Below are 104,770 nucleotides of genomic sequence, written 5' to 3'. Positions count from 1 at the left end.
TAGGTATGAACAGCAAGCCCCATCATCTTTCGGCATGCCGCAATGGCCTGGATCATCCCATTCGTGGAGGGATTTACCGCATGAGCCGCGAGGATATAACGATTACGATGGAGGATATGGTGGACAGAATTATGACATGTATGGAGGCCCACCGCAACAGCAGCAGCAGTGGAATGGTGATAGGAGAATCATGAATCCAAATATGATGCAACAGATGCCGCCGGGGAATTGGCAACAGCAGGATGTGAGAACGAGACAATTTACGTGACATGAAGATAGTGTCTGACGCGAATCTTTCCTTCTCTAGCCACGCCAAATGCAACAACAAAACCCATATCAGTCTTCCGTTAAACCGGCTCCGTCGCAATCGGCTGGTGGACGCTCTTATGGAGACGAATTGCGTAAACACATACCGTCGTTTTCTCACTTGAACGCATAATTCTTACCCCTTTAACTGCGTAGGAGTACAAATGATGGAGCAGCAAGACCGCAAAACTCGAGAAAGGCAGGAACGATATGGTGAAAAATCGGGACAAGGTGGACGTCCATCGAGTGGATCTAGATACCAGCAACAGGATCAGAGACAGCAACAGCCGCCGCCGCAACAGCAGCAACAACAGAATGTTGCGTATGGAGATCATTATCAGATGGGTGGGCCGGCTTTTGGAGGGTATGTAGTTCTACAGAGATGTCGATATCGATCATCAACAGCCTGTTGACCAGGTGTTTTTTTAGCCAATCGTCAAATCGAAACGACGTCCCGCAAGGTGAAACCAGCCAGGTATGTATCCCATTGCAAATACTTTGTCGCCGTTTACTCTTTGGTTTGTTGCGTTTTTGACACTTTGCGTTTAGAAATCCCAATACCTTCGTGAACTAGGTATGATTAGATTGTCTCATTTTAGTCCCATTTTGTGCATGAGATCACCAACACTTTCCTCATTCAAAAGACGAGCAAGTACGATCCAAGAAACAGCGAGAATACGCGGCCAAAGAACAGAAAAAGATTGACGAGGTCAAGGTACTGAGTCGCTCCAACGACAACTCTCGTCGTGAAATCATCTCTAACATGAACTTGCAAAAACAGAAGGATCGCGAAATGGCCGAATACAATCCTTGGGGCAAAGGTGGTGCAGGAGCACCGTATCGAGCTGCTGATGGATCAATTATAACCACCAAGTCTCGTAGATTGGTACAAATGTTTTGACTTTCCTTTTTTTTGTCGTGCACTCACATTTTTTGTCTAGATCACTGATCCCCATAACAATCAATTCAGTCCGCAACCGCCTTCTGATGTTGCTAGCTCTCCTCCAAATCCGGTTCAAATGAATGCAGGGACTGGATTTCTGAGTGCGTTGAGGAATCTGCAGGAGCCACAGCGTTATGATGCCCCGTAAGTGTCGTCCTGTACGAGATTATTGTTTTCCACGTTGTGAAAAGCTCACAAATTCTTATATAATTAGATCTCCCAAACCTGGTAATGGCGGCGGTGGTGGCGGTGATCCTGGAACTGGTGGTACGTTCGGCTAGTAATTCATCTCAACGACAAAAAGACCAACGGTACCCAATCTATAGATCACTCTTTTGTTCGTGGTCTGGTCAACCTCGACAATCTACCATCATGGCAACGAGAAGAATACATGCGCAAACAACGTGAAAAGCAGAGTGTCCAAGATGCTCTGAAAAAGCAGATGGATGAACGTGCAGCACTAAAAGCTCAAGAAGAAGAAAAGAGAAGAAAGGAGGACGAAAAGGAGCAGGATCGTATTGAAAAGGAGAGAGAGTTGCTCAAGTTTCAGTATGCGAGGGAGATGGAGTCCGCGAGGAAGAAACAGGTATGGTGTGTCGGTTTAGTGCCTGTTGGCGATACGGTGTCAAGTTTTTTTTTTCTCGTGATGATTAGGAACAAGACGAGCTGGATAAGCAAAAGGCAATTGCCGACAAGATTGCCCAGAGGAGACAACAGGCTTCCGAGCAGTCTGGTCAGAGGCAGCCTCAGCCTCCTTCTGATCCAGATGATGTGCCATTGACCAAAGTTGCGTTGGCTAAAAAGAGAGCTGCAGGTAAATCCAGCAAATGTGATAAACTCGTTTCCATAATGCTCATACAATTGGCTTTTGTTTTGCAGAGGCTCGAGCAGCTCAAGAGGCCGAAGGCCAAAAGCACCAATCTGGCGCGTCTCAGCAACAACGACAACCATCACCTCCTATACCGACTTTACGATCTCAGTCACCACCTCTACCGGCCATGAGAAATGCTCAAGCCAAATCTCCACACATGCAGGAGTATCCTTCGCCTTTACAGCAGCAGCAGCAGCAGTCACTTCAACCGTCACCGTATACTCAGCCTATGACGATGCCATCTCAACAACCGCAGCAGCAACAGCAGTATCAACCACAGCAGCAATATCAGCAGCAGCAGCAGCCTCGTCCGAGCTCGAGGGGTCAGAATGGAGACTCCGGATCGAGATATAAGGCTCATACTGGTGTGGTATGTCTCAAGTGCTGATAATGCAATAGGCCATTCTTGATGTTTTCTTTGCCAATAGAATCCAGAAACTCAGGCAGTGTTACAACAACTGTCCTCAATACAAAAGGTGGGTTGAAAAATCATCTTGTGCTCTCCGTGACATTCATTTAATCCGTCTTGTCGTTGTTTTTGCTTGTAGGATCTTGAAGTGGAAAGAATCAAAATGCAACACCAATTACAAGAACATCAAGAATACATTGCTAAATCACCTCCTGCAGCTCCCCGCCGAACCACCGCCGTCCTCCGAGAACGAGACACACCTTCCATACCAGTCACAAGACAAACCGAAACCTCCAAACTCCTGGAATCCCTAAGCAGACGACCCATATACGAACGAGACAGTTCTGCCTCCACTACAACCACACTACCGTCAATTCAGCAGCAGCAGCAACGGGGTCGTGAGACCTCCATATCGACGTTAGCTGCAACGTCCTCGTTACGTGAACGCAGTATATTGGAAGCACCGCCATTGTATGAGCGGCAGAGACAGTTACTGAAGGAGCAGGAACGGCAGTTAGATGTGCTGAGAGAGCAAGGCGGCAATAGAGGTGGAAGAGATAGTGGGAGAGATGGGAGCGGCGGTGGTGGGAGGTTGGGTTTGAGTGGAGTGTATAATGAGAAAGGGACGAATGCCAGGAGTGGAGGGATGTCTGCTCGTGATCCTGTACGTATGTAGCTGTTGTAAAATGTTTATTTTCGCAGATGGCTCACTATAATATTTGAATCCCAAATGTTTCTAGGACCGATTACCGTCTGAAAGCATGCTAGTGCCATTGAACGCCACCGACAATTTCCGTCCTGTTGATTTGGAAGTGCTGCAGTCACGGTATGATGGTGATAGGAAGGAGAGCAGGTACATGATTTCAGTCCTAAAGTCATCCTTTCTCCTTACTGAGCTGACTTTGGTTTTGTCATCCACGATTAGCCGACAAACCGACAGATTAGACTTACGAACACTCGAAGAAGCCAACGCCCAAAGACTGAGATCGTTACGTGAACTAGAACGTGACCGACCCACCTCATCTCGTGACTTGTTGACTAATTTCTTGAATGAGCAAAACACGAGAGATGCGAGACGGAATCTTAAATCGTCGGCGTCATCGAGTAAAGGATCGCTGCCAATGATGAGTGGGGAGGGGAAGATGATTCCGTTTTGAAAGTAGATCTGTTTAACTTATATTATTTTGGTATTGTTCTTTCGTAATTTGTATCTTGTATATACATTGCCAAATAGTAGCAGATCTTGATGACAATTACATGGTTCGTCGGTAATGGGGTTGTTTGTGTGGTGAGAAAATAGGGCGCCTTGGGAGGGTGCATTTACAGACGAAGGGAAAATCAAATTCTCGATGCTGAAGCAGCAGCAATGTCGAAGTTCGTGGTGGTGGTGATGCAGTTGGCTTGCTTTTCCTACTTATTCTGATCTACAAAAAAAAGCGATGTAAAATGTGGTTTATTACGTCAATTCATACTGATGGCTGCACCAACTTCTGTTTTTCATCATCCCAGTACTCCAGAAAATACCAGTATCTGGTTAATTCTGGTTGTTGGTTTGCTGCTGTCACCAGCGCCTTTAAGGAGCTATAAGCTGGCTACAGGACTTACATCTAGACTGATAACACTCTATATAGTCTACACTATTCTGTAACGTGCTATGGAGGCAGGCTTCTCTACTTTTGGATGGTTTTGACTTTTGACGAGATGATTGTTTCAAGGAAAGAATAACACTTTCGTGCCTGGGAGCGGTCCACACGTCCAAGCACCATGCTAATAGGCCTCTTTGAAACGAGATATGGATCTTGGAAGGCCAGTTTGAAAGTAAATGTACGAGTTGCTGAATTTCTTAAATGTATTCGGAAAGGCGTTTTTTGGTCGTCGAATGAACCAACGAATACGAGATCAAGCCATCAATTCAAAACCATTGAACATCTTTATTTTCGCTGGATACAATATTTGGGCTCTCTGGTCCGCATCTCAAAGCACTAGAAGTTTGGAATCACCAACTCTCTGCCTTCATATGTTTTAGCAAACGTCGGTTTCGTAAAATGAAGAATGATTAACTACACAAATGGTTTGCTGAATCGAAAGCTATATTCTTAAGGATAGAAAGGTAGCATAACTCCTTACGTATTCGTCAAACCGTTCAACGACATGAGACACCACACCCCCATACCAAACCACCAACTACCAACAAACGATTCTATCTATCTATAATAACAGCACCTCTTTTCATTCAAAACGCCCTTCCTTGAGCATTAAAAAACGGATTCAAAGCCGGATTAGGCTGTTGTACACCATTATTCGTAAACGGGTTATTAAGCGGCTGTTGCTGCTGTTGTTGATTCATTCCTATACTGCCAGTCATACTGGGGTTGGCACTTGGGTTACTGCTTCCTGGTGGTGCCATTATAGCTAGTCTACCGCCAGCAGTATTTTGTGGTGCGAATGGATTCAAGTCCGACATGACATTGCTTGCGTTTGATGGTGGTTGTTGTGACATGGCTTGTTGGAATGAGAATGGGCCTGTTGATTGTTGCTGTTGTTGGGGGTTGCTGAATGGTGTTGCTGGTGTTGGTTGCATGGGTTGTGAGAAGGGTGTATTGTTGAATGGTGTTGCTTTAGCTTGATTGCCGAACACATTTTCAACCTATTTGTGAGAAGTGAGGGTGAGCGGACAATGGCATATGTAGCAGCGTCCAGCTACTGTTCATTCATGGGGCTGGGGCTGGGATCACAGTTTTTCTTGGTGGCGTCTCGTGTCTTCACGAAAAAAAGCAAACCAAGTCCGCTGGAATTCCCACATACCGTGAAGTTATTCGGCTGCTGCTGTTGAGGCCCACCAAAGCCTTGCTGTTGTTGCTGTAGTGGTGGCCTTCCAAAAGCACCAAACCCAATTTGGGCTGGTTGCTGTTGCTGTTGGAATGGATTTGTACCACCAAAAGCACCAAATCCAGCACCTCCTTGAGCATTAAACTGTTGCTGCGGTTGCTGATTATAAGACGGCTGTGGTTGACCACCATACGGCTGTCCATATTGTTGCTGTCCAAATCCAGGCTGCTGTTGTTGCTGTTGTTGATTGAATACAGCTGAATTATTATTACTATATCCTTGACCAAACGATTGTTGTTGAGCAGCGAATGGGTTATTGGTTTGTAAATATTCGATTGCGAGGGGTTGCTGTTGTTGTACTTGGAACGGGTTTACACCTCCCATTCCCATCATTCCGGTATTACCCATCATGTTACTTGGTCCAGCCGTCAACATTGGGTATTGTCCTTGTTGCTGTTGTGGCATTCCATTCAACATGAGTTGGTTTTGGTTGTTGGTTTGGTTGCCACCCATCATGAATACAGGATCTTCTTGAGCAGACGTCAATTGAGTATCGATACTTGAAAAGAAATCAATAAGGGTTTTGGGATTTTGGATGATCTCTTCCGTGGATGGCATTCCTGGTTGACCACCTTTTATGACTATCGTTTGTTCGTCGATTTGTTGAATACCAGCTAAATCATTATAGAAGGTACTTTCTGTGAGAAAAAAAGAACAAACGTTGACAGACGGCCATCACTCACGTCCTTTCAAAGTAGGTATATTACCCATACCCATACTGCCACCACCTCCGTTTAATCCCTTCTTTGCCCGATAAGCTGCTCGATTGGCTTCAAAATCAGGAGACCGTAGGTAATCTTCCAATGCACTGGCTAATTGAATAGGTGCCTAGTTAAACACGAGACGTTGTGAGGCGACCATCTACAGCTTTTGTGATCAACCTCATTCAAATTCATTGGTACTCGCTTCCGGTTTTGCAAACCCACGAAAAAGTAAATTGGTGAGCCCAGTTGATACATTACGTACATGTTTGAATTCAGGAACATCAATACCCAGCGACTGTTTCAATTTCCTTCCAATTTCAAAAAAGCTCATGGCTTTCGAAGTCTCTTGAGCGAATTGCTTGTATATGACAAGAGCCCTTTCAGCGTCTGAATGTGTCATTTCAAAGAATAAACCTACCAGGTACAACAATTGTTAGACCTTTTTTTGTTCGGAATTGGTCATCTCTTGACTGGCACAAAAAAAGTACAGTACAAGAAAGTCAAATAGCGACACCAACAAATACACTCACTCAATATCCTCAAAACTCCTTCATTCAGCAACCTAAAGAGTATCATCATATCCAGCAACAACAATCTGAACGCTTGTAATGTGACTAGATTGTCGATATCATCCATATAGAACTGCAGGGAAAACATGTATTTCAGACAGGGTCAAAAAATACATCGGAACGTCCCAAAACTGGAGATTTCTCCAAATACATACCGTACAACCCAGCAATGCATTAACTTGTTGCCCAATAAGCGTTGTTTCTTCTATGAGAGCACCAGCTTGATCTGACGACAAAGTCTTGAACCTTTCAGTCTGTTCGTCTTTCCCATGAACGAAATCTCGTTTGACGACTCGATATGCCTGCGTTTTTTCTTCGAGGTATGCTGCATAGGCATGTATATTTCGAGCTTGTGCTGCACCTATATTAACATGGGGCGAGGGTTTAAGTACAATTGCGCTACGGAATTCTGAGTTTAAAGGATCAAACCCCTTCAATGAAACTTTTTTGGGTTGTCCGTTTGAAGACAAGAAAAGAAGACCTTCACTGGTATCATACCATAAGGATTGGTAGACTTGTCTCTGAAATTGGATAGATTCAGCATGCTTGCAGATACGAGATAACCTGTGACTCTATCTGCACTTCCTTCTCTCATCAGGATGTGTACCAAGATCAATGATTTAAATACAATCTACCAAAAAAAAATTAAAAGTTACTGACTTATCATGGACATATCCGTAGCATTGTTTCTTTTCTTGCAAGCAGTCATTAACGATATTTACCACCCAATGATTCTCCCTCAGCCTAGTATTGATCAACTTGAACATGTCACTCATTGGAAAGTCTCGTTGGAAGGTGACGGCGACCAGGACTAGGATGAGATTGGAGTACGAGTAGTGTTTATAAGTTGAGCGCAAGGGAACGGTTTGAAATAAGGGTCTCATAAACCACAATGGGGAAAAAAGACGCCCTACAAGTGGTGCTTACCATTGATATGTTTTGGTTTGAGTGGCTTGTCATCTTTCGTGGTTGATTTGATGACTGCTCGTTCGACATCTAAATGTATAGAATAAACAAGTGTGTTTGAGGGATGGTGATCAAGTTCTGATAGGTTTGTTGACAAAGTAGCAACTCGTGACACTAATTGCAATCAATGCAAACGAAAAGAGATTGTAGATATAAATTCATACCTGAAAAGTAGTATCTGACAAGAGCGATATTCTCTCTTGTTCTTGCACCTGACATGTTCTATGTGATTATTGTTTGATCCACCAAACGATGTCAAATGTTTCAATTTAAAGTCAAGTGGAAACCAAGATCCGAAACGCAAGGAGATTCCGACAGAGAAATAGTTTACAAGGAATTCGACAGTTTCTTTAATTAAAAGGGGCCTTGTTCCGCGTGCAAAATGTAACGTAAATGTTTTGAGCGTTTTGGCGTTCTGGTTCATGTCAAGAAAGAGTTAGCGTCGAAGTAGAGGGAAACTCAACGGAATACTATACATACAGCTACGTACAATGCACTACGTTCTCTCTTTACTCTAACAACCGCACAATGAACAAAAGCCACGACCGTTTGTGTGAAGATGTAAACAGGATGCAAACTTATATATGATTTACAAGAATATACCTAAATACGCGTCATACTGTTATATCCCTATTCTACATCTACTTCCATACAGCAGGATACACGCCCGTTGAGTTAGTCGATATGTTGCCAGGTTGGGGCGTGTTTAGATGTGTGATGAGTGACGTGATTATAGATTTGCTGGTAGCATTATTAAGTAGCCGGGCTTCCTTGACTAGGGCATCTACTGTCCATTTGCGTGGATTTGATCTGTAGAGAGCGAGGACGTGTTCAATGTCCTGCACAGTTAGGTACATACGACGTGTCGTTGAAGGTGATGGGGATGCATTGGCTATACGTTGGGATTCATGGTCCTGAGCCTGGGACTGTGCGGATATAGTCCGATTCTTTAGGATGTCAAGAAAGTCATTGTCCTGTATAGATGGATGTTGGATTGATGTTAAGCTTCCACTTGCAACCAATATATACTAGCAAGCTGCACACATACCTTTCTCGGCTTTACGCCAGCCGTGGAAGATTTGACATCAAAATGCAATTGACCAAAGTTGTGGATTACTTGCTGGTCTTGCTTAAATCCCTCTTGAATATAGTCCGGAATTGTACTAGTAGATGCTGGTGGTGGCGGCGGTACATTAGCAGCCTGCTTTGTTGTATTAGCAGCAGCAGATGCTACTGTCTTTTTCACTGCTTGACGTGATGCTCCTGCTCCCATATTGTCGAAAATGTTTGTTCGTGTTGAATGTTGGCCGTACTTCATTGATTGTAGGCGGTCAAGACTGAATTAAATAATAAATTAGTGCTATTCCACTATGTATACACGTAAATCACGCTTTACTGGCCTCCCGAAGATTGTTTTGCCTACTCTTGATGTTCTCACAAAACTTGAACAAAAACCAACATTAGGACAGAACAAGATGAGTGGGAAACGAGCTGCCACTCAGCTAGACGATGATGTCGATGTACAGAGCATCATATCAAAGATATTATTCATCTTAATGAGGTACTTACTCGTATTATATCGCACTATATCGTTATTCCAAACATTCACACATCCTCAACCAATTAGCGACGACGATGCTATTCATGTCCTCAAGAGATCCATCAAACGAGACCAAATAATACCTGGGGAGGACCCGCACTCAATCACTGCCGATCTAGCCACCATATTCGACAAGAATCTATCTGCTCTCTTCTCTACATTGATCCAGTTCGAGGTACTTGCAAAGGAACAGACGCAGCAAAGAATAACACCCTATTCTACAACAAATACACCACATTATACTTAATATATACACTCATTCAACTAGGACGAAATAGATGCCTACTTTTCTTCTTTGGCCAGAGTATACAAACCGAACACGGATATTCACAAGGCTGCTATCAAACTACGCGACTTGACTGTCAGATTAATTCATGATCAGATACGATTGCATGAGAATCTACGTATAGTCGATGCTAAGAAGGTCAAGACTGAGGTGGGTTCATAATCATAACGAGATCGGCATAAAAAAGGGAGATTAGCAAACGTTTAAAGGGCGTTTACTGACCCAATTCAACCCACATTATCATATAATAGGCTTCTGCAGATGAAGGTATATACAAAACGTATTGAGGACGTGAATCCTGAATCAGAAAGCCCATATTCACTCCTTCCTGCAATCACATAGAATTCACAGACAACCGACGCCAAAAGTTTGCCCTTATGAGAATACTCCCAGGTCAAGATACAAGTTATGCGTACTCTGGTAGCATCAAAAGACCATTGGGTCAACATGCTCTAGAACTGCGTAAGTGTGCTTTGCTCGATTAAGTGGCCAATTTTTGCCATTTCACCTATGGCACTTGTCTTCTACGCTCTTCAAGGCTCTAACATACTCATGTTACATATAGCACCGGATGTCATCAAGATCGTCATCACACCTTCTCAACCCATCCCAGCTTCAGAAACCAACGCTCTCAAAATGGCGAGTCATCCCGACGCCATACCTCAACCTGAACGAAGACATCAACAAGAACCCTCACACCAACACCTAAATCCAAGTGAGTTGCTTTGTTTGATTGATCAATGGCAAGTCAAGTACGGTATATCGTGGTGTGGCGTACCACCTTCCCGTAAAAATCCATACTTTTATTGGCTGATTTACTCACCCATCCCAACTCTTCCGTCCTATAAGTGGAATTCCTATCAGATCCAGGCCCGTTCATGTCATTTGCTCCTACAATAGACTCGACTTGGAGCCATTTGTCAACTCAAGATTCTTACCGTCTATTCAAGTTACAAAATGATAAACGTGTTGGTACTGCTCAACAAGTCTTGTCTCTTGCCAGTAAGTGCTGTTTGGTATGGTCTATTGGGGATTTTTTGTTTCGTTTTGGGTTTTGTCATGTGTCAGTGGAATTAGAAAGGAACCAGTCCTTTCGAATGGGAGCCGTGCTGTTTGGACACTGTCATTTTCTGCCGAATCTTTGTTTTTAATGAGGCCGTTCTGGCATTTTAAACGCATCTGCCACAATGGCAGATGGCGCTGTTAAATGGATATAACCAGTTGAAGCGGCAGAATGCAGCGTTTTTGGTTGTGTTGCAAGTTGTCTCACCATGTCTCCTTTGTTTTAGAAACCGCATTAAAAGATGAAGGCGTCGATGTCGATTTCATCTTTAATGCATTGCAAGTCTTGCCAACAGCTCCCAAAGTAGAACAAAACAAACCATCGAAGTCAGCACGAACTGCCATCCTCCGCCGTAATTTGGCTGGTATCACACAATTGCATGCCTTCCAAATGGATCGGTTTAGTTCTGCAAGTAATGGTGGTGGCCTTGTTATTAGTAAAGAGGAGTCTGATATTGGTGAGTGTGGTATGGGCGAGGGATGGACATCACTTCATTCTATGTATTTAGATTCAATTCCGGGGGTGGGGGTGGTTTGTTGGCGGTGCATGACAGGAGAAAGAAGAAAATATGTAGACAGGAGGAAGGACGAGGCATTATTGACACGAACCATTCGAACACTCACTCAATGTGCTTTTTTTCTCTTAGCCCAAACTGTACATGATAATTTAACCAAATTGTTGGCCAAGACATCTCCTCGTGATGTATTTGTGCCTAAAGGTGATGTGCCATTAGAAAACATTGTCCGTGCTTATGATCCAAACTATAAAGGTAGGCAGGGGTGGTGCGACAGATTTTTTGCCTGCTTATACTGAGAAGACTGTGAACCAAAAAAACATACGCTTCGGGATTGGAGTATGTCACATCGATTCCAAACAATAACTAATGCACACATCTTTGATCTCCTTAGGGGTCATACCACCGCCTGAAGCTAGAAGACGAGGACCTCCTCCACAGCAGCAAGCCCAACAACAACGGCAAATGCAACAACCTCAACAACCCATGCAACAACAACAACCCATGGGCATGCAACGACCGCCACAACAGCAACAGCAGATGGGAATGGGTATGATGCCTCAACAACCTGGAATGATTATGGGCGGAATGGCTCCACCACCTCCACAGATGGGTCCTTATATGCCTGTTCCAGCTGCGGCTATGCAACAACAATCTGGTAACTTTGTTTGCAGAGCAGCCAAAAGCGCTTGTATTATTTGCAGAAACGCTTCCCGAAAGTTTGCCTAAGATCATCCTTGTTCAATTAATAGGATTCAGGCCACAAATGTCAATGATGGGAGTTAATAATATGCAGCCTTGGGGTTGAGCTGAAATAGTTGATTCATTTTGTCTTTTTGGGGCCGAGCTATATTTTATATTTCTTGTTGCTTTCCGCATGCACAATTTACTTGTTACTGCATGCAGGCGGTTGTGTTTTTAAAATATAGAGGTATGACGAATCCATATACCGACCGGAGTTCGTCAGACTTGCAATGGTCCTAATGTCTTCATCTCTTCGTTTTTTTCGCTGAACGCAAAACGTCCCCAAAATATATCAAATTAATTTACCCAACTAGATGCATATATATAAACAAGCGAAAACATTAATATAATAAAACATGCAGTATTTTTACATAGCTATCATACAACGACCCTCCTATCTATTACCCTACTCGGCACTACACAACAATGAAACCCCCGCAAGCGTCCACTTCTGCGGCCCCTTCTCCTTTGTTTTCAAATTAAACGTCCATATATAAGTCGGACCTCTCTGTCTCGTCCTGTACACAGGGCACTCATAAAATCCTTTCGTCTCCTTCTTATCCACCGGTATGGCCTTCACATACAGCACCGGCATAGCAGGCGTCAAATCCTTCAAATGCGAATCCTGTATCAGACCCGTAGCAGAATCCCATCTCGCACCCTCCATAAACAGTCCATGGATATATGCACCCTCTCGTGGCGCAGCAGTTAATTCTTCACGAGTCTTTTTGGTGACATCGACAGTCAAAATCATTCGATCTAGCGGCCACTCGTTTTTACGTGCAGTGGTTTGCATAATGGCGGTTAGGAATGACTGTGGGTTGAAGAGTCCGGATAGCCAAACGACGGGCGGGAGTTGGAATTCAGTTACCCAGGCCTCTAATTCCTTGATTCGTAGCAATAGATCGTTATACCATGCTGCGAGCCCTTGTGAAGACGGATATGCTAGTTTTTCCCATGATGCCGGCACAGCATTCAAAAACAATGCATTCATTAATGCTTCCATATTTTCCGTTATCGTTAAGTCTCCCTTGAGTCCAAGCTCCAGTTCCCGTAAAGAGCGTCGGATTTCAGACGTGAGGGTAGCCATCCGATCACATTCTTGCAACGCGACCGATATATACGGTGTGCGTTCTTCAACTCGTGATGCCAGTTCAGCCACGTTAAAGTTCTCGGGTAGTCGTTCCAAGATATCTTCTACAACCTGTCTTACTTTTTCTTCTTTTGAGGTTCCGACACCGGCTGTCGTGTCTCGAGGCTGCATTTCGAGCATAGTCTTGAAGAGATTGTCAGCCATCTTGGTTAGCACACCGATTTCAGCGTTCGGGTGGAGACCGTATAGGTATGGTGATTCTGGTGGCAAGTTCTCGTCAATGTATCTATGGTAGTCTTTATAGTCGGATACGGGGGGCAGAGTGAAGCCTGGTGCGAGCTCGAAGCTGCCGTCAAGCATTTCTTCTCGGAGATATACGTCCAAGTATGATGAGCAAAGACGACTGTTACGAAGTTTTACAATCGTCAGTTTTTTGATCCGTGCACTCAACCAACAAACACAACTGAATTTTTCAATTGGACTTACCGATCCCAATCATCAGAAATATGTCCACCATACATAATCTCTCCAAAGATGTATCTCAAATCCGTCCAGGGTACTTTCGCAAACGTCTCCAGATAATTATACAAGACATCACAACTAATCATCAAATCACCAGTAGAGAATGGATATGGTCGATTCCATCCCTGTGTGCCAAACTTCCTCCTCTCCAACACGACAGCATGGAAGTAGCACAGCGAAAACAATATACTACGGAATTCAGCATCCTTGGCACAGCGTTCAATAGACTCTTGCGAGAAGTTATCCAGTGCTCGATGGATGTTGGCTTGCATGCCCGTTGGAGGCTCGTTCGTGATTTTGATGGAGGCCTGTAATATCGATGTTGGCATGATATGGTATGCAGGGTCACCAGCTGGTTCGGCAGATAAGAAGACTCGGAATTCAGGCGACGATCCGATTGCTAGTTGTTCGAGTTTCTTTTCAAGTACTGGCAACCATTTAGCTACCAAGTGAATATTTTCCAACATCACCCATCCACCATGTTGATATGCTACGTCCAGACGCTGTTCAGCAATCACTTCTTGGCCCTGTCCAAGGGACACGTTATGGAAGTTCTTGTTATCTTCCGTGACACCAAGCGATCTACCCAAATGCTCGACTTCTTTGACTGGATCAACACCAGGCGACAGGATAAAGAATATAGGTGTAGCTGGTCCCGACTCTTCAAACGATTTGGCGAGTGGCACACGAGACGAATCTACATATTTGGCTCCCATCTTGGTCGACACGAAATTTCGTACTGCATACGTCATACGATCTGGACGCAAGCAACGCAATATACAAAGTTTCTGCATGGGTGACTTGTTCTTCCATTCCTGTGGAAGTTTCTCGTTTTCGGGACACTCGTTCTCACAATACTTCTTCCATTGTTTGGAAGCACCTTCGATATCGGATGCCAGTGTTCGGAAGACTTCAATACCGGAGAGGGCCTTGACCATACCCCATTGACTGGATGTGAGCCATTCGACTGGAGATTGGACGTTGAGGACTCGTGGACCACGTAATAAGAAGTCCATTTCAATCATATCAATGTCACCCTGATATCAAATAATCTTAATCAGCTTTTTCTCTCTCTAAGAAAAAACTTCACAAACACTTACAGCTGCCATGAGGACTTGGAAGGTCATCTGAGCCAAGAAGATCAATTTGTCTCTTTCAAACAGACCTCGAGTGGTATATACAAAGGTCATGTACGTAATAGAGTCAATTAATGACAAGACACGCTCCTTGATATCTTCAGCGGCTTCCGCTCGGTTGATGGCGTTCTTGAACACGACTTTGTATGCACTCAAAGAGTACTACGGCGAAAAAAAATTGTAAGCGAAGAAGCACCATTCAAGCAACAAGAATGTGAGCTTTAATTCACTCACTTGGTACATTGGATGAATCTGCCACAAACTATTCAACAGGAAGTACAACAGCGACGATCGTCCAGCAACAGGTCGATACAGTTCACGAGTCTCGTTGATCTTCTTTTCAGTCCTCTTGGCTTCCTCCACCTTTTGCTCAATATCAATGGCAGTCAACTTGGTAGTCTCCAGGTTCTCAACCAGAGCAGTATCACCCAAGAAATTACCCTGAGCGGCTGATAATCGAGACAAGAGCGCGTCTTCTAATTCAGTCAATTTGATCTTGAATTCGTTCTGCTGTTTAGTCAAATCAGCCTTCGTCCTCTCCAGATCTGGACGTTCAATATTTACGACATCAGCCAGCAACTGATCTTCAAGACCAGCCAATGTTACAGTGAAATTGATGAGTGTGGTTTGTGCTTGGATTTCAGGTGGGTAGTGTGGATTGGGCAATCTAGTTTGCAAGACAAGTTTAAATCGAGCATCATACTCGACTTCCTTGTCTCCCAACCGAATGTATCGTCCCTTTTTAATGGTTTCTCGACCTAGAATTGGATTGAGCACTGGATCTATACTCTCACCCATATCTTCTATAAGGACGGTATCACCAGACGACACAGCCTTTTCAATCTTGTCAAGGTATCCACGTTCACCTAGACGTACAGTCTTGAGTGATGCACCTTCTCGGTTTTTAATCCAGGTCACACCCTGCAGTTGAGGATCTATAACCAATGGCCATCGTTTACAAGTGGTGACCATAGTAGCGTTTTCTAAAGATACTCGGTCATTGGGCAGACCTTCGTTATTCCATTTAGCGATTTCAGCACTGGTGGTTAGGATCGAGAGTGGATCTACATCGGCAGACAATGGAATATTACAGTCACTTGCTCGTAACGTAGGAAGCCATTGCTCCTGCAGCAATTCTTCACGGTATCGTTTACTGAAACAACCGACGTAAGAGACAAATGCAGCAGATAGCAATACATCTCCAGCCAATGTCTTTTCCTGTTCCTTGAATCGTCCGACAGCATCAGACCAACGGACCTTCTCAGAAGCAAGACCATTTACCAGTCTGTTGGCCAACACAATAGTCTCCTGTGTAGATTTGGCTTCTTCCTCACAGCGAAGTTTATCGGCTGTAGCCTTCTCAAACTTGGCCTTCAAATCACCCAAGTTGCGATCAAGTTCGGCAATCTTGGATTGAATGTCTCGTAATTTGGCTTGAGACGAATTCAATTCGGCATTGGCAGCTTCGAGTGCTGCTCGCTTGGGCTCTACATCACAGAACACTCGGTAGAATCCTACAATGTTGACTACCCACGCACAGAGACCTGCGGCGGCTAAAGATTTGGACTTCATAAACTCTTCAGTAAAGTTGGGGTTTGCCAAGTATGGTTCTAAGGCATCCAAGTTGGATTTATCAATGTTTTCCTTGTTAAAGTTGATGAGTGATTCCAAGAAAGCATCGACCTACGCGACAGATTAGAAGTCGATCATTACAAATACAGATAGGCTATATAAGTATTTTTTGCCCAAAGATTTCAGACATAACATACCTTGGCCATCATATTCTTTCCAGCCTTCCAACTACGATCCTTAGCGATTTTGCCAGGTGGGCTCAACAACACCATGACAGCAGCCACTACATTAACGACTTCATCAGATGGCGAACCAAAAGACTTCAATTCCGTCAAATTGGCCTTGTTGAGAGAGTTCAAAGCAGCGGCGGCAGCAGCTAGAGCAGGTTCAGCAGCTCCAAGATCTTTTTGACAAGACTCGGCCTTGGCTGATACATCTTTGGTAATACCGTCGACTTTACGTTCTTCTTCAGCAGCAATAGCCTTTTCCTTATTGACTTTCTCGGTGTCAATACCAACACGCTCAATAAGACGATTGGCTTCTTCGTTCTTGGCGTTCAATTCTACTTCCTGCGAAGCGAGCTTGGCTTTTAGATCGTCGACCTGTGAAGCTGTTGACTGAAGCTTGGTCAAACCATTCTCTAGACGCTCCATTGCTCGAATCAGTTCCAAACTCTTCTTTTCTAGCATTTCCTTGTACAGGGAAATGAGACCCAAGAAGGATTTAGGAGTAGTATAGTTGTGTCGTTTCTCATTCAGCAAATATTTACGAGATACGGCGTTAACTGACTGATGGGCAAACGACATGAATTTGGTAACAGGTCCTTTAAGATCGTTTGGCACCAAATCACATGTCGATATAAATCGAGTTGCTACAGATTGTAAAGCTTCCTCGGGCCATTCGTCAAACCAATCAATCATGGTACAGTTGACAATGGCAGGGAATTTACGGCATCGAGATCGAAGAGTGTTTCCGACAGGCGAGAAACATAGCACAACCTTTAGATTCTTACGGACTGTGCGGATGAAGAGATCCCAGCAGACTTCTCTGGTATCTATCAAGCCCTGAGCCTTGGCTTCTCCTCGCATCGAGCTGATGATGCCTTCTACTTCGTCGTCCGGATACAATCCTGGAATGGTTCCTGATGCCAACATGTCGTTGATGAGCACCAAGAACTTTTCGTCAGCCACTTGAGAGTCAGTCAATAAGAACATGATCTGAATCTTCTTTTGACCAGTCTATTGAGAATTCAACAGTTAGTTTCTGAAATGTATCGTGCCATTATGAAAGCAGGGAACAGACCTTAGTATATAGCCCCGCCAAATCAGTTCTCAAATCATTGATGGAATAACCTTTACGCAATGTGATTTGGAAGACTTCCATGTTGGACATGAATGCAGCCAAACGAGCCAACGACTGTTTGCCACTTCCACCAACACCGACAAGTAGAGCATTACCACGAGGCGATTCCAATATACGTGAGATACGACATATATGCGACATGGCATCTTCGAAGAGCACCAAGTTCATGGCTGCATTGACTTCTTCGTACGCCGTTTGTGCTTCGTCCAACAACTTGCGGAGAGCACTCCAGTCCTTGACTGGACCATACTTGGGATCTCCCATACCACTGGCATAGTGCGAGTAAATGAGTGGTTCTGCCTTGAGTGCAGCCTGGTCGAGTTCTTCAAAGGATTTTTTACCAATTTCCTCTTGGAACTTCCAGAGCTGTTGACGATCTTCCGCAGCAATCATCTTGTCACCATATACACGAGTGGCTTCGTGCATCCACAGTCTTACGATATCTATGGGCTCTTTTAGTGCGTCTTTATGAGCAAATAGTATACCCTATGATGGAAATGAAAACGGTCGTGAGCCACTTCATTTGCAAAAAAAGGATCAAACAGGGTTTTGTACATACCTGGAATATGTTGGACAAGTCTCGGAGATTGAAAATATAGTGGAATTTCACGGCAGTAGGCAAGAAGAAGGCAGAGACCCTCTTGTGAAGACCTAAAGCAGCTGTGACTAGTCTGTCTGCAAGCTTCTGGAGCTTGTCAGGGAATGCCTTTAGATGCTGTGACAAGATCTGGCTGTAAATCATTTGCAATGATTCCAAGCCAGGGAAGTTGACAGCGAAGGCAGCAAAGTGACGTTGTAGACGTGGGGAGATCTTGAAAGAACCTGCTGTCGGATTCATACAAGCGACATATTGACAGTTATGGATTTCCTTGAGTGTCAATTTGCTTCGGTCATACCAATGACGGTAGTCCAAGTACTGTCGCAGCAATGTGTGTGGACTGGCAGTACCATACTTGTCGACTTCTGGCATATTGAGATCGTCCAAGAAGTAAATCAGCTTCTTGTTTCCTGGTGGACCAAAGTTACGACCAGCCTTCTTTTCTAACGGCTTTTCTAGAATGGGTTGTAGCGACCATGCAGTAGTGTAAAAGTTGAATGGTACGTTGACAATCAAACGGTCCTCGCCTGCAATTTAAAAATAGATTAAGTTGTGTGGCCTGAAAAAGAAAAACTGACGATCCACAGCATCATACCGTAAGAGTTCAACTTGTCTTGCATCAACACAGTTTTACCACAACCAGCATTACCAATGAGCAGCACCGGTTTACCATTATCAGCCAATACGTCCAAAAAGTATCGAATACGAATGGTTTCCTGAGTGTGTACCAATATGCTTTGAAGTGGCATATCGGGATCGTACTCAAATACAGGAATACGGTCAGTCCACGGCAAGAATCTCTTGCTCTCGTTGTCTACAAAGTAATCATATACAGTTCCGGTTGGAGGGAACTTTACTACTTTGAATTCACCATTCCACCATTTGGAGAATTCATTACGGAAATCAACCATTTGATCCTGGAAGATTCCACCACCAAAAGCCCAGACTGCAGCGAATACAAAGTAGATTTCAAACCAATCCTTATCACAACCCTTTGGTGTGTTTACTGGAGTGAGGAGACCTTCTAATATGTTACAAAGCATCACTACCATAGAGAAGTCTTCGATATCGGCCCGTTTGAATCTGCCAGAGCGCAACACATCGAGACAAGGGTTTACATATTTATCAAAGAGCACACTAAGAGTACTCTTTTCAGATTGATCCTCCCGTTTGTCGAGCCACGACTGCACGAATGGATTCCATCCTAAATCACTTGGGTTTACATATAGTATACCGGCACGAGATACGGTGGCGGGAGTAGCGTATTTGAGATCACCGATTTCAAAGATCATACGCATATGTGGTTTGAGTGGAATACGTTCGTTAGAGGCCAAGGTCAGCACCTTGTTGTCATCCATGACAGTGTTTAGAGATTCAATCCAGTTGGGATCAATGTCACCGTCCAAAACAATCCATTTGGGATCAGTGCCAGGAATAGCGGAGGTGTCACGCATAATACATGAGAAAAGACCATCCTTCCATTCACGAGTAGCTGGGTTTATACAACCATACAAGTCGTCGGTGTTGACAGCCTTTGGATTCAAGTCGGCCCATTGACACTTCTTGCCCAAGCTGACATAGGTGCGAGCAAGAGTCTTCCAGATCTGAGATTTACCGGTACCTGCATTACCAATAATGAAGACACAGTGACGTACAGCCAAAAGTTCTTCCAGTTGTACAATCTTGAGGACAAAGACTTCCTCAGCTTGCAGACCACTCTCGACAGTTGCTTTGCGGATTTCGTCTTCCAGCTTCTCGTTACGTTTACGGTGTACTTCAACCTTGGGGAACAAGTCTCCAATTAGACCATGGAAGACTTGCAGATCGTCAGTGACAATCTTGGGCAAGTTGAAGTCACGCAGAGCTCTCATCAATACGTGCTCTTCTGGTACTGTAGGATCAGCACGTTTCAGAGAACCAGCAACGACCAATACGGACTTAATGGCTCGAAGACCCCAGTCGTAGTGATCTTGTTTCGACAACAACTCTCTGTTGAGCTTGTAGAGGGTGTTGAATTTACGAGCTAGAGTACTGGCTTCTATAAATCCTTCAGCCATCAACATAATTTCACAAATCAGCTCCAAGTTGGGTACGACCATAGAGCAAGGACGGAAGAGAGCCTTGATGTTTTCAGGCAATTCAGTACGTCCGGCATAGCCAGGATTCATGGTGATGAAGATACCGACAGTTCTTTCCAATCGAATTTCTTCTCCCTGTTTCAGATAGTTGCTTGTTAGCCAAAAACAGCACGACGGATCATCATTGAATCTTGCTGACCTGGAAGATAAAACGCTTCTTCTTAGCACGTAAAGCATCCTGGATAGACTTGACCTGAGTAGCTACGACCGACAAGACCTCAACAGAGATACGATTGAACTCGTCGAAACAACCCCAAGCACCAGATTGAGCAAGACCCTTGTAGATATTACCAATGGACTTGTAATCCATCTGTTCAGAACAGTTGAATACATAGACCATGATGGCAAGAGCTTTCCCCAAATCCTTCACGGTTTCGGTTTTACCAGTGCCCGCGGGACCTGCTGGTGCACCACCCATAATCAAGTGGAGCGACTGAGTCAAGGTAATATAACAACGATCCGTTAAGGCCGTGATAACTAGACGTGGTGTGTTTCCTAGATATTCGTAATTGTAACGGAAGGAGGCGTCACAAATGTTGGCAATACAATCACCAGCAGTTCCATCTGTGTGGGCGATTACGGCATCGTCCCATCGTAAACGTAGTTGACATTGCCAACTGAAGCATTGGGCATTGTCCGCCTTTTCTGTAATGAGCTTGGCTACTATATCACGAGCGTGCACATCCAAAGTACAGACTGTCATAATCATTTGACGATCACCAGAATTCAACTCTCCTTGAATGAGAGTAATGAGACTCGTGAGCTAAAAAGAAAAGAAAATACGAGTCAGACGATTGTTCGCTCAAACCGAAACAATACCGCTTCAAGTACCTGATTGCATTGTTTCTTGTAGTAGTCCTTCAGCGAGTTCTCATAACCTTCTTCCAATCGACCAAACGCAACATTGACTTCCGTAGTCCACCATATTTGTGTACCAGCCAAAGTGATTTGAGCAGGATGGTCAAATATCCATTGCTCACGAGGCTTCTCTTCATAACCAGTAACGGCTTCACCCAACATGTGTTTAAGAGTTTTACGCATCACATCTACCAATCGGTTGAGCCATACTTCTACTGGACCACTACATTCACAAGGTGTGACGAATGGCACGTATTCGTCTTCCTTGGAATACATCCCGATGGCGATCTTGGATGGGTCACCACCTTCCATCTTCTCAAACTGTAGCCTGGCAATGTTATCGAATAATTTGGGGAGGTGGACAGCGACTTCGTGTGGAATGTTGCCTTTGGCAAGAATATCTAACAAGTCGGAAGCAGATACGAAGTAGAAACGAGGGAAGGCGAGACGTTTGGTTTCGAGGTATTCGGCCAAAGACTTTTCACAAAGCGCCAGTTGGCTCTGTAAAAGCTCCAGACGCTCGTATAATCCCTCCTCTGTGCAAAAAAAAATCGTCAGCGAATTGAACTTATAGTTTGCTCAACTCAACAAACCACATTCTTACTTGTACAGGCTTCAACCGTATTGGGAGTCTTGACAGCATCACTCATTAATGCCTTGTAGTCTTTATCAATACCATCGAATCGCTTTGTATCTTCTGGTAATTGTGCTCGAATATCTTCAGAGCCCATGAAGATGTTTTCAAGGTGCGACCATGTCTGTTGCACCTCAAGCCATAAACTTATGACTGAATCGACTATACCAAGAGTGTTCAACCATTTGTTGATTTGAGCTTCGAAGTGGGCGACATACTGTGCAAAAAACATTAAGTCAGTAAGGGGTAAGTCAGCGAAGGGAAATCGAATTTGATCCTCTTATTAAAACAAACCTTCGACGTCATCATATTTTGCAACATGACTTGATTATCTTCTAGAGTTTCAATCAATTCTTCAGAAGACTTGAGAAGTGGTGTCTTGGTCGATTCGTGGATTTCATATGTGAACTCCATAGTAGTCCATGTCTTGGTGAGATCATTGAGAATCTTCTCCATAGACAATTCTTTTGTGGCCCGGTCAACAATGACTTTGACGTCATCTTCATATTTATGTAGCTAAAGTGTAAACAGAATTGTAAGCGTCCATGCAAGAAAAACGAAACCACAAAATATTCATAATCTTGCCTGTAATGACAACAAGTCCTGGAACTTCATGTCCTGAGTCAACACAAAAGTGACGCCAGTAGTTTTCATTAACTGCTTCCAGTGACGATCCCTAATAGCATTACTACGGAGTTCACCAACAGCACGTAAACTGGTAATCATATCCTTGACCATCTGATCCAGGCCAGAATACACATCCCAACCCTTGATTTCTTTATCCATCTTACGAAGCTCCTTGTTGAGATCTCGACATTTGGCTTCCATGGCATCAGTATCAATTTCAGTCCATAGAGTTCCTCGCCATTGATCAAACATGAATGTGACTAGTGCTACAAAGTCCCATACTTGTTTTAGCATACCAACGTCTCTTCTACAATCAGCCAATTGACGGTAGGCTGGAATGTTGAGTTCGAAGAGTTCACATGATACCCTAATGGCTGCTGCTTCATTCTCCATATGACACACTTCGACATGACTGGAGTCGATGAGTTCATAGGCGCCGTCGGGGCCAACTTCAAACTTGAATGGTGCCCGTTTCCTGTATTCTTCTCGGAAGGCATGGTTTCGTTGATCAAAGCTATTACACTTCCTTTGAAGGACATCTACTTCACGAGCTTGCAGTGGAGCAACATGATCTCTTATAGAGACAGACAGTTTCTTGACGTCCGACCATGCTTCTGGTAGATCGTTGAGCATCTTATGGATGGTATCTTCCATTTCGACACCAAATTGACGAAGAAGATTGACTGTTTTACGAAGAGGTTCAAAGGTTTTATCAATGTTGGCTGTTCTGTGCTTGATGGCATGTAGCAAGCCCATAGCCGATATCAGGCCATCATAGTCACCCTCCTAGAATATGAAGAATGGTCAGCAGGGAATTTGGGAGGCAGAAAAAGAAAGTTATGAAGCAGTGAAAGAATGTCTCACCTCGATTTTAACTTGTAAACCCTTCTTGGTATTCTTGACAAACTTGTCCAACTCATTCAGTGTTGCAACTGCACTATCACTGAGATGCTTGGTCAACGTATATGTCCATTTCTTAACGACCAAGTTCAGAGCTTGTTTTAACGGACGAGCATCAACTCTAAACCAGCCTTGGAACAGCACTTCAGGCTCAATAGCCATGACGGTTTTATGTATTCCCTCGAATTTACGGATTTCAACTTCAAACTTCTCGAGTTTGAGAGATTGATCTCCTTCACCAGAATCTGAGGCGGGACTCTCGGCAGCCTTGTCGGCATTAGGTGGGTTGGACAGGAAACGTTCCATATATTCTTGACGGTTTTCCTATTAATAGCAAAAAAGGACGAGTTAAAGATATGCATTTCAAGCATGAGGAAGCATAAACTTACGGTCCAGAGGTACGTGTACTGATCATAACTATCACTATATCCTATACACTCTTCCGTAATTCTCTGGACACGACCAAGAATCTCCACTTTTATCTTTGACAATCGTTCGTCGTGTAACATCTCGCCCAGATATGTTTCGTTCTCCATAGCATCTTCACCATGTAGTCCGGTGCCTGATGCATCTCCCCCTTCTTCAGAGGCAGGTACGGGTTCTGGCTGCGGTATGGCTGCTGGTCTAGCGATACGTCCAACCAGTGACGCAGTTTCGTAGATGTCATCAAGAAGGGTCTTAATGGTAGAAAGTAAGCTGCCTTCCGTGTTTTCTAGGTTGAGGAAATTGGAAGTCACTACCTTTCCCTTGTTTGTCACTAGAAATTAACCAACCAAACAAAGGACACATACCATCAGCCATGCTTGGAGTGAATACAAGCGTGTCATTCTCCAATTCAAGCTTAGCTTCCAAAACGGGACCGACATCAGCTCTTGATGCACGGTCACGATCCATGTTTTCAGCCAAGTGTTCCAATGATTTACGAATAACATCAAAGAAGCCTTCACGTATCAATCCATCTACATATTCTCGGTATTTGCCCCATTCAGCTTGAGACTCTTGAGCACCAAGTAAACTACGAGTCTGTTCCAGTAATTCGTGAATGGTTCGGCCGTCCTTTTTGATTTGATCATAGGCAGCCGTTAGCCGAGCGTCCTTGCCTTCTAAATCTAGCAATTTCTTGCCATCTTTACGTTCTACGAGAGGTGCTGATGACCAGGCCTTCATCATTTTAACGATTTGCACCACATTGTTCTTGGTAACTTGCAATACGGAGCTCAAGTCACCAACAATCTTTCCGAGAGATTGTATATACTCTTCAACACCCTCTGATGTCCAGTTGAGTGTCTTTAGAGACTGCTCAACCATAGCATCGACGGCCAACACCTTGGACTCGATTAAAGGTCGTTCGACTTCAAGGACGGAAGTCTTGATGCTGTTATATTGAGTCGAGATATGGGCCAGCGAGAAGATGAATTGCCTATACACTTCTGCTTTTGAGTAGATACGGGCAGCGGTTTCGGGAGCCTTGACTGCCAGAGACTCGAGATATCGCACCTCACGGAGTAGGGCAACTACTTTGGGTGCGAAATTGACTGCTAGCAACCCATCGGAATTACGAACAAGCAGAGGCTTGTGGAGATTGGCCTCGGATTCGTCTATTAGTGTGTCTGCCCATTTTTTATAGACGGCACTTTCGTACGCATCAAGCATGTTCTTGATGTCATTGTACTTGGAGAGCACGATATTGGCCTCTTCAGTGTTCATGACACTGTGATTGAGCTATTTCAAAATGACCAGTCAGTTCGCAAGTGCAACATGAAACGAGATGCGATTTTTCACCGATTAAAAAAAGGGAAAACGCAAAAAGGCCATAGCAAACAGAAACATGCCGGCGACGGTACTTACACTCTTGAGCTTCTCCATGGCCTTGCCTATTCTCTCCTTGAGCTCATGACACCATGCGACAGCACCAGTTACGGGAGCCATGTTGTAATGTATTGGTGGATCGTCTCGACCTCGTAAGAAGATGGTTCGGACATCTTCTAGGTCACGCATGTAGGCCTGCAATAAAGCAAAGTATTTGCCCTCGAAGTCGTGTTGAATCCGTGGGCGTGACAAAAGACCAGCAAAGGATTCAATTAAACGGAAGCATGCGTGGAGACCAGTACAGTCTTCGAAGCCTTGGCAGAGGATGGTTCTAGAACATGAAGCATGTTTGTGTTAAAAGGCAAAAAAGTCCAAGTCGTTGACTGAATGCTTACCCGATTCGACGATCCAAATCTTCAATCTTGGCCTGGAACTTGGACATGTCACTCTCAAAGTCACTGTTTTGCAAGTCAAGCACATCGTATTTGATTTGCTTGAAACCGGACAAGGCCGTCGTGAATTCTGCAAATATTTGAGCGACTTGGGAGCTCAGAATTTTACCCTAATCAAAAAAACTGAGCCTAACCGATCTATGAAATGGAGTGTAATTTTCCTTCCTTTCCTCGAATTATCTTACCTTGGTACCACCAACCTCAACCTTTTCAAGGCGGTTGAACTCGACAATGGTATCAAACAAATCCAGGATTTGGTTTACTCTGAACAAGAATCGATCCAAACGACCAAAGACCAGTTTCGAATCAAAGTTCCACGGCCTTGGACCCTCTACGGTTCTTCGTTTACAGTCCTGATAAGTGTTCCTTAGAGACTCACATACTTTAAGGGCGAGACGGATTCGGTCGGCAGCCTCTTCTGGTTCAGCAGCGAATAGTTCGGCTGGCTGAATAAATACACGGGCCTGTTCTATGACGTCGTTACAGATTTCTTGAAGCACCACTGTGATTCGTTGTGGAGTGGTGTAGTGTTTGGAATGAGTCCATATAAGCACCAGGGTGTGCATTAATGGAGGGAAGACTTGAGCCAGTTCAGCAAAGTCTGACGATCCAGATAACTTGTCTACCAGTGGCCGCAGTGGCTGAAGGTAAAGTCGGATGTCACTTGCCTCATCGAGAGCTGTGTTGAAATTTATACGTTAAAAAAACTTGGCGGGGGGAGAACTCAGGCATCAACTGTTGTTTCGGCTTCAATGCAACATACGTACCAAAGGAGACTTCCTCAAAGATGGTTTTGAATGCGGGGTGGTAGGTAGATTTACTGGCCTCCAGTATGCGACCAATCTTTTGTATCTTTTCATCCGTGAGTTGAGAATGAATGTTGGCCAGATTAGCGGCTTTAGCAGCCCAAAAGTCGATTTCAACCACTGGTCCAGGTGTCAGCCCTGCATCGAGTGGTCCAGCTGAAGATGATTTAATGACTTCCTTGATTTGGTGAGTCCAGTCTATCACTGCAGACTCTAGAGTGTGTAGTAATGACTTGTCGATCTCGACGTTGAGACGGGCACCATGTGGTAATGGCAGCAGCGTTTTGCCCTACGGTAGAAGAAACACGTGTTATTCAGTAGTCCTGATCAGGAGGGAAACCTGGTTGATAGTGGCTGAAAGTGAGAGGAAGTTCACACCTTTGATTTGCCTGATATGACGTAAACGGCACCATTCAGCTGGTGAAAGTGTCGCAACACATCATTGGCCACGACTTCAGGCCATGCTTCCAGATTGCGTGGGTTTGTCAGCAGTGGCAAATACACTTCTTCGAGAAGTGTAGATAGGAATGTTAATGGATCGGCAGCCAAATCACCCATGGTGAGTTCCTTTTCCAGACTAGTGGTGACTTGTGAGCCGAGAGTGTTTTTGAGAAAGTAAACGGACTTTCTCTTGAGTTGTGGTGGAAAGTTGATTGCTGGTAGCAGCTCGTCACGGGCGTTAAGATAAAATAGAATTGTGTTGACATCACTGCTGTCCAAGAACTTGACAATGGCCTCCCTAAATGGTACAAGGGAGCAAATGTTGGTTGAGGCAAGAAATGGTGGGTTTATGTAAAGAACTGTTTGAAAAACGTTGTTTCATGCGAAACACATTCCCACATCACATCCTTGTTTCAAAGTGGATGGTTCTATGGCCCCCAACTGTCCCGTGACATTGTGCGTACGAGATCCGTGAACGAAACAATATGAAATATAATGTTTTGATGGTATAACATGTACAGCACTTACCAGTTCTCCTGGGTGGACACCATTTTTTTAAATTTGTCATTTTTCAATCTCAGTGCGTTACATACACGGTCTGAAAACCATTCACAGCGCGGGTCCATGACAGCGGGAGGGGCATCGCTGTCACCCTTATTGGTGGATTCACTCTTCACCTCAGACATGGTCTGTCGTTCCGTGAGAAAGTGTGTGTGTGAAGTTGAGCGAATACGATCTTGTTATAAATTGATCCAGAAACAGAAATGTTCTTGATCGGTTAGATCTGACAGTTTAACACATATAGCAGTCTGTATAAAGCTCGTTCTGGTGTAGAAAGGCTCCAGTTCGCGTGAAGGACGGTGGGCGTTATGTTATGGGCAATTCCCGACAAGTCTCTGAGCGCGAGGGAGAGAACAACACCCACGTACCTCACGATTACAGAAGAGACATTTGATACTAGGAACATCAAGACTAAAAAAGGTTTGGTTCACGATAACAACAAGTGCAACAACGTGCCATTGTCGTAACGTCCTATAATGTTTGTTTGGACGTACTGGAACTTGACTGGATCGCAGCTAATAATTTAATCAAAAGTTTTGTTTAAAGATTTACTACGTTCTTGCTCAGGTCTCATATCAGCTGTTGTGATTGCTTCTGAGGGAGCCTTCAAGTCATGGCTGCGATTTTGCTCTTACAAAGCTTTTCTCGGGGGCGCAATTTGACTTGTTGACTTGTGAGGCAGAAGAGATCTAGCAGCGGTATCAGACTTAGTTCGCACCTTCATACAACATTTCTGACGGTTCTAATCGTCCTAAGTTGCACCGATTGATAGATCAAAACATGTTGGGACTGGACAGCAGAAACTATGGCCCACCGAACAACACTCTGCCCATCCGAGGTGCCTCATATCCAGTGCCTCTACATGAAAGAATACCTTTGGCACGCTCCAATTCAGAAGTAAACAGGGCAAGGACTGATCCACAATCGAACGATGGTCGAAACATTGCTCCTGCTCCTCAAATGAACAACCGTTTGCCACGCTATACCAACCGGCCCATAAACGCACCTTATTCCCAACCATACCATCAGCCGCCGACGTCTGCAAGTCCGCCATCACCGCCTCGAAGGTACGGACACTTGCAAGTTCACAGATCGCTACCAAGGAAAGTAAAGCTAACTTTTCAACTCCTTTTTTTCCAAATTCTAGTCCATTACGGGGCCCTCCTTTCAGTTCTCGCTCGAGTACTAGCTCGAATGGAAGTAATGCGGCCAGAGCTGGGACCCTGCAAAGGCTCGAACCACTGTTTGTTGAATCTGGATCTGTACGAGATTCGCTGCCACATTCAGTACAAGACAATCCTCCAGCTGCTGAAAAGGTAGAGCCAATAGCGCAGAATAAAGAGCGAGAGATACGGGATTTAGAAGACAAACTGTCGGATCTAATGGTTGCCAACGCCCATCTTGCGGCACGAGTAAATGACGCTACAGCATCCTTTACGAACGAGAATAAACGATTATCGGACGCAGATACACGGATACGGCATCTAGAGAGTATTCGGGACACACTTCAGCGTGAGCTTGGAGTGGCGAGAGGTTTGTGTAGGGTTGGAAAGCACTCAGCTAGTATACTCACCCGATACGTTTCTATTTTAGAGCAACTGTCTCTCTTTACGAAAGAGCGAGTGAATCTGCATATGCAACTGGAAGAGATGCACGCTAGCGTAGAAGGCTCAGAACGACAGATTAGAGAACTTAAAGAAGCACTCCGAATCAGAGAAGACAGAATATTTTATATGCAGCAACAACAGCAAGACCGGCCCGAGTCATTACAGTCTCAATACAGGAACTATGAACCTCCCGCACAACGACCTCCCCAACCACCATCTGAAACATTCCGTCAACTTCCACCACAACTCCCGCCGCAGCGAGTTGCTCCTAGGGCAAGTAGGCCATTGCCGCCACCACCGATAGACGCCCAGGAAATGAACTCTCGTAATGCCAATGGTGGTTCTATTCCTCAGGAACCAATCACTCGCAATGTAAATGGCAGTGTATTAGGTAAATCAGATCCATATGAATGGGCACGGCATGCAGAGAATACTATACGGCACGAGGACTTGCCTCCTGGCTGGATTCAAGCTGGGGCTCACGCTGCTAAAACTCAATCGTCACAATCTGATGTGACTCGTACATCACAAACTCAACGTCCAATAGTACGGAAAACATCGGCCGACTCTATGGCTCGACCTCAAGTAAATATCTTCCAGAGGATGCTGAGAGGAAGCCGGTCAAATCTGAATCAACGGTAAATAAAATATCATCACGTAAACCTCAAAAACAGTCTGCATCACTTCTTTGTAGTAAGCCTCATCTCGTAAACTTTGTTTCAATCAACTCTTCAATAATCTAAAATTCATAAATGCAACAAACTCCTTGTTCTGGTTTTCCTGTTTGTGTATAATCCTCGGAAGCATCAATCGCATTCGTGGTCGTTTTGAGTATACAATGTCTTTATTTGATTTTTTCTTTAGTTGTTTTGCTATCAATTTTACAAACAAAGGGGTATTTCAGTGTGGGTATCATTTGTCCTGTGTTTACTTTCTAGTAACAAAGTAGGTTTGAATAGGTCCTTTGCCCTTGACTGTTACAACATCACCAGGGGTACAGACAAGAGTCTACATCATTTCAAAACGATCATGTAAGTATAACGAAAAAGCACACATCCCAAATATCTGCGAGAATCTTACAGCATTGTTCTTGACCAACTCATAAGTAACATCAGAAATGTGGATTTGCATAGGCTTGGAACTAGACTCCATCTTGGAAGCAATGTTGACAGTATCACCGACCAAACACCAATGAGGGTTCAAGTCACCCATGACACCGGCAGTAACAGGACCAGAGTTGAGACCGATACGGATGTTGATGGATTCGTTGGTAGCAGACTTGAAGGTGGTAATCATAGTAATAATGTCAATGGCAAAGTTACATCCACGGTCGGCATGGTCTGGTATGGATCATGAAAGGTGATTAGTTGATCAAAAATTGATGCTAAAAGTACACTCAACATCAGTTTTTTTTCGAGCCATAAATTACCTGGAACACGTTCTGGACAACCAGCAACACCGAGATAAGCATCACCAATAGTTTCGACCTTGTACATTCCCCATTTCTTGGCAATGGCATCGTATTCGAGCCAGAGTTTGTTGAGGGTGGCCAACATGTCTTTGGTCTATTACACAAACGAAAGGAAAGGTAAGACACATCTCATGTGTTGCCATTTGATCACCAAGTACTTACAGAGGTACGAGAAGACAAAACGGTAAAGTTGGCAATATCCTGTGAATGGATACATGGTTAGATTCAATTTGGACTATGGCTGCCGATTTGATACGTACAGAGAAGAAGACGGTGACATTGTCGAATTCTTCAGCTTCAGCGGCTTTACCAGTCTTGATTTGTTCCAAGATGCTAGAAAAACCAAGTTGTTAATTCCTCACAATCGATCAAGCACGAAATCTTTCAAGTACTTACGCAGCTGGCATCATCTTCTCCAATAGGGCATCGGTAGCGTTAGTTTGTTCTTCCAATTCAGCAGCAATGTTGGTCAACATGGCAAGACGTTCACTGGTAGCTTGTTCGACGGTACTATATGTGCATATAGTGTAAGGCAGTTTCAACGTAAAATAACGTCTCCGCAAAACTTACGCGTTAATCAGAATCAAGGTCAAGAACACCTTGGCAACCATGTCACAACCACAGTAGAGCAATTCACCAAATTGGTATGAGACAACTTGATCCTTTTGGAGGAAGTAAATAATAGTGACTATGAAATGGGAGTATGGTGTTAGATGTTGAAATACACTCAATTTTCATCACATACTGAAAAGAAAACGGAAGATTTACTTACATCCCCACCAGGCACAGAAAGTAGCCCATTTAGCAAACACCAAGGAAGCCTTGTCCAATTTACAATCGGTTTCACCATTGAGAGCAGCATTGTACATCTTCATCAAACTTCCAACGACATACAAGAAATATAAACAAGAGCAGGTATCCATCCAAGTTGCATAAGGTTCCTTCATGATGGCACCAAACAAACCAAAAGCAATCATAGTGTAATCAAAACCCATAGTTTCCCAAGCATCATGAGTAGAACGGGTAAGTTCAGCAATGAGGTAGATCAAAGTTGGACAGCAAGCCATCCATTCGAATGATCGTGCAGGGTCCCAAGGCATACCAGTAGGCATCATGAAACTTGGAGTCAAACGGAAGAGTTGCAGGGCGTATGAAATAAGAGCAATTCCTTGGACACCAAACATGATAATAGCCAAAGAACGACGTTCGGGAGTACGACCACCAGAGTAGGTCAAGAAGGCGAAGAACATACCAATAGCAAAACCCATGATACCAAACTTGTAGTATGTGTCAGAGGGACCACGGTTGAATGTCATGGCACGAGACTTGTGTGCTCCAGAAAGAACGTATAGAGTACAGGCCAATGTTACGATAGACCATACGACAAAAGATTTGAGAATCCAGTCCAAGGCACCACCGTTTCCAAGACGTCCAGATGATTCAATGTCAGACACTTTGTCTTTGAAGGATTTCTTTTCCTTCTTTTCCTCATTCGCGTCCACCGCTTTCTTTGGGCCTCGAGACTTGGAGCGACTCCCTGTTGAACAAAATGCGTGAGACAGGTTGATGGGCTAGTAGTGATGACAGAAATATAAAAGCGTAAACGCGTCAACTTACTAGCTCTTTCAGTCTCTTCCTTGTTCAATTGCTTGTGACGAGACACATTACAACCACAGTCGTCACCTACATCATTCATCACGTTGAATGAGCAGATGTCGCGACATAGTGACTCAAACAGTGACACGCCAAACTAAGAATTCACGAAAAATCAACGTGAAAGTGCAACATACATTGGTTGGACTTGGTCTTGAAAGCGTATTCCTCACAACCAGCACCTAGTTTTTTCAACATTCAAGATTAGCTTCGACGGCACAACGAAAAACGTTCTCTACACAAAAGCATTTTTTAACATACATGCCAAACATTGGCCGCGCTCTACCCCTTCAACGTCCTTCATATTTCCAGAGCTACTGTGCTAACTTAAATGGTCAGCTTGAAACAATACTTCAAAGATGATTTTCTCTAGACTGCAAGAACAAAGAATGCAACCTCGCATCAACGTACTTTTTCTGATTTTTGTCCCTTGAATCTCGTGTCGAACCTAAGGATTTACCTGAAAAAGATGATTCAAGGATGGAAGGCGTTTTTTGGGATTACCAATCTTAGCATGCGAGCATTCGAATCTGGCCTTTTGGAGACGCCGACCAAGTTTTACATGGCTCCTATCAGGGTAGTTTCAGGTGTCATATAAGCTCACGAAGAACAGGAACAAAGTTCAGATTCTGAGGGATTGTAGTGAGGGCCTCCCAAGTGGATCCTTGTGGACACGTACGGATTGAGTTATTCGTAACATGCTCACTTGTCGTGTCTCGGAGAGAGCTCAACAGTCATCAAGGCCAGCCAACTACATCAGCATCGTAAAGCTACACCATTGCAACGTCGCAACCACAATAAAGCACGACACCGCAAACTTTTAAATTGAATTGAATGTATCAGTGCTTCCTAATTTTGTGTGTATATTAAAGGTTAAAAGCTTTCTGTGGAGTTCGAGTTTTCCTCACTTGCAACGAATAAATACAAAATGGACGCATTCATCTCAAACCTGAAAAATCATCAGCATTCATGAGATCTAGCACTCAAAATGTACGAAAATGGGACCAAGCAAAACTTTCAACCTCTTTTCTCTCAACCCTCGCACGAAAAATTGCTGCGCTCTCTTCTCAATCTGATTGTCTCTTGACTTTTAGACACACAACCAAAACAACTATAAAAGCATGGGTGGCCTATTAAGTATTCTTCGTGGAGCCAATGAGGATGAAGTAGTCGATATTCCAGTAGATTTCACTGGTCAGTTGCGTGTCGTCAATTAAGAAAATTCCAGATTTCCAACCCCACGCGTTTCTTACATTATCATGTTATTTTAAACAGGCGCCAAACCATGTGCAGAAGAGGCCGCCATGTTTGCAATGCTGGATGAAATTCTCAAGCCTGCTGAAGATCACATATCTACTCTGAGAGGATATTCAGGGTGTGGTGAACACATAAGAAAGGTAACTTTTTTTCTGCTATCACATCCGACCACAGCTCCAGCATCTTTGGCAATTTTATGATATTTCAAGCTACAGAATTCTGACCAAAGGCTCGTTCATTTTGTAACAGGCTATATCGACTCCAAACAAGGACACCGAAGAAGCTGCATGGAATGCAGTTTTACCATGTGTCCTGAAACTAAAAGATTACTATGAATTCAGTTTACGGATCGGTATTTTGTAGCTCGTCTAGCATTAGACAAGATCCAGCAGTCTCATTCTGATTTTCTATGCAGAGGAGGTCTACCCAAAAGTGCTGGAATTCTTTTGTCAAGGTGACCTATACAAACAATTGGAAACATGTCAGGCTACCGCCAAACGATTCGCCGATTTGCTTTACTTTTGCTCGCAGTTCGATGAGCTAAAGGTAACAAGAAATGTCTTATACGAGCATTTGTCGATATTCCAGAATGGTTTGTTGCTAACATCTTACATGATGTAGATGTCCAACCCAAACATTCAAAACGACTTTTCATACTACCGCCGAACACTCAATCGTCTCCGTAACCAGAACGGCGGACAGGTACCAGCAAACACTGTAGTAGGAGATGATTTGGCCAACCGAATGAGTTTGTTTTACGCTTTTGCAAACCCAATGACCAAGGCCATTACAGATAAGACAACTGCTGCCATTGCTGCTGTGAGTTATGCGAGCTTTATCCATCTTCCTTTTTTGCCTAGCCACAATCCAACGAATCTAACGCTGATGCATTTTTTGTTCAGAGCAAAGGAGCCATCACAGAACAAATCAGCGAACTCTTTTCTCTTATTGCAGCCATTTGTTATAACTATGTCGCTAAAGAGAGGTGACAAAAAAAACTTACTGCCCATGGCTCTATTATCCTTTGACGACACTAACCTCTCGCGATTCTTCTCACCACAGGACGGGATCAATCGACATGGTCTCATACTGCCTCCGCGTGATGGTCTCATGTATCGTCATATACGACCACGTCTCACCAACCGGTGTGTTTGCAAAGGGCTCCAAAGTAAATATCAAGGCATCCGTCAAAGTGATTCGAGATGCCGGTGCTGGATCTGGAGAGCTCTTGTTGAATGCTCTGAGATATACCACTGTACATTTGAATGACGAGAGTACACCAAAGGGAATCAAGGCATTGTTGAACAATCCTCCTACACCGCAGTAGAGATACGGCAAAAACGTTAGATCACAGACAAGGAACCTCGACTTCTTCACCACCTCCATTGCCCACCTTTCTTTGTAGTTTTTTGCTACTTTTTTGTAAACTTATTTGAAGTTTAATCCAGTACTTGCAAAATACCAAAATGATGCACTTAACATACAACTCATGTTTATTTACACACACACCCCACATTTCTTTTAAATTATTCGAAATCGCTACTGTACTCATCCTCATCAACATCGTAATATTTAGCGCTGGATTCTAGATTGTCAATCCGCGAGACCTTGTCGATTGTTGCGCTCAATTCATCATGTGACGGTTCCAGCAGAGAGTCAGATTCACGAGCTGATGCAATATGGTCTGAGAGTACATCCAGTCCTTCAGATACACTAGAGTAGCTCGATTTGTGAGGTTAGTTGACCAAAGTCGATGATGTCGATATATATGGAGATTTTTTCACCTCTTGGCAATGCTCTCTTCCAAGCTTGAGCGTTTATCTGAGGATATGGTAAGCTGGCTATGCTGCTTTGACAATACAGCAGCCTCCTCACGAATGCTTTGATGACTTGAGGTCTTCCCACCGTTATCAACAGCTTCCTCAAGATCACTATAGTGAGAGGAGTTCTTTCCACCGTTAACAATGGCCTCCTCAAGAGTACTATACCGACTTGAGTTCTTGCCACCATCCTCAACCGCCTCTTCAAGAAGACTGTAATGACTCGGATCCTTCTCACCACCATCTTCAGCGGCCTCATCTAAAATACTTTGATGACTCGAGCTCTTCCCACCACTATCCTCCTGCTGTTTGTCAGACCCAGAGAGACTCGACCAAGACGGCATCTCAAGCTTAGATGCCTTTTCAGCAATCTTGGCTATATCACTGGCTTGTAGCAGTGAGCGATCCATGCTCATTTCAGGTGACGATTTACTATTTCCTTCATCTTCACCAGACCAGTCCTTGCCAGAAGAACCACGACGGGATGATTCGTCAGAGTGGCGTGATGATTCTGTGAGTGAGCTTTGGCGGGACGGCGTTTTATGTAATGATGTTGATGCTGTGCTATTACGTGATAATAATGGTTTCTGAGATATTTGAGAGGGAGTCACGGATTTTGCTGGTGTTGATTTATGGAATGGTGAACCATGAGGTTCTTCACGAGCAGGTTCAGGTCTTGACATACGTGGTGAATTGCTTCGTGAGGTGGTGGAGCTAATTGGAACTCTGGTCGGTACAGATTCTGGTCGGAAGGGAATTACTGTTTCTGACCATTGCGAGTTCTTTGATGACGGAGGTGTAGAAGTTCTTGGTTTTACGACTCGCTGTCCACCAGCTTTACTAGATGATGCCATTACTGGAGGTGGAGCTGACGCTAGAAAGAAATGAGCGTAAGGAGGACATAGCCAAAACCGCCGAAAGCGTTCTCCAAATTACTCACTTCGGCTTTCACTCTTCTTCACAACACGTTTCACCTCAGGCTTCACAATCCCCTTCTCCGACGACAAATCAAACTCTCCATCCTCATACCGTGCATCCTGCGTCAGCAATTCACCATCAGAAGCCGACAGTGCACCTGTACTCTTCGCCATATGTACACCAGCATAACTAGCAACTTCACTAGCTTGAGTCAAGATATCCGCAGATGTAGCATCATTATCTCTACCTCTAGCAGCAGCAAACATGCCATCGTATGCACCCACAGGGAATCGATCAACGATTTCTCCTTCGCTGTACAGGTTGGTGAGTACTTCACCCTCTGACATGACTGTGGACAGGGTGCTGAGACCGGGACCGGATGATTCGGATGCGTCTGGTGCTGCTTCTAGCTGTATTGGAGGTGTTTGTGGTGGGACTTGCGTTTCGACCTCCACTTTGCGCTAAGACAGAAAAAAAATTGTTGAGAAACCAAAATACATCGCGAAACGACCAGGAAAATCGGTCTACCTCTCGTGCTTCATCTTCTGCAGCTTCACGTAAATGTCGTAGTAATTCTTCAGTCTCAAGTAATTCACGTCGGTATCTTTCTGCTGCTTCAAGTCTAGCTCGTTCATCTTCACGGTCTCGAGCCTCTTGAAGACATTGTCGAGCTACACTCACAACTGCTTCATCGACCACTTCATTAATAATTGAGTCAAGGACCAATGTAAAGGCTGACTCTGGGATTTGTGGTGGTGGTTCAATTTCTAAAAAACGGGTGTGAGAAGCGGATGAACGAAAAAATTCCTGCCATATGTCATATTTACCAATACTCTTTGCCTTCTGCAGGATTCTGAGTAAGACTTCTGACTGAACTCGTTCAGGCAGCCTTGGAGACCTAGTGGGTATTTCCAAGTGCCAGTCAGAACCAGATCCAAAAAACTTCAAGCGCTTTTCGACGATTGTACTGACGGCTTCTCAGACATCGTCTGCACAGCTTCCGACACTGGCGGAGAATCATATTGGACACCAACATTATGAAGTGGTGGGTCAGATTGGACACCGGTATTCTGTGTTGAGAGAAAGGCAAAGAATTGTTCAGTTAAAGGGAATGTTGGGAATTATGATAGCGGCCTTTTTCTCCATGACTGACCTGATATGCTTTCAACAACGGAGGAGGTACTTCTAATACAAGAAGAATGGTTCGTTTTAGTCATCATTCTTCGTCATAAGAAATCATGGCCAAACAGAAAATCTACCAACGTGACTTGAAGTATCATCCGTGACTTGTGTCGAATGAGTGACCATAGTGGTTGGAGCGGAAGTCTGAACGGCCTCGTCGAATACTACAAATATCAAGAATGATTGCTGAGTGGCAAAAAAAAAAAAACGCTCAAGGCATATTGAAAAGTATACCTTTCACAGTTGGTTTCTCTGCAACCATGTTAGTGGAAGTAGTTTTCGACGCCTTCTTGATGGGAAGTGGAGGGGGTGAGACTGGCCGCGGAGCTGGTGCAGCTCGTTTTGTGGGTGATGGTGTCCTACTGGCAAGCAAACACATCAGATATTGGCAAAAAGTGCAGGCCCATATAACAGCCGTATCAGCATTTACCGTTTTGTAGGACTACGAGGTGGTGGCAAATTATCCAGAAAGCCCAAAGTAGGAGGCCGAACAGACGTCCTTCGTAGAAAGATGGGCATGTTCGACAATCGAACATTGTAAAAGTTGGGTGGTCGCAACGGAGAGGGTGCTCGTTCGAATGGAGCAGCAAATCCAATCCCAGGTGATTCTGGTCGATGTGGAGGGTAGGCGTTACGAGTCGGAGAGCCGTTACGAGAAGGTGATGTCTGAGTTTGCATTTGCACTCTCTGGATCTCTATCTCCATGGCTCGTCGTTTTGGAGGTGAGGATTGCTTTTGCTTTTTGCGGGAGGGTTGTTGCTGTTTAGGTGGAGGTTCCCTAAAACATGTGTTGGTAGGGTCAGAAGCACAAAACGCCAAAAACCGGCAAGCACCGCTGATCATTGCAGAACATACACTGATTTCGTTACTTGTACAGTTTGGACAGGCTTTGGCCGTAGTCCCGGCTGAGGACTTTGCATACGAGGTGCCTGATGGTAGATTTCGGATTCATGAAGTCGAGGCTGCACAGTGGGAATCCATGTCTCCTAAACAATGTTTTCAGTGTTGTCTTGATTTCGAATCATCGCTTAGATAGAGACCAACCTTGGCGTTCTCCATTTCACCGATTGTACGTCTCACTTCCGCTCTCACTCGATCAGCATTCAAGACATCATCCAAAGTATCCATTGTCGGTTGCTTGATCACCTCTGCAGAAAAATGGAAGGCAATTGTGAAAATCCTTTCAGCAAGAACTCTTTCTGGAAATTCTGTGCATTCATAGCTTTACCTTCGACCGGTATTGCGATATCAAGACGATTGTACATGGGTAGCATCATGTCCCTCCTCAGCTTTCTCAACTCCACCAACACTTTCTGAGCTGCATCGTAATCAAAATCACCTCCCAACATCTTTACACGATCAACTCGAAGCACACGAAGGTTTGTTGGTGATGTTGCGGTGTCTGCATGCTTCTTGTTCTCCTTGCCAGGTTTGCTGTTGCTGGTGTTTGATGGAAGTAGGATGTCGACAGGTGACCAATTCATGCGTTGCGACAGGTCACCCAGTTCTTTTAGAGCGTCTTGCATAGACGAAAGAACTGTAGATGTAGCCTCCTATTCAAACCAAAGTTGCGTGAGAATATTCAAAAAATGTATGCTCGATTTTCTTCCGGCCAACATACTCGAGCATTAGCTTGCATCGCCAGAGCTTCAGTCTTGGCATCCTTTGAAGCTAGACCTTCTTTCAAAGCAGTGAGAATGGTCATCGCATGATGAAACTCGTGCTCTACACGCTGAAGTTTCTTCGATAGCTCCACTGTGACAGCGTCTGATGGTGCGTCATCACGTGTCGTCGGCAAATGAGATGTAACAGGTGCAGTCTGGACCTGGGTCTAATGGGTATAAATTGAGTCCAGAATCTTGAAACTAAACGGATTCTACTGTTCTTACAGGAACCTCCATGTTTGTAACTTCTCGGAGCTGGGCAGTAACAGATTGTGGGGCTGTATACATGGTTTGCATCTTCTTAATCTGGTTGACCTGTGTAAAGTAATGGAAGATCAACGATTCATGCCAGTCTAGAAAAACCATTCTCAACTCTTGCCTGCCAGTCAGTCTGCTGATCATGCAAGGCCTGCAAGTGTTTCATCTGTTTCAAGGTCTGTTCTTGTGCAGCATCGCCCTGTTCTTCCATCAGCCCTCGTTGCTGCCTTACAAAACTACGGTTGAGGGAGTGCATGCGATTGTGAAGGGCTTCCAAGGAGACGATTTGTTCTTCAATCTCTTTGGCCGAAACATTCGTCCATTGCACCAGATCGTTAACTCGCTCATTGCGTCTGCTTGCAATAGAGGTTAGCATTTAACCATAAGAAAAGATATATAAAATATACCAGAAATCACATCATTTTACCGTGGAAGTTCTCTTGCGGCTGTAGCCCTTTTGTCGACGGGACGAACAGTTTGAAGTACTTGATGTTGGGGAGTTTTCAAGTCGTTCTTATCTAGATCTGAGACTGGAAGTGGCAGTTCGACACTCTGATTAGGTGCAGGTGATAGATCTCTAGAATATAATGTATATCGTTCTGGACTAGCTTCTCTTGTCCGTGTTATTTCTTCACGTTGAATTGCCTTCTTGAGCAATTCTTCGGCAGCAGCGAGAGAGCGTTGAGCTAAACGGGAAGGATCCACGCCGTTCTGTTGCATTGTAACAATAGTTGCAAACGAGCCGGATGCCATCTCCGACAGTCGGTTTTGCTTGCTGTACTTGATCTGCAATAATACGAGAACACGACGAAGGTCGCAGTCTAGCACTAGACCACGCGAGAATTGTTAGTAAATATTAAAATGACGCGTCTGCAGACTGCCACAAGCTGTATGACGGCTGATTGAATAAGTTGACTCGGAAGCCGACAATACAAATCGTCAATTTCTCAGCAAAACCTTCCAAGTGCTAAAATCTGGCAGCCTTACGGAGGTCTTTCAATCTGAGACTTGTATTCAATTCAAAGGCTCCATTTCAATTCATTCTCCCCATCGCTTCTTCACGTTATTCGTTAAATTTGAAGCTCAGATTTGCAGCAAGGTCTTACAGCACAATGAAGGCTATACAATATACCGCTCCTGGTGGCGTAGAGGTCATCAAATCGGTTGACTTGCCTGATCCACTGGCAAAGGAGGGTTTCGCTGTTGTCAAGAATGCATTTGCAGGCAAGCAACATTTCGACATTTTGTGAGATTTTTGAAGCTAGAACTCATTCGAGCTCTAATACTTCATTGCGAATTAGGAGTGAATTTCATCGACACTTATCAACGAACTGGACTATGTAAGTTTCCTTGCTCCATCACGACATTGAAAACTCCAATATCGATGAAGCTCGTCGCAGCTTTGCAACACACGGTCGCACACTCCTGCAGAAGAGCTCCCACTGTCTTTCAAGCTTTGAATTTCTCGTCGCTCATCACATATGGCCTGTTTTTCCTTTAGATACCGTTCCTTTGCCATATATTCCTGGGCGAGAGGCTTCCGGAACCATTGAAGCTGTCGGTCAAGGCGTTGAAGGTTTCAAGGTCGGAGATCGTGTCGTGTATATGAGTGGATCTGCTTATGCAGAAAAGACTCTTGTTCCTGGTCGTAAGTGGTTGCTTTGAGGTTCATAGGTTGTAACCTGTACGCTGACCCTATTTCATCCTAGACGCATTGGTCAAACTACCAGACAATGTCTCGTTTGAAGATGGAGTACGTTTTTCTCTTTACGTACTCTCTTTGCAATACAAAAGCTCAGAATCCTCAAATCTCCAGGTTGCTGCCATGTTGCAGGGTCTGACTGCTTTGACTCTCGTCCAACTTTGCCATGAAGTGAAGCCCGGACAGTTTGTTCTCGTTCACGCGGCAGCTGGTGGTACTGGTCGTATTGTGGTATCGATGGCAAAGCACTATGGTGCTCACGTCATTGGAACGACATCTACAAAAGCCAAGGCAGAGACTGCCAAAGCTGCGGGCTGTCATGATGTCATTCTCTACACTGAACAAGACATTGTCAGTGAGGTCATGAGGATTACTGGGGGAAAAGGAGTCCATGCTGTATTTGGTAAACTTTGAAACGCAGGCCGTTTGGAAAAGAGCGCGGAAAACGTTAAATGCATCACTGCTTACGTTGACTGACATGAATTCCATCATTTTAGATGGCGTCGGAAAGAGCACATTCGATGCGAGTTTGGCTTGTTGTGCGACGCTTGCCACGCTCATCAACTTTGGTAATGCATCTGGTGTTGTGCCTCCCGTCACGTTGTCTACGTTGACTGCCAAGGTAAAGTAATATCTCATATCACTGCTATTCAGAAAACCACTGATGTGTCCTCCCGAATTAGTCTGTTAGGTTGATGAGGCCTTCAGTTATGTCATTCACCTCCGATCCTGTCATGTATCAATCGCGTAAGAACATATTGACTCGCGTTTCGATCCACAAATTCTTGATACTCAATTGCACACTCAAATTTCTTGTAGTCTCCAAACAATTGTTTGAGTTGCTCGCTCAAGGTGTTTTTACAATTCTCATTCACAAAGCTTATCCCTTGGCTGATGCAGCAGACGCTCAGTCGGATCTTGAAGGTATAGTGGATGTGGATGGTATGCAGTCGCAGCTTCGTCGCTTATCCCTTTGCTCTCTGAACAACAAGGTCGAAAAACGGAAGGAAAGCTCTTGCTCAAATGTTAGATATGGCCCATTTCTATATTTTCGCAACATTTTAAAATCATTAAAAGATTCTTGCACTTTCTTGAGGAGATTGCAGTGTTGTTTTCTTGTGCAACAAAGGCGGTTAGCTCCAATTCTCAGCGCGAAGTCAGAGCCTCAGCGAGCAATCTGATTAATTTTACTGGTATGACCGTTGATTCATTGGTGGTTGGCCATCTTCATTATTTCCTAAGAGTTCAAGTTTCTTGCTGAAAGGTGTCTGCCACGTATGCTACCGTGCTGATTCTTGCACTGATCTATTCCTTTGAGGTTTCTTGAATATCATGACGTTGACAGTTTCATGGATCTGCTGAATCAAGAACCATTTGACACGACGACAAGGAGCCTTCTTTAATAGGGATTGGCTCTAGTTGACTGTCTTGGCGGATCATATCAACAAAGGATCCCGTTCAACACCGTTGGTATAACGATCTCTCGCTCGTTCTTCCTGTTGCGTACCTCTCGAAATGTCGAAAAGTGTTTGATGTGTGAAAATGTAAGATTGAATTTAACAGCGATGCACCCGGTGAACTTGAAATTGTAAGTTGGATTTGCTTTGAGTCGTATGTTAACAACATTTTGGAAAGATGGAAATTCACGTTTACTGGCGTTGCAGGTAGTTCTTCAACATCAAAAATTTGTGTTTGCCGAATCAAAACAAGAGACGAAACACGACAACTAGAGGCTGGGAATGGCGTCATTTGAAGATCCTAGTAACTTCATTTTGATCGTGAGTTAAAATGAAAGCTCTTGGTAGGAATGAGTGTGATCTTCAATGGTTGCAATCTGTGAAAGCTGAATTGGATGATGGTGGTTGCATCGGTCACGTTTGTAGTGATGTTGAATGTACTTTGGAATATCGGAAGTGTAAATACACGTGCTCCAATCGTTCAACAGTCGGTCGTCATAAAGAGTTTATCGAGATGTTCTGCCTGAACAAATGAACCACGAAGCTTGTAAGATCTTCTACGACGAGCTTTGGAAATGATTTAGTCAAATTCGAATTAGCAAAATCAACGTGAAAATCGCGTCCAAGCAGTCCAGCGGCTGTTCTTCAACATCTCGTTGGCAAGGAACAATCCACACCTCACAAAAACACTGGCCGTCAATAAGAGACAGATTGCGGCTTGAACATCAGAGGTCAAAGAGCTCTAGTATAGCAGGCCCAGTCTCTTTGTTAACTTCACGATTGGCTCTCCCATCCTCTTGACTTGAATCTACTTGGCAAACGGCAATAATTTCATTCGATATAAAACCATCATTACGACCAAGGATATTATAATCCATTAATCTCTAAATCCGCAACTCGAGTCAACATGTACAATCAAGGCTATAACCAGCAGCAAGGATACATGGATCCAAATATGATGAATGGAGGACAGATGAGTGGAGCCTTGGTTCCGGCCTCCATGATGGCACAACAGCCTGGAATGAATATGGGAATGGGTGGTGTTCCTGGCACTCAATTCGCTCAACAACAGCAGGTATCGTGTGCTTGTCGCAAAGAATTCTTCATTTGGGTGTTGACGATGACAAACATTCACAACAGTCTCATTAACCAATATTCCCAATATCCAGCAATATCAAATGACTGCTCCTGGACAATTGGGATTCGGTGATACCACTATGGGTGTCTCGCGATCTATGGGTATGGGAAATGTAGGCCAACCTCAAGTCGTCAATCAGCAGATCCAGTCTACGAGACATACGCGCATTATTATCCAAGGAGAAGACAAGAGTCAACAATACCAAGCTGAAATCGACAGTGTATGTGTTTGTTGTCATGTGTAGATCTAACGTTTTGGAAACTCATACTGCTGTATTAGCTCAATGCCAAATTACAATCCGCCCAACAACAATTGACTGGATCGAATGCCCAATTACGCCAAACACAACGTGAGAATCGTATACATAACGTTACAGCTGTCGAACAATCGATCTCACCTATAGGTTTGTCAAATAGAGGAAGCAAACGTGTGGAAGCAAAAGTTCATGCAACTCAACACCCAGTTGCAAAACCTCCAATCTCAATTCTCTCAAATGCAAGCTGTAGCTCAAGCCAACCAACAAGCTGCTTTGCAACTACAACAAGTCGCCAAACAACGTGATATGTTCCAAATGGAGTTGCAACGTACTCAACAGGTAGTGACTTGCATGGAATGACTCGGGATTGCTTAATACTCACGGTTCTCTATTTTCAAGGCATATCAACAAGAATCAACAATGCTCAAGCAGCAGATTCAAAACATGCAACAACAATTGCAGAGTGCTGTGAATGGCAAAGGTCAGGAAATGCAGCAATTGATGCAGCAATTCCAGAACGAGAGGATGCAAATGCAGCAAGCTCTTGAGGTTTGTAGGAATGACGATTTGGAACCATATCTGTGGGTGTGTGGTTTTGATGATTTTCGCCGCTTCTTAGGCTCGTATGCGGGAGGCACAACAATTGCAACAGGCATTTGACGAAAGCAAAGGTCAAAAGTCCCAGAATGACATGTTGCTTGAGGTAAGCATTTGTCGCTAGTCAACATTTTGTTTTTGTCTATGGTCTAAGTTCCTTCATAAAATGTAGTCTCAAGAAAAGGAAATCCAAGGACTTCAATCCACTTTGGAAGAAGTCACTCAACAGCTTATTGATGCCCAAAACGTAAGTTTGCGACCTCAACAGAATATCCGTTTATGGTGTATTGGCTTTTTTGGCTCGCGATAACTTTGATTTTACTGTATATTTCTTGAGAGGTAAACAACTCATGTGCATCCATACTAACATACGATTGATCCTTCATCAGCAACTGGCTGAGCGTGAAGCTACCAAAGCTCAAGTCTTGGATGAAACATTGGAAGGAGAGATGGAAAAAGCAGCCCGCAAGGTCGCTGAAGCTTTAGCTCGTCTAGAAGCAGTCCGTGGTGACGGTCGTAAATTCAAACCAGTCCATGCCGCCATCCTCGATATCGCAATTGCCATCGCAACTGCTATTGGTACATTGATCCGAGCTGCCACTGCTGCCCAAGACGAAGTAGTCAAGGCTGGTAAAGGAACAGGAGATCCAAAGGCCTTTTATAAACAAAATCATCAATGGACTGAAGGTCTTATATCTGCTGCCAGAGCCATTGCTACCGCTACAGATCATTTGGTGATTACTGCTGATGGTGTTGTGGGTGGTACTCGTAGAATGAATGAGCTGATTGTGGCTGGTCATGAAGTGTCTGCTTCTACCGCTCAATTGGTTGCTGCCAGTCGAGTACAAGCTACTCAATACTCCAAGACGCAAGTTCGTCTCGAGGTGTGTATCGGATTTTGATTTGAGTTTGCTCTCTTCTGAACAAAAAAACTATTGCTTACAATACCTGCATTTCTTCTTTTAGGAAGCAGCAAAGGCCGTCACTGATCACACCAAGCGTCTAGTACAAGCAGCTGAAGACGCCGCTGGTGCTGAATTAGATAATGTAGCAGACGACTTTTCGAAATTATCCATGCAACAATTCAAAGTCCAAGAAATGAATCAGCAGGTTGCCATTTTGGATTTCGAAAACAAGTTGACCAAGGCTCGTAAAACTTTGGCTGAAATGAGGAAGGCTCAATATAATCGAGAACCAGATACTCGCCCGGACGACGAATGGTGATCTGTTGGGGTGGTGTTGTATGAGGGGCGAAGGTCTGATCCTTGATTGTTGTCTTGTACTTTTTTTGATGCCAAATATAACATTTTCTGATAATAATATCAACGGAGCGTGTGTTAGCGCCGCTTACAAAAGCCGCAACAAGGTGAACCAACAGTGCGAAGACGTGAGACTGAAGTACGTGCAGAATGTGGGATTTTATGTAATATGCGAATAACTACAAATTCTCGCTCTGAAACTACTTTTAAAAACTCCTTTTTTATACGTTTTACTCGGCTCTGAGTTCTATACTGACTGAAGAGATCCTGCGCCGACCAAAGTCGCCATCCATGAATCCCAAATCAACATCAGCAGCAGCTTTGACCCACTCACACTGACATATATCACTAATACTCCATCTCTTTTCAGTTGATATCGTCAGCATCCCACGAATCAAACTCTGAGCTTCAGGACTGACATTGAATTCCTCCAATTTCTTTTCATCGTATCTACCATTTATAATACTCATTTGTAATCTAGGCAGGAACGTATCTCCAAACGGCAACTGTCCTATGAGCATGGCATACAGCACACATCCTAGCGACCAGATATCTGCCGATGGGGATCGGGGATTGGAGCCTGGTGTTGCTCGTAATTCTTCTGGTGCACAGTAATGGAGGGAGCCAGCACAGAATATCGTATCTGGCGGTCCGTTACCGGTAGCACTGGGTGCGTTAGTACTCATGGTGGGCGACGTCACTATACTATTGGTATTACTATTGTAGACATCGCTTGTTGGTGAAGTGGATGCAGTCGGCGGTATATATTCCGACAAGCCGAAATCCGTCAGGAGAGCATTCGGTGGATCGAGTGTGGCCAGCAAGATATTCTCACACTTGATGTCCCGATGTACTATATTTGCTACCTCATGCAGGTATTTCACGGCAGACAAGATTTGGGCAAACAAGGTTTGGGCTAATGGTTCAGGTAGTCGTCCTTGTTTCCGTATCAAGTCTAGTAATGAGCCGCCCTGTGCTAGTTCGGATACTATAAAGAGGGCATCGTCCGCCTCTAGAATGTCCAGCATGGCTACTATATGACGATGACGTAGTGGTCTCCAAATCCATACTTCGTGCTCAATGAGCCGAAATAAGTCTCGAGCTGGTATATCGTGTTGCTCTTTACACACTATTTTTATAGCAACCGATTTCGATGGATCGGCAATGGCGACTGCTTCGAATACTTTCGAGAAGGCTCCTGCGCCAATCACTTTGACTAGTCGATATTCGCCGACTTCGTCACCATCTTCATATACTCCAGCGACTAGAAATTTGTTGAAAAGGTCAGACCTTGCGAAGTTGGGAGACTTGAAAGTCGACAAGACGCTCAAGCAAAAAACAGGTAGAGTCATCATTTGAAAATGCTCACCCGGGGCAACTGAATTCATCCTTTCTGCAAGACCACTCAAGAAACTAACAGCTGGACTTGGTGTTATACTAGAATATGCCAGAGCACCGACAGACGACGTTCCAACAAGTGGCGTGGATCCTCCATACTGGACTGAATCTCGTTTCTTTACTTTGATTTTCAGACTAGTACCTCTCCTGAGGTCCTGTTGTGACAGTGCAGTAGATGGCGGTGATGACGTCGATCCTTCAGATGCAAGTGGTGATTGAGGCTCTGTGAGTGATGTTCGCCGTCTGCCAATAGAGTTTGATTCATCCGAGTTTGACGAATCTGATCTATCTCGTGGCGGTCTAGGAGTAGTTGCGAAAGATGATGCTATAGGTATACCAGCTCCGTTTGTAGAAAATGAGGGTTTTCTTGTCGACTTTCTAGTCATTTCATCAGACTCTGATTCTGTATGTTCGAACGCTGATGGAGCCAGTAAGCCTAATCCCAGTCTGTCTACATTATATAATTGGGCGGACTGCCATACGTCGGATGATGTTTTCTGATCATCCAAGAGTGACGGTACAGGTGGGCCTATAGCTGGCGGTTGTGATGGTGAAGCAGCTGTCGGTGGAATCGGTATTCCGCGTGCAGGTGGTCCACTTGCTTTCTGTGATAGCCCAACAGATAGTAGCGATGACACCTGTTGCTGGCTACCACGATTTAGCATGCTATTCACTCTTTTGGGAGGCGGCGTGTATGGACTCGTCGACAGTGGAATGCATGATGGGGAGGCTGGTGCAGTTGAATGATAAGGGACAGTCGCTGGAGGAGCTGATGGTGATCCAGGCACCGAGTCGCCCTGCAAGACAGGTTTCTAGTATCAAGACAGGAGAGTTAGACCTGAGGTGAGCTGACTGTGGTCAGTCTGACAACATATAGCAGCTTGGTTGTAGATAGAGAAGTGAGTTTTTGCACAGTCGTTGACTCGTCAAGTGCAAAAGTGTCGATGTGTCCATTGGCGAATGGACGTACAGGTGTATGCATGTTATCGGATTCCATGTTGATGCGAATTTAACAATTCCATTCACCTCTACACATCGTTTGATCGCAGTTCTTATACATACCTCGAATGGTTCAGCAGTAGCAGCAATATCACCCGAAGGAGTCCTTTGATGATTTAAACCCGTATTCAGGAGGTATTTATTCCGTATTCTGACAGAAGCAGGCTCTCGTCGTATATAGTCTGAAGATCGAGAAAAAGACAGGGAATTCAAGTTCAAGTACTCCAGTTCGTTGAAGGCAGTTGTGGTTTGCGAGGCATTCGAGAAATCGTCATCAGTGACATCGAGGGACTTTATTACTACGGAAGTCCTTCTTGGAGCTTCCTTTTTTGACTTTGGGCTGTCTGGATTTGATTTGTCGTACTGCTGCCAACTCATTATTGGTGATCCAAGACTAGGAATATCAGTTGTAAGTAAAGTACTAGCTAAGAGCAACAAAATGTCTGCTTACTAGCTCAGTCTCTGCGGGAACTGTTCTTTCCTCGCTTTGGCTTGGGTTGAACAAAAATTGGGAACTGAGTGGTCACGTTCACTCAAAACACGGCATTGTAAACGTAGACAGCAAACACCAGTTATAATCGATTGAATCGCGCGTAAAGACGTGTTATTCACGTAAACTCATCTGAATCTCAGAACACCATTGATTATACCGCTTTAACACGACTTATTTTATTACAACCTGCTGGTAACTTTACTACAAGCAATGAGCAGTTTTCCCTCAGTAGCACGGCCCGTAATATCGATCTGAGCTTGGGCTGCATTCGCCAGCGGATAGATCTGATGGATCAACACTGTGAATTTCTTGTGAGAGAGCAATGTAAACAGTTCATCTACCCAAGACCTTATTAGAGGCTCGTCCTCAGAGAAGGTGTTCAAAGTAGGTCGCATGAGCCTTAAAGCTTTTGGTGACAGCTTGAAGAGTTCCACAGGCGGAACGGCACCAGACGCGTTACCAAAAGAAATCACTACAGGCAAGTATAGGAATTAGCATGAAAGCGATAAAAAGGCACCTCAACTTCTAGCTTACTCGATCCAAGTCGACTGAGGCATGCTATTGATGCATCAAACGTTGACTTTCCGACTCCATCGAATACTGCAGAGACTCCCCGTTTGTTTGTGATCTTCATGACTTCACTCACAAGATCCGTTTCAGTATACAACACGACATGATGACAGCCAGCAGCTTTGGCTGTCTCTGCCTTGGCTTTAGTTGATGTCGTTCCAATAACAATTGCTCCCATATCTCGAGCCAGACTCGCAATGATTCTACCTAGAATGGAAGCATGTTAAAACCTGTTATAAAGGAAGCATAAGAGAATGTTGGGTACCTGTTCCACCAGCTGCAGCGTGAATCAATATGTACTGGCTAGGCTCGACGTGGTGGCACAGCTTCACGAGCATTATTGCCGTTAAACCTTGCAAGAAGGCAGCAACCTGAAGGTAAAGGTTTCTGAGTTCTGTAATGCTTAAAATTGAATCCCAAATGGACCAACGTACTCCATCTTCAAATGAGACATTCGGAGGAAGGTGATATACCAGCTCTAATTTATGCATTATGTAGTCACCACAGAGATGTTAATGAGCTGGAAGCGTCTCACTCACTAGCAGGCACTACGACCTTCTCAGCATAAGAAGATCCACTCATATACACGACACGGTCGCCGACTTTGAAATCGGTGACACCTTCACCAACTTTCTCAATCACGCCCGAGCCTTCACGTCCTGGAATGAATGGCATAGGAACCTGATCTGAAACGATAAAAATTGATAAAAACTCAGCAAGAGGTTCGTAGGTGAAGATATCAAAGTCGTGACGAGCTTGGCGAGGCTGAAATGATCCACGAAGAACAAGACGGGAAGAGAGGAAGGAGATCTTACATAGTCCAGATCGATGATACGTGTCAATGAAATTTACTCCTATTTTGAATGATTAAAATGGAGTCAAATGTCGCATGACAAAACATCGAGCTCCACGGAAAGTGCAATGTCAAACCTGCAAAGAAGTTGTTGACCAGCACTTGGCCGTTGCCCAGCAATGGAATCGGTACATCTACAAAGGCCAGCACTTCTGGGCCTCCAGTTCTTAGATATTGTATGGCTTTCATGACTTGCTATAAAAGTTTTGCAAAAAGCACGGTACGAGCTACGAGCTGCTAAAGCAATGTAGCAGTTGTAACGTATGCACTTTTACCCTTAATTTCAACCAAGAAACTGCAGATGGTGCTAGTCTGGTTCTTTGTCTTGATTCAAAACGATTCTAAGTGCAACTAACAGCAGGATTTACGCGTCTTGTATTTTGTTACACGTATATCGTAATCTCTTGATGTTCTGACCGTTATTGCACTGACGGGCGAACGAGTCGTCCAACGTAATCGAGTAGATCCTGAGGCCACACCAAGATCTCCCCAAGTTCGCGACCACAGAACAATATCAAACCGCAATCATTTCGAAGTCGGCATCGATATCGGCGGTCCCATTTATCCTCGTTTGGCACATAAGCCCCAAACACCAAACCTGCTGGCGAGAGTACTTTCAGCACGCCTCGATAACAATGGTGCGAAATAAAGTTGGAGGTAAGCGTACAGAGTACAGAGTTAAAAGGTTGGCGGCATATGATCTTGCATCTTTGAGCCTCCAAAAAACTAATGTTGACAGAAACACTTGACGCAGTGCCCTGAGGCCAGACCAACCTACATAAAGCGCTTTATTGAGCATGACAGTCCATGTTATTGGCATCCACACTTTGTGTGAAGAGAAAACCAAGTTTGCGTCGGTTTCACAAATCATAAGCCTTTTTGAAGGTGAAGACGCAAGTAGACGATGCTAAGCTAGCAGACACAGCTGCAACATGCGTGTCTTAAACGTCATCAGGAATCGATAGCGGCCTCGAAGGCGATGAGCTTTACCAACTGAAGTCAAAACCTAACGAGTGAAGTTTCACGGATGCAACAAGGTCTGTATTGTCCTAAGTTTTTTTTGCAGAACACGCATTATTTGGATGCAAGAGTTTACCAGACGCTCGACTGACTAAGGATTTGGTGTGGGCCGAGCTGAAGAGACTCGTTCTCCAAAATGGATTGTGCGGATGGTCGTGTGTCGTGATTGTTGGACAATAACTCGATCATCACGTTCCTGAGCTTGGCACGTACACGAGGACAGACTGGTGGGAATTTCGGTCTATGTGATGGAAAGAGGGCGTGAGGCGTGACCAACACGTGTTTGACTATGAGAAAAATCCACTGTGGACAAAGTCTCCCTGGTCTCTTTGTCGTGCAAAAAAACCTTATTCCCTATTTACCATACAGAGCCTCAAGCGTGTGGAGCGTGAGATCTTCACTCCTCTCAGCTCTTGTATGTTTGGAACTTTCGGAGAGGAAGGAAAGACATTGGTCGCTCACTAGTCTGAGAACACAGAATTGCCTAGACATCAAAATGTCAGCTTAGAAAAGAACGCGATTTCCGTCCATAGGTGTCTATTTGTTTTTATGACGAGACAAGGCTTCGTAGCTTGTCCCAATTATATGACAACACCTCCCATGCATCGGCATCACGAATAATAATTACTTTATACACAAATATAACACCCTCCCACCACAATCTAGCGTATTCCAATACCCAATGTACAACAGCATTATCCAACACTCTCCTTCCCAAGTCAGAGGCACCCATTTCCTTCAAGACAGGCACCACGTGCTTAGAATACATGGCTTGAATCATGCCCAATGCTTCTACGATGCGAGGATAGAGTGTCTGTTTGACGATAACAAACCACTTGGCAATATTATATGCCAACCACGGCACCAGTTTATATACAACAAACTGGGCAGCCTTATGCCAATATTTTCCAAGAAGGGTAAAGAGTCGGGACAGGTTCCCGTGTGCTGTATTCAGAAGCGGATACTTTTCAATCACTGCGTCCTTCATCGGATTTACAGCGTCAGTCACAGCAGAGACGAGTGCTAGACAACTCCTGCCAATGGCTGATATAGTAGATTCAGCGACTGTATCCCTCCATATACACGTTCTCAGGTCTTCTCTACAGGTCTCATCATAGCGGGAGCAAGACTGTTGACTGCATGCTACCACCACGACACAATATGTAATAAAGGCAGCCAGCAACAAGATATGGGCATATATGATATACAGACGGAACTTGGATGGAGTTGGTAGTAGTGCTGAAAGTTGGTTGATTTCAGACTCGGATTCCCGAATGACCTTGTAGATGGCATCTGCGTCGGCAGAGCGCATACGGCCTCCCTTCATTTTTCGGTCTAGCTTTGATATGAGTCCCTCATTGGAAGCTTTGAACGCCTTCAAGAGAAGAGGAAGCTCTGATTTACGCAACTAGTTTGAGCAACGATGTCAATTAGCACAACTCCTGAATGCTCTTGACAAAGTTCTATATGTGCAAATGCTCACTTTACGCCACGTCTTGCTATGAGAAGCAGCTTCTTCTCGTATAGCTTCCAAGACAAGTGTCGATTCAGCGACGTAAACCTCATAAAGGTCTTTGGCCCAAGTCGACAGTAACGGAGACCTGATTTTCACAGCTTTCTTCTTATACCTGCGACTCACTGGATTTATAGTTGCATCCAGTACCAGTAGCATAATCGCGAGTGATAGAAGCTAAGAAGGTACCAGCAGTCCGGTTAGCTGTCATACAGGGAAAACGACCAAGTGACGTCGCCAGCAATACCTCTTTTTCAATACGGGGGTCTGAATCTTCCTTCATCATTTTTAAGACAGTAGCAAAGGACAACGATGGTGAATCCAAATCAACGGCCAAATCGGAAAAGGTCATTTTCTAATCGGGAACAAACACGGCCTTGAGTTTGAGATGCAGTTCAGAAGGACGCGGATAGCGAGCCATGTACCTTAATCCTTGCGTAGTTTCCTTTCACTCTTACACTCAGGCCACGCTTATCCTTTTTATCAGAGATTGATGCTCGTAGTAACGGCTCAAGATCAGCAATCGTTATTCGAGCACCATTCTGCATTGGCTTTCGTTGAGCTTTGGCTTGCTTGCAAGCAGCACTCAAACTGCAAAGAGGTAATGTTAGCAGTATTCGATACATCACACCGTGTAGTGGGACCCTACCTGTTCAAGATGTCTTCAAGAAGGTCCAGAGCGAGAGTCTGTACAGCAAACGATGTACTGGTGACAGCTGCTCCTTCCTCTGACTTTTTTGCAGCGTCGACTCCCATCAAAGGCGAGAAAGAGGTCAGCCAGACCGGGAGACTTTTAGCAGCTTGTTTCCTCGCAGTCAAATCCAACACCCAAACACAACTGATTCCCACAGCAGGATGAATACCCATGACATGTCGATAAGCATCAGATATGGCTTTTACTGGTGAAGCGTAATAACCAGTCGGTCGGAGATGACAGATGAGTTGGATGATGATTTGACAGCCAAGGGTGACATGGCTCGAAGACTGGTTTGACAATACAGCCCTCTTTTGGCCTTCTACTAATGCCTTCACTACTGCTATGAGACACTGTGATAAGGCTTCATCGTCCTGCAGTTCTATGAACTTTTTCAGTACTTTTGCCACATCACTTGGCAGATGGTCAAACATATCTAAAGAAATGGATGTACAGTATGTATAAGAGAAAAGAAGGCATTAAAAGAAAAAATGCTGCAGTTTCACAGTACCTGGTCGGTCATCTAGAGCGAACAAACGTGACGTGAATAGAGGTAAACCAACCTTCAGCTTTGACATTTCCGTATCCAAGTGATCAGCCAATTTAAGTAATATTTCATGTGGAGGCAGTGCTTTACTGCTATGTAACAAGGATGCGAAAGCATCGCCATTCATTTGAGATAACGACTCTATACCCTTGAGAGGTTCGGACGTTTGTTGCTGGCTTCTTGCAGATGTTTTCAACGTAGACGAAGAAGACTTTTCAGGTTCCGTCAAGACTGATCGGGATGGAGTGGAAGCTGGTTTCATCTTTATAGGTTGTTTTGGCGTTGACTTTTGACGGGCATCATTTGATGCTGATTGTTCTAGCTGATTTAGAGCATCAGCATCACTATCATCTTCCGAGGACAAGGCAGAAAAGAAAGATGCTTTCGATGAATCGTTCCAGTCTACGTAGTTGATGAGATTGTCAGTATCATCAGTACAAAGAAGTCAAACCCGATGAATACCAGACGATCAGACGCACCTGTTGTTCCTTTTGATGGGGTGTCTCCATTGGTTCTTTTAGCCACAGGCTTCTTCTTTATAGTCTCCCAACTTGCCATTGCTCCTATCTATTCGGTTGTCTCAAGATGTGCCCAACGTTGTGGAAGGAGTGATTGAGACGTTTGCACGTGTTATTTTTGAGAGGTACGCGTTCCGATGCCGGAACTAGCTACAATTTAATGGAAGTCGACTATGTAATTCGTGATTGCTAAAGTATCTTCAAGAACGGCTTCACGCTGTCAACCCGAATAAAACCCACTTTTTCTGGACCCGTCCAGTGGGTAAACGTCCCATCTGGTAGAAGAGGTAATCAAACGTGTACTATTTGACTTTTATTGTGTGCTTTACTCATTCCAGCCGCTTTTAATAGAGCTCTCTAACTCACGATTTGGGTTTGTCACTGTTGATCAAACAAAATGAGGGCATTCGTGTCGACTGCTATGTACTTGGTCGTATTATGGGCTCATTCCATTGATGCAGGTGGCATGGCCTCATCGAGCGTTAATACAACCATCGCCGCACCAGGTAAGCCCATCAACCTCGCAACATCCCAGGCACCGTTAACTTAAAGCCCTAATTGTAGGCGATCTGGAGACAAAAGTTTCCTTCCTCCATCTAACCGACTTTCATTTGGACTCGTACTATCGGAAGGGTGCTAGTGTCGATGAGGATTGTCATCGCAACCATGCTCTCCTTCAGGAAGCTGATCCTCCAACCGACGATAATGTAGAAGAAGAGTCTAAAAAGAAGAGGAAGTCGTCAAAGAAGGCTAAAACACACCATAGACGAGTGGGGGCTGGGTATTACGGGACGCCGGGATCAGTCTGTGATTCTCCAACCACACTCATACGTGAAACATTCCAGTTTCTGGCAAAGTTTGCTAGCAAGAACGTACGTTTTGTTTTGTGGACTGGCGATTCTGCTAGGTAAGGTCAAGATCTCGTTCTTTTGACCACTATTTCAAACGTTTTTACTGATAAAGTTTACGAATTTCGATAAAGGCACGATCGAGACAAATTGATACCTCGTTCAGGTGCTGAAGTCTACTCGACGAATGCACAAGTAGTAAAAATGTTTCAAGGCTCGTTGAACTTGAGTGCAACGCTCGTCATCCCGAGCATAGGAAATTGGGACACGTGGCCAACATCTACTCTTGGCGCTGGCCCTAATCCCACATTAGACAAATTGTGGCAGACTTGGTTGCCTCTGTTTAAGTCTTCCAGTCCTGATGAGTATGCACACATTAAGAGCTCCTTCTTGAAGGTAATTAATTGGTTGTGTATGAGGACTTTGGAACATGGATTTTTTACTGTGCACTATCGCAACTGTTTGAAGAAAATCGTTTACTGATGCAAAATGCACGTATAGGGAGGATACTTTGTACGAGCAGTAGAAAAGGGCATCAACGCTGTCTCGTTGAATACCTTATATTGGTTTAAGGAGAACTCTGCTGTATCGGATTGCTCACCAGCGCAACCAGGCTCATTATTACCACCTTCAACGTCCAATCATCCAGGTGATAAACAGATTTTATGGCTAGATGCCGTCTTACGTGAAACTCGTGCAAAAGGAATGCACGCGGTACTTGCAGGTCACGTCCCACCTATGACCCCGGAAGCCTCATTCTATATGCCAAACTGTCTTCATCACTATACGCAAGTATCTGCTGAATTCGGTGATGTAGTATTGGCACAATACTATGGACACATAAACCGAGACACTGTAGTATTCGTAACGGCTAAGAGGCCTCTGGCGCTGTGGGGATCGCATGCTCCTACATATAATCTAGTACCAGCTACACCCATATCCGTAAAGAACTTGAATTTAAAGACCGACTATTTGATATCCGTGCTGTACACATCAAACTCTATAGTGCCAGTCAGTTTGCCGAGCTTCCGTCTTGGCACCATTAACATAATTCCACCACCTCTACCTTTACCGACCCCAACATCCCTCCTGGGTCGCTTAGTAGGTCCAATCGTAAAACCCATTATCGACTTCTTTTCACCAAAGAAACCAGCTCTTCCATCATCATACCTCTCTGATTACGCGCAGTATACCTCTGATGTAATTCGTGCAAACAAGCTACGTGGTAGAAAATCAAAACCGTTGATATCTTACAGTAAACAGTATGGTGCTAGAGACAATCTTGGACTTGATGGTGTGACGCTAGATGAATGGACTAGATGGGTTGAGAGGACGCAGAGTAGTAAACCTGGGCATGGATTCGATTTGCCCTGGAGACGTCCTAGAAAATCATTTGTAGTAAAGGAGGGTGATGAAGACGTAGAAGATCTTGAAACCGAAGAAGATGTCGTAGTAGGAGAAGAGTTAGAGGACACCATAGTAGAGGACTCTGTAGAGGATTCTTTAGATGCTACAGAACCAGCCGATTATAACGACATACCCACTGAGACTCAACAATCCATACCCAGAACGCATGACGATCATGTCACCGCGGCTAAGGCTACAGCTACCGCAACATCTACTCCCCACAAATCTAAACTCAAACTATCTAGATCGGTTGTTATAACTACCCTCGTCTTGACCACTGTTGGTTTCATAGTAGGTCTAGCATTCCTTGTGTTATACATTCGTCGTTTAGATGCTGAGGGTGATGTCTTGGAACGCCAACGCCTTTTCTTCGGAAACGTGCAAACGGACTATAGTGCTATCGTCAGAGCAGGACCTGGTACAAAGTTGTAGAGGGTCTTTTGGAGTGTATAGGGACCATGATATTTTTAGACTTGTTTGTTTTGAAAAGGACTCTTCCTTAAACCATGGGATACCCATGCTTTTTTTTAGATCTGTTGCTTTTTATACCATTTTAACAAAGCACGAAGGGAGGAACAAAATACTTTATACCATTTTATAGTCCAAGCAAGTAGTGTTGTCAATTATGTAGTTACAGTATTACCCAAACAACGAAGCAGTTTTTTTGAAATCAAAGAATATTCGACATAACTTATTTTATTTCGAAAAAGAGATGCAGATTTTCTATGCTGTTACTACATTCTCCACTATATCTCTCTCAACCGGATGTGATTCCACTATTGGTTGCTGAGCTGGTGTTGCCACCTTTGACCGCAGCACTTCTTGTACCTTGACATCCGAATGACCAGTCTCCGGAGACTCAGACTGCACATCAGGCAGCGGTGGTAGATTAGGCAGTCCAGCAATAACAGCCGAAGCAGCAAGAGCTATCGTAGCAGGAGCAGTCAACCCAGGTAATGGTATCTTCGTAACCATCTTGGGACTAGCATGCTGTTTCACACCACCAGGATGAAACGAATGTTTCTTGAGTGCCTGAGCAGCAGCAACCTTTTGTTCCGTGGCAGCACCAGTATTCAAATCTCTTCTCAGATCATTGATTTCTCGAATCAGAGCTACGTTTTCAACCACGATTTTCTGGGATTCTCGTTTACGGGATTTCGTTTCCTTTTCAAGCTGGCTTTTGAGGATTTGGGCTGTTCGTTCGAGAAAGTCTCGTTGGCGGGTGAGTTCGTGGAGGATTTCGGTTTCGGCTTCGTCTGGTTGGGCGTCCTCGGTTTCGGTTTCGTCGGAATCTGTTGTTGGTTTGGTGTGGTGGCGTTTCTTGGGTACGGGCAGGTCGGATGCGTTTTCGTGGGTTACTGGTGCACAGTACTTTTGGTAGAGTTTCTTGATTGATGACTATGTGGAGAAAGATGTACTTGATAAGAAACGAGATAACCCCATAGAGTTGGCGGCATTTTTTTGTTGTCGCATACCTTCAAAGCCTTTGCATTATACTCTCCAGCAATATGCGAAGCGGCATCAGCCAAATCAGCTCCAAATCTCGACACGATAGCTCCTCCCAAAATGGCTCTCTCTCTCTCCTTCTCGACCTCCTTTTGTGCAGCTCTTGCCTTTAACCTCAAATCCGCAATCTGTAACTCCAAAGCAGCATTAGATCGATGGTATTGCTCCAACTCAGCATCCATCTCCTTCATTTGCTGCGTCATGCCACGGATATCTCGTTCACGTGGCTCAATCTGTCGTCGTAGTTCTCGAATCTTGTAATCCAAGACAAATTTAAACTTGTCGAGTTCTTGATTCCGTTTCTTGAGATCAGACACTCGACGCTCTTTGTCAGCTAGTGTTTCGTCACGTTCGTGGATTTCTTTTTTGAGTCCCTCGATATCTCGTTCGAGGGATTTGATGACACCCTGGAGTTTCTTTTCCTCAGCTTGGGCACGAGCGATTTCGGCACGGAGGGAATCGATTTCACTTTGTAGGGTTCCAAACTTTTTACGCATGATGCCGTTCTCTCCCTTGAGACGAAGACCGGTTTCTCGTTCTTCACGTAGACGGGATTCGTATTTCGTACGGAGGTTGAGGAGTTCGGTGTCGATATCTTCTTCGGTTAGGCGGGTGTTGAGAACGTGGTTTCGTAGATGGGCTCGATGTTCTTCTTGGAGCTGTGTGGGGGCTGGTTGTGAGATACGCTGTAGCAAAAAAGTGCAGCAATATCGGAAGTACCTGATCAACTTCAGCCTGCCTCTCACGGAGCTTTTGCTCATAGCTTTCAGCCAATTCACGAAGAGCTTTATCTTTAGCTTCACGAAGTTCCCTCATTCGATTCTCCCATGCGGTACGTTGCTCAATAGTCTGACCTTGTAATGAATTATACTTTTCATATTCAGTCACTAATCGTGCTGCATGACTTGCTTCAATATCCTGCAAGAACAAAGGAAGAAGTTGAGTGACAAAATCAAACGAAACAGACGAAAGTTTGAATTAACTCACAGCTATTTCCCGCGCATGCCTCTGCTGCTCATCCTCTAACTCTTCGACGTGCCTTTGTTCCTCCTTTTCTTTATCAGTTCTCAGCACAGTAGCAGAAATCTTCAATGCTTCAATCTCTTGAGTGAACTTTTCAGTCACTTCTCGTATCTTGTCATTGAAATTCAAATCCTTGAGACGTAGTTGGTACTCGTTTTCCATCATGAGTTCTTCAACTCGTGATCGGAGATCTTGCATGGCCATCGTCTTTTCTTCGAGGTCTGATTTTGTGACGAGGATCTAACGATAAAGCAACAGTGTTACTACTTCCGCTGATCTATCCACTTTTTTGTTGTACCGCAACAACGAAACTCACCTCATCAGCATACAAAACATCACGAGGCCTCTCACTTCGTCCTTCACGATCCGAAATCTTGAATATGTAGAATGATCCATCTTCAGCAACTGAAAACAAGTGTGTGTCATCGTACGACACTTGAAGACGTGTAACTGGTGATCCGTGTGCTTGATGTTCAGCATAGTCAGGCTGATCGTTGGTGTCTAGTGGATGTTTGTAGGATCGAATGGTACCAGTTGAGGTACCAACAAACATCATTCGTCCAGAATGTGAGATCGCGACTTGGGTCATTCCGACGTCTGATGTTGTTTCACGGACAATGTGTGAGTCAGTGATTTCCTAGAAATAAGATTTGGATACGAATCCGGTTTTTTGTGTCAATAAGCATCGTAACGAAAAAAAGCTCCAAGTCAAGGGATGACTGACCTTGAGAGTCTTATCGCTAGCAACAGCATACATCCTACATCCTCCAGAATTTCCACCTTCAGCCCAGAACGCAGCGACACTAGTGAAATTACACCCCCTCGTAACACTCTCACTCTCACGTTTGGCTCCATCGTCTTGTAGCATGGCAACCTCTTGTTGTCCACTACCTACACCAGACCCAGCAACCTTTTGCGCTTCTTCCCGTTTGGTGTGGTCAGAACTGTAATGACGTGATAGTAATTCACGGAGATTCCATTCGTATACAGCACCGTCTTGTCCTGCTGTGACGATACGCGAGTCGTCGGGCGACCAGCATACAGATCGCACTTTTCCGGAATGGGCTTTTAGGTTGCCGATTAGTTCGAATGTCCATGTAGAGTATATTTGGACCACGTTGGAGTGCACTGCAGCGAAGAGGTGGCCGCCTGATGAGAAACGACACTATGTATAAAAAAAGTGGTGAGCTAAAAGATACAAGCTCTTCCGGTATATGGCAACTTGATTACCTCACGACATCCACGAATCCCAAACTCACGAAACACTCGCACATCATCAATCAACAGGTTACAGAGACGAAGCTTGTCTGAAAATCCGACTAGGACATACAGTCCAGATGGGTGTACAGCGACGCAATGAGCTTCTTCAGGGAAGGTCTTAACAAGTTCAGATCCAGGCTCCAAACAATTCCATACACGAACAGTCTTGTCTGGTGAACAAGTCACGACAAGTGGTTTACGTATACACGTGTCCATGCCGGTAATCACTCCAGAATGTAATGGTGCACTTAGTGATGTGAACATTGGTTCATCACCCTGATGATTAAGAAATATGAAGTCAGTCGTGACATATACTGCGGCCGTTCTTCTCCCTTTTTTTATGTGCTGTTCAAATTTCAATCTTACCTTGATTTCAGCACTAGCCATAACAACAACATACATCTGCCCTCCATCAGTACTACACACCAACTCATCATCCGTCCCTCCCAACGCCAAATTCGAAATCCTAGCACCATCATCAGGCAACGTCAACTCCCTGCTCTTTTTCAGCACCTCGACCATCTGCGAGCTACTCAAAGCCGCAGCCTGGTTATTTTTCTTCATCTCACTAGGCAGCATACCAATCTTGCGGACATCAGCACCTCCAGTTTCATCTGTTGCTGTATTCATGTTTGTGGGTGCGAGTGATTCATCTGCGCGTTCGTAGACCGATACGGCGCCGCCTGTGCCGCCTGCTATGATTCCTTTGGCGGTTGTGAGGAGACATGTGACGGGTTTGGGCTGGGCGTTGGGGCCGTGGAAGTTTGTTACTTCGAATACGAGTTCACCGATGGTGGAGAATACGAGTATGCGGCCGTCTTCTGAGCCAACGATTAGGTGTGGGGTGAGAGTCCACGTTGCGCATGAGAATAACTATGAGAGCAGTTGTTAATTTTGGGGATTTTTCACAGAATTGATGGCGCAAAAAGTAAACCAAGGTGTACAATCGAAGGAGGCGTCATACTCGTAATCAATTCCCCACACACACCTTGTTATCAACCTTTGGCGTAGCAATAGGCTTCAACTGCCCCTCCGAATACCTAAACAATCTCAAAATCCCAGGCCCTACAACCGAAATCACACTCTCATCCTTCGGGTGAAACGCAACCTCTGCAACTCCAACCCGATCACTCATCGTCCCACCATTATTCCCACTATTCAAATTAGCATTACTTCCATTGTTGCCAGTAAGCATAGAAGTACGAGTGGCCACGAATGATTCCCGTGGTGATCTTGCGCCGAGGTTTGTAACAGAGTGATGCATGTTACTGGTCTTGTTGTCACGGGATCCACCACCAGCAGGTAAATCTTTGGAGTGGACTGAGGGGATTGCGCGTGTTGTGGCTAAGAGACGTGGTTTTTCCCATCCCCACAGAAAGAGTTGGTAGTCGGGTGCTCCTGTACATGCGACTACGAGTTTGCCGTCTGATGAGAATGCGCATGTTATGATTTCCTAGAAGGAGAAAATCTTATATCAGTATGTCTCTTTTTTTAAGCATTCGTCAACACTTACTCTCGACAACCCCTCCGAAGCATACATAACCTTTCGTCTCCTCAACCCATGCAAATCCCAAATCTCCAACGCAGGTCCCGTAGCCTCCTTCTCAGGCACCGTATTCGCCCCACCATTGACACCACCTATAACAGATCCAGCAGCAACAGGCACACTACTACCATGATGCACATCTTCCAGCGCAGGAGCCCGTTCAGCAACAGCGAGATACCGTTTAGATTGCGAAACAGCGAGTGCGGTTACGCCCAATCGCTTTTCACCAACGGGGATGAATCGTTGAGCTTTGGTTTCGACATTGTAGAGGATGACGTTTGCACCTGCAGGATAGAGGACTGTTTGTTCGTCTGCGAAATGGATATTGGATTTCACGCGGGCTGAGAGGCCAAATGCATGTCTTTGTATAGGTGTGGTTGTTGGTTGGATCAAATAAGTATTTGATTTTGTGTGAAAATGTTGATTGTTAGTGAAAACAAGGCAGATCGATAGACGATCGCTGATCACTTCACTTACCTGTGGGCTACTGCCGCTATAGACATGGCGTTATTTTCTCTACCCCCTCTCTAGTCAACGTCCCTTATATGCGTCTTCGAGCTTCGAAAAGTTTCAAAAACGTCAAAATCTCCGAATCACACTCGACTTTATAGCGCTATATGGAATTGTGCTTAAGACATTTGTGTCTTTAGCCTCTACAATTAGACTAGAAGCGAAGAACGATGAGCTCTCGGTATGGATCTAAAACTCAGCGATTTGAACCAAACAACTCATCCATCTGCCTTCTTAATCTTCTTAATAGATCTATGTGGACATGATCTAAACCTCAAAGAAAAGCAAGCTGGTTTCCATTTATGTATGAGATTCATATCTTATTCTCGAATAGATACATTCTATATGGACTATATATATGGGTTGGATGTACACAACGACAATCTTTCCGTTATATAATAAAACTACGATCAGGTCAGGGCTGAAGTTTGATTGTTGTTCACGACAAATGACGAGGCGGTAGACTCCCACCATTCATCACTCAAGACATCAACGTTATCATTAACACCAGTGCCATCACTATTTACAGATACACCTTCATTAGCAGACATCATAGGCTCACCGGCGATCGATCCTACCCAGTTCCCGCTAGCTACTAATGCACTACCACGTTCCCTCCATCGATCCAACCATTTAACAACCTTCTCATCTCCCACAATCCAGACTTTACGTGCAAAGAAATAAGAACCGATACCAGCTCGTGCTATTTTAGATAGATCTCGTCGTTCAATCCAATTTGGATGCAGTGCACCATGAGGGAAGTTGATGTAGCGTCCACATCTCGTATGGATGCGATCTCGCCAGTAAGGTGAGGCCATGATGACCATTCCGAAGTACCATTCATCGGGTACCCATGCGTGTTCTGCCCACGAGAGCAAGTCGATGGCTTCTTGTGATGTACGTAAATAGGATATGAAGTCTCGTGGTAAGATTAGCCATTGATGATGTTTGATGGGAGTAAACTTGTTCTTGTATGGAAAGGATCGATCTGGACCTGCACTGGGTCGTACTACGAATTTTTGATCTGCTCCAGCCAAAAAGACTAGCTCTAGACGTCTTGGAGTCTCCGAGTCTTGCCAATGAGTGAGGTAGATCTTGCCAGGATCACGCTAATTGTATATAGAGAAAAGTTTGTGATGTTAGCGGAGAGTTATTCAAGTTATGTTGGTTCGCAATTTATTTACCTCCAAGATTGAGTGAATGGCTTCACCTTCCAGCAAGGGATAATCATACCTAAGCAAAAAATTAGTATACGGGAAGACAACCAACGACAGAATACACCACACAACACGTACCCGCTGAGATTAACCACATAATCCCAATCACCCAAATCAAGAAGCTTCAAAAATCCTTCAATCATCATCATAACCATAGACCCACCACCCCAATGAATGTTAAACTGACTAAATACATAGACATTGTTGTAATATTCAGGCACTTGAGCAATGACTTGCTCCACAGCAGGTCGTAATTCACTAGCACCTTTATCCAGATGAATTAATATAAGGGTAGATGGTGTATGCAGTGCTTTTAGCAATGTAGCTAGAGCATCTGGATGTTCATGAATCATAATCAAGTAGGCCATTTTATATTTAGGTCTTGGTGAAGGCATGACCTTTGTTAATTCAGTCGATTGCTCTGATGATGCCGTATCTCGATCCTCATTACTACTATTATCAGTATTGATGGTGGTATTACTACGAGGTGACGAGACAATAGACAGCAAGCTAGTTGATCCAAACGACATTTCTGGGAAGTAGTTAGCAGAGTTTACATGTTGGAGCCATTTAGCATCTGCTAGTAGAGCCCATTCGTTTGTTCCGTCTATAGCCATGCGACATGAAAAGCGCTGTATGGATTCAGTGCTTGGAATCCCTCTTTGAGACCACGATACTACGTTTTGAGCTACTATTTTGGCTAGAGCGTCCACCATTGAAGCTAGATGTGTTCTTGATGGGTTCATTTGAAAGAGATTACCTCCCAATGGTTCTATTGATGAAATGATGGGGGTTTTTTGATAGATGTCTTCATTTGTCACACACAGAACGACAACAACATATACATCACGTATACATCAAACACACCATGATCATAGTACTTACGGATGTGCACCCAAGGAGAGACAGTAGCACCTTCCAACCAAGGACAAAACTTGAAACCCGTAAGAGCGACTTGATCCACACTCGTAAGTGCTCTTGACAAGTCAGGGTGGAAGATTGGATCATCTCTTGGTATCGTAGAGTCATCATTATTTGGCATTTTGAGTACGAGATCTATCTGTTTGTCTTGTGTAGCTTGACCCAATGGGTTGTCTGGTACTGGCACAGCAGGATCCCGTAGTGGGATAATATGCCGCCGAGTGTGATCGTCGGTATTAGTATTTTCAGTACTAGATACGACATCCTGACCCACGACCTGTCTTGCAGCAATGTTATGATTAATGTTGTTTATCGGCAGGATGGATAGTTGATGATGGCGGGTCAGCCATAGGGAGACGAGGACAAGGAAGCTGAGGAAGACGATTATAGTGTATCTTAGACAAGAGGTATGCCGTATTAGCCATATCCTGGTTTTAGATCTTGCAGCTACCATAGTGGGAGATGGAATTAATGGCGATCTTTTATTCATTGATCTTGGCCAAGGATGCAAATGCTAGTAGACTCGAATGAGGGATTTGGCTATGAGATTAATATACTTTACAGCCTCTTAATAGCAATTTGATCCTATGTCTTGAACATCTTTATGGTCGATGATGAAAAAGGACGCTGTGCGAGAATTGATGAAATCAAGGAAGGAGTTTAGGAGGAGTTTAGGGAGTCCAACGCGTGTCCAGTGCAAGAAATAGAGTAACTCAACGCGTCCATAGTGCGCCTAATCTGTTTTAACACGAAACAGATGTTCCGTCATTGCGAAAAACCAGCTCAACAAGATTTCGAAGAAGAACGGACAAACTAGGCAACCAGCAAAGCACAAAGATTTCAGTCTTTAGATCTTTTAGTACCAGAGCATCTACTGCTCCTCGGCTCAAAACAATGCTAAAGAACAGAATCACAGAGCTTAACTTTGTCAACACTTTCACAAACGAGCTCAAACCCGATGTCGCAACTCCCGGTCTACCAACTGTGAAGCCTACCAGTTTCCCGGCCATCGCTCACATTCAACGTCAAGGTACCTATTTCTTAATGCCGATCTTGTTCCTTTGGCGTGCAATCACCATCAACCACATCACATTACTGATCAAACCTCTCCTTTCCCTTCTCACATAGTCAAAAACGCTCATTACTCTTACTGCGAGCCCGAACCAACTCCTGGTGCTTTCCTAATCGCTGCTTCGGAATCTTCAGCTCGATTATTGGACTTGGACTTGCGTGCCATACTTGCAAATCCTCAAGCTAAACAAGAGTTTATTGATGTCAACTGTGGAAATACTCTACTCGAAGGAACCAATCCATGGGCACATGTCTATGCTGGCTATCAGTTTGGTTTCTTTGCTGGACAGTAGGTGTTCATGGTGAAAGCCAGTATATTAAACGTTATTTGACAGTATCATCGTTCTTTTTTTGCAGACTGGGAGATGGACGAGCTATATCATTAGGTGAACTCGTCAATTCTCGTGGTGAAACGTGGGAGATACAGCTCAAAGGAGCTGGAAAGACTCCATACTCACGATTTGCTGATGGTTATGCTGTGTTGCGTTCAAGGCAAGTTCTGATGTTTCATTGTTACTCTATTTCGTCAGTACTTTGTTCTATTCTCAACGATCAGCCTTGCTTACCAAGTTCACCACCAATCCAAAATAGCATCCGTGAATACTTGGCATCAGAGGCAATGCACTATCTAGGAATACCAACATCTCGAGCGCTAGCACTCACAGGCTCAACCCGTGATGTATACGTGAGTGGAAGAATCGTGTTTTGAATTCAAGCATCCTTCGGTTCTTTTTTTCCGCCTCGAAGTTCAATGTTACGAGATGGTTAATTCGTTTCATATCTTAATTTAGAGAGAAACAGAAGAAAAGGGTGCCGTCGTATCACGTATTGCTCCATCTTGGATTCGATTCGGTTCATTCGAATTACCATACTCTCGTGGCGACAAGGACACTCTCAGGGTTTTGGCAGACTATGTCATTAGACATCATTATCCTGAATGTGAACACGGTGAAGATGCCGTAGACGGTGGCAAATACGTGAGGTTGGTTGATCAAGTTGGTAAAAGGACTGCCAAAATGGTTGCGTTATGGCAAACTGTTGGGTTCTGTCATGGTATGTATATTGTTGAGGACCAAAAAAGCGTCACATATAACTTTTCTTATTCTTGTGGAAGATCGGTTGCTCAGCATTTTGTACACTCATTGATATAGGAGTTATGAATACAGACAACTTTTCAATTCTTGGACTCACGATCGATTATGGTCCATATCAATTCATGGATGCCTTTGAACCAGGTGAGTGTATACCGAAACGGTACTTGAGCAATCTACGGAATCCCCTCGTCTTTTGCCATGGAAGCCCCTCTAACAACTTTTACCGCGAACAGCATATATTTGCAACCATACTGACGAAGATGGAAGATACGCATACAATGAACAGCCTGGAGTTGCGTTTTGGAATATGTCAAGGTTGGCATCAGCTATATCAGGACTTGTAGTCGAAGACCTTGGTGGTGATACGAAGAAAGCCGAGGAAGTCTTGTTGGCGGTTTTAAACCCATTCAAAGGGTTATTGGAAGAGGAATATCTTACCGTGATGAGAAAGGTATTTACTGAGATAGCCGTACGCTTTTTTTGCTGCTCCAAATCTCTAAATTAGTTTGATTGCAGAAACTTGGATTATTGACCTCCAAAGATGATGATCTGACTACCATCGTACAACCACTGCTATCTATAATGGCGGATACGCGTGCCGACTACACTCACTTCCTTCGAACACTATCAACGATTCCCTTCTTGAAATCAAACATCTTCCCATCTGTATCATTCAATGAAGCATCACCGTCAGGAACAGTAGATATCCCCATGGCTCCACCATTCGAATCGCGATCGACACCATCTGAACTAGGTCTACTAGCTCACTCAGAAACAAACCCATTCGTTGTGTTGCATCGAACAAACAACAATATCTTCCCTGACATACCCGAAAGCCCGGCCGTAGTAGCTCGATTCATACAATGGGGCAACCTATATATAGATAGACTGAAGTCTGAAATGGGTGGTGCGTCGGCTTCGGAATGTGATGCTGAAAGGATGAAGAGGATGAAGCAAATGAATCCAAAATATGTCGTGAGGAATCATCTTGCTCAAGCTGTGATTGAGGAGGCTGAGAAGGGATCGTTTGAGTCTTTCAATGGGTACATGAAGGTGCTGGAAAGACCGTTTGAGGAAGGTAGTGAGGAGGAACAGAGGAAGTGGGGCGGAAACGTGCCTGCGAATATGCAAGGGTTGAGATGTAGTTGTAGCAGTTAGGTTTTGCTTGAATTTTCAATTATGTTGATACTTTGGCAAACTGTTGGCGTTGACGCGAAAAAGACCATGGTTTGAGAAGCTAGTGTATCTGACGTGGCGATACACCCCTCCAAAGCTTCACAACGATTGGCTCACACATTTTTTATCGGTTCTGAATTGAATGGCAGGACAGCACTCTCAGCATCAGGCGATCGATATAACGCTCATACTGCTTAATATCTCGAAACTTTTAGTTCGAATCGCAACAACATCCACGACATGAACGTTGGACAAGGATGTAAAACAAAGGCATGACTGATACCATTACGACTACACTATCCCAGACTATGATTGGATCTTCTATTAACGCCACTATTACATACACACCATTTGTAACTTTACCGTCGTCGTCGACATCATCAACATCAACATACGTCGCTCCCTTATACTCACTCCGCGCGTCCCACTCAACCCTCACAACCCAACTAATCCAGTTCCAAATATATAAATCTTCTACTCTCTGGCTGCTGCTAGGAGTCATCAGTGTCCTCATCGGCATATCAATTGGTATCATATGCTACTTGCAACAACGGTAGGAAGAAAGTCATCCTCAAAGAGCATTCTTGTATCATCATCATCATTATCATCATCACGATGGATCTATGGGATCAAATGGATCTAGATCTAATAACGACGAACGGGCGTATGTTGTGACTGGTGGTGGTGATGAGTATCCGCCACGGTATGAGAGTTTGCCTGTTGGGAAACGGGACATGGTGGTGCATTTGGGTGGTTGTGGTGTGGTGGGAGTATGAATGCGTCTTGTTCTTCGTGTTGAGGGGTGACTTGTGATGTGAGAAGTTTAGACTTTAGGGAGGGCCTCGAATCTTGTATTTTGATGGTTGTAATTCTTGTTGGTAATAATATGAATTGTGAGAAGTCTTGCGTTAAATTGTCTATAGCAAAAAGATGATGCATGGTTTAAGATCTGTGGGATTGAATAATTGAATGCAGTTACTGGACAGCACGAATTAGTTTTCTAGCGCGAAAACATCTATGAAACGTGCCTTGCGGTTCGCACCAAAATTGCTTCCGTCCAAACCCATTCAAAAAGTAACGATGCGTCGAGCTAGCTTCATAATAACAGCATCATCATACAAGCCATTGCTATGCAATCGCATCTTCCCCCGTCATAGCTCAACGGCCTTAGCTATATGTCATGCCAAGTATGGTGATCCAGCCAAAGTTCTGAAGTAAGAATCGACAACGTTCTTTTTGCAGGCTTTTAGTTGATGCACGCGTCCAGTAATGATTCATATACTCATAAGCTTCAATTATATAGGATTCAAAAGATACCTCTCGGAAGCGTTTATGACAACAATGTGAAAATCAAGTTTTTGGCTGCTCCCATCAACCCAGCTGATATAAACCAGATACAAGGTTGTTTTGAACAGCGAATTTTGTTTTTAACGTGACACACAAGACTTCCTGACAATATGTAATCTTGAAATCATGTTAAATTAGGAGTGTATCCGGTCAAACCGATATTTCACCCTGAATTTGGAGCTATTGCCGGAACTGAAGGAGTTGCTGAGGTTGTTGCAACTGGACTTAAGGTCAAGGATCTACAAGTTGGGGATTGGGTTATTCCCGTTGAAGCTGGATGGGGTAGCTGAAGAATGTTGGAAAGTACTTCCGCCATCGATCGAGACTTACATACTTTTGTGTTGGCTCAGGAACATGGAGGGACTATGCTATAGCCCAGCCGAGCGACCTGCTTAAGCTGAGCATCAAGGCTGGAGATAAAGTGTCAGCATTGAGTGCCGCTTCGATTACTGTGAATCCAAGCACAGGTATTCACTTACTGTCACATTGCTTTTTTTGGCTTCCGTTTCCCATTATTGAATTTTATTAATACTCCAGCTTATCGCATGCTGACTGATTTCGTACTACTGGAACCGAGTAAGCTCCCCACCTCTCATTCTGTTAAAACGAGATGCCGCTTTTGATTTCGAGCTTACCAAGATCATTTTGGACGTAGGCGACGTTGTCATACAGAATGGAGCCAACTCAGCTGTTGGTCAGGCTGTCATACAATTAGCAGCGGCATGGGGTATCAAGACAGTTAATATTGTCCGATCAAGGTAAGTTCTCCATACCGTGTTATAAGCGGCTGCGTTTCTTGCCAGGCATCATTTCAACTCAACTTGTTTTTCCAAATAGGCCGGATCTACCAGCACTTGTAGACAAACTGAAATCACTTGGTGCTACGCTGGTCTTGACTGAAGAAGAGTTGGCCACACCAGCAGCCAAAGAGCAAGTCAAGGCTCTGAAAGCACCTCCAATACAACTCGCATTGAATTGTGTGGGTGGTTCTAATGCTTCGAATATGGCGAGGTTGTTGGGGTATGTGTTGTAACGAACATGCGCATTTGTGCCTTGGTTTTCTTGCCTCTCCAACACACGGATTCACTCATACATTTGCTTAGTGACAATGCACACCTGGTAACCTACGGAGGAATGTCACGACAACCACTAAGTCTCCCCGCATCAGCCTTCATATTCAAACACCTGACCACACACGGATATTGGATGACTCGGTGGTATCGCACTCATTCAAAACAGGAACGAACAGCCATGATTGATGAGTTGTTTAAATTGATTCGGGCTGGGAAGTTACGAGAACCAGATGCTCAGATACATGATGTCAAGGACACATCCGATGCTTCTCAAGAAGCGTTTACATCCGTTGTTGGAAATACGCTGCAGGGGTTTAGTACTGGCAAGACTGTATTAAAGTTTTGAGGTCGTCTTAGCATGAAATAGATATTCGCATATTTTAGTACACGAAACAGATCCAGTTTATTTAGCTGGACTTGAGACATTTAATTCCTTTATTCGACTCCTGTAGCTGATATGCAAAGGGGTTCCCACTACCTAACTCCTGAATTTCTTTGCCTACTATAAAATGCCAAAACGCAACAATCACACTCGCGTTCTTGCGAGATTTTCATGCCAATATGAGGAGAATGAGTTCTAGTTTCAAGTTTGTCCAACAACGTACCTCAACAGATGGTGGACTGCTGCTATCAAGTTTTCTGACTTCAAAACTGCGCAATATCACCAAAATCGGGGTAAGATCGCGCAAAGTTGTCGTGCATCTATTGAACTGAACTGAATTCATTATTTGCAATTGAAACTTCAGCAATGAGCCATTCGTGCTGGATCTCCCCCAACTGCTCGCACTGCGCGCGACTTCATTCGAAGCAAAACGGGCCGTGTGGGTTGGGGGTAAGATCCTTAAATAGTGACCAAACTGGAACGGGACTTTTCTAAATAGATATGATTTCAGTCAACCCGCATTGGTTCTCGTAATCGGAGAGTACGTGGATTTACATATCGGAACAAAACAAATCCAGATCAACCCTCACAACAAGATTTGATAATATTAGGTACTAAACTCGGAAATATTTGTCCGAAATGATTTGGATTTCAAGCAACTTACAAGTTTGCATTTCACAATTTACAGATCCGATCTCCCTCATCCTTCAATCGAAAGGATTCAGAAGCGCATTCAGGTCTGAAGCTTTGTTTTTTCACGATGATGAAGCCCAAACCCCACACTCCATCAACATCCGGTGACGCAGCTCCCAAAAAAACCACTAGTGGAGGTAAGTGTTTGCACACCTTCTTTTTGAACATCATGTCCACAATTTTTCAAAGTTTGAAGAGGATTACGCCGATCAGAACTGTGTAATCACAAGATCACCTAACCTTCTGCTTTTATAGTGCCGTTGTGGGCTGCAATGATGTCCTTTATAGTTCTGACTTTGCTCTCGATGACCCTCCTCATTTGGCTAGTAACATCATCAGCCACAAACCAGTCGCTGTCTCTGTTTTCAATTGAGCTACGTCAAGCTACAATGTCGCGCGTCACTGACCTAGGCAAGCTTAGTGCTTCCTGTCTTATGTCTGAATTGATGATAAAAATGCGCCTTTCTAATAGTGACCAAAGATTTGATTGAATCTGAGGACCTCCTCACAACAATTGTCTATAACCAACTGGCTTGGGACCTTACAAACCTTGATCCTAGCTTGGCTACCAGCCATGTCTCGTACGTGAACATGAGTGCCCAAACAGTGACTCGAACTTGGTTGCCTCTAGCTGGAGCTGCTTGCAAAGCTGTTACAGGCTGCGTGGGTGCTGGATACGTGTTTGGAGATGAAGGCATTGTTTCGTGGGCCAGACCAGATTGGTGTAGGTGTCACCCATCTTTCCCTACCTTTCTTCAAAAACGCTAGATGTGAGTCCGGCTGTTGATAACATTGTTCAATCTCGTATAGATTCTATTAGAGACTATACTTCAAGAGTCGCGGGACAGCAGTTGTCTGATCTCTATTATCCCACCTACACCTCAGACTATCAGATTGTGCTTGTGGGTGGACAGTCTGAAGTTGTACATTCTAACTTACCTACAACTTGAATATTGATCTTCATTTCTAGACTCCTCAAACTAAGTGGATCTCCCTGCCATCTGTATTCAATCAAAGCGTCTATGCTCAAACATGTGGAGTGGCTCCAAGTTCTAGTCTTCCCATGAGTTGGTGTGGAGCTGTGAGAACCCCTGTCCCACAACAGTCTGGAAATTACACCATTTACAGTTAAGAGGCTTTACAATCAATGGAGTCTACTTTGCTTTTACACGAGTTCTTTTTCATAGTCTCTGTCAACCAATTCGTTTCCATCAACACTACGTTTGGAAGTGGTGACCCGAATTCTCGTCTTGCAGGGTAATGTGCTGCTGAACAATTTTCATACTAACTTGTTGTTAACTTCAATCGTTGTTTAGGTTTTACTTTCTGGCCTTTGCAGTTTCTCAACTCGAAAAGACACTTCAACCCTTGCCTTCCACTCCAAAGGGCATGATATTCGTTTACGAGCCATCTGGCCTTATGGGTACGATATCCATTCATGATTGACTTCACTGGTTGAAATCATATACTGAATCAACTTTCATTTACTTCTGTTTAGTCGGCTCGTCGGTCCCCAATGTTTCGCAGATCAACTATGGCCCTACATCTTACAATGCCAGTGGTAACTGCTTTTGGTTGCTCGCTAACCGGTCGCATTACTCACTCGTATGTTTTTGTTTAGCTTCTCCTGACGCTAATTGTAAAGCTTCTTATGATTATTTGATCGCGACCTTTGGTAGTCTCTACAACATACCTGCTGCAGGACACTCTGGGTCTTATGCCGGTGCTACTGAGACGATGTTGCTAGACGTCCAATGGCTTAACCGCACCGGACTTTCGTAAGCCCTTTTTTGAATTCTATATCACGCCATGAAACAAAATTAAACAACGACGTCATAAACTACAATAAGATGGTTGGCGATATCTATTGTTCCTCGGAGTGACTACTGGAGTGGAGTTGATACTGCTCTACATACCATGATTATCTCTGTCGTTGTGGTCGGAGCGGTCTTTGCTGGAGTGGCGGCAAGTGTCTCTCTCTTGATTACGAGACCCATTTCAGTACTTGAGCGAGTGATGGCAGAAGCTCGTCGCTTCAACTTTGACGCGTTGAAAGATGGCTATTTGGACAAACGATCTTGGTTTTTGGAGGTAAGCCGGGGTTGGGATAAATAGCGACGAAGAATCAAATCATGAAACACTGGATTAACCTTTATGCGTACTCCAGATTCAATCCATGCAAATTACCTTCAAGACTATGGTTGAAAAGTTTGCTGAAGGAATCAAAAGAAACCACGAGCTAACTCGAGGCGCTGCTGTTAAAAGTTCTGAGAATCCAGACCACAAAGGTTCAGGGGGAAAGGTATCTGAAAGGAGAACGGCCTCAGAAGGGTCACCTTGTTAAACTCCAAGCTACCACTTTCTCTTAATGGACGAAAATGCAATGTGCTATATGTGTATGAAGAACAGAATGTAAAATAGCTCTGGTTTTATGTCTACAACCACAAGCCCAGCATTCCCTGCTCAGCGACTTTCAGTTGCCTCGCCTGTTCGCTGTGGCTTGTTATCGGAAACCAGTTCTCGTTTCACAGATCGCTGGATTTGTCCCTGACTTCTTTCTCTATATCAACCTTCTCAGAATGACCGTGGAGTAAGCGCCTTCCAAGCTTGCTTGAGCTGTGCACACCAAGCAGTTTGTAATTTTGGTTGATGGGGTTTCTTCACAAAGATTTCACTTTGCAAACAACAACGAGTATGAAGATTTCTCATCGACAAACACGTGACTCTACAAACACGCTGGACTAGTTTCTGACCATGCTGTGCTGCTTCGAGGCTATAGATTTTAGTGAAAATGGAAAACACAAACTGACGAATTCACACAGAGAACAACAAGAAACGAGAACAACATCACAAACGAAAGCATTCAAACTTTCAAACCCCCGATATGGTGATAAACAAGACGATAAGAGTTGACATGTACCAAACCAGATTCTATGCTTTTGTCACAATTGATATCCACTATAAAGCCGCACCAACAGTTCGTGAACACTGTGACAACTGCTGTATCATTCAGCTCTTGTGTATCCGGTTTTGCTTGGCAATGAGAAAGGAAAGGGTGTTGAAGACACGTGTCTGGAAAGCACAACAACGCCAATGTCCTACGAATCAACAACAATCTTGAAATGCTTTCAACATACCAAAGAAATGACATCATTGTGATGATCACCAGTACCGGAAAACATGAACGAGTCTGTCCGTAGGTTGGCTGAAGTGACCCGGCCCACTTCCCACAAGATGCATTTAAGAACCTGCAATCCAATTTTGGAGTTATTTGGTGGGAAGGACATGAGAGATCTGAGGTATCTAGGCTGTTTGGTAGGCCTACGTGTAAGGAGTGGCTGCTGGGGCTCTGATACGAGTGAAATTGCAGCTAAGAAAGACATGGCGAATGAGTACTTCGTGATTGTAAAAGTGTGGTGCTACTCTATATGGTTCTATATTGCTTGTCGATGACTTTGCGAAACATCTACGCCCGCCATGATACCAGTTTCTTGATGAGTTTACAAAAGTCGATTTCGAAGTGTTTACCCTGTTTGGTAGGCATCTACGTGCGGAGAAATAGAGAAATGGCGCCACGGTTGAGTTCAAAAACAAACCGTCATGGTCGGCTTCTCTCCCGTAACTCCCAATGCCGAAAGCCGAAATGTCCTTTCATAGTGCCTAAATGCTCCTTTAGCAGAAGAATCATGCTGATACAAGTCCCCACCAGTCAGATGCCACAGCAGCAAGTTCAAATTCCATGCATACTGGTTGAGTCTGTGCACTTGCAAGGCCAACACACTCCACTAACTGAGTACTGTTCAACATTCAAGAAGTAAGGACGATGAAGGATGAAGACGGATCAGAAGCGATGACGACGAACCGAACTTCTAAACACAACAACAACAACAACAACAACAACAACAACAACAACAACAACAACAACAACAACAACAACAGCAGCTATTTAATTTTTTTTAAATATATTGCGTTGCGAGGGCTGCTATACACATCATAAATAAAGCAATTATGAGAGTTTTACCAGGAGACAAGAGGGTGGATTTGACATTTATTGTCGTTCACCACGTAATCGGCGAGCCTAGTAGAAATAGTTTTGATATCAATTAAGTTGTTCATGTGATTAAGAGTGACGGGTCATCAACATCTGTAAGACATCATTGTGATACATACCAATTGGATATCCTTTGGTTGGATGGTGACACGCTTGGCGTGAATGGCTGCCAAGTTGGTGTCTTCAAAGAGACCAACGAGGTAGGCTTCAGCAGCTTCTTGGAGGGCACCAATAGCTGAAGATTGGAATCGCAAGTCAGTCTTGAAGTCTTGAGCGATTTCACGGACCAAACGTTGGAAGGGCAACTTTCGGATCAAGAGCTCAGTAGACTTTTGGTATCTGTTATTAGATGAATATGATTAGGAATGGGTGACTTGGACAACAATGTTTGAACCATTTATCAAAAACGATGGTGAATGATCAGCAATGACGTTTTTGATGATGGTTGATCAAAGCGATGAAAGTCGATGAGCAAAAACGTGATGATTCATCACGATACTTCATCAGCCATCAACAGCATGTGAAAATAGCCACATGAGGAAATATGATGGCAGACAATTCGGAATAACGGTCGGTGATGAACTTTGATCACATTAATGATAATATATGATCAATCAAACAAATCGACGATCATTCAACCCCACATGAAACCATCACACAACAAGAACGACGAATAGAAGGCTTACCGACGGATTTCTCGAAGAGCGACAGTTCCTGGACGGTATCTGTGAGGCTTCTTGACACCACCTAATGAGAAACGACCCAATCAAAAGTCAGATCAAATGGGTTCACCAAATATTTGATGTTGTTAAGAAGAATGATGATTTCAAGCAATGAAGAGGTATGAAATACATGTACATACCAGTAGCAGGAGCTGACTTGCGAGCTGATTTGGTGGCGAGTTGCTTTCGAGGAGCCTATGGTACAAAAATTATAAGTTTTCATCGTTGACAGATGACAGAGAAGTGGACCAACCGAGCTAATGGATGGTGCTTACTTTGCCTCCAGTAGACTAGTGATGAAATGCAATCGTAAGAATGGTTGGAGAGTATGGTAACCCTATGCACTATCGACAACAAGGTCGTTCTATCTCAAAAAAGCTCAATTGGTACATGCCTTCCTTGCAGTTTGTTTGGTTCTAGCCATTCTGATTATTTGTGGATATTGGAGAGATTGAGTTCTATTGCTTCCTCCTCAATGAAGTTTCACTGGTTTGTGCGTTTGAGCTTTTGTGCTGTTTGAGTTGCTGTGCGCGAACAAATGGGCGAGTAGGCGAAATCACATACATGGAAGGGCAACAACCTAAAATACGTACGTATATATACATAGTACGTCTACGCGCCTAAGCTGGCAATAGGTTAACAGTAGTCGTGATTTGTCGTTAAAATTGTGATTTCGCCCAAATTGCTCCAATTAAGACTATGGCACTTGTTTCTGTTTCTTTTTCGCGTCGCTCCCTGCTCAATAATCGTATTTACTCAATTCAAAGCTTCGTTTTATGTAGGATTAACAGGACATCTCTGAGAAATGCTGGTCAATGTGGTGTAGTGAATTTGGCATTCACGTCAGCCCAGCTGATAAATTAGATGCATTGAATGAAAATACTTATATGAAACTTTTCTGAGTACTGGATCACTCTTTCGAGCTCTGTGTGTATCGGAGTGTGTATAGTCAACCCACTTTCGGCTTTTCGGCGGTTTCGGCGTGAATTTGTAGCTATTGCCAACAACTGAGGCTGTTTCTCAAGCGTTGATTCAGAGCTGTATGAGGTTTTGTACCAACAAAGCAACCACCACGAAACTCAACGCCAAACAATTAGCGATAACAGTGAGAAAACATTTTTGGTTTTACAACTAGGAAATTACAAAAACGGTTTATAAAGAGGGGGTTTGGGGTTGAAGCTTTGGTTGAACAAAGTAGTCAACATATTCAAGACCGTAGAGGGTTTAACTTGCGAGCCTTATAAATATATGTTTCCGTGAGCTCAAATCGAATAATCAATCAATTAATGACACTACACATACCAGTTGCAAGTCCGCAACCTGAATGGTGACTCTCTTGGCATGCTTAGCAGCCAGTAAGGTGTCTTGAAAGTATTCAACCAAGTGAGCTTCAGCAGCCTCTTGGAGAGCAGCAATGGCCGTAGACTGGAACCGAATGGCCTTGCCAAACTTCTGAGCGGTTTCAGCAACCAGACGTTGGAAGGGCTGTTTAGGAATCAAGCGTTCCGTAGTGCTTTGGCGCCTAAAAGTAATATTGGAAAGTTATGCTACAGTAGTGTTGGTATGTTGGATGCTTGGGTGACGGAACACTGTAGGCGCGAGCCAAGAATCGTCATGAAGACGAGCGATGCATCGTTGGAGATAGCTGACAAGCAACTTACGGACGAATCTCAGACAGGGAAGGTTTCTGCTGTGGGTGTTGTGTTGGTTGTAAGTTGTAAGAAAGTACAAATTGGGTGATGCTTGGATTTTGAAGAACTTACAGCAACACGAACGGATTTCATGACGCCTCCAGTAGCAGGAGCAGACTTTCCAAAGACATGAGCTCGCATAGCCTATAATAGAGACGATGCAAGGGGTAAGAAACCGTGGAGGCGAACAACCAATGTGTAGGCGAAAAGTGGTGACGCTTACTTTGCTTTTGCCTTTGCCTACAGAAGTGTTGCGAGCACGGGAAGTTAAGATAGTCCTAGCCATTGTGATTTTATGAGTTAAATTAGTAGTTGGATGGATTGTGTTGTGTTGGTTGTGACGGATGGAGAAAATGTTGGAAAGCGTTTGCTTAAGTAGAGGCGTAAAATCCAGGGTCCAGTGACTTTGGGGTTGGTCTCGGTGCTAAGCGAGTCGGTAGATGAGTAGCCGTAAAAGCACAATGATCAGCACTCACCGCCACTGACTGATATAATACTACATCCTACCGATGCTCTTACTCTTCGGTTGGGTTTGCCCAAGTTTTTGTCACCAAACCCCCGTACATAAGTTTTCAGTGTCGAGCATGGAAGATTGAGACCCCAAACACAACTTCATGCTATATACTTTCATTGAAATGACGTATTTCGAATACATTCTGCCAAAGCGTGTCGCTACCTAAATCGAGTTCAAGTCCAGCTACTACAATGCCGCCTCCACTCAGCAACAACATGAGAAGAAGCGGATCAAGCAGAACTCGAGACAAGTCGATCATGCAAACATAAGGGCTATATAGGAAACTTCAATGTATTGGGTGCGTGAAGGCTATAAACACTTATAAAAAATCAACTATGGAAGAGAGAGTTCACCAGGAGACAAGAGTGAATTTCACGACATTTAAGATCGTTCACCACGTAATCGACGGGCCTAATTGAAATGAATTGTCAATCAACGGTGCTCAAATGCTGAAAGTGCCAGATGAATCAACATACCAATTGGATGTCCTTTGGTTGAATGGTGACACGCTTGGCGTGGATGGCGGCCAAGTTGGTGTCTTCAAAGAGACCGACGAGGTAGGCTTCAGCGGCTTCTTGGAGGGCACCGATAGCCGAAGACTGGAATCGTAAATCGGTCTTGAAGTCTTGAGCGATTTCACGGACCAAACGTTGGAAGGGCAACTTTCGGATCAGGAGTTCGGTAGACTTTTGGTAACTGTAATTAGGAGATGGAATGGAATGAGTTTGAGATTGAGTATCAGAGAGATAGAAGAGGATAAGATGGATAGACATACCGACGGATTTCTCGAAGAGCGACGGTTCCTGGACGGTATCTGTGAGGCTTCTTAACACCACCGGTGGCAGGTGCAGATTTACGGGCAGATTTGGTAGCCAGTTGCTTTCGTGGGGCCTAATAATGTAAGCGGTTAGAACTCCTGCAATCCCAAAGCATATACAATAGTAGACGTACTTTGCCTCCAGTAGACTAATGATGTGATGCGATATAATAGCATAGTGGTTAGTATGGTAGATCTGGATCGTGCAAACCAAACCCAAAAAAACTGGTAACTACCTTTCTAGCGGTTTGTTTGGTTCTTGCCATTATGATTTATGTATTCGTTATAGAAGGGAAGTAGTCGGATCTTATACTCTTTACCTTTATTTATCGTCTTGTGATGGGATTGCTGATTCGTGAAGAAAAACACAAGAGAGGGAATGTGTTTCTTAAATACTTTCCCCAGGATTTGTTTACTTTAAGAATGGGCACAATTTGATCTACCAATGAGATTCACGCGTAGTAAATGCTCGGACCCCAGTCTCCTTATCTACCAATGGCGTGCATGCGTAGCAGTTTGAACCCTTGTCGACTTCGCAATTCCACAAACACAAAATGATATCGACCAATAGGCTCGCATCAACAAATCTTCGTGGGACCAGTACTTAACGAAGGTATCTGCCCTCCTCACAAATGACGCATCAACCACACACAAAGTAAAAGTTCTCTCCCAGTTTTAAACTACAAGAGATCAAAATAACATCATGTCTGGTATGTACAACTACCTCCCACAATTCTCGTGCATATCAGATCATTCGACTCGTTCACTAATGACTTGCATGCTTTTTAGGACGAGGAAAGGGCGGAAAGGGTCTTGGCAAGGGCGGTGCCAAACGTAAGTACCTCTAACCGCGTATCAATTAATGCTTTATATTACCATCCTTCTCATGGCATAACACTCTTTCATCCCCCTCATCTTGATGTTAGGTCATCGAAAAATTCTTCGTGACAACATTCAAGGAATCACCAAGCCCGCTATCCGTCGTCTAGCACGTCGTGGAGGTGTCAAACGTATCTCTGGTCTGATCTACGAAGAGTACGTTATCTTTCTTAACTGGTTATGATGTTATGGTTTGGAGTGACTTTGCTTTCCGGCCAAATCCTCAAACACACCTTGATTTCGTCTGATGCATTGCAGATTCGCATCGTTCATCATCCTCATATGATTTCAATACTCACTTCTATCATGATCTCACTCTAGAACCCGTGGTGTGCTCAAAGTCTTTTTAGAAAACGTCATCCGTGACGCCGTCACCTACACTGAACACGCTAAACGTAAAACCGTCACATCTTTGGACGTTGTCTATGCTCTCAAGCGACAAGGCCGTACTCTCTACGGGTAAGACTTGGTCCTTGAACTCGCACAGTACATCACATTGCCATGAGCTAACCCAAACTTTTCAATCCAATAGTTTCGGTGGTTAAATTACTTCACTCTCTATATTGTATATCCTTCACGTTCTAAATAAATCAGTTTTCCGCAAAGTATACAAACTATGTGTCTGGTTTCCTTCATTGAAAATATTGAGCTTGGGTATTAAATAACGGATATGCTTCTTTTAATTTACCACCTATGTTTTGGTATCTTTTGGCTTGTTGTCACTAGTATACATGGTCCTTTTGGGTACTTCGCACCTAAAATCTAACGTCCACTACTTTACATTAAACCCGTCCACTCGCTTCACCGTATTCGTCTGTTGTGCTCCTACTGTTGTGCATCTTCATCAGCTCTAAGCTCAGCATCCTCAAACTCCTTCCAGGCTCTTTTCCACTCTTCAGCACCGCGAGGGTGATGAACAGGTTTAGCAGCCATCTACATAAAACATGTAAGCCAACGACTTCCGATCGATCTTACAGGCCAGTTAACACTCTTACCCTCCGAAGCGCTTCTCTCTGCAAAAGCGTCATCCCCGACGAGTTCCCAATATCATAAAACGCATCAATCAAATCCTTCAAATCCTCGTCATTCTTCTCGCGACACCAATCCAAATCCCAGTCATCGACTTCCACATTCCTCACATGGTGCATCAGGAACTCTACAACCTGCGACAGCACTGGTTGGGCAAGCTCCACGTGGCCGACACTTAGTCCGTTATAAAACTGGGGCCGCAGTTTCTCACTGTCGAGGACGGCTGAAATCGGTAGCGAGAATTCAGATTCGTCGATTAAGGATTTTAGAATCACGGTCTTGTTTGAATCTAGTGGTGTGAAACCTGGGCTTTGTGGGGAGATGGCGTCCATTTCGGCGGCGGACGCAACAGCAGGTCGTTCCTTATGCTGGTTTGGCACCCATTTATGAAGTGGTGACTTGGGCTGTTCGTTCTCCACTTCTTGCTGGTTTTCATCCATGGAATCTTGGTCTGCAGTTTGATTCTCCGATAAAGCTTTTTGGTCAGCCTATAAACCCCATTAGCTTAGTTAGAAGCGATCATCATGCAATAAGCCACCAAAACAACAATATCCACCTCTTGACTCTGACTCTTAATCGAGAATATATGCCACGAGCGTGGTCGTTTACCACCATTATTTTGGTTTTGGTCATTTGATGACGTGGAAGATGCAGATGGGATCAATAACGACATGGGCCGTTGAGAAGGATTCGATCCAGGAATTAACCCATTCATCGTTGAATTGGTATATGTACGTGTTGATCTAGAGAATCCCCACGCCTGCTTTGGCGAGGAGACATCTTTCGACGGCAAGTTGGTGCGTTTGGTACCGAGCAGCGTCTGGTCTAGATTGTCTACTAATTGTTTGTGGTCAGCTCAATTGAAAACAATGTAAAGAAGTAGCTTGGTCGTACCTGATGTCATGGTTTCTATATGTTTCAACTCGCTGTCTCGATGTTTTGTTTAATGTTTGGATGAATTTCTTAGGGTAAAGTTTAACCACCACACGCCGCTATTAATTTGAAACAACTACGCAAAGCAAAACTGAAGCGTACACACAATTCGAAAATCGTTTCAAAGTACGTAATTTATATATTGAAGAAGGCTACTTTAATCTATGGGTATTTCGTGATTCGACACCCCATGTTTTTAACCAGTTGAGCATCGACAAGAAAGACAGACTTCCCCAAATTTTCACTCCAAACCATTTTCTATGCTTGTATGTAATGTACTAATATAACACTCAAACACTCACTCAAACTCATTCAACAAACAAATCCAACAAGCAAGACTTCCACACATTCAAACAAAATCAGTCATCAACACACGATGCAGCCACCTTCTCACTCAAATCAGCAAGAGCATCATCCCACGTCAACACACCAACATCAACTGTCTCAGATCTGGTCCTTCGTGCTCTACCATTAGGCAACAAGAGCAAATCCGGTGCAGTAACAGCTCGTAAGCGTCGACGACCAGACGACGAGTCTCCAAAAGCCCCACTAAAATCAAAGGATGGTAGACTCATTGCATCACTCATCTCATATGTAGTGGATATACCACTTGATGACGAGGATGATGGAAAGGTCGATCCATCTCTACTAATATCATTATTAATGTTACTGCTGACACTATTATTATTGTTGTTGGTATTGGTGCTATTATTGCCAAAGTAGGTTCCTACTACACCAGGTTCAAATCCTTCATTGTTTAGCATGGGTGTATTACCACCTGCCGATGAGGAGGACGGTGACCAGGTTTCTTCATTGTGTTCGCTGCTAGCCGATGACGATTCGGACAGGGCCTTTTGGATTCTGGCGTTCATTGCTGCGTGGTCGTCGGATGATTGTGTACGACGACGTGGATGGCGAGATGGTGATGGTGAACGTTGTGGTTCAGGTGCTCGAAGGACTATTGACTTGGTAGCCTTGTCCTCCACATCTCGTGTAGTGTGGATGAAGCAACAGCTGTTTGGACAGAAGCATACGAATGTTAAATAAAAAGAAAAAACCGGAAAATAAACAAAATGGAGATGGCTGTTGAGTCAACTTGCACATACCGCTTTCCGTAAGGGCAATTTCCAGTCTCCCAAAATGTCTTACAACGGGAAGTCTTGTATCGAGGATGACGGTCAAGTGGGCGGAGTTCATTGAGTCCGTGTGCAAACTAGAAATGGGTTGTTAGCATGTTATAGAGCAGGATTAATAACTAAAAATTTGTAATACAGTCCAATGGATTGTGTCATCGATTAAATTCAGAATCAACTGGTGGGTTGTCAAAACGATGACACAAAGAAAACCCTACAATTCTTACCTGACACTTGTTACCATACTTGCATCGTCCACCATTCTCTTCAAAAGATCGACAAATCTCAGTCTTGTACAAAGCAGGCGACTTTGTCTTGCTACTGTTACCATGGCTTGGCGACGAATGCGTAGATGATGCGACTTTGGGAGATTGTGGAGTAATGGATCGTTTAGGCGAGTTATGACGGGTGGTATCAGCACTATGAGTACGACTAGCATAGTTGCTATTGTTGCTAGTGTGATTATGGTTGTGACTATGATCGTTGACACGTGCGTCTTGTGCACTTTCAAGTTTCTGCAAACGTCGCATGGGAGTCTGTGGTGGTGAATGAGGCTTCCACGTCAGCACAGGAGAGGTGTTATTGTATGGATTGCCCAAGATATTGTTGAGTGTTACGGTGCTTTCACGTGGTGAATACGGTGGTGTGATGCGTTGACTAGGGGGTGAAGAGATTAACGGTTTGGACGATACGACCATATTACGTTCACTGTATGGCGGCGGAGGGCTTTGCTGTTGTTGCTGATGGTGCATCATTGACTCTAGATTGCTCATGTATGTGGGCTGTTGCGGTGGCATTGTAGCAGAAGATGAGATCATTACGTTGGGAGATAATCCGTGGTGGTGTTGATGCACTGCCAGGATGGTTGAGCCTGGTGGTAGACTAACGTGCGACACAGACCCATTAGTGTTTACGGATAGTATCATTGTTGATGGGGATAGAGCCATCGAGGTAGGTATCATTCCGGATGAGACCTGTTGTTGCTGTCTTTGTAGCTGCTGCTGTTGTTGTCGAAGTTGCACGGAGCCAACGTCACCAAAAAGTGGGTACGGACTTGATGTTAGATGTTGCATTTGCCCACAGGCTAGAGACCTCGTTTAAGCGATAATCTAGTAGTATAAATGAGGTTTAGATACGCAGTAGCTTAATGCGATGAGATGGTCGTCTTAGAAAAGTAGGAACTGTTTAAAGTTCTGTCAATGAGTTCGTTCACTTTTTTCGTTTTGCCCCCTCAGACGGAAATCTGATAGATCTAGTGACGTGCAGAAGAGATTAAGACTTACATGATATTCAGCTACTAGATCCTCGATTATCCGAATGCTGTAGAGCGTCGATATGCCTAGTTTCATGCAAGATCCAGTCTCTATACAGCCGAGTGCAACTTTTCGGATTCGTGTCACAGTTCTATTATTGACTAGGGAAGGCGGAAGAGAGTGACAGCGACACCGATGAATGCAGAGACACGTTCTTCTTGTTATAACTTTGCTCCTGATGATGCAGCTTGCACGCAGGTGGAAAAACACAAAATTGGTGGTAGGTCCTCTTCAGACTGTTTCTTTCTTGGAACAACAGTCCGAGAGTATTCATGCACGTCTGAGTCTCAGAGCAGTCCTTGGAGAGTTCAGGACAAAATCGGCTATGTAAAATTAGCATCTTGACCAGCATCATGGTTTAAGCATCAAGGCATCATCAACTTGCACCAAGTCCATTTTTGAAAATCGTCATCAACCAAAGACTTGCCAACATGATCTTCAACCTAACGCAATCTCCATTGGATTTCAACAACAATCATGCACAAGTTTCGCTGGGTGCACTCGAGTTAATTTACATTATGATTTCGGAAGCTGAAGACTCTCGTTCTAGTACAATACGACTGCCATTCGTCAGTTTCGATAATACAGTTGAATTTTCAATCATTTTCCCGGTTTCCTGGTCATAAATATGCAAGTGCTACAAGCGGGAGATTGGATCAACTTTGTTCTTTGGTTTGGTCACCAACACACACTAGACCCTGACACATACCATGGGCACTTGATCCATTAAATTATTCACATTCTTGCATTTAGCCATGTCAGCGAGTTTGTCAACGAGTCTGCCAATAGTCCACGTATTATCAAAGAAATATGCCTGCTGAGGCAAATTACATTCTTTGGGAAGTGTCACACGGAAATATACTCGTGCAGCAACAGGTAGTCCTTCATCGCCCTTTTAATACGGAATCGATAGATGAGCCCGTGTTTTTATAACACACAAACATCAGTACCACAAACTTTGGAGGTCATCCGCATCTTCATAAGCTCAATCGTTGGATTGTATTTCGTCTTTGGTTTGTTGGTAGTGACAGATCCTGTGGGTAGCGATGTCCCAATCTTTGCGGCAACGAAGTCTCGAGCAGTTTGACTCTTGGCTTTTATGGATGCTGCTTCCTCGACAAGACCTCGACATGCGTGCGTACTTGGATGCCGATGCTGCAAACAGAAAGTATCATGGCACTTGGGACAAGCTATAGAGAATGCTGATTCTTGTTTGGATGTGCAGCTAGTGAAGGAGCAGGGTATCTTCCTTGTTTTCGTAGCTGATACGTGGAGGCGACATCCCGAATCAACGTGTTTCTTCCTCTAATGTTGTAAAGTGTATTCATATGAGCATCTTTCAAGAATACAGTGCGACTGAAGAGGATGTTTTTGCATACGAGTTCATCATCAGGTAAACTAGATGTGCTTTCCAGCATTTGTCCACATTCTGTGCAAATAACTAGCACTTTCTTGCAAAGTTGAAGAGAGAGGCGTCAATTACAAGCCCTTGTAGACTTTTATCAAAAAAAGAGCCTCACATCAACGTTCTTGCTCCAGTTGGGACAATCGTGATTTTGATGGAATCGATGATCGAGGCTAGCAACAAAGTTGACAAGCGTTTAGATAATGAAGATTAAAATTATTTTCATAGTAGACGGTTTCAGCTTTACCAATACACCAGAGAGCAAGCGCTGCATCCAAACGGAAGGAAATCTAAAATGCCATCAAAAATGTGAGGGAAAGAATACTGAGCTTCTAACTACTCAAAGTTTCAATATGATTCCATACCTAGTCTGTTACAGTCCTTCTTTGCGCAAGATATCCCGAGATTATATAGATCTCCCATTTCGCTGATTGCTACTTTGAATTTAAGAAGCGTTGACTAAAACCACGAGATCACTAGCAAAGGAGATAGCAGTTCATCAACTTTTATAGCTTTTACGCTTTTTTTATGTCATAGTTTACGTGCATCACACGTCCAAAACTGCTTTTTTTGCTATGCTCAGCATCTCGCATGGCATCTCTCCAACTCTCCAAACTGCCAAAAAGAGTCTAGTCAAAAAAGCTTGAACCATAACATTGATAAAACATAATAACAACAGCAAGAACAGCACTTATACTAATCTAGGAACCTATTCGCATCATGGAACACGAAGTACCATCAGAAGATCACTTATTGTCCCCCATGAACATGAACTTTGGTCGTCAAACAAAAAGCAACAAAGTATTCAAGACTGGATATAGTAAATCATTGGTCAAGGAACCACCAGTATCTGCTGCACCTGCCAGCAAAGGTATGTTCTACTTGTAGTCTTGTAATCACGCTCCTGTTTGTTTTGCTTCATTATCATTCTCCAGCATTAAAGTTTAAAAGCTCATATCACCACCATCAAAATTGTCTTGTATTCCTATTCATTTTGAATGCTTTCATACTATTTTGTCATTGTGGCCTTGATCCATTCTGCTGCTCACTTGAAACAAGGAGCTATCCCCATATTGTCGCTAACGAAACACTGCACACCGTGGTCTAGTCGCCGACCCCAACCAATACGAGAACCTATTATTCGAATTCGATATCGACTCCACATATGGTCCCATGATTGGCCTCACTCGCCTGGAACGCTGGAACCGTGCTCAGAAACTGTCGCTCTCTCCTCCTCTTCAAATCTACGAGATCTTGACTTCTGCAACTGCATCCTCTGATATCATGACCTGTCATTGGGATCGAGGTGTTACCAAAGGCACTGTATAATGGAAACGTAATGAAGCGTATAAATCCCTGTTCGCCTCTCTCTGGTTCTCCTTTGATTCTCTATAAAATGAAGTGTGCCTTGATGTCTTAACAATTTGCCAAATATATAATGTAGTCATAGTTGAAGACATTTTGTCTAAAAGGAGACCTGTTGTGTATTATACACGATGTTGACGTCTGAAAGTGCATCCTCTGATATCATGACATCTCATTGGGATTGTAGGGTTATCAATAGTGCAGTGTACAAGAAAAACCTATAATACCGCTCGAGCAATTGATTCCTCGTCTGATTCTTTAAATCAAGATCTCTAGAAAATGAAGGGTACTCTGCTGTTTTTAACCAAATATGTTATGTAGTAATTGCTAAAGACATCTTGTTACAAGAGGAAGAGTTTGTTGTTGTCTGTATAGACAATTCCTGAAGCGCATAACTAATAGGTAAATTCCGGGTTAGTTATCGAACGAAGACATTAAATGCTAGTCCCACTTTTTTTGCTCTAACCTGATTGATACAGTTCGTGAGATCACCAGTTGCACTCTCCACAGGAAACAATGGTCCAAGATCCGTGATGACAGATGCCCCGTTAGGGAATCCAGCCAAAGCTTGCAGAACCTTGTTGTTGAAATCCTCACCGCCACCACCTACTAGTACTCAAATGGTTTAGAGGTCCTCATCTAAACAAGCAATCAACTCCAACGCAAGCCTAACATTTGCATTTCAGAAAAGACATCAAAGGCATACCCATAAGCATATCATCGTCATTATCAAACATTGGATCAATATTCACAGATTGTTGCTGCTGTTGTTGTTGTTGGCGGACTGGAGCTTGAGTGAACCGAAAAGCACCGTCGTATTGATGTTGGTGTTGCTCTGGTTCATCTAGTTGTGTGGATTCAACCATCGTATCTGTATCGTTGTTGGTATTGTTGGTTTTGATGATTGCGAGCCATTCAGGAATGAGCTCAAGTTGGTAGAATCGGATTGTTTGAAGAGTGCGAAGGAGACTTGTCGTTGGGTCTTCGTGAATGTGATACCTTTGTGATAATGACAAGTTTGAGTTATGATGATAGCAAGCACGTAAAGGTATAGTGGACTCACCCTATTGCATCAACGTAGCGTGGACAATCCCTCGACGTTCGCAGCGTGCCCAGAACTTCCATACACATTCCCAGAGTAAGACCTCTTGAATGCATCTTCATTTGTATAGGTAGATTGACACGAATGGCGTGCGTGGAATCATCTAATGTTTCGGCCTTAGTCGTCAAGTTCTTGAACATCAAGACAGTATGGCCCTTTACCCAATACAACTGCATCAACCACCAGTTCACCATTGTTTGCGGTATGAGATATGAGATCTACGACATCACCAAAGATCCTAACATTGGTCGAAGGTTTGAGGACTGGAACGGTTTGAAACGAAGATTCTCGTAATGTGTACCTGACATCTTGAAACAGGAATTCTGGAGCTCCCCAAGAGAATAGGCCGTCATTATATTGTGCGTTGTAACATTCCCGTAGGAACAGCTTTTTGAAGGTTTGACTTGGCTCTACGTCGTCATTGCTTGCTGTTAGCATCTTGTCAGCACTTTTGCAGGAGCTATGGAGTTTCCGGAAGAGAGCGTGAGTAAGACCGAGGCTAGTAAGGCCGAAATTGAATTGACGCGATCTTATACGGGAAATGCAAGATTTATATTCTTTACATACGTGTTTGCTAGTATAATCTCAAGTTCTTAGAAATTCACGTTTTCAGCAAGTTTAACGAGCCGCACCAGCATACAGAAATTATTTTAAATGGACTTTGCGTGTAATAGCGACGAATGCCTGCGAGTGGAGCTTTGACTTGTCCTCTCGACGAAAATATCTTTGTGATTCAAACCCAACTTGACAATCACCACACACAAACAGACAAATTTCAAGCTTAACAGTGAAAAAAGACAGACAGTGTTCTACAACAACGAGGCAAGTCCTACTTCTATTATTGATATAAGCGAGGCAGCCTTCTCTGCTCGATTATGACAACTCATAATCCTGACTATTGGAACCTTTAGGAAGCAGCCACCTTTCAATATGAGCAAAATAGCTAAACCGGCCTCAAAGTACCCTATGACCGATTTACTAGCTGAGATAGTAAACAAGCTCCAAAAGAACAGCCCTCTCAACCCAGACCAGACAGCTCGTATCGCAAATTCACTTCGGGCACAAGTTTTGGTCAGAGTCCAACAACTCGAGGATCGGTACATATCAAACATATCCCACATTAACTCTGCAGAATTTATATACTAAACACGTCTATAATCTAGTATCAATGGAGCCCACTACTTTAGTGAAGCATCAAAGAGAACTGGTCTACCACCATCGGCATTCTTCTTACTTGCCGTTATTGGAATGATTGTTGCTTTTGGTTTGGCTATTCGGAGGGCTGGTGGACTTGTTTCGAATGTCGTAGGTGTCCTCTTCCCCATCTGTAAGTAGCATGGTCCTGTTGTTGTGGCTTACGTGTTGCACGTGTAATTGAGTGATGACTGTGATGACGAGCTTTGGCAGTCGCTTGCAGTTTGCATTACACTCCATGCAGAGATGCGTCGTTGAAGGATATCTGTCCAGCATATAGCCGTCTATCGCTGTCTGGCGGATGTAGATGGTCTGCCGGTTGCCCTTCTTTAGTATATCAACACTCACAACCACCATTCTTCTCGTTTGATTAGACGCTTCTCTGCGAACTATTGAAAACAAGGATCCTGAAGAAATCACTCGTTGGATCAGTTACTGTAAGTTAAGCTGACCTCTGTCGAATGCCCTTTTTTGCGTGCTATAGCAACATAATCTCTTATGACTACTAAACAAACCCACCTCATCACCACACAGGGGCCTTCTACGGTCTCATCACAGTCTTGGACACTGCCCGAGTCTCGTCAGCATTGACCACCAAGTACAAAACCTTGTGGAACATGTCCAAGATTGGTGCCCTCTACTGGTTGCAATCATCTAAAAACTCGACGCTCTGCTATAAGGCAATCCGCCCATCCTTGATTTCGGCAAAGATCTTGCCTGCTGGTACTAGTGCCGCTCGTCCAGTTTCAACTTCAGGAGCTACTAGTCCAACTGGAGGATTTCAACAACCCATTCAACCATACTCTGTTGGTGGGCTTGTAAAGTAATCGAAATATATACATAAGGATGAGATGTGAAGGGGGAGTTGGTGATTTTGTGTAAGGATGGGTTTTATTATGGGTTGTTGTCGGAGTAGTGAATCATTCTTTTAGTCTCTTTTGTATTCAAAGCCTCGTAAAAACAATATGGAAATTCTTATATAAGCTTATACGCCGTTGTTGAGTGTGATTTTTTGCTTGTGATGGTGCAAGTCGCAACCGATGTGCAAAAAAATCGAAGAAGTTGGAATGACACCCATCTTGGTTTTCGAATCGACCATTTTATATTTGTGACTTGCTTGAGGTTTTATTCACACTTTATTAAGTAACTGTTTTTCCCTCCTTGCCTTCTTATACACCACGTCCAACTCTTGTCGTAGGTCTGAAACTTCCAGCAACCTCCTTACCCCTTGGCATCCCATTCGTCATCAGACTACCAGCAACAACACTACCAGCCATATGTTCCGCATGTGCCTGGAATGTAAACCCAGCAAACTGTTGTTGAACGGTTTCAGACAAGTGCGATGTCTCTGTAACGGAATCAGTAGGTGCCTCTGAAGTAAACTCTTCATCGAAGTTGGACGTATCGGTAGCTGATGCTACATTGGGCTTGAATGGGGGTTGGTACTTTCTGGCCATGAGTTTCGACCAATTGATGTCTGCAAAGAAGGGATGGTTTTTGATAGCTTCGGGACCTTCGTTGCCGAGTCGCTCGTTTGGATCCCGGTTTAGTAACTACGTGAGCGAAAAAATGTTAACTGGCTTAAACGCGTCTCGCGAAACCAAGTTTCAGATTCTTTTTCTTACCCCTTTGAGCAAATCCTTTGCTTGAGATCCAATATCATCAGGGAATCTCAACTCGTCAATCAAGATCTTGCGATACATTTCATTCGTGTTTTCATCATAGAATGGTGGAAGACCAGTCAACATTTCGTACAATAGTATGCCCAAAGTCCACCAATCTACAGCTTTGGTGTATCCCTGTCCAAGCAACAGTTCAGGAGCCAAGTATTCAGGTGTTCCACAGAAGGTGTTTGTTTTGGCACCTTGTTTCATGTCGAGCTTACACAGGCCGAAATCACATAGGGCAATGTGGCCGGTATAGTCCAATAGGATGTTTTCTGGTTTCAAATCCCTGTCAAAGTACAAAAACCAGTAAGCAAAAACTCGCTACTCGAATATCCATTGATTAATAGGGATCATTGATTCCTCCCCCTGATTCAGCCTTCTGTACCTGTAGATAATATTATATCCATGCAAACATTCCAAAGCACAGAGCAATTCAGCAGTGTAGAATCTAGCCCGATCCTCAGAGAATCTTCCTTCCCTCTGCAAATGGTGAAACAATTCACCACCATTCACAAAAGCCAATACGAGATACAGCTTTTCAGGTGACTGGAAGGAGAACTTTAATGGGACGATGAAAGGGTGGTTGATTTGAGCCAAGACAGTCCGTTCAGCTAGTGTGTGAGATACTTCGGATCGTTCGACGATGTGGGATTTTTTGAGGATTTTCATGGCGTAGATTCGACTGGTGTCCTTTTTCCGTACTTGCATAACCTGATTTGTAGTGAAGGAGAAAGTTAGGACAGAGGGAAAACAACGAGTGCGTACTGCAGAATCATTCACATAAGTCCAGTTAGTGAATTTTACACAAACACACTTACCTTTCCGAAACTGCCCTTTCCTATAACTTTGAGCAATTCAAATTCTTCAATGTCCATGTGCTTTCCCTATATTTCATGTTCAAGTTAAAGTCCATCTTTCACATAGTCATCCCACTGTCAACGCTTACACCAAGCTTCTTGAACCCAATCTGCAAATGGATTTCACCATTAGCAGCTTCCTTGCCGTCCGACGAAAAGTTCTGACTCTGATACCACTCGTCTTGTAATCCACCATCAGTGAATTTAGGTCGTAGTTTTACGCTAGCCAATAAAATATCAGCACCACCCGCTCCCCTCTGGTATATAGATACAGCCAATTCGTGTTCTCGGGACACGTCGCTATAGTAGTAGATTGTTAGGATTACCTTAAGCGAAAAAATGCGGTTATTATAGACTACACGATTCACATACAAGTGAGCTCGATGCTGCCACAGAATAGTATCCCGACCAGCTTCTTTTGCAGCAACCACGACTTCATTCTTATCGAATTCCAGTACACAATAAGGTAGTTCCTTGCCATTTGGTAGAGTTGGGATACTCTTGGCCTCTACGACTCGTACCATCAACATTCCAACTCCGCTTGAGCTTTTGGTAGGTGATGTTGGGCTCGCTGCACTGGAAGACAAAGCAGACGTTTGTGGCCGTTCATCGTCTGCTGATTTTTTCGGTAATGCAGGTTCGGCCTTGTTTAATACATCGGTGCTCTCCTAAGTCATAATGGAGATTCCAGTTAACAACCATTTGCCACGGTCTAGAAATATGCCAAAATAGCGGCATACCTTCTTGTCTTTGGTCTCGCCATTGACCCCTACATTTTTTTACGCGAGAAATGTCAGCAATGATTTTTTGGTTTTGTTTAACAGCACTAAATTCAACGTGGCTCTCACGTTTCTTGAACATGATATCTTATGATATCCGGGAGTCCTCCGAAGATTTTGTCTCTGCTACGTTTTAAGTCAACCTTTTGATGACTTGTTGGAATGTTTGAAAGCCGACATTTTCTTGATTGGCGACAAAGCAACCCATTGAAAGCCGGGTCAAAGCTTGTGAAGGGTGTTTGCATTAAAGTTTGGTTGCTTGTGAAGAGGAAGTTCCAGTAGAATGTTGTTGGATACGTGCTATAAAACATCCATTTCGTTTGGTTTTGCGGCACGATTTGGTTGCATGTGCTTTTCGTGATGTCTTCAGTACTAGGACAAGATTGCAGCAGGCCAGCTAACAATGAGGCAGGCATGATATTGTTATATAAGAATAAAATGTGTTTAAAGACTATGTGTTGTTCTTGTTGCCGGGCATGATATTGAACGTATCGTTGCAGTTCCCAACTATCCCAAGTATTGTAAAGTCAGAGATGAAATACCATCCAGAGAAGACTTCATCCACTCCACCACTCATACAGCACTTTTTCGGCGACTGTGGTTTTGTCAATTAGAATGTACTTTAGCTAAAACCATCAAACTGAGAAATCCAATGCACACGCGACATACATTCACCACCAGTATTTTTCTGGCTAGATCTGTTCGGGCCCAGTGGAGCAGCAGCACCCAGAGTCAATCCCATAGTCCATCCATTCATCGACGACTTGTCATTGCTGGGTGCGCCAACAGTTTGAGGATATTTGATTTTCATGGTACCAAAGGGCGGGTGAGCTGGAGCGGTTCCGTACATACTTTTAGATGATGAGGTTGGAGATTTGGGTGTCGAAGGTGATGGTGTTAGGTGGTTTGTTTTGCTTGGGTGGTGCTCGCGATCGTAGGCCTCGCGATGATATGAAAGTGCTATTGGCATGAAAGTATCGGAAGGAAAGAAAGACTAGCAAGTTTAGCAGTAAGGTAATGCTCGAGACGGTTGTGTTCGATTCGAAAAGTTTTGGGGTTGTTTTATAGTGTGAAACCCACACCCGATTTTCGCACACTACGCAACTGCCAAACGCCACATTTCTAGCTGCAAGATTAGGGGGTTTCATTTCTACAATTGAATTACAAATATCAGTCCTACTATGACACATGCGATTAAAACAATAAGAGGTGCTGAATATAGTCCAGAAGAGGATTGCGGAGCTACAGATGTCCCAACAACCTCTGCCGTGGGTTGAAGTGATGGTATGGGGGATTGTGTAGGAGATGGTGTCGGCAGTGTAGCGAATCCAGGCATCACTGTAGCATTACGATACCAATTTGCCGGTGGATCTCCCAAACTAAACACGTCACCAAATAAACCGTTAGCGTGGCGTTGCTTTTCAGAGAAAGCAACAGACTTGTCTGACTCACCAGTCGCCGATTCGCTGAATGTTAAATCCAGCATTACGAACGAGGTTTATTACACTGGGTCCCAGCGCTGCACTCTGACTCCACAAATCATGCTCTAAGAGAATGGGACCACCACCATTCGGTAGTAGCGTGCCTGCTTTCTGTTGCTGTATCCATTGCGACACGTTGCCTGTTACCCACGAGCCTTGGAAAGTCGTGTCGTAACTCATACGCCAGTCATTGGTGTCTTTAGTCCACTCGACGATCGTGTATCTGTAAGCAAAATTCGATGTCAGAACATGTAAGGGGGAAATATGACGAGTTTCGGCTCAAGACGTACCCCATCTGTATTAATATAGATCGAACTCTGGGATTTATATCTGACATTGCGAGATGAAGTTAGGCTCCAGGAGATTGCTAAATTGAATGCAACTTAGCTTACCTCCATGGGGTGGTCTCATATACACTGGTCTTATTCCAAGCACAGCTTGGAATGCTTGCTCACACCAAAAAGTCTCCATTCTGCAGTAATGAAATATGTTAGCAAAAGCGTTCCTAGCGTAATCGGATGTGTCTCAAGCCATACATTATCTGCTCATTAGTAAGACTAGTCAACCATGGGTGTGTCCAGGTCTAACACAGTGAAAAATGATTTGAGTTACACGTGAGACGACGAAAAACGTAAAGGTCGACGATACTAACATGGCACCCAATCTGATGACCTGCATCAAATATGGATTTAAACACAGCTGGGTATTGTACAACTATATTGCGGTGGAGAGAACGTCAATTGTTTGCCATGGAACGCAGTACTTTGTCAAAGCGAGTTTTGACGTACTTTGAACGCCAATAGTGAAGAACGTGACCTTCAAATTAATGCTCTTCAAAAAGTTGAGAAGGTTCGTGGTATACATTCCTACAAACGAGTCATGTTAGCAAAGAAAAAGGTCCACTTCTCCGTCTTGATTGAAATTTACCTGGACCGTCATCAAAGGTTATTCCAAATGCTAACAAAAGGAAGAAATAAGATTCTATCACGTTGATAAATCTCTGATTTAAGTTGGAGATGTGAACATACTGTTCTTGTCGCTGCAATAGGTATGATCTGTCGTTCCTTGCCACATCTCTGCACCAACGCCAGTCACATTCGAGGCCAGGGGACCAATGGGTATTCCTGTTGCAAGACAAGCAGAGATTCAGTGATCATCATTTGTGTGAAGAATTCCTAGTTTCTATTTCCAGTATGGTGCGATCCTCGAGCTGAAACTCGCAAGATAGTGTTCAAGCATCCCAGTATTCGACAATGATACCGTTATAACCTCTCTCTGACACCAAACTTGAGACCCTTGAGCTGGCCATTGCTGTAAACCACCAAACGCGGTTCGAAACCAAGCTCCTCCGACAACACACCAACCGCAAGATGCTCTTCTCGTGACATACCTGTAGTATTCACCAGGGCCGTCCATAACGGATTGATGGGAATCTTTCCCAAAGGAGGGAAACCTATCAGTTGTTGCGAGATTCCATCCCATGGAGTTGGTGTATAAGTCACATTGGGGAGGCGTGGCTGCTGAGATACCACCAGAGATGCTGAAGCCAGCAGCAGCCCTATTGTTATCCACCACCCCATTACTCACGACTGAACTGACGAATAAACTTGATGAACGGTCAAAACGAAAGGACCTCCACAGCCTTTCGGTGGTACCAAACTGTAAAGGAGAAAAAGGAAAAAAAAAAACACATTCCAGCAGAGAAGAAGTCACTAAGGAGGAATGAAAGGAGAATTCCCGGAAGCGTCATCCTTGCGTTTCCAATTTGCCTCCCATTGCAAAGCTCGTTTAGAAAGGGGTTTATTTCATTCCAAACACCTTCCACAATCGCGTTGAAAATTATTCAGCACGGAAGCAAGCTGCTTGGGAGGGTTCACTACGAACTTTTGATATCAATGAAATCCTTTTAATTGTCTTTATCGCAATACAACAGTTGGATCTGTGTATCGGTCGAACACGTGGACACCTTTCTTTGGATGCCTAGACGATCGCTCGCGCGTTGACTTTTAGATCCCGTTACAAGCTTCCGTTGCCCACAATTTATCCGTCGCAACTGTCTTTGAATTGTGCATGCATTGCGTGTTTTCTCAGAATTTCGTTTGCCACCAAGTTGCGCAACAACTGGTTTAAGCTTTGGCATTTCCCATGCGAAGGCTACTTCTGCTCACTGTAGCAGCCTTGCTGCAGGTCACAGAGGCCTTATGGAATGGTGCCGTTCCCGTAAATCCCGCCAACTACCCAACAAAGGTAAGTTCAAACTTCGCTTTGCAAGTTTTGCACCCTATGATGACTTCGTTTCTAAGACCTTCATCATTCGATTCTATCTAGGATGCAGTACCGACTGCAAAACCTGAATGGCTGACTCTATATAGTGAGTCAAGTGGTAATCATCTAGTTTTGAAAAATGTGAATGCTCAGCAGAAACTTGAACATAGACTGGACCGCGAAAGGAATAGCATCTGGGCCATTGCAAACGAATCTGGCAAGCATTTCGCACCTTCTCACCCATCTGACCCGTGAAGGAGAACCATCCTTGGAAATCACACAAACTAACCGACTCCGTTATAGACTGGATTCACTCTGGGAATTGATGCTACCAAAGATATTGTCTATTGCCCCAACTCCAAAACAGTCTGGGGAATCACACTGGACGACGGGCCTTCACCGTATACTCCAAAAGTGCTGGACTTTTTGGATTTGATACCAGAGGTCAAGATCACCTTCTTTGTAATTGGTTCGAGGATAATGGAGCATCCCGATGTCCTCGTCCGTGCTTTTAACTCGGGACATCAAATAGGTTGCCATACATGGTAGGATTCACAATTTGAGTGGGTCATTGAAAGGCGGCCTAACTTATTTAAATAGGTCGCATCCGTACCTGGCTTCTTTGACCAATGACCAGATCATAGCGGAAATGATGTGGTGTGATACACTGGTCTATGATATGATAGGAGTACATCCTAGATACAGTGCGTATGATGCTCCTTTTGCGTTGTTTGAACTGCAGTGACTTGAAAGAGAAGAACTGACTACAAAGTGTCTGTATTAGTGCGGCCTCCGTACGGAAATATCGATACCAGGACGCGGGCCGTGCTGAAATTGATGGGATATCAAATTGTCGTATGGTAACACACAAACAATCAAGCAAACAGCAGAGTTTTGTTTGAGCTAGAGAGAAGGTAGTGACGAGATTCCCATAGGTCTCAAGATACCAAAGACTTTCAATCGAGCATACCGTCAAACAATTTCAATGAGCAATGGATTGTCAACAACATGTCGATTTGGGCAACAGAACAAAAAGCAGGCAGTCTAGTGTCAGGGAACAATGTAAGTGAACTCGAAAGTGAAAGCATTCTTGTTCAAGAGTGAATCCCTTCTTGCTTACACTCTTAACCATACTGGCCTCGTTGTAGTCACCAATAACCCTTGAGCACGATCTATTCAATATCTCTGCAGACGCAGCTCCATATGCCATGATGCAGGTTCTATCAAGGGGATTTGACGTGCAGCCTATAGGGACGTGTCTTGGAGACCAACAATGGTATAGCGGAGTCTACTCACCTGCGCCTCCTAAGTATAACTCGACTACTCTACCAACATGGCCACTCGCAGTCATTAATCCATCACCCGTCACGACGTCTGCCGTAACAGCTACAGCAACAGCTACAGCCGCAGCATCAAGCGTCGCCACCAGGACTAGAACATCATCATCTAATATTATCGTATCGATACCTTTTCTTATATCATTCTTTTGCTTGACATCAGCATATTTATTATAATGTAACAGGCGTCCCAGATTCTAATACTAATATCACTACACCCTGACCACTTTTTACTTTTGAAACAGACCTTTTGTCGCTCCCAAATGTGTGACATGCATCCAACTGCCATCAGAATTTAGCAGTAGCCCATTGTTTTGGGGCTTGTGATCGTTCGTTCAACGAGTAGTCTCGTATGACTGCTGCAACTTGCAGTCTGTATTCCTTAAAGAGCCTCTCACGACCAGCTTGTTGAGCATGTGTATGCTCTTCAACTTCCCTCCACTTGGCAACAGAGGCTTCATCTCGCCACATACTGATACTAAGCATCTAAACGAGCGATCAAATTCGAAGGGGTTAGCATGACCTGCGTATTTGATCAAAAGCGTGACAGAACAACAGTGACTCTACAAAAACGAATACCACACAAACAAACAGGGGACTCACCTTTGTAGAGTCAGTCAATGACTGAAACCGTTCAATACTTATAAATCCATCAAAGTTGACCAATTCGAGTCTTAAATTGCCTGCAATGTCCAAATATTCCTTTTTCGATTCTTCGTCCTTTGGCCACACTTGAAAGATGACAGCGACGACCATTGTTCTATATGCAATGAAATGGAGTAGAATTGGGTGTTAGACCTGAGCGAGTGGTCATTCGTAGGTTGAATGTCTAGATCAAGCAAGGAAATTGTACAAGGTTGATTCAGACACAAAAGTGCTGATCCAAGCCTAACCGCGTGCTTACTCTGTTGTCTTTTGGATACGTAGAGATCGAACAGCTCCTTCGAATGTGATTGTTGTTCTTGATGACAAGCAAGGAACTGCGGGTCGTCGCTTTCTTGGTGACACACTCAAAACTCAGAATCACGTCCACTTTGAGAATATAGCGGAGCAATCTGCCGTCTACGATCCGTCTATGAAGTCGCGTCAAAATACATTCACGACCGCTTTTACTTCCAAAAATATATTTACTCTTCAAAACAGAGTCAAGTTTTAACGTTAGTTCTTAGTTCTTTCCAAAGAAACGCCCCATAATCCTTCTATACGTATCAGGGATGCTCTCAGCGTCATGCTGATATAGGAGCATTAGCACACCAGTCGACTAAACATAGCACAGTCAGAAATCACGAAAGCAAGAATAAAACTGTTCTAACCCAAAACTTACCAATGAAAAGTAGATTGCCTCGCCACCAGGTATCGATCTCCACCAATTCCATTCCACACCACATCTAAAGAAACTTTCCAAGGCTCGCGGAAGACAGTACATGGCTAGTTCGAGACGTCGACCCTTTTGGTCAATCAGGACTGTAGTGCCTGCAGCAATTCCATTAACTATATAAATCCAGGGCTTGTCGCCTCCAAAGTAATTCCTTAAACCACAGAGAGATGACCAGCCCAATGTACAGTAGCATGCCAGAAACAGCGCAGATCGTAGTGTTGAGGTCGAAAAGTAATATGCCGTCGTGAGAGGTTTCTTGTATATTGCGGTTGGTCGGAATACCAGTTGTGTAATCTAATGTATATACAATCGAAAGTTAGAGCGTGGTGAATTGTAACGACATTGTAAGAGTTGAAACGTACAATGTTCAGCGGTGCATATAGCTTCATGGCTAATGTAATTAATAGAAAGTCATGTGAGTTGACTTCGAAGTTGCTGTTATCGATCTTTCCGCCTTACCTTGGAAGTACTCGTTAAAGAAGAATTTGAGTGCTGATTCTGTACAGTATGGAGTGCCAGGGTGTTGCAAAGAGCAGATAATATATTCTAGATCCAAAAAGGGTTTCATTAGAAGCCTAACAATGGAAATGGCGAATAAAAGTAATCTTACCATGAGAGTGTACTGTAGGAAGCAATAGGTCTTGCATCAGTTTCAATGGGCCTGGATCAATCCCATCAGGAATGAATTTCTCAATAGACGAGACCACCCCTTCATCATTACAAGATGGAATCCATTTCGTCGTAACAGCTCTAGTTGACCCGTTGATGACAGATGCAATAGCGTCCATATGCTGTGGAGCTTTGGATCCAGACATTTGGCGGATTGACCCGTGTACCAACAAAAAGTTGAAGTACGATTTCTGAAAAAAGAAAAAAAAAAACAAATTAGATTGCGTTTCGATTGGGATATTAGATTGTTGTTGACACTCACTGCTAGAGTATGTGGCATTGCTGTAAAAGCATAAAGAATCTGAGCAGACGAAAGTGACATCACGATGACCGCATTCATGTTTCTGTCAACACAAAAAAAGCCAGTGGTGAGTCAATGAATTGATTCGACAACGATTCTCAACTCTGCATTTACCTCAAAAAGCCCCGCAAATCAAACATCTTGCGTGGTGGCTTGTGACTTGACGCTGTTTTCAATGTGATCTTTTCAGCCAATTCATCTCCACGAGCATTCCTAGGTGGCGTCCTTCCAGACGAACTACCCACAGTACTACTGGGACTCTGTTTATTCGAAGAGACATTCGACCATTCCTCCTCGTCATCCTCATCATCATCAGTTAACTGGAACTTCTGAGATCGTTGTGGTGTAGAATTCGTGGAGTGATTGTTCTTAGGACTACTACTATTATTTACTGGGCGTATACGAGGTACCAGGGATCCGTCTGCACTCGAACGAGTGGGCGATATGGTGTTAGTGGGGCTAGCTATAGATGTAGTAGTTTTCGGTGATAATCTAGCAGCTGCGTTCTCGGCGTGATCAGCCATTGCATTTGCCAATTTGACAAGTTCTCCATCTGATTCGGCATCATCATTGCGTTTGATGCCCCATCGGGCTTCCAAAAAGGTTCTCCAGACCCATCGATAGACGAAATGCAAATTTCTGGTCGAGAGATATAGAGCTATAAAAAAGAGTATCAAAAACGCATGTGCAAACCAAAAACTAACTATTAAGTTACCAATTGCTACACGACGACTCTCGTTGTTATCTAAGAAAATGCTGGTTCCAGCGAGAGTTCCTGCAGCAAAGGAAATTACAGGTGCGTCTGTCTTTGACAAACGTCGGAAAAGGCATAAGAATCCTTTGTAAGAAGAAATGAAGCTGGCAAACCAAAGAGCAAAGCTCCTGGTGTCCTTCCCAGCAGCTTTATACAGAATCTCTAAAGAACGAAGACGATTAATATGGGATTCCAACGATGTTCGACTCGACACGCCACTGAATCTACCTGGACGCTTGAACACCTGTCCACGGATGATGGCCGGCGCGACAGCCAATAAATAGTTTGCAGCATACAGGACAAAGAAAGACCTGACAAATGATCTGACACAGTTTTGAGTACATGTTCCGCTATGACGACAAAACGGGCGTTCTATCGGTCTTGTCTCTTCTAGCTTTTTGAGATTTTGACTGCTATACTGCCGTAATTTATCTCCCAGCTTGCGTAATTCAGAGACAGCCTTTTCAGATTCCTCGTCAGAGATGACATAGCTCATGATCTACAGTGCGACGTGTGCGAGTTGAGATTGCGCATAGATCCATTTCACAATCAAGCAATGCGTTTCATGGACCATCGAACTGTGACGTGTTCGCACGGCCAAAGTGGGTAGTAACGAAGCAAAACCAACCTTGGAGTAGAGCTGAATCAATATCTCCCACGAGTCCCTTGAGCTCGCCATCTTGTTTTGCTATGAATTTTGAACTTGGTAAACTTTTGGGTCAAACGTCAAACATGTGCCGATTTTTCAACAATTGGTTGGAGAGGGTGCGAATTTGAACTTACCAGAGTGATATCAGTATGCAGATGCTCTGAAAGATCGCCACGACCGTGATTCCTTCAACCGTCGGCGCAAACTCCACAAAAGTGTGGCAAGTATGACCTGTTATGAGGTGGGAGTTGAGAGATGGAGAGAGTGGCCCAAGTACATTCACGTTAAGTATAACCGCAAGCACGAGGCAGAAATAGACAAACGCTACGTCGGGATCAACTCACGTAAAATAAAGCATTCCTTTCAGTCAATTCTTGTTGTAGAAAATCGGATCTCTTTACTCTTACAAAGTTACCATCTCAAAGTGTATATTCATCTATGCCATCACATGCTTACGATACTCGATGACACAACCCTTTACATGTCCCTATGTCAATACAAGTTAAACACGCGTCACTTTGTTCCAACAACAATCCCAATAGTAACCCACCAAGCTGCCACAGCACAAGTACTTCGACGAGTCAAAGCCCGACGTGTGTGTCAAGAGAGGGCAGGTGCTCTTCTTGCTCTACACGAGAGCCAGCGTTTTAGTTCCCAATGTTGCGGCATGGCTGGCTGGCCTCGTTTTCAGTCAATAACAGTAAAAGCAAGCCTTACCGTAAAGACAGCGAGAGGCAAGACGCAACGACAATTCATGCATTCTACTTCCTGAGTTGAGGTAGAAGCCTTTTCAAGTTCGGTTTGTAAGAGAGCAACCCTCGATTCCAGCTTAACCAGTTTGTGAGATACAGAGCGAGCTGATTCTAAAACAGTTGAAGCTGGTAAAGTATTGAAAGACGATCCAAAGCGACGTCGATATTCAGTCAGAGTAGTCACCTAATATGGAAAAGTTCACTTTCACATTGTGCCATTATAAACCAATGGTAATAAAACTTACTGGAATGGGTTTGTATGGAGGACGAGGTGTACTCTTGATGATCAAGTCGTGTATGGCCTTCGAATCCACATTTCCTCTAAAGGGGGGTTGAAACTTTCAGAAAATAGTATTCCAAGGCTGAAGTAAGCAATGCTCACCCTTGAGAGTATACAAGACACATTTCGATAATACAAATAAAGTCTGAAGATGAAGCAGCCATAACAGAAGCACAGAATCCTCGCAAGTGGTCAATTCCAAAACGTGAGTGGTGAAACCATTCGCTCTTTTGCTGAATGACGCTTAAGCGAGCTCGAGGAAACTCTGCGATACAAGCATGAATCACAGGTTGCAAGTCTGGTAATTGTAGGTAATTAGGCGTACATTTTTTTCGGTATGCGAACAAATCACGATTGTCTTTCATATTACTTACCAAAGAATAAAGCATTGGCAAAAATTTCCATAATGTTGTCTGCAGTATACCATCGAGCTTCCATAGTGTTGCAATATATATATCGCAATGCCTCAAGGAATAGTCGAGAACTAGGTACATTCACCTAAGCGATGTAAATCGTGAGTTGGAGCTCGTACGAGTCATTGGATCAGTCCTTCGGGTCACGGAAAAGTAACTCGGTGTGAGATAGACAGCTGGCACAAAACAAAAGTTTCAACATACCTCAATCGTAGTAACACCTGGCTCTTTACGTTGAGCAAACCATGGAGTATGGCAGACATATGACCAGTGAGCATAGAATGTCATGATTCTCTCGTCGGCCTTTACGTGAAGCAACACGTCAGCATGAAGTGGAGAGTTTAAATACTTGTCAGCATTTCCAGGGCTTGGATCGTAAGCTTGGATTGGTTCTAGCACGGGAACTTCTGAAGTCGTTGATGGCAACAGCATGAGGTTGGCCTTTTTCAACTTGGGAGCGAGCTTGGAGATCAGTACTCGAATGTCGTCGTCATCAGAGCTTCCACGCGATGAAGGAGGTGCCATTCCTCGTTGCATGTTAGAGGTTATCGTTGGTGTGGTGTTTGGAGTTGAAAAGCTTGAAATAAAGGTTCAAATGCGAGTAGCTTTTTTGCGCAATTGTGTGTTGCGACACCGTGCAGTTCCTCGAGGTTGTTTGATGACAGCTTGGACACAGATTAACGAGGCACAAAAGCACAAAGCAGATTATATTGACAATTCTTCGGTTCAAATACTAGCTGTCAGAATCTCAACCCAATTCATAGATCTCTACAAAACCACAGATCAATTTCTTGACTTGAAGCTCAACATCATGAAGCGGAAACAAGAAGCCGACGATGAGGAGGACCAAGATAAAGTGGATAATGAAGGAGAAGAGTCCACCCATAATGGCCATAATGAAGAAAGCAACGAAAATAAAACACAACAATACGACGAAGACGAGGAAGAGGATGATGAAGAAGAGGAGGAAGAGGATTCCAGCCTAGAAGTACAGAGGCAAGCTGCTGCCGCATTGCAGGTATGTTACATAAACGCCCTTGCTAGTGGGTGTTTACATTTCATCAGTTCCAGTTAGCAGCTTCAGACATGTTTGAACTTACAAAACGCTCCTCCTTTGTTTGATATTCAGGCTTATTATAACTCGCCAGAATATAAAATCTGGTATGACCAGTATCAAGCATGGCAAGCATCATCTGCAAATGCCGGATCGAATCAACACAACCAGCAACAGACTCCACAAGAACAGCAAGTAGCCAGTGCAAACTACGCATATCAACAGCAGCAGCAACAGCAGCAACGTGTAGAAGAGCCTGCACCGGATAATACTTTAATGTTGGATTCAATACTGGACAAGATTGACTCCAGAGTCAAGACGACCTTGGATGCTACTGTGGGTGTTTCTCGAACTTCATCTTCAGATCATCAGATATATGCAGCTGGTACCGAACAAGGTAGTCATCTTGAGATGTCGGGAGTTCTTTAGTTGGGGGGTTTTTTGAGAGGGGATTAGATTTCTCACTCACTCGTCCATTTTTTTGGATACAGAAGAGCCGAATACACGCCCAGATGATATGCCCGCTCCAGAATCATATGCCCCCGCAACATATGCGCCAGCTCCACTATCTTCTGCTGTTGGTATGTTTCTTTCCTGGGATTTTGAACTAAGCAATGCAAAACGCTGACCACTTTCACACAGATTACTCTCAAGTCGCTCACTTCAACACAAAAACGGGTCGTTTCACTCCATCG

General features: G+C 44.0%; 25 protein-coding genes across 25 annotated transcripts; 7 read left to right on the top strand and 18 right to left on the bottom strand.

The window, feature by feature from the left end:
• Positions 1-4,762: 4,762 nt before the first annotated feature.
• SmJEL517_g03635 (uncharacterized protein) lies at positions 4,763-7,876 on the bottom strand (the record flags this gene model as incomplete). The annotated part of the gene is made up of 10 exons (XM_031169563.1): positions 4,763-5,176; positions 5,335-6,056; positions 6,126-6,246; positions 6,385-6,536; positions 6,653-6,764; positions 6,847-7,052; positions 7,190-7,322; positions 7,414-7,502; positions 7,619-7,687; positions 7,822-7,876. The coding sequence occupies 10 exons, from the start codon at positions 7,874-7,876 to the stop codon at positions 4,763-4,765; spliced, it is 2,073 nt and encodes a 690-aa protein (XP_031024449.1).
• Positions 7,877-8,298: 422 nt separating this feature from the next.
• SmJEL517_g03634 (uncharacterized protein) lies at positions 8,299-8,930 on the bottom strand (the record flags this gene model as incomplete). Its single annotated transcript, XM_031169562.1, has 2 exons — positions 8,299-8,631; positions 8,706-8,930. The coding sequence occupies 2 exons, from the start codon at positions 8,928-8,930 to the stop codon at positions 8,299-8,301; spliced, it is 558 nt and encodes a 185-aa protein (XP_031024450.1).
• Positions 8,931-12,270: 3,340 nt separating this feature from the next.
• Positions 12,271-27,498, bottom strand: SmJEL517_g03633 (uncharacterized protein; the record flags this gene model as incomplete). Its single annotated transcript, XM_031169561.1, has 22 exons — positions 12,271-13,360; positions 13,444-14,516; positions 14,580-14,777; positions 14,850-16,298; positions 16,385-17,425; positions 17,490-18,035; positions 18,109-18,674; positions 18,743-20,360; positions 20,425-21,048; positions 21,117-21,679; positions 21,748-21,994; positions 22,072-22,293; positions 22,408-23,190; positions 23,269-23,628; positions 23,694-24,016; positions 24,096-25,026; positions 25,153-25,444; positions 25,509-25,675; positions 25,751-26,244; positions 26,333-26,660; positions 26,750-27,110; positions 27,341-27,498. The coding sequence occupies 22 exons, from the start codon at positions 27,496-27,498 to the stop codon at positions 12,271-12,273; spliced, it is 13,434 nt and encodes a 4,477-aa protein (XP_031024453.1).
• Positions 27,499-29,907: 2,409 nt separating this feature from the next.
• On the bottom strand, positions 29,908-32,408 carry SmJEL517_g03632 (uncharacterized protein; the record flags this gene model as incomplete). The annotated part of the gene is made up of 11 exons (XM_031169560.1): positions 29,908-29,988; positions 30,061-30,320; positions 30,410-30,545; positions 30,614-30,652; positions 30,712-30,784; positions 30,848-30,961; positions 31,022-31,139; positions 31,224-31,988; positions 32,069-32,134; positions 32,242-32,286; positions 32,366-32,408. The coding sequence occupies 11 exons, from the start codon at positions 32,406-32,408 to the stop codon at positions 29,908-29,910; spliced, it is 1,740 nt and encodes a 579-aa protein (XP_031024454.1).
• Positions 32,409-33,225: 817 nt separating this feature from the next.
• Positions 33,226-34,688, top strand: SmJEL517_g03631 (uncharacterized protein; the record flags this gene model as incomplete). Its single annotated transcript, XM_031169559.1, has 7 exons — positions 33,226-33,298; positions 33,380-33,501; positions 33,611-33,713; positions 33,777-33,907; positions 33,983-34,180; positions 34,264-34,346; positions 34,424-34,688. The coding sequence occupies 7 exons, from the start codon at positions 33,226-33,228 to the stop codon at positions 34,686-34,688; spliced, it is 975 nt and encodes a 324-aa protein (XP_031024460.1).
• A 199-nt stretch (positions 34,689-34,887) lies between these two features.
• Positions 34,888-39,956, bottom strand: SmJEL517_g03630 (uncharacterized protein; the record flags this gene model as incomplete). Its single annotated transcript, XM_031169558.1, has 17 exons — positions 34,888-35,074; positions 35,146-36,055; positions 36,122-36,560; positions 36,628-36,866; positions 36,927-36,997; positions 37,072-37,169; positions 37,253-37,284; positions 37,359-37,445; positions 37,516-37,640; positions 37,712-38,059; positions 38,137-38,267; positions 38,326-38,429; positions 38,510-38,834; positions 38,903-39,112; positions 39,171-39,260; positions 39,319-39,556; positions 39,631-39,956. 17 exons carry the CDS (start codon positions 39,954-39,956, stop codon positions 34,888-34,890), a joined length of 3,960 nt encoding a protein of 1,319 aa, XP_031024461.1.
• Positions 39,957-40,315: 359 nt separating this feature from the next.
• Positions 40,316-45,577, top strand: SmJEL517_g03629 (uncharacterized protein; the record flags this gene model as incomplete). The annotated part of the gene is made up of 17 exons (XM_031169557.1): positions 40,316-40,397; positions 40,505-40,543; positions 40,705-40,851; positions 40,913-40,956; positions 41,020-41,308; positions 41,403-41,527; positions 41,589-41,652; positions 41,725-41,847; positions 43,226-43,437; positions 43,532-43,720; positions 43,780-43,849; positions 43,917-44,095; positions 44,156-44,305; positions 44,376-44,459; positions 44,526-44,600; positions 44,743-45,237; positions 45,320-45,577. 17 exons carry the CDS (start codon positions 40,316-40,318, stop codon positions 45,575-45,577), a joined length of 2,625 nt encoding a protein of 874 aa, XP_031024506.1.
• A 265-nt stretch (positions 45,578-45,842) lies between these two features.
• SmJEL517_g03628 (uncharacterized protein) lies at positions 45,843-48,387 on the bottom strand (the record flags this gene model as incomplete). Its single annotated transcript, XM_031169556.1, has 3 exons — positions 45,843-46,876; positions 46,982-47,822; positions 48,073-48,387. The coding sequence occupies 3 exons, from the start codon at positions 48,385-48,387 to the stop codon at positions 45,843-45,845; spliced, it is 2,190 nt and encodes a 729-aa protein (XP_031024505.1).
• A 294-nt stretch (positions 48,388-48,681) lies between these two features.
• On the bottom strand, positions 48,682-50,114 carry SmJEL517_g03627 (uncharacterized protein; the record flags this gene model as incomplete). Its single annotated transcript, XM_031169555.1, has 6 exons — positions 48,682-48,974; positions 49,037-49,279; positions 49,338-49,443; positions 49,507-49,550; positions 49,612-49,926; positions 50,003-50,114. 6 exons carry the CDS (start codon positions 50,112-50,114, stop codon positions 48,682-48,684), a joined length of 1,113 nt encoding a protein of 370 aa, XP_031024502.1.
• Positions 50,115-57,195: 7,081 nt separating this feature from the next.
• On the bottom strand, positions 57,196-62,310 carry SmJEL517_g03626 (uncharacterized protein; the record flags this gene model as incomplete). Its single annotated transcript, XM_031169554.1, has 11 exons — positions 57,196-57,870; positions 57,948-58,637; positions 58,699-58,896; positions 58,966-59,241; positions 59,318-59,638; positions 59,726-60,166; positions 60,232-60,537; positions 60,628-61,134; positions 61,250-61,714; positions 61,775-62,168; positions 62,285-62,310. 11 exons carry the CDS (start codon positions 62,308-62,310, stop codon positions 57,196-57,198), a joined length of 4,299 nt encoding a protein of 1,432 aa, XP_031024501.1.
• A 417-nt stretch (positions 62,311-62,727) lies between these two features.
• SmJEL517_g03625 (uncharacterized protein) lies at positions 62,728-64,909 on the bottom strand (the record flags this gene model as incomplete). The annotated part of the gene is made up of 4 exons (XM_031169553.1): positions 62,728-63,426; positions 63,502-63,550; positions 63,613-64,306; positions 64,420-64,909. The coding sequence occupies 4 exons, from the start codon at positions 64,907-64,909 to the stop codon at positions 62,728-62,730; spliced, it is 1,932 nt and encodes a 643-aa protein (XP_031024504.1).
• A 440-nt stretch (positions 64,910-65,349) lies between these two features.
• Positions 65,350-67,778, top strand: SmJEL517_g03624 (uncharacterized protein; the record flags this gene model as incomplete). The annotated part of the gene is made up of 8 exons (XM_031169552.1): positions 65,350-65,485; positions 65,584-65,815; positions 65,884-66,006; positions 66,118-66,211; positions 66,318-66,579; positions 66,678-66,761; positions 66,854-67,071; positions 67,137-67,778. 8 exons carry the CDS (start codon positions 65,350-65,352, stop codon positions 67,776-67,778), a joined length of 1,791 nt encoding a protein of 596 aa, XP_031024503.1.
• Positions 67,779-68,876: 1,098 nt separating this feature from the next.
• SmJEL517_g03623 (uncharacterized protein) lies at positions 68,877-70,562 on the top strand (the record flags this gene model as incomplete). Its single annotated transcript, XM_031169551.1, has 8 exons — positions 68,877-69,010; positions 69,100-69,197; positions 69,282-69,425; positions 69,494-69,610; positions 69,681-69,719; positions 69,799-69,901; positions 69,981-70,163; positions 70,247-70,562. 8 exons carry the CDS (start codon positions 68,877-68,879, stop codon positions 70,560-70,562), a joined length of 1,134 nt encoding a protein of 377 aa, XP_031024463.1.
• Positions 70,563-75,339: 4,777 nt separating this feature from the next.
• On the bottom strand, positions 75,340-78,041 carry SmJEL517_g03622 (uncharacterized protein; the record flags this gene model as incomplete). Its single annotated transcript, XM_031169550.1, has 9 exons — positions 75,340-75,369; positions 75,462-75,681; positions 76,029-76,089; positions 76,205-76,259; positions 76,340-76,354; positions 77,367-77,586; positions 77,726-77,754; positions 77,828-77,899; positions 77,979-78,041. 9 exons carry the CDS (start codon positions 78,039-78,041, stop codon positions 75,340-75,342), a joined length of 765 nt encoding a protein of 254 aa, XP_031024498.1.
• A 609-nt stretch (positions 78,042-78,650) lies between these two features.
• SmJEL517_g03621 (uncharacterized protein) lies at positions 78,651-79,352 on the bottom strand (the record flags this gene model as incomplete). The annotated part of the gene is made up of 5 exons (XM_031169549.1): positions 78,651-78,680; positions 78,746-78,965; positions 79,045-79,160; positions 79,221-79,235; positions 79,323-79,352. The coding sequence occupies 5 exons, from the start codon at positions 79,350-79,352 to the stop codon at positions 78,651-78,653; spliced, it is 411 nt and encodes a 136-aa protein (XP_031024500.1).
• A 437-nt stretch (positions 79,353-79,789) lies between these two features.
• SmJEL517_g03620 (uncharacterized protein) lies at positions 79,790-80,510 on the top strand (the record flags this gene model as incomplete). The annotated part of the gene is made up of 5 exons (XM_031169548.1): positions 79,790-79,796; positions 79,876-79,920; positions 80,013-80,121; positions 80,287-80,424; positions 80,498-80,510. The coding sequence occupies 5 exons, from the start codon at positions 79,790-79,792 to the stop codon at positions 80,508-80,510; spliced, it is 312 nt and encodes a 103-aa protein (XP_031024499.1).
• Positions 80,511-80,790: 280 nt separating this feature from the next.
• Positions 80,791-81,898, bottom strand: SmJEL517_g03619 (uncharacterized protein; the record flags this gene model as incomplete). The annotated part of the gene is made up of 4 exons (XM_031169547.1): positions 80,791-80,898; positions 80,961-81,482; positions 81,551-81,828; positions 81,889-81,898. The coding sequence occupies 4 exons, from the start codon at positions 81,896-81,898 to the stop codon at positions 80,791-80,793; spliced, it is 918 nt and encodes a 305-aa protein (XP_031024439.1).
• Positions 81,899-82,286: 388 nt separating this feature from the next.
• On the bottom strand, positions 82,287-84,133 carry SmJEL517_g03618 (uncharacterized protein; the record flags this gene model as incomplete). The annotated part of the gene is made up of 3 exons (XM_031169546.1): positions 82,287-82,941; positions 83,034-83,140; positions 83,288-84,133. 3 exons carry the CDS (start codon positions 84,131-84,133, stop codon positions 82,287-82,289), a joined length of 1,608 nt encoding a protein of 535 aa, XP_031024440.1.
• A 751-nt stretch (positions 84,134-84,884) lies between these two features.
• On the bottom strand, positions 84,885-85,791 carry SmJEL517_g03617 (uncharacterized protein; the record flags this gene model as incomplete). Its single annotated transcript, XM_031169545.1, has 4 exons — positions 84,885-85,010; positions 85,083-85,265; positions 85,331-85,678; positions 85,753-85,791. 4 exons carry the CDS (start codon positions 85,789-85,791, stop codon positions 84,885-84,887), a joined length of 696 nt encoding a protein of 231 aa, XP_031024445.1.
• A 3,384-nt stretch (positions 85,792-89,175) lies between these two features.
• SmJEL517_g03616 (uncharacterized protein) lies at positions 89,176-90,266 on the top strand (the record flags this gene model as incomplete). The annotated part of the gene is made up of 4 exons (XM_031169544.1): positions 89,176-89,342; positions 89,409-89,572; positions 89,814-89,876; positions 89,974-90,266. 4 exons carry the CDS (start codon positions 89,176-89,178, stop codon positions 90,264-90,266), a joined length of 687 nt encoding a protein of 228 aa, XP_031024446.1.
• Positions 90,267-90,608: 342 nt separating this feature from the next.
• SmJEL517_g03615 (uncharacterized protein) lies at positions 90,609-93,712 on the bottom strand (the record flags this gene model as incomplete). The annotated part of the gene is made up of 8 exons (XM_031169543.1): positions 90,609-90,992; positions 91,065-91,392; positions 91,492-91,817; positions 91,925-91,990; positions 92,053-92,263; positions 92,336-92,631; positions 92,704-92,732; positions 93,412-93,712. 8 exons carry the CDS (start codon positions 93,710-93,712, stop codon positions 90,609-90,611), a joined length of 1,941 nt encoding a protein of 646 aa, XP_031024447.1.
• Positions 93,713-93,892: 180 nt separating this feature from the next.
• On the bottom strand, positions 93,893-95,803 carry SmJEL517_g03614 (uncharacterized protein; the record flags this gene model as incomplete). The annotated part of the gene is made up of 10 exons (XM_031169542.1): positions 93,893-94,121; positions 94,195-94,446; positions 94,514-94,553; positions 94,616-94,695; positions 94,760-94,806; positions 94,876-94,937; positions 95,012-95,089; positions 95,151-95,180; positions 95,252-95,347; positions 95,614-95,803. The coding sequence occupies 10 exons, from the start codon at positions 95,801-95,803 to the stop codon at positions 93,893-93,895; spliced, it is 1,104 nt and encodes a 367-aa protein (XP_031024448.1).
• Positions 95,804-96,368: 565 nt separating this feature from the next.
• Positions 96,369-98,002, top strand: SmJEL517_g03613 (uncharacterized protein; the record flags this gene model as incomplete). The annotated part of the gene is made up of 7 exons (XM_031169541.1): positions 96,369-96,470; positions 96,552-96,629; positions 96,792-97,033; positions 97,089-97,192; positions 97,273-97,348; positions 97,424-97,550; positions 97,637-98,002. The coding sequence occupies 7 exons, from the start codon at positions 96,369-96,371 to the stop codon at positions 98,000-98,002; spliced, it is 1,095 nt and encodes a 364-aa protein (XP_031024441.1).
• Positions 98,003-98,990: 988 nt separating this feature from the next.
• On the bottom strand, positions 98,991-101,423 carry SmJEL517_g03612 (uncharacterized protein; the record flags this gene model as incomplete). Its single annotated transcript, XM_031169540.1, has 9 exons — positions 98,991-99,086; positions 99,150-99,497; positions 99,566-99,594; positions 99,663-99,749; positions 99,814-100,063; positions 100,135-100,216; positions 100,288-100,831; positions 100,889-101,089; positions 101,156-101,423. The coding sequence occupies 9 exons, from the start codon at positions 101,421-101,423 to the stop codon at positions 98,991-98,993; spliced, it is 1,905 nt and encodes a 634-aa protein (XP_031024442.1).
• A 589-nt stretch (positions 101,424-102,012) lies between these two features.
• SmJEL517_g03611 (uncharacterized protein) lies at positions 102,013-103,546 on the bottom strand (the record flags this gene model as incomplete). The annotated part of the gene is made up of 7 exons (XM_031169539.1): positions 102,013-102,063; positions 102,127-102,204; positions 102,294-102,512; positions 102,574-102,649; positions 102,711-102,906; positions 102,983-103,106; positions 103,226-103,546. 7 exons carry the CDS (start codon positions 103,544-103,546, stop codon positions 102,013-102,015), a joined length of 1,065 nt encoding a protein of 354 aa, XP_031024443.1.
• Positions 103,547-104,770: the final 1,224 nt, after the last annotated feature.

This window comes from Synchytrium microbalum (genome assembly GCF_006535985.1).
Source record: "Synchytrium microbalum strain JEL517 chromosome Unknown SmJEL517_scf0020, whole genome shotgun sequence".
In the NCBI taxonomy this organism is placed as follows: domain Eukaryota; kingdom Fungi; phylum Chytridiomycota; class Chytridiomycetes; order Synchytriales; family Synchytriaceae; genus Synchytrium; species Synchytrium microbalum.
Note: the sequence above shows the minus strand (reverse complement) of the source record. Positions and strands in the feature narration are given on the sequence as shown.